This window comes from Lissotriton vulgaris, chromosome 1_1 (assembly GCF_964263255.1).
Source record: "Lissotriton vulgaris chromosome 1_1, aLisVul1.2, whole genome shotgun sequence".
Lineage (NCBI taxonomy): Eukaryota > Metazoa > Chordata > Amphibia > Caudata > Salamandridae > Lissotriton > Lissotriton vulgaris.
Window position 1 is genome coordinate 138,346,703 of NC_141685.1, and position 144,179 is coordinate 138,490,881.

At 47.0% G+C, this 144,179-nt stretch overlaps 2 protein-coding genes across 4 annotated transcripts; one reads left to right on the forward strand and one right to left on the reverse strand.

Moving 5' to 3' along the window:
- Nucleotides 1–30,732: 30,732 nt before the first annotated feature.
- Nucleotides 30,733–92,563, forward strand: LOC147737794 (uncharacterized). The gene is made up of 2 exons (XM_086924976.1): nt 30,733–32,248; nt 92,453–92,563. The coding sequence occupies exons 1-2, from the start codon at nt 30,797–30,799 to the stop codon at nt 92,561–92,563; spliced, it is 1,563 nt and encodes a 520-aa protein (XP_086781102.1). The 5' UTR covers nt 30,733–30,796.
- An 11,104-nt stretch (nt 92,564–103,667) lies between these two features.
- LOC147737795 (uncharacterized) lies at nt 103,668–105,587 on the reverse strand. Of its 3 annotated transcripts, XM_086935434.1 has the most exons (4): nt 105,001–105,383; nt 104,585–104,664; nt 104,162–104,500; nt 103,668–104,077 (listed from the first exon to the last, which is right to left on the reverse strand). In XM_086935434.1, exons 1-4 carry the CDS (start codon nt 105,381–105,383, stop codon nt 103,668–103,670), a joined length of 1,212 nt encoding a protein of 403 aa, XP_086791560.1. The 3 variants fall into 3 exon arrangements, with proteins under 3 accessions (XP_086791560.1, XP_086791544.1, XP_086791552.1); XM_086935418.1 differs by having other exon boundaries at nt 103,668–104,234; nt 104,319–104,540; nt 104,619–105,383; XM_086935426.1 differs by having other exon boundaries at nt 103,668–103,963; nt 104,384–105,587.
- Nucleotides 105,588–144,179: the final 38,592 nt, after the last annotated feature.

Genomic DNA, 144,179 nt, shown 5'->3' on the forward strand with positions numbered 1-144,179 from the left:
TGGGTGACCATTTTTCTGGTTTCGGTGGGGATCCAGTGAAATGTTTTTTTGAGCATGCGAAGAATATTGAAGCAAGAAGATGAGACGGCGTTGACTTGTCTGTTCATAGAGAGAGAGGAGTCCAGGATGACACCTAAGTTCCGTGCGTGGTCCGTCGGGATGGGTGCTTTTCCAAGGGCCTCTGGCCACCAAGAGTCATCCCAGGCGAAGGGGGAGGTGCCAAGGATAAGGACTTCAGTTTTGTCAGAATTCAGTTTAAGACGGCTGTACTTCATCCACTCGGCTACTTCTTTCATTCCTTCGTGTAGGTTGGTTTTGGCGGTGTTAGGGTCTTTGGTGAGTGAGAGGATCAGTTGAGTGTCGTCAGCGTAGGAGATGATGTTGAGGTTATGTTGGCGTGCGATGGCCGCGAGGGGGCTCATGTATACGTTGAAGAGGGTGGGGCTGGGTGAGGATCCTTGTGGCACGCTGCAGATGACTTCGGTAGCTTCTGATTTGAATGGTGGGAGGCGGACTCTCTGGGTTCTTCCGGTGAGGAACGAGGTGATCCATTCCAGTGCTTTTCCTTGGATTCCGATGTTTCTGAGGCGTTGTATTAAGGTGCTATGACAAACTGTGTCGAAGGCTGCGGAGAGGTCGAGGAGGATGAGGGCGACTGTGTCTCCGTTGTCTAGCAGAGTTCGAATGTCGTCTGTTGCTGCGATGAGTGCGGTCTCAGTGCTGTGTTTGGCTCGGAAGCCGGACTGTGAGGAGTCGAGGGATTTGTTGGTTTCGAGGAAGGCAGCGAGCTGGTTGTTGACAGCTTTCTCGATGACGTTGGCCGGGAATGGAAGGAGCGAGATAGGGCAATAGTTTTTGAGTTCGGTGGGGTCAGCTGTGGGATTCTTCAGAAGGGCGCTGAGTTCGGCGTGTTTCCAACTTTCCGGGAAGGTGGCGGAGTTGAGGGAGCAGTTGATGACGTCTCGGAGGTGTGGTGCTATAATGGAGTCTGCTTTGTTAAAGATGTGGTGAGGGCATGGGTCTGTGGGGGATCCTGAGTGGATGGAGTTCATCAGGCGGATGGTGTCCTCAGTGGAGATTGGGTTCCAGTCATTGAGGATGTTCAAGTGGGGTGGAGGTCCTGCAGAGGGTTGAGTGGGTTGGTCTTCGGGTCGGTTGTCGAAGCTGTTGTGGATGTCTGCAATCTTGTTGTGGAAGAATGAGGCTAGGGAGTCCCAGAGGGCTTGAGAGGGGGTGATGTCGTTGGAGTTGGCTGAGGGGTTGGTAAATTCCTTGACGATGTTGAATAATTCCTTGCTGTTGTGGGCGTTGCTATCTAGTCGGTCCTTGAGAGCGGCTTTCTTGGCATTTCTGATCAGTTGGTGGTGTATACGGGTGGCGTTTTTGAAGGCGTCCTTTGTGCTGGTGTTTGGGTCTTTTTTCCAGGCCTTCTCAAGGGAGCGACAGAGTTTCTTAGATTTCTTAAGATCATCGTTGAACCAGGAGGCCTTCTTGCTGCCTAGTTTGATTTGACGTTTTTTCAACGGTGCTAGGATGTCGGCGCTGTTGGATAGCCATTTGGTGAGGTTAATGGCTGCTTGGTCGGGGTTTGAGGAGTGGGCAGGGGGGTTTAGAAGAAGTGATGAGGAGATCTGGTCGATGTTGATTTTGTTCCAGTTTCTTCGCAGAGTGGGTTGAGGATGGTTGTTGGTTGTGGTCTTGTTGTAGGTAAAGTGAACGCAGCTGTGGTCCGTCCAAAGGAGAGCTGTGGTGTGCCTGAAGGAGACATGTTTGCTGGAGGTGAAGATAGGGTCGAGTGTGTGACCTGCGATGTGGGTGGGGGTAGTGACAAGTTGTTTAAGTCCGAGGTTGGTGAGATTGTCCAGAAGGGTGGTGGCGTTGCGGTCGTTGTTCTTTTCAAGGTGAAAGTTGAGGTCTCCCAAAAGAATGTAATCCTCGGAGGGGAGGGCGTGTGGGGTGATGAAGTCTGTGATGTCCTCACTGAATTGTGCACGGGGTCCTGGTGACCTGTATATTCCAGAGGGATGGATATATTCCAGAGGGATTGGATGAGTATGGTACTACATGCCAGCATGATCCTGACTACCCTTACACACCCATCTACTCCTTTAGAACATGGGGATAGTGGGTTGGATATCTGTTTTCACAAATCCCTGGGGGTTTGCACACTGCAGACATGGTGGGACCACCCTGGGCAGATATATTTTTGCCAAGGTTCAGATTCTCAATGAGTGTTTGTGTATGGGCTCTATCTATGCCCCGGCGGCTGACCAAACTCCTGCTCTCCTTTGGACAGCCAGGGTATTCATGAGGGGGGTGCTGGAATATGGCACCTTGACAAGTCCAGAAACCAAACGACCAGGCAGCCACGAGACCGGTTCATTCTCTCTGACATTATTGATGATCATGCCTTGATAGATCCATGGTGATTGACGACTTTTTTAAAGCACTGCTGCCTACAATCTATGCTGTTTGCTGGAGCAGAGGCTGGGCCTCTCACTCTCTGAGCAGGACTCCCATGACCTTTGGAAAGATAATGGCAGTATACCTCAGGAGGTCAGGTTGAAATCAGTTATTTCAAGTTCCTACACCACTGGCACTGGACGCCGGAGTGGATCTATAAAGCACATATGGCAGACGATTCCAAGTGCTGGAGGTGCTGATGGTGTAGCACACTCGCCTGTGACATTTTGCATTTCCTGTGGACTGCACAGTACTTTGTGCTACTGGGCTCCGTTTGGGATAACTTGATGACCAACCTAGGGCTGGCACCGCAATTCATGGCCCCTCAGACCTTGCTTCACAAAATGTCAATATTTCATGATTTAACTCCCCATGGTAAGAGTAAGCTGGCTACGTCCTTCCTAGTGGGAGTAGGTTTTTTGGGGGGCGACCATGGGGCCTGGCACCCTGACTTTTCTCTCCTGTTTCCATGTCCCTTCCCCTCCTGTTCCCCCTCGTCCTCCTTCCCTGATCTTCTGCGGAATCTTCGAGGACACATCACCTCTATCTGGAGATGTTATTTTATTTATCGTTTTTCCTGTTATCAATGACGTCTCACCAGTTCTAGTTTACACAGTATCTTGGACTCTGCTTAATTTTTTTCTTTAAAAAAAAATATTTTTATTGAAGATAGAAATTCACAGTTATACATCGGTCAGCACTAGTGCAATCGGTGATGTCAGCAGCGAGGTTCAGGTATCACTGTTACACAGCCATTCATCCCACAACCCGGGGGTCGGGCGGCAGATTTCAATCCAACGGTGAACGTGGGTCCTATGCTCAGCCAGTCATGACCAGTTATGAAGAAATTTTTACATTTGCTTTTCTAAAAGAAATAAATCCCCCCCAACACAACAAAACTTTCACAGAGGTCTAGCAGCAGGTCATCAGTTTCGAATTGTCAAGAAGTTATTTGGAAGCTTGGAAGCGCTCCCTCCTCCCTCTTTCCACCCACCCTCCTCCCCACCCACGCCATCGGTGCATTGTTAGAATATCAGAAGGCATACGGCAGGAGACTGTTCGCAGTCTAGGTAAAATGCATTATACCTGTCGTGTTACAGGGACATAGGCTGCTCGCTATTATCACTGTCCATGTCACTTTGCGTATCGTGGTCGCGTAAAGCCTGCACCAAAGCCTCCCATGCTTGCGCAGATTCCAGTGCCCTTTCATTCTGTTGACGCCTCGCTAGCTGGTATCTCAAGGTACTCTCACCCTCAGCCCATTTAAGGAACTCGTTGCGCCATCTAGTGCCCGTTCGACCAACTCGTGCCTTCCAGTGTCGCGTAATTTCCCGTTTCGCTAAAAGTAATCCCATGTCAATGAATTTGCTGGTAATTTTCGTTTTGGGGGTGTGCGGGAACCAATGTAGGATTCCCACTGCCATGTCATACTGCAGGGTTTGCTCTGTCACCCTATTAAGGGTATCTCCTATTGTTTTCCTCCAGTAGGAGGTCAAAGCAGGGCAGGTCCATAACATATGGCTTAGGTCTGCTCCGTTCGTCCGGCATCTAGGGCATGCTGCAGTGTCAGAGGCGAAGTGTTTTTGTATCTTCTCTGGGGTCAGATATGCTCGGTGTAGTATATAAAAGTGGACCAATTGGAACCGTGCGTTGCGTGTGCTCTTCCAAGCTCGGCGCATCAGGTGGGCCCATGTGGTCTCCGGTATGTCTCTCCCTATATCTGTCTCCCATTTGGCCTTGAGTGCCTCTAGCGGAGGCAGCCGCGTGCAACAGGAAGTCGTCCCTGGGTACGTCGAAGCGGTCTAAGATTATCTGAAAGGGCAAAAGCGCTCCGTCCTTGTACAGGTCACCGATTACTTGTATGCCCGCGTCCTCCCAAGTTAGTAATTGCGACCAATCCCCACCATGTGGCAGCGCTGTAAGCATTCCCAGTGGTATTTCGGGGGCGTAGGGGTGGTTCATTCCTGTTTTACGCTGCATGCGGTTCCAGCACGATCTAATAGTGCGTTCCTCCTGTGTGAGGTCCCGTAGGGCAAGCCTCTGCTGCATTGCGATGTAAGAGAGATCGTGTCTGGGTATTCCCAGCCCCCTCTCCTCTTCCGGACCTCGGAACTCCCGCGCCACCTCTTGAGTGTAGACCTGCAGCTGGGATGCCAGGTAGTAAATTTCGAAATCAGGGACAGCCAGCACCCCCTCCACCTTAGGTCTCATCAAAGTCTTAATCGCCACTCTGCGGCGGCCCGGTCCCCAGAGAAAAGGTACAATCAGCGATCTCACGTTCCGGAATACGGCAGGTGGGATCAAAATCGGGAGCGTCCTGAAATAATAGAGTAGTCGGGGAAGCGCCACCATCTTTAGCAGCGCTATTCGTCCTGCTATCGACAGCGGTAGGGTGGCCCAAAAGGACATGCTACCCTTCAGCGCCCTAATGCTACGGGATATATTGCTCTCCAATACGTCAGCAGGGCAGTGGTAAATGTAAACCCCCAAGTATTTCAGGCAGTTGGGTGCCCATCTGATTTCTCTGGGCGTGTCGGGTTGAGGGTCTCCTTTACGAACTGGGAATAAACAAGTTTTCGACCAGTTTACCCTGAGGCCCTATATCTCACCAAAGGAAGTGAGCACGGCATCGGCACCAGCCAAGGCCCCCTCAGCATCCTCCAGGAAAAGCAACAGGTCATCAGCGTAAAGGGAAATAAACTGTTGCCCCGATAGGGTCCTCAGTCCTCCGTAGTGGGCCCTGTGTGGATCAATAACGCCAGGGGCTCCACCGCCAGCGCAAAGAGCAGCGGGGACAGCGAGCAGCCCTGTCTCGTACTTCGTTCCACCGGATATCGCTGGGAAATTAACGGTCCCGATCTTACCCTCGCCATCGCAGAAGCATAGAGCACTGTTGTCCATCGCAAGAATCCCTCCCCTACCCCACAGCAGCTGAGCACCCTACGGAGGTACTCCCACTCCAGACTATCAAAAGCCTTCTCCAGGTCAATCGAGAGTATCATGGGTTGGGGGGCCTCCTCGTGGCCCTCCTCCAGCAGGCGGAACCGCCGGCGTATGTTCATAGTTGTGTTTCGTTTGGGAATGAACCCTGCTTGGTCCTTATGCACCAGAGAGCCCATGTGTCCCAGTAGTCTAGACGCTAGGATGCTGCTTAATATTTTGTAATCTACCGTGAGCATTGATAACGGCCTATAGGATGCCGGATCGCCACTCTCCCTGTCGGGTTTAAGTAGGGGGATTACTAAGGCCTCACGCATCGAGCCCGGGAGGCGCCCCAGGCGTTTCGCCTCCTTATATACTACCTACAGCCGTGGGGCCAGCAGGTCGACATAGGCGGCATAGAACTCTACTGAAAGCCCGTCTAATCCTGGAGTTTTGTTACGTGCCATACGTTTTATGGCACTGCGGATCTCCCCTATTTCTACATCTCTCCCCAAGTCCTTCGCCTGTTCGGGTTCTAGTGTAGGGATGGGAAAATCCCGTAAGAAATTATCAATGGGAGCAGTATCCGCTATCATCCTACTTTGATACAGGTTCTCGTAGTAGTTCATGAAACAACTGAGGATTTCGGGCTGGGTATAGACCTCCACTCCCTCAGCGTCACGCATAGAAACCGTGGGAGAGGTTCACCTCGTGGGATTAGCTAGCCAAGCCAGGAGCTCCCCCGATTTGTCACCCTCTACTAGCGATCTGGTCAAGTAAGTCTTATAATCAAAACTACGCAGTCTTTCCACTTTAACAGCCACAGCTTCTTTCGCCGCTGCGGTCTGCTGTTGCAGCTCTGGGCGGCCGGGTCGCAAGAGCTCCAATTCACGGAGTTTTCGATCCGCCTTTCCAAGGTCCTACAAAAGGACCCGTCGCACCCCCAATTTCTTAGTTATGCAATAGCCTCTCACCACTACCTTAAAGGCGTCCCATTCTGTGGCCCTCTCCCCAGTCGTGTTCTCATTCTCCGCAAAGTAGTCAGTGATCCTGTCTTCCAGTTCGCTCCGGAACAGTAAATCCTCTAGCATTTCAGGGCGCAATCTCCAGGTTGGAACACAGGGGGTGCCCGGAAACCACCTGAAGTTTTGGTCGGAAATTGTCCTCGCCAAGTACTCGGATCTCGCGGCCGAGTATACCAATTCCGCTGATCCCAAGAACCCATCCAGCCTCACATGTAGTTCATGCATGCCCGAGAAATTAGAGTAGTCCCGGGTATACGGGTGTTGGGCTCGCCAGATGTCCGTCAGTCCCCATTTTGTCTGCCACTCCTGTCTTCCCTTGGCCACCCGGCATGTTGGTGAGTCCACCAGGGGGGGGTGTGATCTATCGAGGTCTATGTCCACCACCGAGTTGAAGTCCCCTCCGATCAGGAGTGGCCCTGCCAGATAGTGGGCCAAGGAACCCGTTGGGCACATAAATGCTGCAGATATTTATGTCTTTACCCCCCAATTTGCCCGCTATGGTCACAAAACTCCCTTCCGGGTCTACTGTGTATTTCGTCACCTGTAGAGGGACCCCAGCTCTGATCCAAATTAACGTGCCTCTAGCATAAGCTGAGTATGTGGTGTTGTATAGCTGTCCCTTCCACCTGCGCTGTAATGCTAGTCCCTCTGCTTTCGTGAGGTGCGTTTCCTGCAATAACGCAATCTGCACTCCCCTACGCACTAAATAAGCATGCATCTTGTGGCGTCTTGACATGGTATGCAGCCCGCGCACGTTCCAGGTAATACATTTCAAAGTGGATAGTTCAGCCATTGTCCCATTGTGTCCTGCCACTTCTCCCCCATTCACGCTCCAGTAAGGTCAAGCACAGTAGTCGCTTTGCACCAATGGCGTACCCGCCCCCCAACAACAACATTGCAACCCCAGACTATACCCCCCCCCCACCCTCCCCAGAAGAGGTCCCAACGATCACAATCAAGTTCCCATCCAAACTATCCCCAGAAAAACATAGACTATCCTGAAGTTAGCCACCGCAGGCTTGCCTTAAGGGCAATATGGGGGTCGAGCACCGGCAGGAAGCCTCCCTACACCCGAGCTACCTAATTGTGATCGAGCCGTTATAGTCTAGGGCAAGCATAGGTCTTATCCCCAACCCTTCCATCATCACTTTAGCTAACATTCCCCGCGAGGGCTCACCCCTCTCCCACCATCCACTCCATTGTTGGAATCAGCACACCTGGAATCACCCTTGACCATCAAGAAGTCCCTCTGCCGTCTCTGGGGCGATCGTAGGTAGGGGTACAGTGTTAGTTTCAGAGTCCTCTGTGTCCCTGTGGTCTTCCCCACCGCCAGGCTCCGTGTCTTCGATTATGGGCCCAACTTGAGCCCCCCCACATACTGGATACCATCTCCAATACTCCTCTGCGCTCCGTAGTTGTCTCCAGAGTCGATGGTCGACCAAGTCTGCCCCGGCCATTTCGGATCCTTTTAGACCTCCGCCGTGGATTGAACTCCGGGATTGATGGGAAAAGAGACCCAGGGCCATCCTTGCCAGCTCTATACAGTTCCAGCCAGCTGCACGCCTCATCAGGGGTATCAAAAAATTTAGTCGTGCCATCTAGTATGATTCGGAGACTCGCTGGAAATAGCAATGAGTACTGTATACCCTCACTCCTCAGTTCTTGCTTAATTGCCAGGAAAGAGGCTCTCTTGCGCTGGGTCTCGTAGGTATAATCCGGGAAGATATTTACTTTACTGTTCTCCACCTGGAAGGGTCCACTTATCCTAGCATTATTAAGAAGCATGTCCCTGTCTCGGAAGTGCAGCAGCCGCGCCACCACCGGACGCGGCAGTCAGCCTTGTTGGGGTGGTCTGGATGGGACCCTATGTGCTCGTTCCAGGGTGTAAAAAGAGGAGAGCCCCTCGGTCGCCACCACCGCTCTGAGCCATTCCTCCAGATAGGCCACCATATCCCCACCTTCAATTTTTTCGGGTAGGCCCACTATGACGATGTTGTTCCTTCTATTGCGTCCTTCCGCGTCCTCTGCTCTCCTCTCCAATGCGTCGACCTGAATCAGGGCGTCTTTCATGGTGGCAGCCAGTGTTTTTTGCGCCGGCTCCAGGGTGCTAACCGATCTCTCCACCTCCTTAACTCTGTCCGAGAGCTTGCCATGGTCAGCCCTGAGCAATCCCAGGCTCGTCGCGACCTGGGCAATGTCCTGCTGTAGTGCCGATCTCGTGTCGGTTATCGCCGCCAGGATCTTGTCCAGTTGGTGTTGGAGGTGCGGGTCCCGCGACATCTACGTGCCCAGTTGGTCTCCTTTGTCCGGTGCCTCCGCATCCGAGGTAGCCTGCGCACGGCCCTTGGGTCCTTTCGGCTTCCCCATGGTGGCCGTGGTCTCCGGCGGTGGACCGGGCGAATGCCCAGCCGAGGGACACCAACCAAGCCGCAGCCAGCCCCCGCCTCAGCTCGTGGATCGGCGCGGCCCAACGGGTCTCTATTCAGCCAGCTCCTGGTGTGGCGACGGGAAGGGTCCCGACCGCTAGGTTTCTCCGCTCGTGGTCTGGGAGCGCCGAGCCAGGAACTCACCCACTCGCCCACTCGAGTCGCTCCGCTCGTAATTGTGTCTATAGTCCACTAACACTTGTCGTCAGGCCTGTAGTGGAGCCGCCGGGGTTGCTCAGATCAAATAGCAATGGCACTCGCTGCAATCGCCTCGTGGCGTGGGCCCACTCGAATCACTCAAGTCTTCACTTTGTTGGGTTGCGGTATCAGGGGGCCAAGCGTGGGATGGCAGCAGTCTCCCTCGGAGAAGAGGGCGGGGAGGGGGGAGAAGGGCCACCACCAATATGCAGTAGTCGGCCAGAGGCCGCACCTCTCTCGAACCACCTCCACCACCGACTCAAACTGCAGGCTTCCTCCATCACCTTCGTTGGGCCCAAGGCTAGGCCGGCCGCCCCCTCCCCCGCATTCGTCTTCCAACCCTCTACACTGGGCTCGGTATTTTCACAGCGTGGTCAGGACGGGCTCGCGAGTCGGCATGCCCGAGGTCCGGAGCGGCGAAGGCCAATGGCGCACAGAGTCCGATGGGGTTCTAGTCCACTTCCCCCGCTCTCCCCAACTCCGCCCCACACAGCGTTCCAGGGGTCCAACCGAGCAGCGTCCTGGTCGGGCACCGCTCGAAGATTTTACGACCAGGCAGCTGGTACTTGCGTCGCTCCACCACAGTGGGGAAAGGGAAGGAAGGCCCCGCCGGTTTCCTCAGCCTCCCAGGACCGCAGGCCGTCTCAGGAGCATTAAGACGGGACAGGCGCCATTTTGAGCTCAGCGCCGTCCGGTCCCCAGGCACTCGATCGGTCTTCGTTCTCCTAGGCCGTGCCTCGCCGCGCCTCTCCGTTGTCGCCCCCAGGCTCAGCGTCCCTCCTCACCTAACAATCGGTGGGTTGGGGAGCCCTTAGTGCCCGGGAAACAGGATTAATGGCGGCTCGATCGCGGAGCCGAGCGCTCAGGCGACCTCCACCATCGGCGCTCTAGCCACGCCCCCCTTCGACTCTGCTGGATTGATAAAAATTTCAATACCTGTTATATGCTCATTGTGTATGAAAAGTCAATAAAAAAATTACATATTTAAAAAAGACACAGGAAGTGGTGTCACTTAACATTTGACTTTGACAGTTCCAAAGGAAGAGACATTACTGAATTTATAGACATGATCAGAACAAATGTAAAGTGATAAAATTAACAACCAAGTCTCACTAAAATTGACATTCAATTTAACATTCCACTGAATTGTGTGCAATACTTATGGTGAAATATGAGAAAAGTTTTGCCACTAAAATGTGAGACGGAGGGTCTGCTCTGTGCCAAATAGTCACGTGTGAAGTTATAGTTAATCCCCATATTTTGGAAGAATGAGCCAGGTTTGAGTGACACTTCAGACCGACCTCCAAATATGTGAGTGTCACTCGTGATGAGTGAGGTTTGAGGGCTCTGATGTATGCATGTCTGAACTAATGTTGCTGTTGAGGCATTCAAGACTGTTTGCATGCCAATGCTACAAAGAGTTGACACACTCACTAATCAATGGTGTATTGATGACGAGCGTACTATGATATGGGGGCCTATGTGAAGGAGTAGAATATTTTAGAGTAATGAAATGCCCCTCCCCTGTTCCTCAGACCAGTAACACCCACTCATTTTTATGATACAACGCAAACTGTGTGAGAAATTTCTGGTTCATACTTGATATCTCTGTCTTAGGAATTAGCTGTTTCAAAGATAAATTGCTTTATTTTTTGTCAGTGAATCTTTGTTGAGAGAGGATGGTGGTTATTGTAAACAAAACAACAAAGCCTGGAAGAGGCCGCTATCTTAATATTTTAGGAGACAGTTGTGCTCTTAAACCAGAAACTCAAAACTTAATTAGAACCTACAATTTAGTCTTGTTCGAGGATATAAAACCGTATCAAATATAAGGAATAAGCCACAGACACAGCAAAAGTAAAAATAAGCTGTTCCTTCAATTGTCGCTTTGACACATGACCTATGCCTCATTGTCACTGATATGGTTTATAAAACTCCATGGTATTTACCTCTGTTTACTTTGCTATCTAGCACGTTGTGGATTTGAAAAACCAAATAAATTATTTTAAAGAATAAATAAGCTGCCCATTTTAATTTCAAAACTGACCGAAATACTCATATATTCATTAAATACCGATATATTCATTGAAATTCAGATATGTTCATTTAAATACAGACTGCTGAAGAGAAGTAGGGTCCACACACAACGTTGGTAGTAGGGGTTTATTACACGTCCAGCTACAGCAACTCCCCGGCAGCAACTGCCGAGAAGAGAATGAGAACTGTATTCCACGCAGGGAACATTCCAAGAACCAACAAGGAATGCAAGGCAGAGAGGTAAGACCCAACACACCTCCCTTTCTTCACAAGAAAGGAAAGAAGAGGAAAAAGGAAGACAAAACAGGATTAACCCCAAAAGGACAGCAAAGCATGAAGTAAACACATAGAACAGAAAAGAGTGAAGTAAACACGTTGAACAGAAGAAGATAACAAGTGAAACAGGAAAAAATGAGAAGAGGAACAACCATGGAGAAAACAAGGAGAAGACAGAACAAGATCATAGTCACCCCAAAATAAAATATTGGAACTTCACCAGGACAGACCTGACCCTGGTAGAAGTAGCTCTGTCGGGAACAGGGGTAGGAATAGGTGAACCATGAGGAGGAATGGGTGAACCATGAGGAGGAATGGGTGAACCAACAACACCACCCACCCTGGGGGAAACGGGGAAAGCACCATCAGCCAAACGCTCACAAACACGTTCAACCATAGAATCAGGTACAATAGAAACAAAAGACTTGTTCCAGATCCTTCCATCCTCCAACACGACCACATAATCCTTCACCGCAGACACTCTCTTGGGAGAAGAAAAACGTGACTCACCTTTGCGAATAAACCTGGGCTTCTTTACCCTTACCCAGTCACCAACCATCACCTTGGAAGACGAAACACCAGATCGCGTAGCATACTTTTCCTGGACAGAGGCCCTGACATCAGCAACACCAGCTAAACAACCAGCATCAACAGCCTTCCTAGACATCCATTCTTTGTTCAACTTAGTTCCTGCAACCCTACCGCGTAACAACGTAAAAGGAGCAACACCAGTAGACACATGCGGAGTAGTCCTCACTGCCCATAACATGTCCCCAACAGCCTGACGCCAATGCAAACCATTCACCAAAGCCAGTTGAAGATGCTCCTTGACTACTCGGTTAAAACGCTCAACTAAGCCATTGCTACAGGGATGATAGAGCGAGGTGCAAATGTGTTTAATACCAGCCTCCTTGAGGAAGGTTGACATCTCAGCAGAAACCAATTGTGTGCCATTGTCAGAAACAATCTCCTCTGGAAACCCTTCCCTTGAAAAAACATCACGCAAAAAGGCAATCACCACAGAAGAACTAACGGAATCAACAAACCTAACTTCAGGCCATTTGGTCATTTAATCAATCAACACCAAAACGAACTTAGGAGATGAGCCCACAAGACCATAGGGACCAGCAATGTCCAAGGCCAGCTTGGACCAAGGAGGACTCTTCACAATGACAGGTTCAACAGGTAGAGGATGCGTGACTTGAGATTTATCGCTCACCACACATTCACAACACTCACGAACAAAATGCTCCACATCCTTGTCTATACACGGCCACCAAAAATCCTGTCTAACTCTACGCTTCATTGAACGAATGCCGGGATGGCCTTCGTGAGCGAGACGAAGAATTTTGCCTCGGATGGAAAAAGGAACAACGAGCAAACCACCTCTTCTCAAAATGCCATCCACAAGAGATAGTTCATCCCTAACTCTTAAGCAAGGAAGAATTTCATAGGGACAGTTCTTTTCGCACGGCCAAGATTTGGAGAGAAGATCAATAATGACTTGCATATCTCCATCAGAAGCAATCCCCTCCATCCACCCACACTCAGAAAGAGCACAACCGACTGAGTCACTCAGAGAACCAATCGCACAAACCACCTCCAAATCGTCATTTGCAAAACAGTCGTCACAATCAGAAAGAGGTAGCCTGGATAAACAATCAGCAATCAAATTCTTCGCCCCAGCCACATACTCGAGCTGATACTGAAATTCCTGCAACCTGAATTGCCACTTAGAAATTCGTGGAGTTGCCCTTCCACCCCCTTTAGTAGTGAACAAATCAAACAGGGGTTTGTGATCAGTCCTTAAGATTAATCTATTGCCCCAAAGAAAATTTTTGAAATGCATCACACCCCACCTCATTGCCAAAGCCTCTTTTTCAATGGTTGAATACGTTCCCTCGGCACCCCTTAGAGTCCTGGAGGCAAAAGCAATGGTTTCCTCGCGACCATCGCTCCTCTTCTGCATAAGAACAGCTCCCAAACCCACATTGCTGGCATCGGTGGAAAGGATACATAAGTCATTGATGTTAAACAATTTCAAAGGACGGGCACTAATAATCTCTTGCTTGATATCATTAAAATTCAGGTTACAAGCATCATCCCAAACAAACTTAACATTCTTTTTCAAGAGATTACGCATGGCAGCGGTTTTGGAAGAAAAGTTTTTCACGAATTTGGAGTAATACTCCACCAGACCAAGGTATGAGCGTAATTGATCCTTGTTTTCGGGAACAGGAGCATTTTGGATAGCATCAATAATTTTAACCTTTGGTTCAAGCCCATTCTGGGAAATGTGGTGACCAAGGTAGTCTACACCATCTTGAAGAAATTTGCATTTATCTTCTCTCAAGGTAAGGCCACTGGAATTAAGGATTCTCAGGACAAGTTTAACACGCTCATCATGCTCAAGTTCAGACTTGCCATGGACCAATATATCGTCCTGGAAAAACACAACCCCAGGAATGTCTTTGAATAAATTGTTCATTAGTCTCTGAAACATGGCCGAAGCCGAAGCCAAGCCAAAAGGCATGCGGATGTAGCGATAAGCCCCCTCTGGGGTTACAAATGAGGTAAGATGCCTAGAATTGGGACACAATTCAATCTGATGATAAGCGGATGAGATATCGAGGGATGTGAAAAATTTGGCACCCTCGAGGGTAGCTAACATCTCATTTATGTTGGGTAGGGGTTGTCGGTCAATCCAAATGTTGCCATTGAGATCGCGTAGATCGACACACATCCTCAAACATTTGTCGGATTTCCTGGCCAAAACTATGGGGGCGAGCCGCTCGGAACCCTCAATTGGCTCGATCACACCAGCAACACACAACCGCTCCAATTCCTTTTTCAACTCCTCTCGCAAGCTTAAAGGCACTTTCCGCACTTTATGCGCTACAGGCATGGCACTCTCCTTTAAAATTATACGATGCTGAAAACCCTTGAGTTTCCCAAGCTTCCCACTGAATACCTCTGGAAACATAAGTGCCCACTTGGAGTTGTTTACTAGAGACACAGTAATCGTTTTAGTAGGTGTAGAAGTTGAAGCATAAAACTCACATAGTTCTTTTCGAGATATCGCCATATCAGGATGGTTAGGATCCAGAACCATGTTCAAGTCACCCTGTTCATCCCACCCCAAAAGGTTGGTGCCTTCCTTGACTATATATACTACTCCAATAGTGTGATTTGAGTGAAATTCTAGTTTGGCAGAACATTTACCTAAAACTTCGACTCTTTTGCTGTTATAAGCAAAACATTTTATACTAGAAGGTTCCATTGGTAAGTCAGATAGTTTGCAAAAATCTGCAGAATTCAATAGGGTGAAAGGAGAGCCAGAATCGGCAAGAAACTTGCAGACAACACCATTCACAGTTATAAGACATGAAGGAGACTTCCTCTTGCGAAGCCCAGATAAAGCAGACAGTTCAACCACTCCAGCTTCTTGAGAAGCAGAAGATAGCATTAATAGTTCATAACTTTCTTCATCAGATTCCCCAGAGATGTTTTTTACAGAGCGATTGGCTTTGTTAGTAACTACAACTTTGCACATACGTGAATAATGACCTTTGTTTCCACATTTGTAGCAGGTTTGATTGAGAGCAAAACAAAACTTGGCGGAACCTAAATGAGACCTGCTACCACATCGAAAACATAACAAATCATTTTGTGCAGACTTGCTTGGCAAAGAAACATTGGTAGGAGGACGAATGACATTAGGCAAAGCACTAGCTCTGGGCTTAGGTACAGGTTTGGAATTTAAGAGTTTCACTTCTGTTGAAGACGTGGATGATGAAGAAAGGCTCATTTCTCTTACACAAAATTGGGAATGTTCAATACTTTTTGCAAGAGTGAGGGCGGTTTCAAAGTCAGGATCACCTGAAGCTAATAGCTTTTCTTGAATTTTCTTGTTGCAAGTTCTTTCAATAAGTTGATCTCGTATGATCTCATCCCTAAATTCTCTATAGTTACAGTTAATGGCTAGAACAACTGCCACTTCCAGTTGTCACCTTTCTATAAACACTCTCAAGTCCTTTACGTCAGTGTTTTGAAGATGCTCATCTGAAGTGATGCTATAAATACTGTTTTACAGCAGCAACCAAGTGGGAGGCCCTGTACTTGAACTGTATGACCCTTAAAACCATTCACGTCTGAAATCCCAGGTCTTTGCAGGTATAATTGCTTGTTTGTGTGAAATGTATTTACTGCTGGAGCCTGGAGGCGGTGGTTCCGTCCGCAGTCACCAGAGGGCGCTCCTCGCCGGCTGATGAAATCCACTGAGCACACATTGGATGAAAGGGAGAAGGGTTTCCTCTTCCGGGTCAGCGGCGGCAGAGACAGCAACAGCAGCTGTGACATCACTTCCGGCCTCTCCTGATGTGTCCAGCCTGCTGCAGAGGAGGAAGGAGCCCTGTCTGGTGGGCAGATACCTCCATCTACAGACCCTCACAGACCCCCCCTTACACCACAGATCTGCCTCTGCTCCCAGGCCCCCAGGAGGAGGAGAGAGCCCGGACAGGTTTCTGCTCAGGTAGGAGCTCTCTTCCTGCTGCTGAGACTGATTAGGGAGCGGAAGAGGAGAGGCCTGTCCAGGGTTGCAGAGGAGGAGAGGCCTGTCTAGGGGTGTAGAGGAGGTGAGGCCTGTCCAGGGGTGCAGAGGAGGAGAGGCCTGTCCAGGGGTGCAGAGGAGGAGAGGCCTGTCCAGGGGTGCAGAGGAGGTGAGTCCTGTCCAGGGGTGCAGAGGAGGGGGTGCAGAGGAGGAGAGGCATGTCCAGGGGTACAGAGGAGGTGAGGCCTGTCCAGCGGTAGAGGGAAGGCGAGACCTGTCCAGGGAGGGCAGAGGAGGAGAGGCCTGTCCAGGGGTGCAGAGGAGGTGAGGCCTGTCCAGGGGTGCAGAGGGGGTGGTACATGTCCAGAGGGGTGCAGAGGGGGTGAGTCCTGTCCAGGGGTACAGAGGAGGTGGGGCCTGTCCAGGGGGTAGAGGAGGTGAGGCCTGTCCAGGAAGAGCAGAGGAGCAGAGGCCTGTCCAATGGTGCAAAGGAGATGAGGCCTGTCCAGTGGTGCAGAGGAGGTGAGGCCTGTCCAGGGGTGCTGACGAGGTGAGGCATGTCCAGGAAGAGCAGAGGAGCAGAGGCCTGTTCAAGGGTGCAGAGGAGATGAGGCCTGTCCAGGGGTGCAGAGGGGGTGAGGCCCGCCCAGGGGTGCAGCGGAGGTGTGGCCTGTCCTGTGCTGGGGGTGCAGAGGAGGTGAGGCCTGTCCAGAAGGGCTGAGGAGGTGAGGCTTGTCCAGATGGGGAGCTGAGGAGGTGAGGCCTGTCCAGAGCAGGTGAGGCCTATCCAGGGGAGCAGTGTCTCTCTTCGGGCCTGTGTATAGCGCCCGAGACTCAGGGCGAAGTCAGAGGCGCTGTATGGGGTGGAATGAACTCTGGGCTCCTCTGTCCTTAATGAAAATCCTTCACCAGAGCTCCTGTTAGAAGCACCTGAGAGGCCTGTCCAGAGGAGGAGAGGCCTGTCCAGGGGTGCAGAGGAGGGGAGGGGTGTCCTGGGGGTGCAAAGGAGATGAGGCCTATCCAGGGTGTGCAGAGGAGGTTAGGCCTGTCCAGGGGTGCAGAGGAGGTGAGGCCTGTCCAGGGGTTCAGGGGTGAAGAGGAGGTGACGCCTGTTTCAGGGGGTGCAGAGGAGGGGATGCCTGTCCAGAGGGTGCAGGGAAGGTGAGGCCTGTCCTGTGCTTGGGGTTGCAGCCTGTGTTAAGCCTGTCCAGCTAGGAATGAAGAGAAGGTGAGGCATGTCTGGATAGATGTGCAGAGGATAGATAGATTACTTTATTATTTGATTAATAAAAATCATTACAATATTGAAGTACAGATACTAAAGCATATATCAATTGGCAATTAAGATGTTTACTCACAATGAAAAGAATAAAAAGGAGGTTCACTCATTTCTGAATTCATGCTACATAGTTTCCTCACAATCTATCAAATTCAAATGCGGCCCTTGGGCCAATAAAGGTGTCATGTGTGAGAGCAGTTGGTAGAAACTTATGATATTTAACAATAATAATTGCATAAAACCTAGTCTGCACCTGTTCAAATCTTTTGGGCTCTTAGGGTCATTCTACTTCAAGTGGGACTGCGTCACCAGGTGAGTTCTGAACCAAAGACCACTTCAATTACGTTACAGTCAAAAGTCACTAATAATTTGTTACATTTTAACTTCGTATTAAAAGAAGGGAGCTAGGCTCGTCTTTACTAAAAACCTACTAACAATCCCACTTATTTAGTACAGATCAACTTTAAAGGGATTCGGAAAATGTGCAAATTAGCATTTTTATGGTGTTGGAGCAGCCCAGTGCTAATTGATTATTGTTGGCTCATCGGCTCTCACATTGAGTAAGCCTTTTTGCCGCTCTTGTTCATGGATGTAAGGCTGGCTTGACGGCAGGAGCGAACACCAAGCTTGTTCCATTCGCCCCGTAACAACATTCTTCGGTCATTAAGAAATACAGGGCAAAGACATACCACGTGCTCAATTGGTTCCTTACTACTCCCGCTCCCCATACACATGGTGTTATCATTTGTATGGTGCCAAACATATTTTTTTCCAGTACTCTGAATAGGTATATGACAGTTATGGGGCCTCAACCCCTGCCTTAAACCCTGATAAAACCGTCCAAGTATGTTTACGATATGCCAGTTTCGCTCTGTCTGAGTGAAAAGACCTGGAACGAATGGTCATTTTAATCAACATTTTGAGGCTTGTTGAGAAGGATTAGTGTCCCAGATTTCTTTTGCCTCCAGAAGTTGTAAAGAATCATCTAAGTAGTATTGATATGATGGTCTCTGTTGACCAAGTGATATTTCCTGCCACATCATAGCCTCCAGGCTCGATTCTCTGGGCGAGCGTAGCTTGTTGCACAGCTTGATAAATGCTCCAGGTCCAACTGCTCGAGGATTTGGAGGGCAAACTCAAGTCGAATTAATGCCGGGGATCAGGATTTTGGTAGGCTCAACACTTGATTAAAGATCCTTGTTGTTATTTTATTCACCAGACTGTTGTCCTTCCCTAACATAATCTCCTGACTGTAAGTAAGATAATTGGAGATTCTGGCCTTCAAAACAGGTATTAGAGGGTTTTGAGAAGGTGCACCTCCTATCCATGTGGACCCCTAAATATTTGTCTGAGGCGGGCTTTTCGATGCTTTTTCCATACTGCTATCCACCTCCTTGCTATTTCCTTCACCCGTAGGTAATCACCCTTGTCTTTGATATAGATTTAATTCCAGGTCATTTGAGGTGGTGTCGGAGAACAACTGATCAGGCAGCCTCTGCAGCCCGATCCTGGTGTGACTAATCAGGATAAAGTCATCTGCGTACAAAAGGTTGCCGACCCTGGTTCCCCCGAGTTTTGGAGGGAGGGAGTTCACATCTTCACGTGACTGTGTTAGATCCGAGATGAAGAGGTTGAAAAGGAGAGACGACAACACACAACAATGCTGAGTTACGTAGGTGCTTTAATTTCCTAATTTCAGCAGATGTTGTGGTTGAGTTGCCTCTTTTGTTTTTTTGTGAGCACTTGGCTAGAAAAGATCTCCCATGATGTAGAGAGCGGGGTATCATCAAGGTTCCTTGTTGCTAACTGGGCTCGGCATGCTGTCATTATTGTTGCTATCAAAGGATCTGACCATTTTAACTTTTTAAGGTTCTCTGTAAAAATTCCTTTTGATGTCAGACATGTCGTGGAGTGCCGAGCTAGATTACTTGGGGTCGATGGTCACTATCACCTCGTGCAGCGATGGTGTAATTTATTTTCGATCAGTGCGAGCATCTCCTTATTGCATATAGTGTAGTTTTAAAAAGAATAAGTGCGGCCATTTGTTTTTGACCAGTTTGTAGGGTTGTCCATGGAGAAAAGACCATTCAAAGTTATATAGCCCAGATGTGGAACTGTGGTACCACCTATTCACCAAGTTTACTGTATTTGTTGCTGATAGGCTTTGTTTGTTTCATGATGGGAGGACTTATTAGTCGTGCTTGTCTGGAGAGTCTTGAAAGAGGTTTGTGTTGTAATCTCCAGTTGTCAGACATTCATACTCACTTAATAGGTTACACATGATCCGGAGCAGGTGATCAAACTTGAGCCTCTTCTCCCTGGCGCTTGGTTTAATATCTACGTTGATCAAGAGCATTTGTTTGGTAGATTTGGAGCTTCTGATTCTAATACCGATAATCCAATCTTTTTCGAATTGTAGCTGCCCGATGTTCACGTTTAACTTGCCAGTGCCAGGTGCTGAGGAGGCGAGGCCTGTCCAAGGGATGCAGAGGAGGTGAGGCTTGTCTAGGAAAGGTGATGGGGAGGTGAGACCTGTCCAGAGGGTCAGAGTAGCTACGGCCTGTCCTGTGCTGGGGATAAAGAGGAGGTGAAGTCTGTCCTGGGCTTGAGGGGTGCAGAGGAGATTAGGTCTGTCCAGGAGGGGTGCAGAAGAGATGAGGCTTGTCCGGAAGTGGTACAGAAAAGGTGAGGCCTGTCCAAGGGGGTGCAGAGGAGGAGAGTCCTGTCTTGTGTTGGGGGAGGTGTTTAGAGGAGGTGAGGCCTCTCTAGGGGGTGCTGAAGAGGCAAGGCCTGTCCAGGGGGGTGAGGAGGTGGTGAAGCCTGTCCAGGGAATGCAGACGAGGTGAGGTCTGTCCAGAGGGGATGCCCAGGAGGCGAGACCAATACAGAGGGGGTGCAGAGGAATGGAGTTCTGTCCACGGTGTACAGAGGAGGTGAGGCCTGTCCAGATGGTACAGAGCAGAGGTGAGGCCTGTGCTCTGGTGGGGTGAGGCCTGTCCTGACTCTGCATGATTTACGAATACATGAATACTTCTTAGAAATGTTGCTCATTTTGCCCCTCCTTCAGTCCATATTAAACCAGTGTCCACTCCCCCACCCCACCCTCTTGATCCCTCCAGATAATGCAGGCTCACCTGTTGAAACAACTACAGACAGAATGGACCCTTTCCACCTGGTGGACACTGGACACTTCCTGTTAGTCTCCCCATCGAGTGCAGTCCCATCGGTGCTGCGGCGGCACAGAAGCAAAGCACTCAGGTACATTCCCTGACCTTACCTGTCAGAATGTCCAAAGCCCCCCAATATCTTATCCCACATGACTGCCCTCGAGTGCTCTAATCGGCCCCAAATCAGGGAGATCTCTCTCCAAACAAACTTCTCTCCATCAAAAATATGTTTCATCTCAAAAGATTTCACCAGATTCATCAAAAGGATGAGAGGTGAGCAGTGCACATTCAAGCAGCCTCCTCGTATCCATCAGGACGCACCAAAGCTGCTCCGATTTATGAAAGAGTTGAAGATGCATCTCGTTAAAGAACCCTACATCACTAGTGCATTAACCGTGAACAAACTGCCTCCTCTTCCATCACTTTATGCTATGTTATACGCACTTGTAGAGAACATGGCTGCCCCAACAACAGGGTGTCACAGCGCTAAATCTGATAGGGCAGACGGTGAGGAAGCCACTACTTGATCTTTTTCCTGAAAGGCCAATGGTCTTGCGTGCTACGGGCAGCAAGGAGAATGGAATTCCAAAGGGCTGATGCCAGTGCTCTGAACAAGCGCCCCCTTGTTCTTGTCCGGTGCACTCGTGGGACACAGGCTAAATGCAGGTCCGCAGAGTGCAGGGCTCGAGCCGGGACATACAGAGAGCACAGCTCGCTCAAAATTTGTGGACCCAGGCCATACAGGATCTTGTGTGTCATACACAGATTCTTAAAGTAGACTCTCTGTTCTTTAGATAGCCAGTGGAGCTGGCAGAGAAGGTCTGAAACACGGCAGTACTTGTTATATTGTTATTGTTATATTAGATTTATATCGCGCCAAATCACCTACAAGTCTCTAGGCGCTCGGAAATCGATGGAATTTACACAATAACTTCATGCAACACAAAGAGGTAGTGCAGCAGCCAACTTACATTGCACCCAGAACCTTTCCAAACAGCAATGTTTTTAAGGACTTTCTAAACCGCAGGAGATTCACTTCTCTGCGTAGCCCCTCAGGCAGCTTATTCCAGAGCTGAGGGACCAACACTGAGAAGGCTCTCCCTCCCTTGGTTACCAGTTTGTACCGAGGGCAGACCAGCAGCTGAGAATCAGAAGATCTGAGTGTTCTTTTTGGGCTATACACTTCCAGACGGTCTCTGATGTAAGCAGGTGCATGGCCATAAATTGCCTTATTGGCCGTGCATAGATTCTTAAACTCTACCCTCTCTTTTATGGGGAGCCAATGCAGGCTCTGTAGTAGGGGAGAGGCCTTGGTCCTTCTGGGGAGTCTAAAAATCAGTCGCGCCGCGTCGTTCATCACGGCCTGTAGTATATTTGTCAGAGTTTTGGGGAGACCTAGATAGAGGGCATTCCCGTAATCTATTCTTGAGCTAATTGTTGCAGCATAGACTGAGAAAGAACGGGAGCTAGGTAGTGCAAAGAGTGTGCGGGCAGCCACGTTCTGGGCCCATTAAAGTCTTTTGGTCACAGCACAATTAACACCAAGTAGCAACCCATTACAGCAGTCTAGTCGTGACAGCACGGTGGATAGGACAATCACCTATCGAGCAGGTGCGTCAAAAGTCCCAAAATGGGTTTCAGGCCATGTAAGACATCAAAGCAAGTGCCAGCCACTGTCTTAGCGTGCCCCTCAAATGAGAGAGCACATCCATAGAAACTCCCAGTTTCTTGACCATGGATTTCGGTTGAGGTGGGGTTCCAAGGGCCACAGGCCACCATTGATTGCCCCATCGATTAGTAACTCAGCCAACCAGGAGCACTTCTGACTTGGTGGACTTCAGTTGAAAGTAGTTAACTACCATCCATTCAGAGATGGCCGCGAGGTCGTCTTGGATTTTCGCCTGACTTTATGCTTGTCTTTGGCCATCTACAGCACTCCATTGCCTTTTTCGCTGGGTGCATGCCATAGTAATACCACAAAGCAAACACAAGGAGATGATGGACGGAGAGCTGAGACTTTTCAGACTCACCCCCAGTCACAGATCTGGGTTGCATCCATCATCGTTCTTTAGCTCACTTCGCCACCCCAGTTCAGACATGTTCATATGCAAACCAGTCTGACCCTGTGCCTCATGGGAACAGTCCAGCCCGAACTGCCAAGCCATGTCTTCCCTGGACTGGAAACAATCCTCCTGGGACCGGTTTCGGATTAACAGCCCTCATCAGCCAGGCTTTTAGTTCGGGCTGGACTGTTCCCATGAGGCACAGCATCAAGACTGGTTCAAGACTGATTTGCATATGGCCAGGTCTAAACCGGGGCGGCATGGTGAGCAAAAGAATGATGGATTTAACCCAGGTCTCTTGAATGGGGGTGAATGTTTTGATTTGTTCTGCATTTTGTCCATCAATTATGTGTCTTTGCTTCCTCGCCCTAAGCATACCGGGTATGCCCAGATGAGGGTCCCGGGCAACTGTGCATCTGAATTCAAGCCTTCCTGGCTGAAGATGTGTGAAACCCTGAATACGGTCCTAGGATACTTCTTTCTAGTCCAGGGAGGACCTGGCTTAGCAGTTCAGGCTGGACTGTTCCCATGAGGCACAGAGTCAAGGCTGAGTTGCCAGGTCTAAACTTGGGGTGGCATGGTGAGCAAAAGAATGATGTATTTAACCAAGATCTCTTGACTGGGGGTGAATGTTTTGATGTGTTCTTGCTTCCTCGCCCCAAGTGCGCCAAGTATGCCCAGACATGGGTCCGGGCTCCCTGTGCCACTGGATTCAAGCTATCCTGGCTGAAGGGGGGTGAAACCCTGAAATAGGTCCAAGGATGCTTGTTTCCGGTTCAGGGAGGACCTGGCTTAACAGTTCGGGCTGGACTGTTCCCATGGGGCACAGGGTCAAGACTGATTTGCATATTGTCAGGTCTAAACTGGGTGGCATGGTGAGTAAAATAACGATGGATTTAATCCAGGTCTCTTGAATGGGGGTGAATGTTAATTTGTTCTGCATTGCGTCCATCAATTGTGTGTCTTTTGATAGTAATACCACATACATACATATATTCATCCATATTGGCATGACCAGTGGGCCCTTGTATAGTTTCCCTGTTCGCTCATATACTTGCCCCACCCTGTGCTGGGAAGCCTTGCTGCCCTCCATTCACTATTGACAGCCAGGGAATGGGTGACCATCCATCGTTCAAGGCATTGCCTCACCCCTTGCCTTTCCAGGGCAGAGGTCACTAATTGCACGTCATCATCCAATCTGCGTCTTTTTCACTTGATCATGGGTTGACTGGTTCCCCTCACAACGGAGGGCCTTCAGGACTGTGAGTGCGCTGTATGTTGTCTCAGACCTTGTTCAGCCTGTGAGTGCGCTGTATGTTGTCTCAGACCTTGTTCAGCCTGTGAGTGTGCTGTATGTTGTCTCAGACCTTGTTCAGCCTGTGGGTGTCCTGTAAGTTGACTCAGACCTTGTTCAGCCTGTCGGTGTGCTGTATGTTGACTCAGACCTTGTTCAGCCTGTGGTCGCGCTGGAAGTTGACTCAGACCATGTTCGGCCTCTAGGTGTGCTGTATGTTGACTCAGACCTTGTTCAGCCTGTCGGTGTGCTGTAAGTTGACTCAGACCTTGTTCAGCCTGTGGTTGCGCTGTATGTTGACTCAGACCTTGTTCAGTCTGTGGGTGCGCTGTATGTTGTCTCAGACCTTGTTCAGCCTGTGAGTGTGCTGTATGTTGACTCAGACCTTGTTCAGCCTGTGGGTGTGCTGTATGTTGACTCAGACCTTGTTCAGCCTGTGGGTGTCCTGTAAGTTGACTCAGACCTTGTTCAGCCTGTCGGTGTGCTGTATGTTGACTCAGACCTTGTTCAGCCTGTGGGTGTGCTGTATGTTGACTCAGACCTTGTTCAGCCTGTGGGTGTCCTGTAAGTTGACTCAGACCTTGTTCAGCCTGTCGGTGTGCTGTATGTTGACTCAGACCTTGTTCAGCCTGTGGTCGCGCTGGAAGTTGACTCAGACCATGTTCGGCCTCTAGGTGTGCTGTATGTTGACTCAGACCTTGTTCAGCCTGTCGGTGTGCTGTAAGTTGACTCAGACCTTGTTCAGCCTGTGGTTGCGCTGTATGTTGACTCAGACCTTGTTCAGTCTGTGGGTGTGCTGTATTTTGACTCAGACCTTGTTCTGCCTGTGGGTGGGCTGTATTTTGACTCAGTGCTTGTTCTGCCTGTGGGTGGGCTGCATTTTGACTCAGTGCTTGTTCAGCCTGTGGGTGGGCTGTCTGTTCACTCAGAGTCTCCTATACCTGTGGGTGCGCTGAATGTGCACTTAGACTTTGTTAAGCCTGTTGGTGCGTTGTCTCGTCACTCGAACATTGTCCAGCCTGTGGGTGCGCTGTATGAGCACTCAGACCTTGTTTAGCTTGTTGGGGGGCTGTGTCTTCACTCGGACCTTGTTCAGCAAGTGATCATGGTTCATTGTGTGTCCATTGCAGTGCAAGGTTTGGATTTGGAGGGTGTTGTGGGTTTGGTCGTAGATACCAGAAGAATAAAAAGGTTTTAAAAATATTCTATTATTCATAGACCAACGGTGCTTTATAATGGTTTTGTAGAGAACAAGAGTTTGTTTTCCTTTGTAAGTGAAGGACAGTTGTTTTGGAAGATGAGAGGAAGTGAGATTCACGTTTGATGCAGATAAGCTCTTGGTTGAAGCAAATCTTTACTTCCTTTCAAGGTATTCTGGGACGGGCCAGGTGGTGCGGCTGCCTCCCTCGGAGAAATAAACAAGATACCTGTCAGGTAACGTTTCCTTGTGCCTTCTGTTTCCTTTTCTTCTATTTCTTCTTAAGTCTCTTTCTGTGTATCTCTGTGTCTCTGTTTTTTATCTCTCTTCAGCTTCAAGAATTTGACTCCCTCTCCAGACCATTCTCAAGCTATATAGCTTATGATCTTAAAAAAAAAAAAAAAATACAACAAACACATGGCTTTTGCGTAGTCCTCTTCCTGATTTGTTTTTATGCTAGCTGTTTTAAGCGTGTTTCTGTACAAATGTTGGTATACTGCAGGGTCAGGCTATTTATCTCCGGGTTCCTAAATTGTGTGATGTTTTTGTTATAATTAACCTACTTGGTACAACCCACTATTCCTCCTTTGTCCTGCCACATTTGGAATGCTCTATCATCTGTTGGCCTGAAGGTTTGGAAGCTAATAAAGAACTGTTGAACTCTGCCAGTGTATTCTCTTCATAACAGTTTTATTCTTTCTGCCTCTTACTTTAGGGCTCTTATAAATACTAAGGTTTATCTGGCAAAGCGTGCCGCCACACATGGTCGTTGTAGCAGTGGGCAGCCACCCCATGTTCCTGCAAACCTCCCCCATCATTTTTTGAGTTTCCACTAACCCTGGCACCCACCTGATGCAGCCACATTCTCAAGGAATATGAATGTCGTGGGGCCCTAGTGCAGGTCTGGGCCCTTCTCGGGTCGGGAGGCACTGGGCCATCAGCACGCTTGCCTCCCATGTTCCCCAGCAGTCCCTTGACTATCAACACATTTGTCTCCTCCACACCTCATGATTCTATCCTCTCCTTGGTCTATATCTTCTGTGTTCTTTCTCTCTAGATCTGACTTCCAGCTCTTTGCGTCCTCCCAGCCTGCCCTTTCCTGTCCTGTTTGTCACCACCAGGGCCACACTGGGTCTCTTTGAAGAAGAGTGGAAGATAGCCTCTTTTTTATTATTCTTCTGTTTCTGTAGTATTCGTCTTTTCTTATCCCATTTTACTTTCCTTTCCCGTTATGCTTTTTTTTTCTTTTTTCTAGGTGTTGGAGTGTCTGCGTTCTGTCAAAGGAGTGTGACAAGTTCCGGGCCACCAGGTAAGTCCTTATCCTCCATATAATTTGAAATGGTGAATTCCACTGAGCCAACTGGACACAGCCTCAGTCTACGGTGGTGATCCAGGGGAAGAGGTGTAAAATTTGTGAGCTCAGATATAGGTTACCCACCACATCGTAAACTCAATCCTCAGCAACACAATTCACAATAACACAGAGTTTGGCCCATAGAAACTCTACAATTTAATCATAATCTTAAGGTCCTCCGTATGAGCTAATAGGGACTCAGATAACTAGAGATGGAAAGCCACTCTTTCATGAGGACCTGTAATAAATAAGTGCCTAGCTAATATTATTCACACAATATTAATAAAATCATCAATAAGTAAGGACAAACACATGGAATAGTTATTAAGTTATCTTTATCTAAACTTCAGATTGAATGGTCAAAGCACAAACATGCACTAGAATCGTTTAATAATGGTTATTCCTCTGTATACAGGTAAATCACAGCACATCACAGCTCAGAACAAATACATCGTCAAATAACACCTACTGTGGAAGGAAGAGAGAAAAAGAGAGAAAACATATTGCAAAATAGAACACATTATTTGGAATCATACAAACTAAGAATTGATTGTAGATTTATCAGGACACAAGGTGGACCCAGTAGAACGCTAGAGCACAGCGTGCAATAGCCGGAGTCATGAATTCTAAGGGTAGGCGAAGTTGGCGGAGTACCACTATGCAGAATTCTGCGGAGTTGAACAAAAACTCGGTGAAATTCCACTCCGTAACTCCGTCCCGTCTCATCCCAATTAATGAAACAGAAACCTCACATACCTTTGGTAAAACAACAAGTAACTCTATCATTACATGCTAAAATGCATATAGTCGTCTCACAAAAGTGAAAATGAAAATTTTGCAAGCATGGGAGAGTTGATGATTTTGGGGTCCTCCTCAACCTAAGGGGAGAACTAAGCAGAAGCCTTAGACACAAAGAGCATATCAGGCTGAACGATTCAATGATGCTCCCATCCTCCTAGGACCACCCCAAGCACAGTCAGTTACGGGCAAAATTACAATCCCAACCAAAGGCCCTACAAAGCATTATGGGATGAGATTCTAGAGTGCAGTGAATATTATAGTATGCAATATCAAAACATTCCTGAAGCTGCATCTCTCCCGGCTCAACTGAGAGCTAATACTATAATATTCACTGCACTCTAGAATCTCATCCCATAATGCTTTGCTGAGCCTTTGGCTAGCATTGTATTTTTGCCCATAACTTTTCTTTGGGTGGTCCTACGAGGATGGGACCACCACTGAATCGTTCAGCATGATATGCTCTTTGTGTTCAAGGCATCTGCTTGGGCCTTCCCCTAGGTTAGGGGGGACCCCAAAATCATCACCTCTCTCATTGCCTGATATTTTTCGAAGCTCACTTTTGTGAATTGGTTATATGCTTTTTAGCATGCAAAGGTAAAGTTGTTTTATCAAAAGGTTGTGGGTGTAGTTGCTAACTCCCTACCTGGCAGAGTCAGAGTTTTTGCATGAACTCTGTGTTTTCAATTTAATGCGTTGTTAGCTAATCTCTGCAACCTCTACTAGCGGACCTGAGTTCATTGCCCACGGTTAATAAATTCTTCAGCTGAAAGATTTTACCTGCTCTACTTCACCCGCTGGTAAAGTGCGGAGGTAATCAGGAGATTTCAGTTCAGGGAAAAATCAGAGTTCAGACCGACAGCAGGTCAGGCCAAGGATTTGCAAGGGAAAATAGCAGCGTGCCGTCCTTTTCCCAAGGGGCAATTATGCCTCCAAACGATTTCAGTTCCTGCCCACAAAATAACTTTTAGGTAGTTTGCATGATTTCCATTGGTCAAAATCCATAGTGTAACCGTGATGTGATCGTTCTCTAACCCAAATCTTCTGGAACCCATACGTAATACCTTTGTTCAGTGGTCATTGTTCTTTAACCCCTCCCACGCTTATGACGGAACCGCTCCGTCACGCCCCTCGGGTGGGCTGTGCTGGTGATGCAGCGGTTCCGTCATGGCCCGCTCACTGCGCCTGCGCGGCGCTGATCTTGCGCCTGCGCGGCGTGTTCTATTGAGCGGGCGGGGCCATGACAGAACCACTCCATCACAAGCACAGCCCATCCGAGGGGCGTGACGGAGCGGTTCCGTCACAAGCGTCGGAGCGCCGCACGCACCCCCCCTCCCCTTAGCGCTGCGGCGGAATTGCCGCCACAGCGAAAGGGTTAAGAATGTGCAATATCACTTCCCTTCGGAAATAGTAAATACATTTGCAACTCAACGTGTCCACTCCACTCGCTCTCTTCTGAGCTTGCAACATAGTCAATACAGTTTTATTCAAACAGAATGGATGTACATTTTTCAAACTGTAGGACAGAAACTTCAGTGATAATACTCGTAGCTTCAGTGCAATCGGGACATTTTTAGATTATTCGAAGGAAATAATGAAAGACAAAATACATTTTTGAGGCCTACATGGAAAACCACTAAATCACTATTTTCTAAAGAAAAAACATGCTAATGTTGAAAACATTAAAGAACTAGAGATGCATAAGAAATAATATAAAAACACCATTTCATTATACTTGTAAGCATAGCCTAATTACGTTTCATTAAGAAACATGCAATCACTTTCTCTCGGATTTACATCTCAAAGAAAACATAAGCAGGACTAATTTTACTTGAGCATTCTCATAATCATATTTTGTTTTAAAACTACAGACTGCATTACTACCTTTCATATTATTTTCATAGCACATTAGTAGGTTTCTCTCTCTGTCATGAATGACTTAATCTCAAACCAGTTTGTGACCCTTCTGCATGCTTTTACGATGCAGTTTCAAACTCTCACGTGTTTCACAAGGCACACTGTTAGTCATGTTTCTTAAGTATGTATTATGTATCAGTATCACACCCAAGGGTAAGGAATTGAGTGACCAAAACACTCTTAATAAAATAATCACGCTCCGCCAGTGGCATTTAAAGCAGTGATTACAACAAGGCAGATTCCTTTGTTCAATGAAATGTCCCTTCATGGATGCCTGAAATAAGGAATAGCAGAGTCCTTTAAATGGGCAGGGGAGTACACAACATCTGACAATTCATTAAAGGAGGTACAAATACCTTACTGTGATGCCAGTCATCATCACAGGAAGAGTAAATTGTTGGTGTTGGATGCTTCTGAGAATCTGTGTCATGATACATGTGTAACTTGCGTTTCTTTCTACAGTATTCACTACTTTTGCTCTCACGACATTGAGTCTCAGTGGTCCCAAGTTCCCTGTCTATGCAGTATCCATGAACTGTTTTACCCCCTTGGAGTGCAACTCACTTATAATTTCTAACTCTATTTTTACAGGTCACTGAAGCAACAAAAAGAAAAATAAATGTTGTAATGTTGGAAACATTTCTATAAAGGGTTATTTTGAGGAAAGTAGAAACACTCTAAATCTCTGAAGAAAAAACTAGTTCTATGCACCAGGAATGGTGAGGAATTTGGTGCAGAAGAAACTTGTGAATGTGAAAGTGATTTATCGACTTTCTTACAATCATTATTTGTTGTCAAACCTTGAAGTACAATGACCAGGAACATTTACCAAGTGTCAGTTATTGGGATTGAATAGCCTCTGAAATAATAACTGTACCTGCATGTAAATTGAAAATCTACGGCAGCTACTAAATATAAGAATATTTTCACTTAAAGGAAACATTTCACGGTTGGTCAAGCAAAGAACATTGGCAACAACTGATCCTCACACAGAGCACTTGGGAATATTCAGTGTTGCAAATTCTGCCTGATGGTTTAAGAGAAATGCCTTGGAGACCCAAGCCTCTCCCAGGAAATTCTTTATCCGTAGACATGATGTGATGTGACAGAAGTGTCAGGAAGGCTAATAACCTCAGTTTACACGAGCAAGCTTATGTCTCCGTCTCCTGTGATTCGGATGAAAGAAAACATTGTATTTTAAAAAATAACTGAAAATTTTCTTCTCAGATGTCATTACAGCAAAGACACTGGATTAACATCTACAATATAGAAAGATTTGTACCACCAACTCTGTCTCTTGGGTTGATCTATGTTGTTTCCAAGTGTGCCAGACCTCCAAAGTTAATGTTGTACCTTTTTGGGCCTCACTGGAATAGGAAGCTTAAAAAGGGCCAGTGTTACACTGACTATTGATAATTTGAGAACCTCCCTAACATGTTTTAATCCATGTTCATTACTTGTATAAAAAATGTACCTCACTTGTAAGTACTAATCCTCAAAGGCCCTATCAGTGCTTTTAAAACTCCTAAATTAAATGCGATAAATTGCAGTCAGAATGAGCTTAATTCTACTTGAGGGAATCCTTGTGGGCATAACTTGGAGAAAATGAATCCATGAGGGGTATCTTAATAAAAATAAGGGGCCCCTCAGTGAAAGTTTATAAGACAAGTTAGATAGGCTGGCTTCAAAGATAAGAACATTGATCTCCAAATAAAAGCTATAATTAGGTGAATGCAAATGTGAAGAAGAGCTTCAGCAGCGTAGTTTAGAAGTTAATGTTGAGTTTTAACATAAACAAGTACAGACCCTGGAATTAGATTCAGAGTTAAGATGGCATGTAGCCAGGAACAAACCCAACTTAGAGATACAAATAACTTGAATAAGAGCAATGAATGTGAGAACAACTTTAGTTATCAATCCCACCTCACTAAACACAAGAGAACTCATACTGTACAAAAACCGTATCAGTGTCCTGAATGCCAGAAAGACTTCATTCAGAAAAGTGATCTCATTCAACATGTGAGAATCCACACTGGGCACAAACCTTATCAGTGCACTAAGTGCCTGGAGTGCTTTAGTCAGAAAGACCATCTCATTCAACACAAGGGAACTCATACTGGGCTCAAACCGTATCAGTGCTCTGAATGCTGTAAAAGCTTCAGTCGGAAATTCAGCCTTATTTTACATGAAAGGACCCACACGGGGCAAAAACCTTTTCAGTGCTCGGAATGCAGGAAAAGCTTCAGTCATAAATATGGCCTCACTTGTCATGAAAGAACTCACACTGGACTAAAACCGTATCAGTGCTCTGAATGCCAAAAAAGGTTCAGTCAGAAATCTAGTCTCACTCAACATGAGAAAACTCACACTGGACTAAAACCATATAAGTGCTCAGAGTGCCAACAAAGCTTCAGTTGTAAGGCCAATCTCATTCAACACGAGAGAACTCATACTGGGCTCAAATCGTATCAGTGTTCTGAATGCTGGAAAAGCTTCAGCCAGAAATCTACTCTCTCACGACATGCAGTAACTCACACTGAGCAAAAACATTATCAATGCTCTCAATGCTGTAAAAGCTTCAGTCAGAAATTCAGCCTTACTTTACATGAAAGGACCCACACGGGGCAAAAACCTTTTCAGTGCTCGGAATGCAGGAAAAGCTTCAGTCATAAATCTGGTCTCACTTGTCATGAAAGAACTCACACTGGACTAAAACCGTATCAGTGCTCTGAATGCTGGAAAAGCTTCAGCCAGAAATCTACTCTCTCACGACATGCGGTAACTCACACTGGGCAAAAACATTATCAGTGCTCTGAATGCTGTAAAAGCTTCAGCCGGAAATTCAGCCTTACTATACATCAAAGGACCCACACGGGGCAAAAACCTTTTCAGTGCTCTGAATGCTTGAAAAGCTTCAGTGAGAAATCTGGTCTCGCTCGTCATGAGAGAACTCACACTGGACTAAAACCGTATCAGTGCTCTGAATGCTTGAAAAGCTTCAGTCACAAATCTGGTCACATTCAACATGAGAAAACTCACACTGGACTAAAACCATATAAGTGCTCAGAGTGCCAACAAAGCTTCAGTTGTAAGGCCAATCTCATTCAACACGAGAGAACTCATACTGGGCTTAAACCGTATCAGTGTTCTGAATGCTGGAAAAGCTTCAGCCAGAAATCTACTCTCTTACAACATGCGGTAACTCACACTGGGCAAAAATATTATCAGTGCTCTGAATGCTGTAAAAGCTTCAGCCGGAAATCTACTCTCTCACGACATGCGGTAACTCACACTGGGCAAAAACATTATCAGTGTTCTGAATGCTGGAAAAGCTTCAGCCGGAAATTCAGCCTTACTTTAAAGGACCCACATGGGGCAAAAACCTTTTTAGTGCTCTGAATGCAGGGAAAGCTTCAGTCATAAATCTGGTCTCACTTGTCATGAAAGAACTCACACTGGACTAAAACCGTATCAGTGCTCTGAATGCTTGAAAAGCTTCAGTCGGAAATCTGGTCTCATTCAACATAAGGAAACTCACACTGAGCTAAAACCGAATCAATGCTCTAAATGCCAGAAAAGGTTCACTTTGAAAAAAAATCTCACTAGACATGAAAGAACTCACTCTAGGCAAATACCTTATCAGTGCTCTGAATGATGGAAAAGCTTCAGTCAGAAATCTGGTCTCACTGAACATGAGAAAACTCACACTGGGCAAAACCTTGTCATTGGTCTAAATGCCAGAGAAGCATCTGCTGGAGACTCAGTTTGATTCAACATGAGAAAATCCACAGGAGAAAAAAATGTATCAGTGCTCTCAGTGTGACAAAAACTTCAGTTATAAAAGCAACCTCTCTACATGACAGAGACAAGGTGGGAGAGTAAAAGGTGCTCTGAGGAGAAGCTTTCAGCATTGCAAAACCTTCACATGAAGCAGCCACAAAGACATCAATCAATTTATCGTCCAACAAACTGTTTACTGAGAAAAGCGCACAATGAGGGATAGAAATTTGTGAATTAACCTCATTCCTTAGTGACTATTTGTGGCCTCATTCCATTCCGTGTATTTTGCTTCCTGAGTTTTAATAAGCCATGGCTCTGACCCACAAGGTCCATTCGATCCTGAACTTTGAGGCCACGCCTCCAAGGATCTGGAATCCAAGTAACCTCAAACTATTTCCAGCCTTAATGAGCCTCAGCAGGTGCCTGCGGCAGAAGTCCCTTTGTCGTAGGACTCTATGGGACCAACTTCTGTTCATGCCTGTGCAATTTGTGACTGATTATTGAAAAAAACTAAATGAGATGGAAGGACTGGTCATTATTCTCAGCAACATCCCACCACATCATTCTCCAGTCTCTGTGTCTCTGTGCCACTAAAGACAAGACCAACCATATGCTAACCATTCCTGTCACTACCCTAAAAAGTCCTAATGACTTCTGTTCCAATAGGACACAGCTTCGTATTACAAAGATCCACTTTAGTGACCTCTTTCCAGGTCCATTTATGTTACAAATGGAACCTACTTCCCATCTGCTGAGGACAGTTTCACGAGCTTTAAAATCACATCAGACATACCCAAGAGAGTCTCACAGATAATCTGAGTTGTACATTTTTAGTACTACTAAAGAACTACAAAATGCTTTTCACAAATTACGTGCGGTTGTTCTGCTTCTCCTATCTTTTTCTGTGTGTAGTTGTCTGCCCCGACTTCACAGTTTCCCCACACGTTAGTATAGTTTTTAGTAGTAAATGTGGAAGGGACAGAAGGAGTGGCTGTAAAATGGGGAATGCTTATAAATAAAGGGGAGGGGTGAAGGCAGAACTAAGGACGAGTTAGGGAGGGGTTTAGGGAAAAGACAGGCACTCACCCACTAAAGAGTAAGCCCATTTCTGTTTATAAACCACAACTCTAAAGTCACTAAGTCATAATGTACCTAAAACAATCGTAAATGTACTTGTGCTCAGAGGGGGATTAAGTCCAACATCACACATGGCCATCCACTGGAACTGAAGCAAATTCCCATAAATAATAATGGTGGTAGGGACATAAAATAAAACCCTATAGGAAATAATGCTAAATTAAATATTTAAAACCAGTTAAAAAAAATCTAAATAAATGTCATTTAATGGCAAAAAATATTTAAAAGAAAATATTTCATTATTTTTTAATGTTGTAATACATTTTTTAAATTTAAACACTAGTATAACATTCATTATTAGTAAAGTCAAATTACATGTGTTCAGCACATTTAATAATTATTAATACATAAACAAGATGTTACTTCAGGTGGGAAACCTTTAATTCAATCTTAAGAAAAAATATAATCTTTAATATGTTCAAATAGGGTGGAAATCTCCCTGTGTAAAAATATATGGAATATTTTGAATGTTTTTTAAACTTAAAAAAATAAATCTTTTTAAGTTAAATATGATTGTAAATTAATTTGATATACTTTAAATGTAGAACAAAATGCTTCAATACCTTTAACTTGTATTTTAATTAAATATGTAATTGATTTTAAAGATGTTAAAAATGTTTTTTTTAAAGATTTGTTGAAAAAATCCCACTGAAAGTAAAATCCCTGTATTTTCTTATTATGTACTCTAAATTACTAAATTGCCTCAGATGGGACAAAGCCTTTAAAAAAGTTTTGTATAGAATTAATTGAATTTTTTTTAAAAAGACAAAACACATTATTTTAATGTATCTTTATTTCTTATGAGGTTCTATTTCTAGGTCTCGGCTAGACACTACTTGCGCTGTCTCAAAGAGACATGTTTATCTCCTTTATAGGCTTCAGCCCACTCACAGACTTACCATTTGCTGGCTCCACCATCGATCTAATATTATTTATCCCCATTTGTCCATGGCATACATTCGTCATGTCTCTACCTACGAGAGCATAGACCAATTACTACTATCCATCCCCAGCTGCCATTTTAGCATTTGTTATCAGTGCTACTTTTTTCTTTAATTTAGAGCACTTGAGACGGGTGCTCATGGCTTATGGAGCACCGCTGAAAACAGGGATGAAATTCTTGTTCTGATCTCATAATATTTGCTGTCCATTCAAACACCAAAATCAAATGTCAGATGCTGTCTCATCTGCTGACTGCTATCATACACAATGGTTCAGCCCTGTGTTCCGCCCCATTCACGTTACCTGCACCCCCCCACCGCCACCACCATATAGCGCGTTTGTGCCTCACAATGTGCATGAAAACTGAAGCCCGAAATCAAAAGTCAGACGCGGTCACATCTGCTGACCGTTCTCCATACAACGGCTCCGCCCTATGTTCTGCATTTGTCTCTCTCATCCCTTACACAGTTCTACGCCCCCCCCCCCACTGCCACGCCATACAGTGCATTTGCGCCTCACAACGCACATGAAAACTGAAGACTGAGATCAATTGTCAGATGCTGTCTCATCTGCTGACTGCTTTACCCTAAACGAAGCGCAACACGAGGCCGCTTAAAAAACGAAGGAACACGTGGAGAGGTGTGGCTCACTGGTTAGAGGCGGCAGACCTGTTAGCAGAGAACGGCCCGGGACCAGGGTTCAATTCCCGACGCGGCTGGGTCGTGGACCAGGGGTCAACGGACTCGATAATTCTCGCCTCAGTGCCTACTCTAACCTGGGAACACACTCGGTAACTCTGGGCATTAAGCTTGCCTCATCTCTACAATGACCCCCCACAGACGCCAGGGATGCCTGGTTTCACCCTGGAGATACCCAGTAAGGGACCATCTCACAGGGAAAACCAGGACGGGTTCCCCAGCGGTCTACAGCGCCAGGACACTCAGTTAGAGTAACAGTGCGCTTTACAAATATCCCACATTTACAAAGTAACAAAACTTGCACAGGTCTCCCTAGTACAGCGAGAGAGCCCCTGCTACCGTATTTACTGCTTTCTCAGAAAATAGCCACATAATGCCTTCGGGGCCTTGCTGTTTGAACACTTTTTGGCCCATATCTCTGCTTGTGGTGGTCCCAGGATGACGGGACCACCACCAAAAAGTCAACACAATACAGCCTTTCTTTTAAAGGTACTGTCAGAGTCCTCACTCTTAGTGGGGACTGCAAAACGATCACCTCCCCTGGATTTTCGTGTCTTTTTGAGCTCTCCCACGGCTGTAGCTTTTACTCTACAGCCGGTAGTGTTTCAACCCCTAGGGGCCAGATGCATGGTAATTTAATGGCATTTAATCAGACCTGGAAGGCCTGGAAATCCACAAATGTGATGTTGATCCTATGCCCTCTAGGGACTGACTGTATGGTTGCAATTCAATGCTTTTTCAGTGTGATGGTCTTTACGGGTTGTTTTTACCATTGCAGCTTTGATATCAAACCCATGAAAGAATACACAAACACAAGCTTAATTACTGAAAAAATCTTACTGGGGTTACCATAATGATTGCAAATGTTTTATTGGTTATCACAGTAATGGTAATGATTTTTGCAAAAGGTATGTGTTTATCACAAAACAAATGATTGAACGAATATGAGATTTTTGGGTGACCCTCCAAGGGGTCCCCAATGATTACACAATGTCATCTATGTATGTTCCATCTGACAATGTACATATTTGTAAAATATTTTGTAGTTTTTAGAAGTGTGTTTCAAATAAATGTACTTCTGCTTTTTCTAAAGAGAAGGTACTGACTGGACAATCAGTTATTGGGTGTTGTCATTGCGTGCCAGTGATTGGTGATTAATAGCCCACATCACCTCCCTTGAGTAGGCCTTGGACTGCTCCTCCCAGCTAACCTGTGAGAGTCAAGCGCTACAATGGGGTGTTTGGTTCCCAGTGAAGACAATTGTGGACACATCTTTAGATATGCCTGACTGCTCTGTGCAAAGCTATCAGAGGTTGAGCACAGGTTATCTTTTAGTGTGTATCTAGCTTGCCCTGTAGAGAGCGGTGGTTCCTGCCTGGCCTGGGTGCATACCTTAGCCAACCAGGAATCCCATTGCTACCATTCTATCAATCATTGTAAATCAGCTATTTAGGGTCAACTAGCCTCCTACAGAACATTTCATATAACATGAATATCAGCATTTCAGAGCAGCTTGAACGAAGGAAGCCACACCAACAGATCTTTGAGCAAAGCAACATCATAGGAAGTGAACATTACATGGTCTTTGAGTCAGTGACCTCACATAACCTTTGACCAAGTGACATCGCAGAAAGTGACAACACATGGTGTTTCTTATACATTTCAGTCCCTTACTGCATGTGGTTTGTAATTGGTGATATATTTATTGCACCAAATAAAATACAACTCTACTGAGTCAGAATGTTTCAAGTGTGATAAATACCACCCAGAGTAAAGATGTTTTCATACCATGTTTGCAACACACATCTTCAAAACAGGACTCAGTGAAAAATCCCTAGCTAAAAGACATTCACAGTGACAACGTTTATAGCTCTCAAATTGCTGAAACCTATTTGATTTGTCAATGCTTGTTAAGTCTCTGTCTCCCTTATTTTCTAAGGCAGGGTGTTGCATTACCAGTGGTTGGCCATGCGTGGTGCTGCACTCTCTATTGCTCCACTTTTGCTTTAGTAAGTTACATTTGTACATTTTACTCCACCTCTGTTTAAGCGTGTGCAGATGTGCAAGTCCACATTTTTGAATAACTTTATGCTCGTAATGGTGAATAGCTAAAACTAGCAACGTTACTCTACGAGCATCCTTGCATGTATAGATTACTCACAGGTGTAAGGTACCTTTGTGAATAGCCTTCAAGGTGTCCAACTCAACCTGGGTGTTTCATTTTTGTGGTAACTCTAAAGTGGACGCAGCACTTGGGCTATTTTTAGAGCGAATGAGATTATCCTGCGCGAACACCAAAGCACTCGTCCGATGTGTTTGTTTGGCTGGTTCTTTGAGTTGGTTTGGATCATCAACCTTGGACCATATCCATAACCTGGAAGCTCTGAAGACTTCACACCTGTTATAACTGCCTGAAGTTTCAGACATTTTGATGGCCGTAGATTTTGGTTTGACTTGATAACCCAACTCTACTCTGAGAATTTTGTACTCCAAGCCACTTCTGTGCACCTCCTCACCTTCTGTGATTAGTTCATTCCAAACCCTTGCATCAAATTCCAGTGTTAATCATTACCGGAGACTAGACTTACCTTTCTCCCTTGAGCATGGCTTGCGAGGACAAATACTATTTCATATGTGGCTTCAACACTGCATCGGTGGATCAGCATTTTAATTTACATTTTTTTTTGCATTTGTTTTTGGTTTAGAATACATGACTAACTGTATCCTTTATTTCCTTTGGGGCAGTTGTTTTTGCTAAATAATAATCCCTAAATCACAATTATTCTTTTGATTTTGCTTCAGAATAATTATTAAATATTCTTCTTTATCTAAACTTGGTTAGAATCTTGAAGTTCTTGTCCCTTTTTTCTTTGAAATTTGTGACTTCGAACTGTTTTGCTTTACCATCAAACGAGGCCGTACTGCACAAGTCATATTACCAAAAGCGAGCTAAGGACACTTTAGTAGAAGACACATTTACCTTTGCTGAAAGAAGTATGGGAAGAATAAGGCAGGCTGACTCCGGGAAGCCGACCACTGAGCTGAAAAGCTTACTGTCTTAGGTGGAATCAGCACATGCTGTGGATGCAAAAAGTAAAGATTATGAGGGGAGCTATTGGTAGCTGGGTCCCCAGAATTTGAGACTGCCACCCTCTCTCAAACAGTTGAAGTATTTAAAGATGCATGCGTCAGACATTCAGGTCTCAACAACTAAGACTGCCCGCTCCTGTCATACAACACTTGCACTGGTACCTGAGTCACTTTACCCTGTGCTGTGTAGGCATTTAACATAAACAATTTGTGCTTTGTAAACAGACAGCACCCCTCTTTGTATGTAAATGAGCTTCTATGAGCAGACACCCCAAGCTCCCATCTGTTCTAGTGCGGATGATAATGTGAGCACTGTAAGGTAATCACAAACAAGGGATGTATTGAGAAATAATTGAGAAATATTGGGAAGTAATCGGCTTCCAAGTCACGCAGCTGCCCTTGACCCTCTGGTAGGTTGCTCCCCTCCCGCTGGAGCTCCGCCGCCATCTGCCTCTGTGAACGCCTCCTGACCTGCCTGTGCGCTGCTCCTGTGCCTGCCTGTACTTCTGAGCACTTTGTGTGCTCCTGACCTCACGGTTCCTGGCCCCCGGTGATTTCGCCGCCCTGATTGCTTCGCCGCCTTCCTGCTGATTGTCCCAACCCCTTCCTTCGGTACCCCGCCCCCCTCCCATGCTCCCTGCGCTTGCTGCCAGGTTTTTCCCAACGCTGCCTTCCCTGCGTCCCCGCCCCCCTGCTGCCGATTCGCCACTCCCACCAGCCCCACCCTCCTCCCAGCTGAGCCTTCCTCCCACTCCTCAATTTATGGTGGCCGCTGCAAGGCCGCGCAGTGGATGCACGCAACGGGTGCACCGCTGGTCAGCCCGTCTGCGCCTGTCCGTGCCTGGACCGCGCCCAGCGCCACGACCCCTGGACCAAGCACCACCCACGAAGCCACATCTGGTACGATGCCAACACCCTCATCGCACTCAACCTCGGACAACCATCCAAATGCAACAAGGCCACGCCCAAGCGCACCCACGGCCCCTTCACCTGCCGGAATTGCAGCTTCTCCTGCACCAAAGACACCGAGCCACCAACCACGACTGAACCAAATCAGCTCAGATGCATCCTGCTCAACACCCGCTCTGCAAGCAAACACGCCGTCGAGCTCTGGGACCTGTTCGACTCCACATCACCAGACATCGCCTTCCTGACAGAGACCTGGCTGAATGAAACCGCCACCCCAGACATCACCATAGACATCCCCGATGGATACAAGATCACCCGCAGGGACCGCACTAAAGGAGTCGGCGGAGGAATTGCCATCATCTACAGGAGCACCATCAGAGTCTCCACAAGCACCACCGACACCCTCAACTCCGCTGAACACATGCACCTCCATATTCACACGGACCCCACGACCACCCTAAGAGGCACCCTCGTCTATAGACCACCCGGACCCCGCCCCCAATTCTGCAACTCCATCGCAGACTTCACCAGCACGCAAGCACTGACCTCCACCAACTACATCCTCCTTGGCGACCTGAACTACCAATTGGAAAACAACAATGACAGAAACTTATCCACCCCGATCGACAACCTCTCCACCCTCAGACTGACACAGATCGTCACGACACCCACCCACATCGCCGGCCACACGCTCGAAGCCATCTTCACCTCCAGTCCCTATGTCGCTTTCAGCCACGCCTCCGAGCTCACCTGGACCGACCGCCACTGCGTCCACTTCAGCTTCCAGAAAGCCATCTCACACCACCGCACCCCACAGATCCCTAGACGCCGTTGGAGCAAAGTCACCAAGGAACTACTACAAGCTCACCTCGCACTCAACCCCCCCAAACAACCCCACCGACCCTGAGGAGGGGGCCCGTGTCCTCAGACACTGGATGGAAGACTGCACCAACACCTTAGCCCCTATGAAACAGCACACCAACAGGGACCCCAGCCAAAAAGCAAGCTGGTTCCCCCCAAAACTCCTAGCCTCTAAGCGCGCCTGTCAGAAACGGGAAAACAACTGCGAGACGAGAAAACGCCTGATAGCCACACAGCCCTCAAGGATGCCATCGGCAACCACTACCACCTCATCAGGACCACCAAGAAGACCTCCATCAAAGACCGCCTCGACAACAACACACACAACAGCAAGGAGCTCTTCAACATCGTGAAGAAACTCTCAAACCCTGGCTCCTGCACCAACGACATCCCGCCATCTCAATCCCTCTGCGATGCCCTCGCTGCCTTCTTCCACCGCAAGATCACCGACATCCACGACAGCCTCAATCCCCGGACGCGCCCCACCAACCCCACCGCACTGTTACCACCAGCACCCACCGACCACCTCACCGCATGGACCAGCGTGACCACCGAAGACACCATCACAACCCTGAGCACAACTCTGAGCACCATCCACTCCGGCGCCTCATACGACCCTCATCCCCACCACATCATCAACAAGGCAACAGCTCCATTGCACCCCACCTGTGTAACATCATCAACGTCTCATTCAAGACCGCGACCTTCCCTGAGTGCTGGAAGCACGCCGAAATTAACGCCCTGCTGAAGAAACCCATGGCGGACCCGAGCGACCTCAAGAACTTCCAGCCCATCTCCCTGCTCCCGTTCCCGGCAAAGGTCATCGAAAAAATCGTCAACACCCAGCTCACCCGGTACTTGGAAGATAACAACATCCTCGACCCCTCCCAGTCAGGTTTCCGCAAGAACCACAGCACCAAGACCGCCCTCATCGCCGACACAGACGACATCAGGATCCTACTCGACAACGGCAAGACAGCAGCCCTCATCCTCAAGGACCTCTCCGCCGCATTCGACACCGTCTGCCATCACACACTACTCACACGCATCTACCGCACAAGGTTCAGCGACAAGACCCTGGAATGGATCACCTCCTTCCTCTCCGACAGAACCCAAAGAGTTCACCTCCCCCCATTCCACTCAGAAGTCACCAAGACCATCTGCGGCGTCCCGCAAGGCTCATCCCTCAGCCCGACGCTCTGCAACATCTACAAGGCTCCACTCGCACGCATCGCCAGACTCCACGACCTCAACATAATCTCATATGCCGACGACCCACAGCTGATCCTCTCCCACACCAAGGACCCCCTCACCGCCAAAGCCAACCTGCACCGTGGTATGAAGGCTGTCGCCAACTGGATGGAAGACAGCTCAAACTGAACACGGACAAGACAGAGATCCTCCTCCTCGGACCCAACCCCTCTGCCTGGGACGACTCCTGGTGGCCCACCTCCCTGGGCACTGACCCGACTCCTACCAACTACGCACGCAACCTGGGAGTCATCCTCGACTCGAAACTCACCATGGCCAACCAAATCAACATAGTCTCTTCAACCTGCTTCTACACCCTCCGCATGCTCCACAAGATCTACAGATGGATCCCTACAGACACACGTAAAACTGTCACCCACGCCCTCATCAGCAGCAGATTCGACTACGGCAACGCCCTCTACGCCGAAGCCCCGGCCAAGCTCATCAGCAGACTACAAAGAATCCAGAATGACTCTGCACGCCTGGTCCTCAACTTCCCATGCCGAGACCACATCACTCCCCACCTGAGAGACCTGCACTGGCTCCCCGTTGACAGAAGAATCACCTTCAAACTCCTGACCCACGCACACAAAGCACTCCACAACACCGGCCCAGAATACCTCAACAGCCGACTGTCATTCTACGTACCCAACAGAGAACTCCGCTACGCCGACCTCTCACTGGCCACCGTCCCACACATCCACAGAAACCCCACCGGGGGCAGGTTCTTCTCACACCACGCTGCAATGACATGGAACGCCCTCCCTCTACCCCTACGTCAGACAGAAGACCCACAGACCTTCAGTAGACTACTCAAGACCTGGCTCTTTGACCGCTAGCTGCAGCCACCCTCCCCCCCAGCGCCTTGAGACCATCGCGGGTGTGTGGTGCGCTTTATAAATTCTCTGATTGATTGATATGTGGTTCTTTATGAGTTTTGATTTATGCTAATTTGCAGCAATTCTCCAGGTTACTTTTTTCTCAGTTCATCACTTCATATCCCTCTTTGCTCCATCAGTTAATCATGAGGTTGGATGTAGGATCTGTTGTTAGTGTTCCTCAACCTTGTCACAATCCCTTTGCCCTCGATTTGACGGCATGTGTTTTGTCTTCATGTTGGTCCAGGATGAGCCTTCTCAAGGCAGAAGGCGCTGTAATAGGGATAATATTTCAGAAATATATGAAATCATCAGAGCTGCAAATTGTGACAGAAAAGAGCTGAAAATGTGCCTCTTTAAAGATTATCACATTATGATGCATCAGCACTCCTCTCACTCTTAGAAACCATTTACCCTCCAATCACATGTTGACTGTCTGTGTCTTGGACCATGTGCAGAGCTTGGATGCCTTCCAGTGATAGTCAGGTTATATTAATAGGATATATATATATATAAGGTAAAATGTGTCCACACTTCATTAGCACTCATCCCTCTTACAATGTGATGTGGGGAGCTATGTTCTGAATACTGGTTTCCATTTGTGATTGAATGTTTTGACCTGATATGTCAGACACATGATCTCTTAAAAGGTGTTCCTGTTACTCGGTGTGGAGCTTGTAACCAGCTGGAGCTGTGGCTGGAAGGGTCTATGTTATGTACGGATCAGTATATAGAGCGTTCATAGAGGACAGATATCACACCAGACTCCACATGACCTGGTTCGGATGTCAGCAGGATTATGGTTGGCAACAGGGAGCCGAGAACATTCTCTAAAACATAATGTATCATGGCGGTTGGACTGAATATCCATCACGCTGCAGATTGCCAGACCCTGGCTTTCTTTCATCACCTAGCTCCTCTCCCTGTTTAAAGCTCCTGTGCGTCGTCTGTGACCAGGCACCACCAAGCTCACATCTCCCACATATGTAAAGGAGCACTAGGCTCCCATCCTCCTCCCTGTGTAAACATGCTAGTGTGCCATCTCCAACCAGGAGCCACCATTCGTGTATGTAAATGAGTCTGTGTGCCATCTGTAGCCCGGCTCGCTTGTGCATATGTACACATGCAGGAGGCTAATGTGACTCCTCGCCATGTAAACAAGATTGTGTGCCGTCTGCAACCAGAATCATTGTACTTTTAGTAACCAAGATGAGGTGTGGTGCCCTTTAGAATCGAGAACAAACTCTCCTATTTCTCATCTCTGTGTAAAGAACATGGTGGCACTCTGTGACCAGGAATAACCAGGCTTCTATCCTCATTATGTAAATCGCCCTGTTACCACAGAGGCTAATTCTGTGATACATAAATGCTATGGGGTTAGTGCACCGCAAGTGTTGATGGTCTCGGCTAGTACCCAGTGATGAACATCTAAAGCAGACAGGCTACACAAGTGGTAAATTACCCTCTGTCATACATTATACAGATATTGCAAGTTACTAAGTGGTTCTGTGACCATGTAGAATAATGAGGCTGACGACAAAGCTCCTTGTTAGGGTCATGGAACTCAGAGATGGTTTAAAATATCCTTTTAAATAAGCCTGGGCAGTGACCTCCGCTCAGTTTGCAGAGTTTTCTGCACTCCACGGAGCATGCTGAATTTCAAGGAGCAGAGTTTTTTCCTCGCTTGTGCTCGTCAACGTCAAGTTGGTGAGTTGAGTGAGGAAAATCCACCTTCCAGCGAGATTTTTTCCTTGCTCGCCAAGGTCTAGTTGGTGAGCGCGAGTGAGGAAAATCAACCTCTAATCAATCTCTAAAATGTCTACTGCTCAACTGTCGATCTGCAGTGAAACATGCTTCTGACATAGCCGACATCATCATCAATCGAAATAGACATAACAATCCTGACTGAAACCTGGTTATCTGAATCCTCATCCCCAGTCCTGGACCTTCTTGTACCACCGTACTATAACATATTAAGACTGGACAGACAGATAAAGACAGGGGGAGGTATTGCCCGTATCCATAGATCGATTTTAGAAGTTGGCCAATTTCAATCCAACCCCCTCGAATCATGCGAATACCTAGGGCTCAACATAAGATCGGCAAACAAGCAGATCTGCAACTTACATGCCCTATATCACCCACCAGGAAACAATATGAACTTCATTGACCAACTGATGGAGATCATCACTGCTAACGCCAACTCCGACATTAATAATATATTTTTAGGTGATTTCAATCTACGTTGGAACGACAACAACGACAAACAGGTCAACGCCTTTAAAGAATTTTTAAATGATCTAAAACTATCCCAAGCATGTCTTCAACCAACACACTCAAAAGGAGCTACACTGGACTGGATTATCTCGAAGAACAAGGACATCTCAATCCTCTCCATTGAACAGTGTGACTGGTCAGATCACCACGCCATAACCTTCCTAATATCATCACGGTAGAAAGTAAAAATGATTCAAACTAACAAAATGAAAAGATGGATCCGAGATACCAAGGACTCAAATATGGATTTGCCATCTGAAAATTGCAAGAGAGACTTAAACCCACCTGACAACTTGAAAAATGTGAATGATCTAACGAACCATTACAATACCACAGTAACGGAAATAGTCAATGCCACCATACCACTCAAATTAAAAAGAGTTACGGAAAAGACAAAAAATCCATGGTTTATTGGAATATTGAATGAAGAAAGACGTAATTTGAGACGAGCAGAAAGAAAATGAACACCCATCCTCCCCTACATTGAAATCACTCAGAAAAATCAGAAATGAATATAACAAGAAGATCATCAACACAAAAAAGGAATTTATCAGAACAGAATTATATAACGCCAAAAACAGACCACATAAATTATTCAAAATAATAAAACAACAATCTAACAAGTTGGCAAAATCTGTCCAAGAGGTCACTAAAACACAAGTAAGTTGCAATTAATTTTCTACCTTCTTCATTAACAAAGCCAATAAGTTGGAAGAAGAAATTAGGACCGCCGCAGATAACATCAAAGACAACACGCCTCCATCACTATATGATCCGAATTATGCGAACAAGACGGCTATAAACAAAGCACACTGGAACACTTTCAAATTATTAGACCAGAATGAAATTGCTAAAACGCTTGCGACCACGAAACCCAACAACCATTATAACGACCCACTACCATCGAAATGCCTGAAAGAAATCAGCCATACTATGATTCCAATATGGACAGATATCATAAACACCTCACTCACACAGGGGTTCCTCCCAGAAACCTGAAGACTGGACAAGTAGTCCTGATCATCAAAAAACCCACAGTGGACCCAACAGATCCAAATAATTATCGCCCAGTGACCAACATCCCTATTCTTGCCAAACTGATAGAGAAATGTGTACAGAATCAATTGAGTAAACATATGGACAACTTCTCATTGCTAGATGACTGCCAATCGGGATTCAGAGCAAATCATAGCACGGAAACAGCAATCCTACACATTGTCGATGATGCACTTCAAGCTCTAGATCGCAATCAATCTTGCCTACTTATCCTCCTAGACTTGTCAGCAGCATTTGACACAGTTAACCACGAAAAATTACTGAACAGACTTCACGACAGGATGGGAATGTCTGGCACGGTACTGAAATGGTTGGAATAATTTTTAAAGAACAGAACTCAGAGATTCCTAGTAAACCAATCACTATCGCCATCATGCCCAAACACACTCGGAGTACCGCAAGGATCCACCTTACCTCCTTCACTGTTTAACTTATACATCGAACCTCTTACAGAAATTCTGCGGAAATCAAAAATATCCTACCACATGTATGCAGACGACACGCAACTTTACATCAAGATTGCTAGCCTGGAAGACATAACCACAATGAATGATGCCCTCAAAATATCGCTAAAATGGCTAACTAACAATCATCTCAAGCTTAACGCTAAAAAAACAGAATTCTTACTCATTACACCACAAAAAAATCAATCCATAGTGAAAGAATGGTCCAAAATGATCACAGCATTAATCTGCATCCCTACTCTAGTTGACTCGGCGAAATCCCTCGGGATCACACTGGATAAGATCCTTGATATGAAAACCCACATTAAATCTATGGCAAAAAACGCCCCTTTCCACTTGAACTATCTGAGAAAGATGAAATCTTTTTTAACGGAGACAGACTTGAAACTAGCTGTGCAATCACTGGTTGTCTCTAGGATTGAATATGGTTGTACTACACTTGCTGGTCTACCAAAAATTTCCACAGCACCCCTAAAAGCCTGCCTCAATGCAGCGGCAAGGCTTATTACAGGTCGAGGAAATTTGACCATATCTCGCCACACTTGAAAGCCTTAAACTGGTTACCGTACGAAGCCAGAGTACAGCTGAAAATGGCATGTATCACCCATAAAGCGATTCATCACAACACACCTGAATATCTCGCCCACAAAATAGAAATTTCAGGAAGAAACAGACTTGTCAGGAGTGCCAATGATCTGCTTTTGAAACCACCTATCTTTAAGAAGAAAAAACATATGAGAGGACATTCTCAGGCGTAGCTCCCAGGATTTGGAACTCCCTTCCCGCAAACATCGGAATAATTACAAACACTGCAACATTCAAGAAAGAAATTAAGATCTTTCTTATGAGTAAGTTCCTCCCATAAACAAGACAAGCGCCTCCGAAGTCTTATCATTGATTTGATGACCAGATACCCAATATGGGAATAGAAATGATAGAGCCTTAAAGAAATACTACCTCAGAACATTGTTAACTCATGTCTTAATCACTACCGATCCGTTATTGTTCCCCTATATTAGCCTTTTAGTTGCTAGGTCTAAAACGACAATATTTAAGTCTGTACGATCTTACTGCTCTATGTACATTGTGTTTTTAACCCATACCATATGATGTTAAGCGCTCTGATACCCATGGGTCATGTCCGCACTATAGAAAACTGTTAATAAATAAATAAATAACCTACTCTCAAGATTTCTGAACACGGGTGGTCGGATTTGTCAGTGCAAGTGGTAACGGCAGGGCGCGACCACTCACATCATTGACAACATCAGAAATCCCCAAAAAATGGAAGCAGGCATGGGTGAATCCCATAATCAAAAAACCAAATTTAGATCCGACAAAACCTGAAAACTATAGGCCCATATCTCTGCTACCATGGCCTGCCAAGATCACTGAGTCCTACGTAAACACCATCCTTACGGCACACCTCTATGCCAATAACATCTTGGACGCCTCCCAGCATGGTTTCCGTGCAGATCACAGCACGGAGACGGCACTTCTTAGTGTTACAGAACATCTCAGATCCATCAGAGATTCCGGTCAAACGGCAGCGCTGATCCTGCTCGACCTCAGCGCTGCCTTTGATACGGTCTCCCACAAGGTGCTTCTGTACAGACTGGAGGCAGCAGGGGTGAAGAGCGCAGCTTTGGCCTGGTTTAAAGCATTTCTGTCAGACAGATCTTTTCAGGTAGCTACCACCCCCATTTGTCTCTAAAAAGTGTAACATAATGCAGGGAGTACCTCAGGGCTCAGCGCTCAGCCCGACACTCTTTAATCTATATGTTCAACCACTAGCTGAGGTCGCCAAGAGGTGGGACCTTTCCATCGTGTCATACGCTGACGATACTCAGCTGGTGGTAACATTGAGTGATGACAACGGAGCAGGAGCACTGAATTTCAAGCATGGCCTCACTGCAGTAACTGAGTGGCTGACGGCCAATTATTTACAACTTAACGCTGACAAAACGGAGGTGTTAATAGTAGGAAAAAATGCCGAAGCTTGGGGAAAGGACTGGTGGCCCGATACTCTTGGCCCCCCCCCCTGACCCCAAAGCAGAGGTAAAAAACTTGGGGGTGTGGTTCGACTCAACCTTGAGTTTTGTTGGCCACACAAAAAAAGTAGCTGCCACAAGCTTTGGTATCCTACGCAACCTACGACCTATATTAAAATTTTTCGACCCCTCTACACGTCAGGTAATTATCCAAGCCACAATCTTTTCCCGCTTAGACTATGCTAACTCCTTACTCCTGGGAGCCAATCAAGCGGGAAAAAAACGTCTGCAGCGTGTCCAAAAGGCGGCAGCACGGGACCTAACAGGGCTTCCCCGGTTGAGGCTGTAACCAAGACCTTGGTAAAACTGCACTGGTTACCGGTGGAAAAGAGAATTAATTTCAAGGCCCTGTGCTTGGCCTTTAAGATTCTAAAAAAATCCTCACCTCCCATGCTATGTCATCTCATAACGCAGTACACTCCGAATAGAGCTCTCAGATCAGAAGGACAAAATCTGGTCATGATTCCCCGTGTCAGACTCGCCCGCACTGGAGGACGTTCCTTTCAATACATGGCTGCCAAACTATGGAACGCACTACCACTGTGGATCCGAAGTATAAATGACCTTCTTGCCTTCAGAAAGGCATTAAAGACCCACCTGTTTTGCTAAGTTGACCTGATAGCCTGTCTGTATGTTGTGCTCTCTCGTGTCTAGTCCAGTGCCGGGGCGCCCTTCGCTGGGGCAGCCGCCGCGCTATATAAGCAGATGTAACATAACATAACATAACACATTGAGAAACCTTCCGTTCACCTTGAGAAAGCTGCAGCTGGAGTAGAAAATCTACGTGCGCCCTCTTACCCTGCGCATGGTGCTGCTCGCAATGATTTTACAGTACTGGTCAAACACCCGGCACTCAAAATCACCACGAACGACATGACCCTAACTTTGAGTAGCGCAGCAGAGTTTTTTTGTCACTTCGCTGAGTTCCCATGAACTCTGCCCAGGCTTACTTTTAATGCCCATCAGGCGGGATTTTCTAACTCATAACTCATTTGCTAGACAGATCAATGCACCTTTTATTGTGGGTAGGAAAGCACAGTCAAGTGATGGTTGGAAAGTTCAAACTTTCAAGGATGAAAGTGTCACAATCTTGCCCGCACCTTATGACCCCCAAGGGTTGGATTTCAAACCCCCTGGTGCAAGGACTCATTTCAGTGCACCAATGTGATTAGGAAACCACTTTGAACTGCGACCCATACACCACCCACTGAGCAGTACTGTGCAGGAAGTGTTTTTAGGTTATCAGTCTCAATGGGTGAAGTCAACGACAAAGAGGGACTCCGAAACCTCTTTCATAAGTGTATAATACGCTCAAAATTGCAATAAGCTGAGACGAGCTGCGCAATGCTGTTTTTGTTTGGAAATCACGATTAGAAGTATGCATTGTCACATTTATCCATCAAAATGTATCATCCTGGCCAATGCCCGGTATATATCGCGTAAACTCAATAAAATATATTGTTAAAAACAAAATTGCAATAAGAAACATGGGATATGATTAAAAATGTTTACTTCTAAAACCCAAGCTTAGTGTATTTAATATGAACGGTAACTAAATAGAATGCAAAAATAAGTCCAGTAGTGCATGACATGGTCAGTGAAGACAAAAGGAACATTTCTAACATGATTTGCAAGTTCTATCATCCCGCGACCCTAACTCTGTTTCCAAGCTCTATGCTAAAACTTAGCTCAAGCAGTAACTAGAAAGCTGTAAATAGAGTTTCTTAAGATCGATCGCACAGCATCCCTTCCCCCGGTGTTTAGCTATTCTCTATCACAGCTTTGCCCTGGCATGCTAACAGTTTCTTGCGATGGATCGCACAGCGTACCTTCTCTCAGAGTTTAGCTATTCTCTATCACAGCTTTGCCCCAGTATGATAACAGTTTCTTAAGATCGATCGCACAGCATACCTTCTTGCTCTGTTTAGCTGTTCTCTATCACTGATTTGCCCCAGTATGATTACAGTTGCTTAAGATGGTTCGGACAGTGTACCTTCTCTCGGTGTTTAGCTTTTCTCTATCACAGCTTTGCTAACAGTTTCTTGCGATGGATTGCACAGCGTACCTCTGTGTGTAGCTATTCTCTATCACAGCTTTTCCCCAGTATGATAACAGTTTCTTAAGGTCGATCGCACAGCCTACCTTCTCTCAGTGTTTAGCTATTCTCTATCACAGCTTTACTCTGGTATGCTAACAGTTTCTTGTGATGGATCGCACAGCGTACCTTCTTTCTGTGTTTAGCTATTCTCTATCACAGCTTTGCCCCAGTATGAAAATAGTTTCCTAAGATGGATCGCACATCATACCTTCTCTCTCTGTTTAGCTATTCTCTATCACTGCTTTGCCCCAGGATGATAACAGTTTCTTAATATGGATCGCCCAGCGTACCTTCCCTCTGTGTTTAGCTATTCTGTATCACAGCTGTGCCCCAGTATGATAACAGTTTCTTAAGATGGATCGCACAGCGTACCTTCCCTCTCTGTTTAACTATGCTCCATCACAGCTTTGCCCTGGTATGCTAACAGTTTCATGCGATGGATCGCACAACGTACATTCTCTCTCTTTTTAGCTATTCTCTGTCACAGCTTTGCCCCAGTAAGATAAGTTTCTTAAGATGGATCACACAGCGTACCTACTCTAGTTGTTTCGCTATTCTCTATCACAGCTTTGCCCCAGTATGATAATAGTTTCTTAAGATCGATTGCACAGCGTACCTTCTGTCTCTGTTTAGCTATTCTCTATCACAGCTTTGCCCTGGTATGCTAACAATTTCTAGCGATGGATCGCACAGCGTACCTTCTCTCGGTGTTTAGCCATTCTCTATCAGAGTTTTGCCTCAGTATGATAACAGTTTCTTAAGATTGATCGCACAGGGTACCTTCTCTCTCTGTTTAGCTATTCTCTACCACAGCTTTGCCCCAGTATGATAACAGTTTCCTAAGATGGATCGCACAGCGTACCTTCTCTCTCGGTGTTTAGCTATTCTCTATCACAGCTTTGCTCCAGTATGATAGCAGTTTCTTAAGATGGATCGCACAGCGTACCTTCTCTCGGTGTTTAGCTAATCTATTTCACAGCTTTGCCCCAGTATGATAACAGTTTCTTAAGATGGATCGCACAGCGTTCCTTCTTTCGGTGTTTAACTATCTCTATCACAGCTTTGCCCCAGTCTGATAACAGTTTCTTAAGATGGATCGCACAGCGTACCTTCTCTCTCTGTTTAGCTATTCTCTATCACAGCTTTGCCCCAGTATGAAAACAGTTTCCTAAGATGGATCGCACAGCGTACCTTCTCTCTCGGAGTTTAGCTATTCTCTATCACAGCTTTGCTCCAGTATGATAGCAGTTTCTTAAGATGGATCGCACAGCGTACCTTCTCTCAGTGTTTAGCTAATCTATTTCACAGCTTTGCCCCAGTATGATAACAGTTTCTTAAGATGGATCGCACAGCGTACCTTCTTTCGTTGTTTAACTATCTCTATCACAGCTTTGCCCCAGTCTGATAACATTTTCTTAAGATGGATCGCTCAGCGTACCTTCTCTCTCTGTTTAGCTATTCTCTATCACAGCTTTGCCCCAGTATGATAACAGTTTCTTAAGATGGATCACACAGCGTACCTTCTCTCGGTGTTTAGCTATTCTCTATCACAGCTTTGCCCAGGTATGATAAACAGGGCAAGGCTGAAGGCCACTCCCTGAGCCCGTCTCCCACAAACTGAGGTGACTTCTGATACAATAGTTCCATTGAGAAGCCTGTCTTGTATTGGGGGTACATGGTGTGTCTAGTCTGAGCCTCATTACGTACAGGAGCAAATGGCACCACAAGTGTATTGCCAAATTGGGGGGGTGCAAGTTGTACCTAGTCTGATCCTCCCCCATACAGAGCTGAAGGGAACAATAATTGGCATTGTCACCTTATAGGGACAAATGAGGTGTCTTGTCTTATCCTCACTTCAAACCAAAACTACGGGCACAAGAAGGGAAAAGCAACCTTTGGGGCCGCGGCTCACGAGCTGTGTCTAGTCTGATCCCCACCCCATGCAGGAGTAAAGAGCATAATGCTAATTGTGGTGCATAGGGGCCAGGTCTCCAGGGTTTAGTTTCCTAACCCACAGGCTAAAGGACTCAGAATATTGCACCATCACTGAGTAAGGGAATCCAGGATAAATGTAGCCTTGCACAACCCACTGAGCGTTCCTGCAGGTATGGTACTTGATAGCAAAAGTTTATTGTCAGCAGTTTATGCCATAGCAATAAAAACATTGAAAATTGCAGCACATAATAAAACAATCATAATTCACTTAAAACAACGTAAGCACAGTTCATATAAAAACTACAACACTTTGCGAATCATCCATGATCTGACGTAAAATGCAAGTGCAAACGGATGCCGTACATCACTATTAAAACCAATCAATTAGATAGAGCGGTCATTAGATCTTACAAAGCGTACCAGCTAACAAGCGCGTACCTAGGTGCAGATACCGGCGTCTATGTCTGCTCGTTGCCTACTCAGAGCAAGTAAACCTGCTAGTAAGCCTGATAGCAGTCTTATAAACAACAGAAATAAAAGAAGAGCACAAGCCTGTCCAGGGTGGTGCAGAGGACTTGAGGCCTGTAAGGGGTGCAGAGGCGGTGAGGCCTGTCCAGAGGGTGCAAGGAGGTGTGGCCTGTCCAGAGGTGCAGAGGACTTGAGGCCTGTAAGGGGTGCAGAGGCGGTGAGGCCTGTCCAGAGGGTGAAAAGAGGTGTGGCCTGTCCAGAGGTGCAGAGGCGATGAGGCCTGACCAGAGGGTGCAAGGAGGTGTGGCCTGTCCAGAGGTGCAGAGGAATTGAGGCCTGTCCAGGGGTGCAGAGGAGGTGAGGCCTGTCTAGGGGATGCAGATGAGGTGAGTCCAGTCTAGGGGATGCAGAGGAGTTGAGGCCTGTCCAGGGGTGCAGAGGAGGTGAGGCCTGTCTAGGGGATGCAGAGGAGTTGAGGCCTGTCCAGGGGTGCAGAGGAGGTGAGGCCTGTCTAGGGGATGCAGATGAGGTGAGTCCAGTCTAGGGGATGCAGAGGAGTTGAGGCCTGTCCAGGGGTGCAGAGGAGGTGAGGCCTGTCCAGAGGTGCAGAGGAGTTGAGGCCTGTCCAGAGGTGCAGAGGAGTTGAGGCCTGTCCAGGGGTGCAGAGGAGGTGAGGCCTGTCCAGGGTGGTGCAGTGGAGGTGAGGCCTGTCCAAGGGGTGCAGAGGAGGTGAGTCCTGCCAGGGGGTGCAGAGGAGGTAAGTCCAGTCTAGGGTTTGCAGAGGAAGGAGTAGTTTCTTACCTGTAACTCCAGTTCTGTAGTAGGGGTATCTCTATTATAGTCATAATCTAGTGAATAGTCCCGCTCATGTGCGGGGACCCCGGAGCAATAATAAATAATCTCTTAAGCTGTCTTTATGTGCAGTCCTGCACAGACACTTAAGAGAGAATTGAAAGACAAATAATGCAGCCTACACTTATCAGGTTACACTGTCCAGTACTTCAACTAGATATTCCACCAAAATTAAATGCAGCACAGCCTGCCACGTTTCTCTCATAGAAAAACTTCCCCTTTTTACCAAGAAAGCCTCTGGAAGATAGAGAGGAAGGGTGGACAGACAAGCCCCATAGGCTGCTATTATGTGGCTCAAAAAGGGATACTGTGCCTTTAAGGAAACTTTCTAGAACTCTCTCAGTATCCCAGAATGCACAGCAGGTCCCCTCCACTTTCAGTTCTTTTTGGAGGCATATAAAGCTAGACCTGTAGCATTCAGTACATGAACATCTTTGTCCACCGGGGAGGAGGGCGGGCGCTTATGACTATAACAGAGATACCCCTACTACAGAACTGGAGTTACAGGTAAGAAACTACTCCTTCTGTAGTAGGGGATCTCTGTGTATGGTCATAATCTAGTGAATAGAATGGCAAGCCCATCCCCAACACCAAAGCGGCGGTGGAGAAGAAGAAATACTACACCACTACTGTGCGAACAGATTTCGCAGCGAAGCCTGCCCAACCTGAGCATCTGCCCTGGCATCAGAGTCCAGACAGTAATGCTTAGCAAAGGTATGGACCGACTTCCAAGTGGCAGCCCTGCAGATCTCTGCAATGGGAAAATTAGGAGCAAAGCTGTCGTGGCCACTTTGCCCCTGGTGGAATGAGCCTTAGGCTTAACCCCTAAGGTCCTATTAGCCTTTTGATAGCACAATTGTATACAGGACACAATCCACCTCGAGATGGACTGTTTAGAGGTAGCAAGACCAGTCCTGACTGACCCATAGTTGATAAACAATTGGTCTGACCTACGAATATCCTTGGTTTTATCCAGATAAAATTTTAACACCCTTCTGACATCCAGGGAATGAAGAGATCTTTCTGCTGGAGTGGAAGGATTCTGAAAAAATGTAGGTAACATTATAGTCTGGGTAATATGGAAATCAGAAATGACCTTAGGAAGAAACTTAGGGTGAGTACGCATTACAACCTAAGCAGCATGAAATACAGTATAAGGTTCTTGGCAACACAATGCCTGAATTTTACTCACCCTGCGGGCCGATGTAATGGCCACGAGGAACGCCGCCTTCCAGGACAGGTGCTGTAGCGAAGCCTTATGAATAGGTTCAAAAGGTTCCTTCATCAATCTGGACAGCACCACATTCAATTCCCATGAAGGCGAGGGAAGACGAACAGGAGGAAACACTTTCTTCAAGCCTTCCAAGAATTCCTTTATCACAGGAATTTGGAAAAAGGAAGTCTGTAAAGGGCATTTTCTGTAGGCAGTCAGCACAGCTAGATGGACCTTAATGGAATGGAAGTTAAGGCCAGACTGTGCCAAATGTAAAAGGTATGGAAGGATGACATCTTCCTTACATGTCGTCGGATCATAGTTCTCGGACTTGCACCAGATGCAGAATCTCTTCCACTTGTAAGCATAAGAAGTCCTAGTGGAAGGTCTCTTAGCCTCCTTCAGTATGTCCATACAATCTGCAGGGAGATTTAAATGGCCATATATCTCAGGAGGCACGCCGCCAAACTCAAAGACGAGAGGTTGGGGTGTACTATCTGTCCCCCGAACTTCGTGAGAAGGTCCGGCCGGCACGGCAGCCGTATGTGAGGAGAGAGCGGTGAAACGGGTCCGTGAACCACCACTGTCTGGTCCATTCCGGGGCAATTAGGATCATCCACGCCCTGGACTGGGACAGTTTGATGAGCACCGCCGGAATCAGGGCAATGGGTGGAAAAGTCTACAGAAAGCTGTTCGACCAGTTGATCCATAGCGCATTCCCCAGCGTCCCCTGCTGGTAATACCTGGACGCGAAGTCTCGGCATTTGCTGTTTTCGGCGGTGGCGAACAGATCCACGTCTGGAGTGCCCCACCTGGTGAAGACGTCTCTGGGTACTTCGTCATTTATGACCCATTCGTGGTTTTCCTGAATCAGTCTGCTCAGTGCGTCCGCCTGAACATTCTGCACACCTGGCAGATGGGTAGCCATTATCGTCAGTCCTCTGGCCAGCAGCCAGTGCCAGATCGTCTGCGCCTCTTGCGACGGAGTGCGCAATCTCGAACCCCCCTGCTTGTTGGTGGTAATACATCGTGGTCGTATTGTCCATCTGTACAAGCAGAGAGTTGGTCTGAAAGGACGGATGAAAGGCCTTCAGTGCCAAGTGAACCGCTCTGAGTTACTGGAAAGTGATATGATACGTGGACTCCTTCGGGGACCACGTTCCTTGTATTTGTAACTCTCCGGAATGCGCTCCCCAGCCGTGGAGAGAAGCATCCGTCACGATGGTCTGAGTGGGAATGTCTTTGTGGAAGGGAACCCCTTTGAGGAGGTTCTCCGCTGAACACCACCATTTCAGAGACTGCAGAGCATGCATAGACAGTCGTATTTTGTCGTCCAACTTCCCTCGCCTCTGGTCCCACTGATCCTCCAGATACTCTTGCAGCGGTCTCATGTGCAGACGTGCGTGTGGCGTGAGGAAGATACAGGAGGCTATGGACATCAGTAGAGAAGACACCATCCTCACTGTTGTAGATGGAACGGTCATAAGAGCCTGAGGCTTCCGAAGGAGTGATAAACGTCTCTCCTCCGAAGGAGACAAGCTTGCTGACAGCGTATTTGTGGAGGCTCCCAAGTACTGGAGGCACTGGACCGGCGTCGGGACAGACTTGGACATGTTGATGTGCAACCCCAGCTTGTTCAAGAGAACCGACGTCTTCTGGTGGTGCGATTGAGCTTCTGCGAAGGAGGATGCCTTGATCAACCAATCGTCCAGGTACGGGCAGAGAAACACCTTGTTCTTTCCCAGGTGTGCCGCTACCACTGCCATGCATTTTGAAAAGGTCCTGGGAGCAGACTTCAGCCCGAAGGGTAGTACTGTGTATTGATAATGATTGGCGCCCACTTGGAATCGCAGGAACTTCCGGTGTTTCTGTGCAATGGGCACATAGAAGTATGCATCCTGTAGGTCTATCGTGCACAGCCAGACTCCCCTTTGCAGCTGAGGGTAAATCTGGTGCAAAGACAGCATGCAAAACCTTTCCCTGCGAATCCATTTGTTTGCTTGCTGCAAATCCAGAATGGGCCTGAACTCGTTCTTGTCTTTCTTGCGTACCAGAACGAACCGTGAGTAAAGACCTCTTCCCCTTTGAGACAGAGGGACGTCTTCTATCGCCCTTTTTCTTAACAGGGTATTGGCCTCCGCTTGGAGCTCGCGCAGCTGAAACTGCGAGCAAACCAGTGGAATTGCTGGAGGCAGGCTGATGAACCGAAGACTGTATCCATTGCAAACAATATTCAGCACCCACTTGTCCTGAGTAATTTTTCTCCACTCTGCCAGTTAGTATTGGACACTTCCCCCCACCGGAGTGGGTAACGGAGGACGGGGACGTAACAGCTCAGGGCCTAGACCCGGCCGGGCCCTGGGTCGCGGTGGCAGATTGCTGCCCACCCCGGCCCTTCTGACATTTTTAGAAGGGCCTCCTCTGGAACTGCTGTTGTTGTTGCTGTCCAGTTTGCTGGCCTCGCCCCCTGCCCTGCACCCGTACCGTCTCTGGAACGGGCGGTAGGTCTTCTTTTGTTCCTTGGGCTTCTCCAACTCAACAGCCGTCAGGGTTTCAGCCTCAGCCTTCATCTGGGCCATTTCATCGTCAGCGTGCTTTCCAAAGAGGGTAAGCTGGCCACTCTCTGTTGGGCCTCAGGTTTCAAGGACGTAAGCCGCAACCAGGCATGACATCTCTGGTTGACTCCATGGCAGTACCCAAGGGCTGCCAGGAGCGATGAATCCGCAGCTGCGCTGATCAGTTGATTAGAGACCAGCAGCCCCTCGTTCAGGATCTCCATGAAATACTCCCTCTTCTCCTTGGGAAGGAGGTCAGCAAACTGTTGGAGGGACTCCCACAGAGCCCGATCGTACCTTCCAAACAACGCCGAGGCACTCGCGGCCTTCATGGAGGTGGCGGACGTCCCGCAGATCTTTCTGCCTGCCAAATCCATCCAGCGGCTCTCCTTGTCTGGAGGCACGGTAGATGGCGGGGTGGTGGCATGTTGTTTCCGTGCCGCCGTCACTATCACCGAATCCAGTGCTGGATCTACCCTGAGAAATGCTGGGTCCGAGTCAGGAGCCCTGTACTTCTTTTGGAGCCTGGAGGGGGCTGATTTCGTAGTCGCAGGAGTGAGGAACAACTCCATGGCGGGCTCCTCCAATCCCGGAACTAACGGCAACAGAGGTCGAGACAATTGCTTCTTATGAAGGGTCTCAAAAATGACTGAGGTCGTCGGTGTGGGCACAATAAGCGTTATGCCCAGCTTGCTCGCCCCTCTCAGCAGTACATCCTGGAAGGATATAATATCGTCCACAGGGACACCCTCGTCCGAGGGGACCCCGACAGGGTAGGAGACTAGCCCCTGGCGCTGGACGAATCCGTACGAGATCTAGACCTGTCCCTCCTGTGGCACCGTCTAGATCTAGTAGACGAACGACGGCTACTCCTGGATCTTCCTCTCTGGCCGGAGCGGGATCTAGACCTCCTCGGCCTTGGTCGTTCCGCAGGTCTCAGTGGCGGAAGTTGTGGTGGCCTGACCGGAAGCCTCGAAAGAAGAGGCCCTGCAGGCGGAGTCGGAAAGCGCGGCAACGAGGTCGACCTCGGTGGAGCAGGCGGCCCCCCATGAGGTGGCGGAAGTGGATTCGGTGGCAGCCCTTGAGGCGGCGGAGGAGGAGGGTGCTGAGGAGGAGGTGGCGGCGGAGGTGGCGGCGGAATCCGAGGGGACGGATCCTTTGGCAACGGAGGCGGTGGTGAAGGCGACCTCGGTTTAGGGGGCGAGTATACCACAGAGTACACAGAGCCTGGAGACTTCTCTCTCCTTTTCTTCCTAGCCTGACCCGACTGGGGAGACCGAGAGGCCGTGCCCCCTGTCGGTGAACAACGTCGTCGCTGTGCCCCCGATAATCTGGAGGAGCTTCGGGCGTCAGAACGTCTCCTGGAGGATGAAGCCTTCCTCTTAGGCGCCGAGTGTCTCTTCGGCATCGACTAACGCCTTCTCGACGCGGACGAACGGCGTCTCGACGTCGATGATCTATGTCTCGACGTCAGACTTCTACTTCTCGACGTCGAAGATCTCAGTGACCTCGACGCTCTTCGTCTCGACATCGATGATTTTCTCGACGTCGACGATCTCCTCTTCGACGTCGAACGCCGAGTCGATGTCGGTGGCGAACGGCGGTGTCGCCTCAACGGCGAGCGCCGGCGCCGTCGTGACTTCTCTCGATGTCGATGACTCGACGATGACAATGAATCTGTACCCGACGTCGACATCGACGGAGGTCTCGACGTCAGTCGCCTCGACATCGAACGTCAACGCCGCTTCGACCCAGAGCCCTGGGGAGACAGGGAGCAGACCGTGGTCATTCCTCTCGGCACTGACGTCGAGGCTATCGACGTCGACGGAGACTGGTGGCGTTTTCTGGCCTTCTTCTCACTGGGGACCCCCCAGAGGCCTCAGCACAGGCAGATGAAGCAGATCCAGCATGCCCAGACCCACCTTGAACTTGATGTTTTCTTTGCTCCAGTCCTTGGAGCCTGATCTTCTGTCTGTCCTTCAGGGTCCTGGAGGTGAAAGTCTGGCAGATCTCACACTCTTCAGGAACATGTGCAGAAGGGAGACACAGGATACACACCTCGTGTGGATCGGACTTGGCCTTCTTCCTAGAGAACTCAGGGCATTTATCAAATAAGGCAGGCATATTTGATAAATGAGGGCTCGGAATTACCTGAAAAACACCAGTAATTAAAGAAGGCTCAAAAACACGTAGAGTGAACACACTCTAACACTTTAAAAGTGCAAATAAAATAAATAAACCCTAAAAAGGGAGAGCTCAATGCTCCAGGGTCCTGCTAGCAGGAGCCGGAAAAAAGAACTGAAAGTGGAGGGGAGCTGCTGTGCATTATGGGATACTGAGAGTTCTAGACCGTTTCCTTAAAGGCACAGTATCCCTTTTTGAGCCACATAATGGCAGGCTATTGGGCTTGTCTGTCCAACCCTTCCTCTCTATCTTCCAGAGGCTTCCTTGGTAAAAAGGGGAAGTTTTTCTACGAGAGAAACTTGGCAGGCTGTGCTGCATTTAATTTTGGTGGAATATCTAGTTGAAGTACTGGACAGTGTAACCTGATAAGTATAGGCTGCATTATTTGTCTTTAAATTCTCTCTTCAGTATCTATGCAGGACTGCACATAAAGAGAGATTATTTTTGATTGCTCCGGGGTCCCCGCACATGAGCGGGACTATTCACTAGATTATGACTATACACAGAGATCCCCTACTAAAGACGTGAGGCAAGTCCAAGTGTGCAGAGGAGGCGAGGCCTGTCCAAGGGGGTGCAGATGAGATGAGGCATGTTAGGGGGTGCAGAGGAGCTGAGGCTTGTCCAGTAGGTGCAGAGGAGGTGAAGCCTGTCCAGGAGGGTGCAGTGGAGGTGAGGCCTGTCAAATGAGTGCAAAGGAAGTAAGGCATACCCAGGGGGTGTAGAGAAGGTAGGTCCAGTCTAGGGGTTGCAGAGGAGGTGAGTCCAGTCTGGGGGGTGTAGAGGTGACGAAGCCTGTCCAGGGGGTGCAGAGGAGGTGAGGCCTGTCCAGGGGCACAGAGGAGGTGAGGCCTGTCCTGGGGGTGCAGAGGAAGTAATGCCTGTCCTGTGCTGGGGGTGCAGAGAAGGTGACACCTCTCTGGGGATAAAGGGGGGTCAGAGGAGGTAAGACCAGTCCAGGGGCAGCAGTGGAGGTGAGGCCTGTCCAGGGTGTGCAGAGGAGGTGAGGCCTGTCCAGGGGCGCAGAGGAGGTGAGGCCAGTCCAGGGGGTGCAGCGGAGGTGAGGCCTGTCCAGGGGCGCAGAGGAGGTAAGGCCTGTCCAGGGGCGCAGAGGAGGTGAGACCTTTCCAGGTTGGCGCAGAGGAGCTAAGGCCTGTCTAGAGGGGGGCAGAGGAGGTGAGGCCCATCCAGAGGGTGCAAAGGAGGTGAGACCTGTCCAGGGCGTGCAGAGGAGGTGAGGCCTGTACAGGGGGTGCGGAGGAGGTGACACCTGTCCAGATGGTGCAGAGGAGGTGAGGCCTGTCCAGAGGGTGCGAATGAAGTGAGGCCTATCCAGGGGTGCAGAGAAGGTGAGGCCTGTCCAGGGGTGCAGACAAGGAGAGGCCTCTCCAAGGGCTGCAGAAGAAGTAAGGCCTTTACAGGGGGGTGGAGAGGAACTAAGGCGTGTCCTGTGCTAGGAGTTGCAGAGGAGGTCAGGCCTGTGAGAAGTTGGCCTGGTATCTGATGTTCACTATTCTAGTGAGCACCTTGCACCAGTCCAAACAACCCTTATGGTGATGGTTGTAAAGTCAACCTTATAGACCAGCTATCCTAGGGGTAGCAAGGACAAAAGCAGTCTTAAGCTAAACTCAAGAGGGCATGTGAAGCCAGCTGTTTTACCATATGCAATCCTTTTGATACCAAATGAAAGGACACCACATAGGTTATATATTCAAAATATATATGTATTTATTTCTAAATCAATCCCCTGAACTCTTTATGAGCACAGAAGCACAAGCGCATAACAAGTAACTCAATATAACATACAATAAGTTGCACAATATGGATAGGCCCTGGTGGCCCGTTAAACCATATACTAAAATAGTGGTATATGAACCACGTCACGAACAAAGGAAAGGCCTAGGGCCTTGGGAATCGCTGGGACTACACTGGACTAACAGTAGTCAGGAAGCAGGAGGCCCACGGGATGCGGGTGCAGAGTCTAAATGCACACGCGTGCACACATAGAAGTCAATGGGTAAGTAAAGTTAGAAAGTTAAAGATTTAGGAGTCTTCCGACTGGACTAGAAGCTAACCACTTGAAACTAGGAAACTAGGAGAGTTAATCTTCACAGGAGCACCGCAGTACTCGGGTTACCTCACCCACAGGAAGCCGGTGCATAGGTCCCAAAGTGTGTCGGAGTTCTATGGAGCCCTGGAGAAAAGATGCTGCAGGCGACCAGGAGAGAAGAGTCCGGTTGGATCCAAGGGCGGATCGAGGATGAAGAGTACCTGAAAACAGAGGGGACAGAGTCTGGGTCACTAGCCAGGGACCAGGAAGGAACCAGGCAATGTCGGGTAGCAATCAGGTGATGTCGCGAAGCTTGACTCTGCTGCCACATGGACCAGGAGGTGTTGACAACGACCAGGAGCTGGGAACGGACTGTACCACAAAGGCTCTCGCTGTTGGCAGTGTCGGCTTCCGTATTGGGGTCAACAAGCCTTGGCAAAGGCAACCTATGCAGGATTCGAAGAGGGCTTCTTACTAAGGCCGATTCAGAAAACGGTGATGGATCAAGCCCTGATCTTTGGACTGGGTAAGAGTGGTCTGCTTAATTCAGACACTCTGTTCATCACCACCCCCTTTTCTGAATCATTTTTGTCCACCATAAGCGTGGAAGGGTATACTCAGATGTGAGTCCCTAGCTCATTGCACCATCAGGATTCAAGCAAGCCGGGCCGAAGACGGCTGAAATGCCAGAAACCGGTCCCCGGTAGCTTGTTTCCTTCCCAGTATAAGAATTGGCTTGGTAGTTTGGTCTGCCCTGTTCCCATGATGCACTGGGCCAGGGTCAGACTAATTTGCATATAGCCAAGTTCTGAGCTGGGATGGTGCAGTGAGCTGAAAAACGGTGATGGATCAAGCCCTGATCTTTGGACTGGGTAAGAGTGGTCTGCTTAATTCAGACACTCTGTTCATCACCACCCCCTTTTCTGAATCATTTTTGTCCACCATAAGCGTGGAAGGATATACTCAGATGTGAGTCCCTAGCTCATTGCACCATCAGGATTCAAGCAAGCCGGGCCGAAGACGGCTGAAATGCCAGAAACCGGTCCCCGGTAGCTTGTTTCCTTCCCAGTATAAGAATTGGCTTGGTAGTTTGGTCTGCCCTGTTCCCATGATGCACTGGGCCAGGGTCAGACTAATTTGCATATAGCCAAGTTCTGAACTGGGATGGTGCAGTGAGCTGAAAAACGGTGATGGATCAAGCCCTGATCTTTGGACTGGGTAAGAGTGGTCTGCTTAATTCAGACACTCTGTTCATCACCACCCCCTTTTCTGAATCATTTTTGTCCACCATAAGCGTGGAAGGGTATACTCAGATGTGAGTCCCTAGCTCATTGCACCATCAGGATTCAAGCAAGCCGGGCCAAAGACGGCTGAAATGCCAGAAACCGGTCCCCGGTAGCTTGTTTCCTTCCCAGTATAAGAATTGGCTTGGTAGTTTGGTCTGCCCTGTTCCCATGATGCACTGGGCCAGGGTCAGACTAATTTGCATATAGCCAAGTTCTGAGCTGGGATGGTGCAGTGAGCTGAAAAACGGTGATGGATCAAGCCCTGATCTTTGGACTGGGTAAGAGTGGTCTGCTTAATTCAGACACTCTGTTCATCACCACCCCCTTTTCTGAATCATTTTTGTCCACCATAAGCGTGGAAGGGTATACTCAGATGTGAGTCCCTAGCTCATTGCACCATCAGGAATCAAGCAAGCCGGGCCGAAGACGGCTGAAATGCCAGAAACCGCTCCCCGGGTGGCTTGTTTCCTTCCCAGTATAAGAATTGGCTTGGTAGTTTGGTCTGCCCTGTTCCCATGATGCACGGGGCCAGGGTCAGACTAATTTGCATATAGCCAAGTTCTGAGCTGGGATGGTGCAGTGAGCTGAAAAACGGTGATGGATCAAGCCCTGATCTTTGGACTGGGTAAGAGTGGTCTGCTTAATTCAGACAGACACTCTGTTCATCACCACCCCCTTTTCTGAATCATTTTTGTCCACCATAAGGGAGGAAGGGTATACTCAGATGTGAGTCCCTAGCTCATTGCACCATCAGGATTCAAGCAAGCCGGGCCGAAGACGGCTGAAATGCCAGAAACCGGTCCCCGGTAGCTTGTTTCCTTCCCAGTATAAGAATTGGCTTGGTAGTTTGGTCTGCCCTGTTCCCATGATGCACTGGGCCAGGGTCAGACTAATTTGCATATAGCCAAGTTCTGAGCTGGGATGGTGCAGTGAGCTGAAAAACGGTGATGGATCAAGCCCTGATCTTTGGACTGGGTAAGAGTGGTCTGCTTAATTCAGACACTCTGTTCATCACCACCCCCTTTTCTGAATCATTTTTGTCCACCATAAGCGTGAAAGGGTATACTCAGATGTGAGTCCCTAGCTCATTGCACCATCAGGATTCAAGCAAGCCGGGCCGAAGACGGCTGAAATGCCAGAAACCGGTCCCAGGTAGCTTGTTTCCTTCCCAGTATAAGAATTGGCTTGGTAGTTTGGTCTGCCCTGTTCCCATGATGCACTGGGCCAGGGTCAGACTAATTTACATATAGCCAAGTTCTGAGCTGGGATGGTGCAGTGAGCTGAAAAACGGTGATGGATCAAGCCCTGATCTTTGGACTGGGTAAGAGTGGTCTGCTTAATTCAGACACTCTGTTCATCACCACCCCCTTTTCTGAATCATTTTTGTCCACCATAAGCGAGGAAGGGTATACTCAGATGTGAGTCCCTAGCTCATTGCACCATCAGGATTCAAGCAAGCCGGGCCGAAAACGGCTGAAATGCCAGAAACCGGTCCCCGGTAGCTTGTTTCCTTCCCAGTATAAGAATTGGCTTGGTAGTTTGGTCTGCCCTGTTCCCATGATGCACTGGGCCAGGGTCAGACTAATTTGCATATAGCCAAGTTCTGAGCTGGGATGGTGCAGTGAGCTGAAAAACGGTGATGGATCAAGCCCTGATCTTTGGACTGGGTAAGAGTGGTCTGCTTAATTCAGACACTCTGTTCATCACCACCCCCTTTTCTGAATCATTTTTGTCCACCATAAGCGTGGAAGGGTATACTCAGATGTGAGTCCCTAGCTCATTGCACCATCAGGATTCGAGCAAGCCGGGCCGAAGACGGCTGAAATGCCAGAAACCGGTCCCCGGTAGCTTGTTTCCTTCCCAGTATAAGAATTGGCTTGGTAGTTTGGTCTGCCCTGTTCCCATGATGCACTGGGCCAGGGTCAGACTAATTTGCATATAGCCAAGTTCTGAGCTGGGATGGTGCAGTGAGCTGAAAAACGGTGATGGATCAAGCCCTGATCTTTGGACTGGGTAAGAGTGGTCTGCTTAATTCAGACACTCTGTTCATCACCACCCCCTTTTCTGAATCATTTTTGTCCACCATAAGCGTGGAAGGGTATACTCAGATGTGAGTCCCTAGCTCATTGCACCATCAGGATTCAAGCAAGCCGGGCCGAAGACGGCTGAAATGCCAGAAACCGGTCCCCGGTAGCTTGTTTCCTTCCCAGTATAAGAATTGGCTTGGTAGTTTGGTCTGCCCTGTTCCCATGATGCACTGGGCCAGGGTCAGACTAATTTGCATATAGCCAAGTTCTGAGCTGGGATGGTGCAGTGAGCTGAAAAACGGTGATGGATCAAGCCCTGATCTTTGGACTGGGTAAGAGTGGTCTGCTTAATTCAGACACTCTGTTCATCACCACCCCCTTTTCTGAATCATTCTTACTAAGGCCAGCAAGGACTGAGGCGCTTCTCCTTCGCAGGGAAGCAAGGGCCAGTCTGGAGCAACCAGACCAGTGGTGTAGATTTCGGGTTTTGTCGTCACAGAGGCCACTAGCCAACGAGCAAGTGACCGGACAGACGTGTCGAGCAGGAAAATGCAAAAGGGCCCCACGCAGCACTCGGTGAGTGCGGAGAGGTGATCTTTGGTGCAGTGAATGCTCGGGGCTGGGGCTTCTTAATCCCCAATGCACAACTTCGAGGATGCCTCAGAAACTGCACGGAAAGCGTCTCACTGGCTTTACAAGATGGCCGGTCCCACGTCTCCCGTCGCCTCCATGGGTCTCAGCTTTGCTGTGACTGTGGATCAGGGCTGTTGGATGTCTGGAAGTCCAGGTCTTGTCAGGCTCTGTGTTCGGGCTCCGGCGGGAGCAACGACAAAGAAAACCGTTGAGCGCTTGATGGTGCCTGCTTGCTCAGGGTGGTCACTCCTTGACCACAAGGGAGATTCTTCAGTCTTCTACGTCGAGTAGGATGTCGAAGGTCCAGAGTTTTGTTTCAGAGTTTCAGTCAGGAAAACATCTAAAGTCTTGGGACTCAGCTCCTACCTATATACCAAATCTAGGGGCTGGATTACCTGCTAGGTCCCTCCTATGGGTGGGACCCAGGAAGGGGGTGGTTACACCCCTTTCCCTTTGTCCAGTTTCACGCCAGAGCTTGGGCTGGACTGCTCCAGCACCGGTTTGAACTGGACTATGCATGGGACACCTTGTGTGCCCCAGGCAGTGTCTCATTTCATTCAGCCCTCCCTGCCCCAATACACTATAGCCTGTCTGGGGTGGTGCTAGCAACTCCCTGTGACAGGAAACCTATTGTCCAAGCCTCCCTCGCTGGAAGGACTCCCAGCAGCAGGAGGTCAGACTTGTGTCTGTGGCAGCAGCGTCCATTTTGTGATGCTGAGGCTCTGGTTAACTTTAACCGGGATTAATGGAAGTAACATGTCTTCTCCCTATAGAAGGGTGGAATTCTACCCCGTCGCCAGAATTGGCGAGGGGGTAGTATTACAAAGCATATGACACTTTACACGACATGTTTTGATAAAGCCAAACCAAAGTTAGCATCTGACCGCGAGGTTCATAATGCACTTAAGAGTATATGGTATGGCAATATCCTATAACAGTTATAAGGACATGGTTCCGAAAGCTGCAGACAGGCTCAGCTCATGCTAGAGCACCATCTCACATAAAACCAAGCACTCTGCCTTCAGGATTTAAGGCCTGACATAGGAGTGACTTATAGGTGTATATGTGTCTAGATATAAGGTTAGACATAGGAATACTATATCTAAGCAAGGGGTGATTACATGACCTTGCCCCTGCCGAGTGATCAGCCAGTTGTGTCAGTTTCAGCTTGGATGGCCAGCCAGGGGTGGCAAAAGATATGCTGCAGCCCCTGGTAGGCCTTGGGTGCACCTATGCCCTGGGTACCTATAGTACACTGTGACCATAGGAAAGCAGACCCTTCTCTCCTACAAGGCCTGTCCTGTGTTTGGCTGCGGGGGAGGGAGGTGAGGTCAGTCCAGGGGGTGCAGATGCCATAAGTCCGGTCGAGCGGTGCAGAGGAGGTGAGGTCTGCCAGGGAGTGCAGATTAGGTGAGGCCTGTACAAGGGATGCAGAGCAGTTGAGGCCTGTCTTCTTCTTGGGGTGGGGTGGGTGCAGAGGAGATGAGCACTGTTCATGGGGATGCATAAGAGGTGGGCCTGTGTCCAGGAATAAATCCAGTTTTTGAAAAGCGCGAACAATTGCCCAAGGGCGTCAAGGCGCTGGGGCCGTCAGGAAAATTAAGCAAGCTATTGCACAGAGTCACATGGTGCTGAGCCCTGGGCGGTACCCCACACCTCTTCCGAAGGGTGCAGGGGAGAAGATACCTGTCCAGGCGGTGCAGAAGAGGTGAGGCCTGTCCAGGGGTGCAGAAGAGGTGTGGCCTGTCGAGGGGAAGGCAGATGAAGTGAATCCTGTCCAGGGGGTGAGGAGGAGATGAGGCCTGTCCAAGGGGTGCTTCAGAGGGGGCAAGGCTTGTCCAGAAGGGGCAGAGTAGCTGAGACCTATCCTGTGCTTGAGGGGGTGCACAAGAAGTTAGGCCTGTCCGGGGGGGGGGGGGGGGTGCAGAGGAGGTGAGGCCTGTCGAGGGGGTGAGGAAGAGATGAGGCATGTCCTGTGCTTCAGGGTACAGAGATGAGGCCTGTCCAGTGGTGTGCAGAGAAGTCAAACCTGCCCTGTGCAGGGGGGTGCAGATGAGAAGAGTCCTGTCCATGGGGTTCAGAGGAGATAAGGCCTCTCCAAAGGGGTGCCACGGTGGTGTCCACAGGGTGCAAAAGAGGTGAGGCCTGTCATGTAGGTTGCAGTGGAGGTGAGGCCTGTTTAAGGGGTGCAGAGGAGGTGAGGCCTGTTCTGTGTTTTTGGGATGCAGAGGGGATGAGGCATGTCCAGAAGGGATGCAGAGGAGATGAGGACTGTCCTGTCCAGGGGGTGCAGAGGAGGTGAGGCCGATCCAATGGGTGCAAAGAGGCGAAGCCTGCCCAGGGGGATGGAGTGGAGGTGAGGCCTGTCCAAGGGATGCCGAGGAAGTGAGGCCTGTCCAGTGGTGTGCAGAGAAGTAAAACCTGTCCTGTGCTGGGGGGGTGCAGATGAGAAGAGTCCTGTCCAGGGGGTGCAGAGGAGATAGGGCCACTCCAAAGGGGTGCCACGGTGGTGTCCCCGGGGTGCAGAAGAGGTGAGGCCTGTCGTGTAGGTTGCAGTGGAGGTGAGGCCTGTTTAAGGGGTGCAGAGGAGGTGAGGCCTGTCCTGTGTTTTTGGGATGCAGAGGGGATGAGGCATGTCCAGGAGGGATGCAGAGGAGATGAGGACTGTCCTGTCCAGAGGGTGCAGAGGTGAGGCCGATCCAATGGGTGAGAAAAGAGCTGAAGCCTGTCCAGGGGGATGCAGTGGAGGTGAGGCCTGTCCAAGGGATGCCGAGGAGGTGAGGCCTTTCCAAGGGATGCAGAGGAGGTGAGGCCTGTCCAAGGGATGCAGAGGAGGTGAGGCCTGTTCTGTCCAGGGGGGTGCAGAGGAGGTGAGCCCTGTACAGGGGTGGGGAAGAGTGAGGGCAGTGGATGGGGTAGAGTGGGGGAGTGGAGTTGGATAAATTGGAATGGAATCGAGATTGGAGTGGAGTGAGGTAGAGTGCAGAAGATTGGAGTGTAGAGTGGTACATTAGGGTGGAGTGGGGGTTGAGTACATTGCGGGGGAAGGCTGGATTGGAGTGAATAGGGCATATTGGGGTGCAGTGGATTGGGGTAGATTTAAGTGGAGTGTGGTAGACTGGAATAGGGTAGATTTGGGTAGAGTGGAGTGGACTGGGGTACAATGTGCTAGAATGGAGTACATCACGCTAGACTGGAGTGGGGTCAATTGGAGAGGAGTAGATTGATACGGCATGGGATAGATTGCAGTGGAGTTTAGAGTGGAATATTGAAATGAAGTGTGGAAAACTGGATTGGGTTATATTGGGGTAGACTGGGGTAGATTGGAGTACAGTGGGTTGGATTGGAGTAGACTGGGGTAGATTGGAGTACAATGGGTTGGATTGGAGTAGACTGGGGTAGATTGGAGTACAATGGGTTGGATTGGAGTAGACTGGGGTAGATTGAAGTACAATGGGTTGGATTGGAGTAGACTGGGGTAGATTGGAGTACAATGGGTTGGATTGGAGTAGACTGGGGTAGATTGGAGTACAATGGGTTGGATTGGAGTAGACTGGGTTAGATTGAAGTACAATGGGTTGGATTGGAGTAGACTGGGGTAGATTGGAGTACAATGGGTTGGATTGTTGTAGACTGGGGTAGATTGGAGTACAATGGGTTGGATTGGAGTAGACTGGGGTAGATTGGAGTACAATGGGTTGGATTGGAGTAGACTGGGTAGATTGGAGTACAATGGGTTGGATTGGAGTAGACTGGGGTAGATTGGAGTACAATGGGTTGGATTGGAGTAGACTGGGGTAGATTTGAGTACAATGGGTTGGATTGGAGTAGACTGGGTAGATTGGAGTACAATCAGTTGGATTGGAGTAGACTGGGGTAGATTGGAGTACAGTGGGTTGGATTGGAAGTCAATGGTTTGGATTGGAGTAGACTAGCAGAGTCTGGTAATCTTTTGTGGATTGTGGTAGATAGAAGTGGGATGTGGTACATTGGGGAGTGGCCGATAGGGTTAGATGAGAGTGGAGTAGATTGGAGTGGAGTAGGGTAGATTCGGACGGGATAGATTGAGTGGTGTATATTGCTATAAACTGAAGGGGGTGGGGTATATTGGTGTGCAGTGGAGTGGGGAGGAGTGCAGTGGGGTGAGTGGAGTGTGATAGATTAGAGTGTCTTACAATGGAGTGGCATAGTGTGGAGTATCTCTCACCAAATACTCCTGGAGAGACTACAGGACATCGGGTTTCAAGGGGTCACTCTAAAATGGCTGACAGACTTTCTAACAGATAGAACGCAGTCACTTTGTGTACTTTCAGATCTAAGACCACCAAAGTCACCAAGGGAGTACCCCAATGCTCCTGCTTGAGCCCTACCCTCTTTAACATTTATGTCACTCCCTTGGCAAATCTGATGAGAACCCTGGGATTCAGTCCCATCTCTTATACAGACGACACCCAGCTCCTACTCACCTTCTACAAATCCAATTCCAATATACAATTCTCCTTCTTGGAGGGCATAAAGACCATCGCTGCCTGGATGAGAGCGAAATACCTACAACTTAATGCTGAAAAGTTAGAGTTCATGTTGTTTGGAGGTGCAGCTATAAGCTGGACTCCCAGCTGGTGGCCGGAGGAACTGGGATCTGCTCCCACTCCAAAAGGAGTGGTCAAGAACCAAAGGTGTCCGGATCAACGATAATCTTACCCTTGAAGCACACACCACTACCACCGCTGGTACCTGCTATCACACACTCAGCCTTTATTGAGGAGTGTATCCCATGCTACCTTCCTCCACAAGAAAAACCCTGATGCAGGCTCTTGTGCTTAGCCGTCTGGACTATGTTATGTTATGTTAAATGTTTATTTGTAGAGGGCACAAATACTCAATTGAGTGTCCCGGCGCTGAAGCAGGATTAAGGCCAAGCCAGGTGGGGAAAACCAAGCTCTGGAATTTTTACAGCTGAAACAACCACGTTTTTAGAGATTTTCTGAACACAAGGAGATCATGTGTCAACCTTAAATCCACCGGTAGATTGTTCCACAATTGCACCTGGAAGGAATGACCCCCGATACGTGCCTGAAGGTATCTGGGGGTCCAAGCCAGTTGCAGTGCTGCAGACCTGAGTACACGGTGTGGGTGGTAAAATTGGACTCTCTTTGTGATGTACCCAGCCCCTAAACCGTAGAGAGCCTTAAAAGCCAAAACCATGGCTTTGAAATGGATCATTTTGCGGACCGGGAGCCAGTGTCGGGATTTCAGCTGTGTGGACATGCGGGCTCTGGGGCCAAGCATGAGTATGGTTCTTGCTGCAGCGTTCTGGGTCACCTGCAGTCTAGTCGGTACATACTCAGGCAGCCCCAGATAGAGTACATTCACGTAGTCCAACCTGGAGATTATTAATGCCTGGACCACGGTTTTTCTGTGGGTGACAGACAGGAGGGGCAGGAACTGTTTCAGCATTTTGAGCAGGCCAACGCAAGAACCAGCCACCGATTGGATCTGTGCCTGCATGGAAAGATTACCATCCAACTTTTTTTTGTACTTTTTTTTTAGAGTTTTATATAGCGCAAACTAGACCTGAATCGGGTATCAGAGCGCTTTACATAGTACCAGTTATGTTACATGAGGACACACATTCCTTTTTGTTAGGCACAGGTAGATTAAGTGATTTGCCCAGAATCACAGGATGTTTTAGCGTCATTAACGAGACTCGAACCCAGGTTCCCCAGGTCCGAGGTCGAGCGCCCTAGCCGTTAAGCCAACTCCTCTCCCCATCATCAGACTTGGGGTATAAGTTTATGAGCTGGAACGTGAGGGGGATAGGCACATGCAGTAAGAGATATAGGGTCCTGTCCTTCCTTTGCAGACATAGGGTTTCCATCGCGTGCCTCCAGGAGACCCACCTTGCAGATGATGGAGTCCAAAAATTGAGGAAAAAGTGGCGGGTCAGGTGTTCCACTCTTCGTTTTCCACATATGCCAGAGGGGTCCTGATATGGGTGGCACCCGGGGTCCCGTTTGCTATCCAATATGTGGAGGTGGACATACTCGGAAGGTACCTGCTCCTCCGGGCGAAACTGGATGGCAGGGATGTCACCATACTGAACTCAACACAGATGACCCTGTCTTTTTCCAGACCCTTCAGGAAGTCCTAATCCCTGACCTGGAGGCGCCGGTGCTTTGGTTCGGGTATTTTAACTGTGTCCTTGATCCCGCACTGGATAGGTTTCCACCCCGAGCAGGCACAAAGCCACGTATGACTGCGAAGCTTACGAAGGTCATGGGGAATATAGGAGCTCTTGATGTTTGGCGCCAGAGAATCCCGACACAGAAAGTGTACACCTGCTTTTCCCCCACTCACAACACACATAGTCGCTTGGATAGGGTACTAGTGGCAAACACAGAGTCAAATATGTCCCTCGAGGTTACCCCTCAGGCTCGTTTCTTATCTGATCACTCCCCAGTGGCGTGCGTGGTGCATTGGGGAGCTCTGTTTTCCCGCCACCGGACTTGGAGGTTGCCGGCAGATATCCTTCAGGACCAGGTGGGGAAAGGTCTTAACGAATACGTGGACCTTAACTGGGAGGGGGGCTTCCCTTAGCCACTAGGTGGGATGCGCTGAAGGCGGTGGTGAGAGGGGCGTGCATGGATCTCACCTATGGGGTTCGGACACAACTCAACCAGGACCTACGAAAGGCGAATGATAATCTCTCAAACCTCGACGACCCCTGATGCCTTACAGCAGGAGGAGGAACAGACTGCTTGGTCTCGCGTACATGACATCCTCGATTGGCTTGACAAATATACCCTCGGCCAATATAGACAGCGCCTTCACAGGGAGGGCGATAATTCATGTCACCTTTTGGCTTAAATCCTTCGGCGGGCGCAGTCCCCGGAGCGTATTGTAACCCTGAGGGACCCTACAGGGGCCATGGTTCACTCAAAAGTGGGCATCCTCCGAGTTCTCCAGTCCCACTTATGACAAGTATATGCCGCAGACCCCGCTATCACCGAGGCCTATTATCTCCCCTACCTCCAGAGGTTGACCCTGCAGACCCTTCCCAAGGTGGCACAGGAGGAGTTAGATGAGGCCCTAACACTGAGTGAGGTGCGTGCAGCATTGGGCCGCTTGCCGCGTGCTAAGTCCCCGGGGAGCAATGGGTTCCCTCCTGAATTTTATCAGGCATTCGAGGGTACAATATCCCACCTCGTCTTGCAAGTATTTCTCGAGGCGTTTGAGCAAGAAACTCTCCCGCTGAGTATGACACAGGGGGAAATCTGTATGATCCTGAAGCCGGGGGGGGACAAGCATGACCCTTCTTCGTATCGTCTGATCACGATGATCAACACAGACGTGAAGATCTTGACCAAGCTATTAGCCACACGCCTGGCGCCGTATATGTCCCACCTGGTACATGCAGACCAGTGCGGGTTTATTCCAGGGCACAACACGGCCATGAACCTGTGGCGATTAAATCACATTATGCATGAGGTGCGTGGCGGGGAGAAGCAGATGGTTCTGGTGTCGATCGACCTCGCTAAAGCGTTTGATACAGTCGATTGGGGGTATCTACTGGAGGTCCTCCGGGCAGAGGGGTTGGGCCCCAACTTTTGTTGCTGGATTTGCATCCTATATATGGCCCTTCACGCCAGGATAAGACTTGGAGCTGCACGGTTGGAAGAGTGGTGACTAGGATGGGGTACACGCCATGAGTGTCCCCTCTCACCACTCCTGTTTGCCCTGGCCATAGAGCCCTTTGCTGTTCGAGTCCGAACAGAGATGGCACAGTGGGGCATCGAGGTGGGAGACACATGCAGTGTCATCTCTTTATATGCGGATGACACCTTGTTTTATTTGACAGCTCCAAGAGAGGCACTGCCGATATTGCCGCACCACCTGGATCAGTTCGGTGAGGCGTCAGGACTGAAACTCAACAGCGGAAAGTCTTTGATTTTCCTGCTGGCGGGCTTTGACTCGGTGCCACTAGAAGACTTGCCAGATCTCGGGCTGCGAAGGGAATGGGAGGGATTCCGTTATCTCGGTATTCAGGTGGCCCCGGTGGACTCACAGTTGCTGGCCCGGAATATGATCGGATACTTAAGTCCCTAGAGCAATCGGTGTCCTTTTGGAATTCCTTGCTGCTTTCTTTAATGGGATGGCTAGCCGTCGCCAAGATGGTAATGCTTACCAGGACGCTATACGTCCTCCAGAATTCGCTTTGTCCTTTGCCCCCACGAGTCTTTCACACTCTCAACGTGCTGCTCACGTCCCTGCTTTGGGCGGGTCGGTGCAGCAGGGTAGCTCTCCACACTGTCTTGAGTAACTATGAAGAGGGAGGCCTGGAGGCACTGCGCTGCGGCTTATATTATTACGCGGCACAACTACAGCCTGCGGCCAGGTGGTTCGCAGATGCGGATAAATGGGAGCGTGCCTTTTGGCTGGCAGAGCGATCGTACAGGAGCTACAGGTCGCATTGATGCAGAGAAGGGGAGCTGACGAAACTCTGCCTTATGTTGTGCGTCACACGGCGGGCATCTGGCAGTGGTTTGGAGAGAGAGTCTTGCAGCTGGCGCCCTTCCATAGGGAGCTACCGGTCTGGATACTGGCCCCTTTTGTTGCTATGGAAAAACATATGTCCTTTCACACTGGCGGGAGGGGGGATGCGAGGTTCTGCCTGCTCTCTACCCCGACAAGTCCTTCCTGACTTATGAGCAGGCGGACGAGGCCTTCGGCCTAGGAAGAGGGCAGTACCTGCAAAATCGGGGACTGCAGGATGTGGTAAAGGTGACCTGGCCTCAGTGCCCGGATGCCCCACCAATGACACCAACTTCAACATTCTCCTTCCTGCGGCAGGGGGCGTAGACTAATCTCTCTGCTATATGCGGCTATGAAACAGGACTCCACCTCACCGGTGCCGCAGTCCTGGGCGGCATGGGAGGCAGATCATGGTGCTCCACTGGAACAGGGGCAGCGGAAGCGAATAGGGTCCCTCACACGCAAGGTATCGAGCAATGCACGATTCAAATTGATACACTTTAATTTCCTGCACGCACCTACCTAACCCCGATCTCGTTGAGGCGCTTGTCTGGAGACAGGGGGACAGCTGCCCCAGATGTAGTGCAGGGGGAGCGGGCTTCCAGCATTTAGCCTGGGACTGCCCTTTGATCAGGAGTTTCTGGGCGGGCGTGGTAGATCACATAGTCACCACTACAGGCCTTCAGATAGCAATGAATCCCTTGCATTGTTTACTGGCGTTAGTCCCCAAGCCCCCAAGCCTAAGAAAAGGAAACTCTCCTATAAACTATTGCAACTGATGTTGGTGCTTGCCAGGCATAGGGTGGCGATTACTTGGATGGGACAGAGGGCCCCAGAGGTGCCCACTTGGCTTAGAGATGTGAGAGAGTGGTCCCTGGCTGAGGAAACTCATACGCATCTCACTCGGAGGGATGAGAAACTGCAGGAAGATTTACTTGCCTGGCGATGCATGTGTACCTCGGCACTGGTGGAGAGAGGGCGGTCTTCTCAGGGCGAGTCTGATGGGGCAAGTGACGAATTGTTATCGCCAATAGGATGGGGGTCTGATGGGGAGGGAGGGGGGTTTCCTAGTGTTTATTTATTACAGGGAGTTGTGCGTGGCCTGGCTGCTTCCTCATGATGTTATTTATTTGCCTGCTAATCTGTTATTCCTCATGTGTCTGTACCTATCCAGGTGAAGCCTATATCCCCAAGTGCCATAATGAGAGGGTCGAACTGTGTACATGTGTTGTAATGATGCAAATTGAGGGGGGTTTTTTGTATCTGTTACATAAACTGAAAAAATTAAGTTAAAAAAAAGATTTTTGGAGGGAGGAAGCAATTTGTACTGGTGAGATCTGTGAAGGATCCCAATGTGAATGTAGCACCTAACAAAAACGGGCCAAGGTTGGTGCCAGTTGTTTAAACATAGATATCAGAAGGGCTAATTGTTAAGCTGATCCAACAGGCCAAGTGCCCCTGGCAAGAATTGGTTTTCAATTTTCTATTAGGAAGCTCCGCCTCATGTGTGAGCTTCGTTGCCATGACCCACTTTTATTAGGATCTCAATATAGGATTTTTGCCTGTCTCTGAGCTGGGATTGTTAGTCTTATTGTAAGTTGTTTCCATTAATAAAGAAAACATTTGCAAAAAAATATATATATTATGTCAAACCATGTTAAATATTAGGAATTTTCCACAGACATAGGAAAACTAGCAATCTTTCCTTAAAATGTTTGCTTTGACACATGAACTATGCCACACACTTTATTTGATCTAGTGCATAAAACTGTGTTGTATTTTTCTCTGTTTGCTTTGCTATGTTCCACACTGTGCATTTGAAAAAACCTGATAAAGTTCTTAAAAATTGCACCACTGACCTATATTCTCATTTATCTCATGAAATACAATCTGTCACTTCCAGATGTCAACTTTCTGTATAGACTTTTAGTTCTCAATATCAGGTTTTGGAAGATGCTCACGTGAAGTGAAGCTATAAATACTTTTCTAGCACCAACCAAGTGTGAGGCCTGCACTTGAATGAGCGCATCTTGAAAACATCCACAGAGCTGCCAAGGTTTCAGATCGCTATGTGCGACATTTTCATAATTTCAGTGTAATTATGAGTGACATTTCAATGATTATGAGTGAAACTTTTTCGCAAGGAAAATCAAACAATGAAACAAATATGGAACATAAATATCAGAAATTACACCCATTTGAGCAAAGACAAACTCTAAGAAGTCCCTGAAGACACAACATCCAACTCACATTTTTCGTGCATATTTCCTTCACTCTTGCATAACATTGTTGTCCGTTTCAAATGAGTGAGATATAAATGAAGAAAACTATGCCTCTGTCTCATTTTGGTGTAAACTGATTGGAATTACGGCCTACCACTGTTAAAACATATGCCTGCAGCGGTCAGAGGGAACTTCAGTACAGACTCCGGGCCTGATTCACAAAAGGAAACTGAGACAAAGGTCTAACTTTACGAATTTCGGTATTCACAAAGGGGATTTACGAGTAGTATAGATAGACTTTCGTCTCAGTTTACATTTGTGAATTGGGCCCTATTGCAGGACTCCCCCAGGCTGTCAGTTCACAAGTGCCTGGGGTAGCGTGTCTGCCCATCGGAGCGCTTCACTGGTGACGTGGCAGTGGTGCTCGTGCTGAGACCCAGGCTCAGGGCTGCTGTAAGTCCACCTGAATGCGAGTCTGCTGGCTGCAGACATGAAGTCGTCTGAGTTGTCACTGATATCTGACGCTAGGATGCTGCAGACCGACTGCTCTCTTGACCTGACCATGGCAGAGTACATTCACTGCTGATGCCTGCTGCTAAGCTAGCGGGCCTTTGGGGAGATGCTGCAATGTCTGCCTCATTTGCTTACTTGGAAGAAAGGGGATCTAGTGAAAGCTTTTGCAGCTGTTTTTAACTTTGCCAGCAGAGTGGGAGGGAAGCCAATAGGGGCTTTGAAGACCTATGAAGACAAATATATCTAAAAGGTTAGTTATGGGAGTGAGATATGGGGCCACAATGGGTTAGGGGCAGTGTAAAGTGCTGAAAACTCTTTCCTGCGATTGCCCTTTATGTCCCACAAAGCACCCCGTTTTATGTCGTGCACGAAGAGTTGGGGATGCCTTTCCTCTCAGATGTACTGGCTTTCTGTCCCCTGGCTTAATATTTGGGCTAATTAAGAAAATACACTTAGCAAGGACGCCCTACGGGAATGCCTTTCACTTGACCATGTCTCAAGCATCCGATGGCTCCAGGATGTAAGAGTTGGCCTCTCCAGGGTAGGTAGGAAGTATTTGCTAACCCTGAGCGCATTTGTGAGAGGGACCTTTCTCTGGTCCAAGAGTGTTTTTTAAAGAATGACTTGCTGTGATAGAGAGAGAAATGAGCTGTGTAAGCCTAGTGTGCGTAAGTACATTGTGTTAAAAACTGCACCAACCACCAAACCTTATCTTCTAGGGCTTAAAAGCATCCATGATCGTTTTCTATTGACGCGGTTTCGGCTCAGCCTCTTCCATTATCTCATGGCACACCCTTGCGGCTCCCACAGAGGCCAGTGCCTCATGCCCTGTGGCTGCAACAGTGAGTCTCCTCAGGACATGATGCACTTTTTTAATGTTTTAAAGTTTTTATGCTGTCCCTAGAAAGTTATTTATTATTCCCATTCTCAAAATAGCGGGTTTTAGGCGGGTGAGACCAGCTCTTATCTTTTAACAACTCCTCTCTAATGACACTGTTTTGCATACGCTTAACTTTTTATGGGTCGCTGTTAGACTCAGGTCAAGCTTCGATTAACTTCTGTACTGTAATTCATGAATTTTTATCTTGTGTTCTGATTAACTAGGACATATTATATTTGTCAATCTGTAACTTGGAAGATGTTTTATCACTTTATGTATGACTTTTAGGGTTTTCTTTTATAAAACCGAATAAAGTTTGTTGATAATAATCACTAGGGGATTTATTTACAGGGTAGCTTAGCATCCCTCACAATAACTCCAGGAGTCACAGTCAACACAATGTACATGCTTTGTTCCCCCTACTTCCAACTTTACATGTATCTCCAATCACCTGCCCAAACCTCTCCCGGCTGATGCCAATGTGCTCCTCCGTCATCCCACAGACCATATTTTTGGCCCCTTTGAAAGTGCCCATACAATAAAAATGTTGCAGTTGTAAATACATATCAACTACCATTTGTTGTGTTTGAAACATTTTATTGAATAATTAAACGTAATAAACATAAGCTGATTATTAAAGCAAAACAGAACATCAGTTGCCCTACACATAAGAGACAATAGTTGTACATACAAATCAACATACTGTAACACAGCAAAGTTATGTGGAGCACAATTCTTAATTTCAGGCAATCTTTAAAGTTTAACAATAGAAACATTAATAAAGAACAGGAAAGGAGAGAAAGAAGGTGGGATACAGTAGTTTCATTAATGTAATGCTTCCTACATATAGAAAAACAAGTACTAATTATTTTCCTTAAGCAATAAAGTCCTCACATTAACATACATAGATAAATATATTGAACAATGAACATTTCATGTGTAATTAGTATTCAATTTGAATATTTTAACCTCCTCAGCATTATTTGACTCATGATTACAACCTGAATGCTTTCTGGAAAGTAACTGCCTCATAGGGTTCAAAATCACATCTTTTCCAACAATAGGATTAAAGTGATAAACTTGAATTTCAATTCACTTTATTGATTTAGGCCTTTTTGGAGATCAACAATTTTAAATATATACAAAATCCATACACTTTTGTAAAATTGTCACCTAAACTTGAATTCAATCCACCTTTTGATTAAACACTTCCCATTCCAGTAAGCATCACAGGGCCATTTGTTGTTATCTTCCTAATTAGTGATAATGTTTCAGATGGCAACAGCAATAGATATGTTTAGTATTTTACCTCCGAAAGCAAAAACATGCAATTTCAGAATCATGGTACACAATAAAATGTAGGAACAGAAGGGCATATTTAGGTATAGCATTCATTGAGGTTTGACCAGGCTTGAAACTAGAATTCCTGAACTTTTGGACATTTAAATGTCACATTTTAAAAGAATTCAAACAGACCCAGCATGAGCTCCGTGAAAAATTGAAGATGAGTGAATTGTACTTAGACAACATGTGCTGATTAGTAATCTATTGATGTTTAATACAGTGGTCAGGCAATGCTTGTGGATCTAATCTATTCAGATTTTAACTCCATAGTTTGTTCAATAAATTGACTAGGCATAATACTTGAAGGTCCATCTCTCAAATCAGTTCTATTACAGTTTTATTTGCGATAACACTGATAGAGATCAATGATAAATAGATTTTAAAAGCCATGGGTGGAATTGATCCTTGCTCTAAATCTAGATTATTGTCTGCAACACAAACCAGTACAAACAGATCAAATATAAAATCATTGAATATGTTTATTATAGTGGTTTAGAGTAAACCCAGAAGACACACATTGTTCCTGAAACTCAGAAATTGTATCTAAGGATTATGATTACATCCTACTTTATGTCCAGATACCGGTTTAGATGCTTTCCTATTTAAGTGACAACATTTGCAAATATATTTAACAAAACATTAAAGCTGGATGTCAGAAATTCTGTCTTTAAGCATTGTGTAAGAGTCATGTGTGATGATTTTTATTTGATCTGAATTAAGACTAACACTAAATAGGTACGTGCACCGGTTATCATTCAACTAACATTATTAGCAAACTTAATTTCGAGGGAATTGAGAAAAATTGACTCATGTACCAAGGGTTTTATTGTTCAAAAATCCACTGGTTCGGTACTTCACAGTGTTTGCAAATGCTAAACCCCTTTTTGAAATGTACTAAGCCCATTTAACAATTAAGAATTTGGAAGGGGAATGTTAATAGTGTCCCTTCTCAATACGTAATACATCCTTAAGGTATGTATTAAGCTTTGAAACCATACGTGGGCTGATAAACAGTAACAGGAGGTAGTAACCCAAGGGGACATTTGTGAATCTGAAAGTAAAATGGGGTGCATTAAAAATGCCTTTATTTAAAAGCAATCACAGACAGAGTAGTGTGCTGACTCCACAAGCAACCACTTTTACCAAATGGATTATTAATACATGAACCTCAGTATTTCCTATATATTGCTAAAATGTAGTCTCTAATGTTTTTGTCATGTGGTGTAAATATTTGTTTCTAATATTTTATTTCCCATTTCCATATTGTCATGAAATGCACCTATTCTTTTTGTCAAACATATTGAAATATCTTTATCACAATTTTTGGGGCATTCTAAAAGTGTTTTCACTCTCTAACTTAAAGCTTCCTAAGAAAAATACTGACGCACAGTCCTGGTTTCTCCTAGGTCATTTAGCTTTCTCACTAAACCAAGCACAATATTGATTTGAGAGAGGTGGTTATTGTAGTCATACGCACTGGGGTTAGTTTAGAAAAGACAAATATAGAACTTCCTTTATCTTTAGAAATAATACTTGCAAAAGTTTATGTCCAATAATTTCAGATAATTTACTGATAAAGATATCAGATAAAGATCCCCTAATTTCTTATACCTTGTGGTATCAAAAATCAAAAAGATGAGAATGAACAGTTTTTTTGTCCCTGGTTTTTAATGGATTCAGGTTGGCTGACTGCCTCTGAAATAGTTGTTTCCCGCATGCTTCTTTCATGTGACTTAAATCCCTTCAGTCGGAGAGGCGGCTGCATGCCTGCAGATATGGCCAGATCAGTACTTGGCTGGTTCAGTTCACCAGTGGGGCTAGAATAGAAGCTGTTAAGAGCAGGGGATGAGCTTCCCATTGGTGCAGCAGGTGCAGTGGCACCAGGTCCCAGACGCCTTAAAGGCCCACTGAACCCTAATAACTGCTGTTTGTCACAGCTCAAACAAAGGCCTGAGGGGCCCACAGAACAATAAGGCCTGAAGCAGGATAAAGATCTCATAATATAGGGAGGCCTACTTACAAATGCAACTCGATAAGTGGCTGCCTTTTAACATATCGCTTATCACCTCTCCTCATTTACAGTTTTATTTAAGATGCAGACCTAAATCGTGACCTATGAATATGTTTATCTATTTTTAGGTTCCAAATGGCCCATCTTTCCATATGCAAGTATCAGACAGGTCGGGAACGCCTAATGGCTTTAAACTTGATAAAGCCACATTAATCACTGGTCTTGAAATGCAAATGGCAGCATTAGGCACGCAGAGGTGTATTCTACGTAATCTCATTATGTTTAGGGTACAGGAGAGTTTTTAGGGCATAAAGCACTTTGACAAAAACATTGCCGCCACCGTAGGAATTCAATCTTCCTTGCCCTACCTTAGTATACAAGTAGTACCACATTCTTTGTATACCCGAATTAAATAGGCACACAAAATAGTACCGTATTTAAAGGCCCAGTTCAGAATTACAGGGAAGGTGCACTGTCCCAGACTACACAACGGTGCAGTCTTCAGTGGGTGCGGTCATGTCACACAAGGGGAGTACACCAGATTATGCTGGAAAAAGCATGTGGTGCCCCAACGTAGGCGCAGTTGTAAACCACCAGTCTGCTTACAAAGTAAAGCGTCTGGCAGCTATTAAACAAGGTGGCACCTTATAATAATAATAAGGGAGTTTTATAAAGCACGCGGTTACGCTCAACTAGCGTGTCCCTGCGCTAAGACAGAAAACTCATGCAGGCAGGCCGCAGAGTCGGCTAGAGTTACCGTGTGTATAGATGTGTTTTTAGCTTCTTCCTGAAGTTGGCTTCAGACAGTTGTAGGCGAAGATCCAGGGGTAAAGCGTTCCAGCTCTTCGCTACCAAGTAGCGAAATGATCTGCCTCCCATGCGAGCCTTTCTTATCCTTGGGACCTTTAACAGGCCATCATGGGAGGAACGCAGTGCTCGCATAGGTTCATATCTGGAGACCAGACTCTGGAGTGGTGCTGGTGCCCTCCCATTAAGGATACGATGGCAGGTGCAGAGGGCCTTAAACTCTACCCTTCTCTTCACTGGGAGCCAGTGAAAAGTCTGAAGGGCAACTTTGGAGGCTGATCTTTTAGGAAGCCTCAGAATAAGGCGGGCTGCCGCGTTCTGCAGCACCTGGAGACGATTTAGTACCTTACTGGTTGCTCCTAAATACAGTAGGTTGCCATAATCCAGGCGCAATGTGACGAGGGCATGTACCAGCGTCCTGCGGGCAGATATGGGAAGTAGATCTAAGACTTTCTGCAAACTTTTTAGGACGCTGAAACAGACACCCACCACCCGGCCTATCTGAGGTCCAAAAGACAAATCAGCATCCAGCCAAACTCCAAGATTCTTGGCTTCATGACAGGGTGTAGGAGCCTCGCCCAGGCAAACGGGCCACCACGCCGACGACCACACCGAAGGGCTCCCCCCCACCACGAGCACCTCGGTCTTATTGCCATTAAGTTTGAGGCAATTGGTGGACATCCAGGTTGCTAACTCCTGCATACAGGTTCTGAATTGGTCCACCGCAAGACCCGGTGCGCGCGATAGGGAGATAGCCAACTGCGTATCGTGGGCGTAGGATACTATATGCAGTCCGTGACCCTCCACTATAGAGGCCACTGGGGAGACATATAAATTGAACAGGGTGGGGCTCAGTGACGAGCCCTGGGGCACACCCTGTCCCAAACAGATCTACCCAGAGTAGCAATTACCCTGACGGACATGGAAACCTCTCCCCGTCAAAAAGGACTGGAACCATCTAAGTGTAGTGCTCGATATTCCACCATTATTCACACACTGTAGCAAGGTGGTGTGTGCTACAGAGTCGAATGCCGCACTTAGGTCCAGCAGGATGAGGGCCATGGTCTGTCCCTCATCCACCCCCCGGCGTAGGGTCTCCACTGCCATCAGGAGCGCTGATTCAGTAGAGTGGCGGGGACGGAAACCGAACTGGGTGTCATGCAGGAGGGCAGCCTCCTCCACGAAATCCATCAGTTGAACGTTAATAGCTTTTTCTGCCACTTTAGCCAGGTAGGGTGTCAGACCAGCGACGAGCAGTAGCTAGTAGGAATCTGTCTTTTCTGCATTGGGCCCTAGAATCACACAATTACGTCCCTTTTCTCCTACTGACTCCACGATCACGCAATCTATCGGCGTTTGGAATACCTGCGCCACGCCGGTGACTAAACCCCACTGCCTTTAACAGTAAAGTTCTGGCTAGATTTTTCAGCGGAAAACACTCCTTTGTAACAACCCCTTTTAACTTCATCGTCCTTGGCAACAGCCCGTGCTATGGGCAGACTGTCGTTATCTTGTAGCAAGTAGGACTAGTTCCTTTCTTGTTCCAGCGCTGATATCACCAACTTTGCAGTTAAGATCCACTCTGCCTCTGGCAGAACCCACATACTGTTTCGTGATCCGCAATCTTCTTAAAGCTCTGCCTGTCAGTGAGCCCTGAAACAGATTCGTTGCCCCACCCCTCACCACCTTTGTCCTGATGAAGACCCTCTAGCAAGGTTCACACCACACCTGCATTTCATCTGGGTCGAAACGTCGACACTCTCTCCTGTGGTCAGCCTCTGTCATCATTTATCATTATTGTTTTTCTTTGAGGCATGATTGCCTAAAATTGTCGATTAATCCATCGCTCCATTGTGTTCTTTTCAAAGAATTTGTTGTATACTTTGGTCTTTATGACCCTTTGTTGTAGCTCTCATCTTTCACTATCCCAGCACTACCCTTCCCTGTTTCATTCTTAGGGGCATTATATGTGATTGAACTTGTATTAATTTTTTATGAATGATTCTTATAAATAACACGTTGTGATTAAAAACAATGCTGCTAGAATTACCTGTGTAGTTATCTACTCTTGTTACGATTCTGTTTACTGCCTTTTTGTCTGGGACCACTTTGTTTGTACCTATACTTTGCCCAGGTCCCATTGACTTCTTGGGTTAACTCGTGTTTTTGCAACCCTCATCCACCCCCCGGCGTAGGGTCTCCACTGCCATCAGGAGCGCCGATTCAGTAGAGTGGCGGGGACGGAAACCGAACTGGGTGTCATGCAGGAGGGCAGCCTCCTCCACGAAATCCATCAGTTGAACGTTAATAGCTTTTTCTGCCACTTTAGCCAGGTAGGGCAGAAGGGAGATGGGTCGAAGGTTCTCTAATTTTTCAAAGCTGACGTTTGCTTTCTTCCTCAATGGTAGAACCACCGCCTGCTTCCAGTCTCTAGGCACTATCCCAGTCTTAAATGACAGGTCTAGTAGGTGCCTGATGTAAGGTTCCAACACTGGCAAGCTTTCGGCTAGTTGTTTAGGGGTGGTGGGATCCCGATGGGATCCGGACTTGATGGATTTACATATCTTTAAGAGGTCCTCCGTGGGCGGGGTAACGAAGTTGGTCAGTCTATGTCTATTCCCCCAATCCCTCGGACTTTCCACGAACTCAGTCCCTGCCATGGGGTGATTAGGGAATGATGAGTAGATTTTAGTTACCTTCTCGGCGAAAAAGTTCGCGATGTTATCACAGGATTCCACCGAACACTCATCTGGGGCAGTAGCTGGTGTTCCACCCGAGAGAGATTTGTATAGCAGAAAAAGCTCCCTCGTGGAGTTGCCAGCCTCACTGATTCTGGTGGCATTTCCCCTGCAGGTGGTTGGGGTCTGTCACCATCCTGTCAGGTGGAGGTATAGAATCAGTGCGCCTCCTAACTGCTCGTTTGCCCTTTCGCCCGTGTGAATAATACAGTGCAGTCGCAAGACAAAAGGTTTTCCCACATTTGAATGTGGCCATGCCCAATACAAAGGAAAGCATGCCTGCTGAGAATCTCTCCTACGTGATCCACACTACATAAAGGGCTATGTAAGTGTCTGCAGCCTCTTCTGTAGAACAAAAGCCAAAATGCCCATGGGACGCAGAAAGAGGGTGCACTCTGATGCTTCATCATGTACGAAGCCTTAAGCGTTCGTCTGTACTAAGCGAGTGACAAAGTTAGTGGATTGTTTATTGCCATCTAGGTCACTCTACTTCTAAGCACCTAATACAGCTTGTACAGTGCTTACTGTCATCCGTTCACCTACATTATGCATTATATAAATAGTGCACAATTTCGGCATAGGTGTCTGCCTACAATGTGGACCTGATACAAATAACAGTACCTACAAGGTGGATGGTACAATTCAACAAGAGTATAAAATACTTCAGCATAACTGACTTTGCATCAATATTACGGGGCATCAGTCTTGATGGCAAGCCAACTTAAAACTTATCAGTATTGTATACATTATTGTCAGAGACTATACTTGCCTCTTGGATACAACTTTAGAACAGAATTTGATACATTTTTGTACAGTTGTATTTATATAATAAAACAACCTACCCACCATAATTGATCTATCTATCCATCTTTTTGGGTTCTGGAGTAGCATGCTCCACGCCAAAAAGCACTTCAACACTTCATCAGGGGTAGCAAGAGCTATATAAATGCAAAACCTTCCCTCTTCTATCCCTCCTCTATCTTTTTCAACCCAACTAACAGACCAACATTTCCATCTCTCTAATACATTTTATATTTCCCTACACTAATTCACCACTAATCATTTTTGGATCCTGGAGTAGCATGCTACTCGCTGAAAAAGCTTGTCAAAGTTCGTCAGGGGTAGTAAGAGTTATATAAATGCAAATACATTACAATTACAGTTTACATCAAGCTGCACTAACACGAGGATAGAAGTAGAGTGGGGCTTAGCGTTTATCTGCCAAGAACGAAGTATACTACAGAAAGTGTGTGAACAGTCTATATGTTGTGCGCCTGGCAGAGAAAAACACAGCGGATAATATTTATCGAAGAGTCTATTGGCTCAGTCAAGGCTTGTATTTTGAACACAATGCATGATTGCAAGCACAAGGATAGGAAAAAAGCTTTCTAAATATACAAAAGAAAATTGGATGATTTTGAAAAACGCTCCGGCCCACACCTGTCTCCCACATAGCAGGAAGGATACACAGTGTCTATTTTTCATGGGTTCGACGTACTCCAATCTGCCAAGGCCTCTAGGCACAGGGTGATTTAAAAAAACGCCTTATTAAAAGAACAACTATGGGTCAGCAGGTTTTACAGCTTTTTGTTAAACATTGAAAAGGTCCCAAACCAAGAGGGGGAAAGGCAGAAAAGGGGAAGGTGATAAAGAGAGACAGTAAGGATGAACAAGCGCGCCCGCACGCGCCAGGTCGGCGGCGAAAGTGAAAGCGCTGCGTTTGGAGCAAAAGTGCACCAGGGCCAGCGCGACCGCCATCTGTTTCCAATTAACGCAACAGCGAGACGCGGGCGTGATAACTGGAAACGGATGGCACAGCTGCTCGCTCCCGAGCTCCCTAGGCCAGGGGAGAGAGAAGGCGGGACATGCACCCACCTTTGGCCACTTGCATGCTGTCTATCCTAGAAAAACAAATGCAAAGGCTAATAGCTGGCGATGAAAAAAACAAAAGCACACGCACAAGCGTGTGTTCAGAGTTTAAAGCCCTTACTAAAAGCCTTGCAGGCGAGACCTAAAAATGCTGTATAAACCAATATAAGTATACAGAAGGGTTTTAATATACAAAAACCATCCAGTGATCATATTAATCTTCATAGAGTGGTGAATTCACTGGTGATACCTAAAAGAATTCATACATAGGAAATATAAGAACGGGTTGAAAAAAATCTAGTTCAGACATTTGACCAACTCTGCCATTATCAGTGGTGTTGCCGTACCGGACTCTTGGAAGGTAGTGGAAGTCATCCCGATATATAAGAAGGGGGATAGATTCCATCCAGCCATTTAAAGGCTGATCAGCTTGATCAACTGTGCAAAGAAAATTTCTGCCCAATTGGTCTTGAGCAAGAATGAGGAATGGCCTGCTCAGACAGGCTTTAGGAAGAAGATATCCACGATTATGCCCAGGTTCGCTGGAGAACCCAGGGCCAGGCGACTGAACAATTTCCTATAAATTAAGGTGTTTGCCAAGGCTGTGCACTTCCACCCACCCAGTTTTCTTTATATCTTAATGTTGTTCATTATCTGCCCTCAATTGCTGCACCATAACTGGCAGGCACAAAATAAACAAGTTACTTACCTTCGGTAACGATGTATCTGTAAGAGACATGTATTAGTTATAGATTCGTTACCTTAGAATTACCCCCAGGCGTCAGACTGGAGCCAAGTAATTTTATCTTAGCACTACCCCTGCGTGTCAGTAGGTGGGAACAGTCCAGAACGAACTGCCAAGTCAGGTCTCAACTGGACCGGAAACACGCATTCTGGGATTCAAGCTAGCCTGGCTGATGAGGGGTGTTACCCCGAAACCAGTCCCTGGTTACTAAATAAATTGCACAGCTACACTACTATGAATTCCTTAGAGTTAAACCTAAAAAAAACTCAAGTGGTAATCTTTGGTAGAAAACGCTACCTTGGAGGTGGATGGCTATACAACAAGATGAACCTCACAGCTAGAAAAACAATAAATACTTAGGGGTCAATTTTGATTCCAGGGGTTCCTTCGTAAAACAACGCAGTGAAATAGCACTAAAAGCCATGAACCTTCAGGTAACTTTTTCTAAACTCTTAAAAAAGCTATCCGATTTTACAAAAAAAATAAAAATAAAAAAGCTGTCCGGTCCGAGTTTATCACCACTACTGGAAGTCATGAGAACAAAAATCGGGCCAACTTTGTCATACGGCATTGAAATATTTAGGGGAAAATTAAACGCCAACCTACACCAACAGGTCACCAAAATCTACAAAAAACCCTGCACATGCCTAAATCTGCTTCTGCAGCACAGATCAGATTAGAACTGGGTCTATTAAACCACAAATTTACGAACCCTGGCTTTTATTTGAATCTGTGCCACAAACTAAGACAAGCAGAGCCAGTTACTCTGGAGTCACTACCTTGGTCAGATATCTCCCAGAAAAATCTAGGGGGGTCGTATGGCTGTCTCTTCAAGGATGCAGTCAAGCAATTATCTGTGGGCGAACTATGGGATCTCAACCCTAGTAAGGCCGCTTTTATAATCAACATCAAGAAACGCACTCGACCGAGGTCCCGAATTGCTGACAAAGCTCATTTTGCTAAACACAAACATGCATGGGCAATAATGAATTCCTATGGGCTGGCCACTCCCCTCCTCTATCTGTCTTGCACTTATCCCTTGTATTTAAAGCTTGGCTTCTTGGCTCTTAGACTGGGTGACTGGCAATTTTTAAAGGATTTACCTCACTGGCATCGTACTTTAGAGGATGTAATGTGCAGGGGGTGTGGTAAGGCGGCTGAAGCTTTAGAGCATGTAGTCTGTCTCTGCCCAGCAATTGCGCCACAGCGCAGACGAAAACTGAAAGTTGAGTGGAACAGGCTGGGAACCCGGACCTGCAGCCAGGCAGTAATTACCGCTCTGAATCCAGAGAACACAGTTTTAAACATAGGCCTTACAACTCTTATACGCTACGTATACCGTAATTTTACTCAATAACCGGAAGGGCTGGTCAACGTTTTTATTCAAAAGGCATACAGTTTACATTAAATCGCACCTTATTAAATGTTGCTAAAATTGGTTACATTTGATTGCATTTTCCTACTACCTGCTGCTAGTTGTTGACCTTTTGATTGCATCCATCAGCATAACATAGCTATTGTTATGCCCTCAAATTTCTTTTTTGTTCAAATGCCATTGTTGTTACGGTTGTTGTGTATATTTTGCCTTTTTTATCACATGTACGCCACTGAAGTCCGCTAATCCAATTTGGAAGTTTTTATGTACCACTGTTTTTATGTTTTGCTATTTTATCATAATTTGTATTGTTGTTGATATCCTCTGACCTGCACTTTTATGGATATTTTATATCCAAATAAAGCTAAAGTTACCTGTACATTAAAAATTGTCCCAGGATGCTGATTTCTTGTCCAAGGAAGACCTAGCTTGAAAGTACTGTCTGTACTGTTCCCATGAGGCACAGGGTCAAGACTGATTTGCATATGGCTGGGTCTGAACTGGAGGGGCGAAGTGAGCTAAAGAATTATTATTTTTTTTTTGGTGTAAGAATTTTATTGCACTATTTTATCGCACAAAGTACAAATCGTTTACCATCCATGGTGCACTTGCCTACAACCACATCGGGCCGGCTCCCTGCAACCATGGTTACGAGCAACTGTTCCAGAACTACACAGCCCATCAGCCGACATCCAGCGGACCGGCGGCGCATTAGTAGATAGAAATCCGTCGCGTAGCAGTGCTATGGTCGCGACCTTATACATCAATATTCTTACGTTTTCTCGGTTTTTTCGTACATTTAACTGAAACTTAACTTAACCGTACAGTCCCCAACTTGTAGTTCCACCTCTGTAACCCTCCCTCTGCATCACAGCATCCTCCCCCCTAGGAGCCTGCACTGTACAATCGATTGTCTTTTATTGTCATCCACATGCGTTCATTCACACAACTTCCGCTTCTGAATCTGCTGTGCCATGTACAAGTAAGTAGTCACGCAGGTATCCCCAGTAATCCTTGGGCCTAGAGCCGATCGGCAGTTCCTCCTCATATGTATTGAGCGTGTCTCGGCAGTACACCATGTCCTCAATCCAGCGTTTCACCTCTGGTGCTCTTTTACTGTTCCAGTGGATTGACACCCTCCTTTTAGCCAACAGGAGTGCGACCGCACAGAATTTACGCTTCAATGCTCTCAGGTGCGGAGTGATACCCAACAGGCAGACCTTTGCATCACAGGACATGTTAATCCCCAACATTTCATTCAAAACCTGCACAACTTGTTCCCAATAACCCGCTACCTTTCTACAGTGCCAAGCTAGATGCATGAAGTCAGCCCCTGCCTGGTTACACCTGCAGCAGTTGGAGTCTTCTCGCAACCCGTGTTTGTGTAGTCTGTGTGGGGTGTGGTATACCTGATGCAGATACTTGTAGTGTATTATTTTCAAGTTCCCGTTAGGGGTGAGCATGCCCGTTAGCATGCATGCGGAGTCCCATTCCTCCTCCGTTAGAGGCTCCACAAGCCCAGCGCTCCACCTGTCCCTGGCCTTGAGTGTGGTATTCCCCACTGCCCCTTGCGCACTTGCATAAAGTTTAGATACCATGTGAGATGCCTTGGGTGTGGTCAGGAGTAGTTGTAAAGGTGCAAGTGTAGGTGGCTCTTCCGGATATGATGGGTAGTGTTCACGTATCGCTCTGTGGAGCCTGAAAAAGTTGAAAGTAAACAGTTGGGACGGGTTTGTGATGTAGTGCAGTTTATCGAGTGTCTGAAATTCACCATCCCTGTATAGGTCCCCCAATGTGTCTATTCCGGCCCGCCTTAACAGATCCATTCCCACCTTTTCCTGTGTCACCGAGATGGCTGGGTGGTGCGCCAGTGGTAGAGTGGGTGCGTATAGTGGTAGACAGTTTGCCTCTTTGCCCAGGAGCCTCCACGCCTCTACGGTTGCGTCGACTGTGTTAATATCACGTTCATGTAGTTTGGTGCGTTTGTGTGTGAGTATACTAGTCAGAGGGATTGGGTCGGCGTCGCCCTCTTCTACCGCCACGTGTGTCAGAAAGGGCACTTCATGATACCAGAAATGCGCGTATTGTGCCTGCGCACATAAATAATAGAGATAAAAATCTGGCACTTTGAACCCTCCCCTAGCGTAAGGCAAGATCATGGTGCGTAGGTCCATTCTTGCTTGCTTACCCGCCCATAACAAGTTGAGCACTAGTGTCTTGATGTTTCGGAAGACAGCAGCGGGAGGTTTTATAGGGATGTTGTTGAATAGATAGAGAAATTTCGGTAAGAGCACCATTTTCACTATCGCTGCCCTGTCAGCCAATGATAGAGGAAGTCTGTTCCATTTTTTAATTTTATCCTCCAGGGTTGCAATCGTCCGCCCATAATTTGTCCTGACGACTACCTCTGGGTCTCTGTGAAACCATATACCCAGATATTTCGTGGGTTCCTCCTGCCACTCCAACGGATAATCCAGGGGAGTCGGCTGCTTGCTGTCTGTTAGCGCCAGTATCAGGGATTTATCCCAGTTTATTTGCAAGCCGGCCTGGTGACCAAACTTGATATATTCCCTCAGGAGAGGATTTAGGTGTTGTTCCGGGTTTTTGACATACAGCACCATGTCGTCAGCGTACAGTGAAATGTGTATGGGACGGGAGGGCATTTGAATCGCTGAGTGATGATAGTGCTGTCGGATTTTGCAGGCCAGAGGCTCCAGCACCAAAGCAAAAAGCATTGGAGAAAGCGGGCATCCCTGTCTAGTGCCTCTGCAGATAGGTATGGGCTCTGATATGTATCTGTTTACTCTGATGCGTGCCGTCAAGTTTGTGTAGAGCATCGCTATCCATCCTTGAAATATCCATGGGAATCCCATGCGCACCAGCACCGCGCGGATAAATGGCCAGCCAATGGTGTCGAACGCTTTAGCTGCGTCTAACAAGACAGCCACTGCCTTCGTTTCTGGTGCCAGATAGTGTGCTAACGCGAACAGCGTGCGGGTGTTGTGTGTGGTGGCCCTGTCCGGGATGAATCCCGACTGATCTGGTCGGATTAACATTGGCATGAGAGGTTTTAGCCTGTCTGCCAGCAGACTAGCTATGATTTTGGTGTCTACATTTAATAAAGACAGCGGACGGTATGAGTCACACTTATCTGCATCCTTGCCAGGCTTTAGCAATGTGATGAGCAGGATCTCCCTTAGAGACGCCGGCAGAGTCTGGGCTTCGTGCGCCGCTCCGTACATCTGCACTAGGTGCGGTGCAAGTGTGTCAGCGTATGCCTTATAGAATTCCGCCACAAATCCGTCCGGCCCAGGTGCTTTGTTATTGGGTAAGCGTCTGATGGTGTCGGTGACTTCCTCTATTGTGATTGGGCGCTCCAGATATTTTCTATGACCATCTGCTAGCCAAGCCATCTCGATGGCCTCCATATATTTCAATAGGTCCGTCTGCGACGGTGAGGGGTGCGCTTCGTATAGTGTACCATATGTGTTCATAAATTCTCTTAGTATACCTTTAGTGTCAGTGATTACCTCCCCGGTGTTGGTGGTGATAGTTGTGACATTTTGTGGTGTTCTGCCTGCGCATATCTTAGCGGCCAGCTCCCTGCCCGGTCTACCCCCTTCGCCATACCTCCTTGCGGTTGCTCGTTTAGTCACATATTTCAATTCGTCTGTTGCAAAGCTAGCATGCTCCGTTAATAACACTTGGATATCCCCCAAGAGTTTAGTGTCTCCTGTTTGTGTGTATGCCTGCTCTAGGGTTTGTATGGCTTGTTCACGTGTGCGTATTTGTTGCCTGATGTCTTTGAGGATACCAGATGCTGTACTGAGGCAGACTCCCCGGATGGTAGCCTTGAAGGCCTCCCATAGCAAGCCTGGGTCCTCCGTTGTCGGGCTGTTAATATCGAAGTATTCCTTTATTGCATTATGTATGGTGTCGACGTATACTGGGTCTCTCAATGCTGACGCTTGAAAGCGCCAGGTGAAGGGGGGTGGGTCGTAGTGAGGGATGTCTACTTCTAACAGTACCGGACTGTGATCTGAGAGTGTGCGTGGCAAGTGTGTAACATCCGACACCCATGAGAGTACATCTTGAGAGCCCCGCCAGTAGTCGATCCTGGACCAACTATTGTTCGCCGCATTTACGTGTGTCGCTGCTGTCGCCCCGGGGTTACGAACTCTCCAGAAGTCCACCAAATGTAGGTCGTCCATAGCGTCCCTCACCATTGTCCTAGCATTCCCATGTTGTTCTGATGTGTGCGCTGCTCTATCTAGTGCGTCCTGCATCGTGACATTGAAATCCCCTCCCCACAGTATTTGGGGTGTTGCCATGTGTGCAAAATTGTGCCATACTTTGCTGTAAAACCCTGGGTCGTCCACATTAGGGCCATAAGTGTTCACCAGTAGGATCTGTTGGCGCCTAAGTCTGCCAGCCAGCATTACGCATCTCCCTGCAGTGTCTCGCTGTATGTCAGTAACTTCCAGGCCCGTACCCTTCCTGACTAATATACTAACGCCCCTAGAATATGTCGAGTAGCTAGAGTGAACCACTGTTTCAGCCCAACGTGCCCCTAGTGTTGAGGAGCCATCCCGCTCTAAGTGCGTTTCCTGTAAAAAAACAATGTTAATGTGCAGTCTATCAAAATATGCAAATAGCCGCCTGATCTTTTTCGGGTTGCCTAGCCCCCTCACATTCCAAGTGACCAGTTTAAGCGTGCCCCTACGCGACATGTATACGTGTAAGGTAATGAATTAACCACAGCGGATAGCCCGTTTGCCTGTTGTATCGCATGCATGCGTCGCCGTACCTTATAACATGTGGAATTGACAATGCTATACGCTTAAACGGAACAGTATTCATTGGACTGTGCGCCCCAAAGGAGTTCGCCATGCTTCTCAGACACAGAGGTTTCAGTCTATTAGAACTTGGTTGTCTCAATCTCCCCCCACCCACTTTAGCGCCCAAACTTTGCCAAAGCCATCCCTGAATTAACATCAACTGTAACAGAAATGTCGACATCCAACATAGTTCGGGGTACACCCTCCTGGGGGTGTCACCAGGTTCACACATCTCCATCCACATAGTGGATGTGGACGGTCGCATATGCGCTGCACTAGTGAATAATTTGCTTGCGATCTCTTCCAACCCCGTTTCCCCCGCCAGCTTGTCCTGCATCGCTTAAATATCAGTTCTCCGTTACGCTGTCTTCCCCTTTGTCTCTAGTCCCAGCTTGAACTTGGGGTGACACTCAGTAAAATATGCAGTGCTCCTCGCTCAGCCAGTAGTCAAGTAATAAGGCCGGTCAGGGCCATGGCCACCCACCCATTTCCACTCGGTCCGGTAGCCTGCCCAGCCTGCCTGCAAGCGCACTGCGTATACTCACGTCCGGAGCAGCACCTCCGCGGCATCACATACTCGGAGATAGTACTCACTGCAAGTCTGTAAGTGCTTTTCCGGTCCATTTGCTGCCACCCATGCTGCGTGCACTGACCAAGTGGTTATCTGTCAGTGTCCGTGCATAGAAAAAATCCGTGTCACGTCCATGTAGTACCAACTCGTCGCCGGCTTGAAAATGTTTCAATTCACTCATTCCACATCGCTGGTCGGTTCGTTGCGGTCGTGTTGTTTCCTCCGCTTTCCTTGTAGCTTGATGAAGTCTTGTGCCGCCTGCACCGTTGGCAGTATGACAGGTTTCCCGCCAGTGAGGACTTTGAGCTTCGCCGGATACAGCATGGCATATTCCATGCCCAGATCTCTCAGCTTTTTCTTGACGGGGGCAAATTCTTTCCGAGCCAGTTGTACCGCCATGGTGTGGTCTGGGTAGAACTCCAGAGTGTTCCCCTGATGTGTAATTTTCCCCAGCTCTCTCGCCAGCCGCAGGACCGTGTCTCTGTCCCTGTAATTCAGCATACGTGCGATGACCATTCGCGGGGTGGCTCCTGGTTTCGGCACTGGGGCCAGGGATCGGTGCGCGCGCTCCACTAGGAACACTGGGGATAGATTGTCAGCTCCAAACAGTTCTTTGAGTAGGTTTTCTATGTAGGTCTCCATTTTACCTGTGTTCGTGGACTCCGGAAGGCCCGAAATCCGAACGTTGTTCCGCCTGGACCTAGCTTCCTGGTCCTCCACCCTTGCTCGCAGGACCTCCACTGTTTTCTCCAGGGCTCCGCATGTCTTGGCTGTGGTGCTCTGTTCGTCCTCGAGCTTCGAGATTCGCTGTTCCGCTTCCGTGTGGCGCCCTTCGTGCTGCTCAATTTTCGCCGCCATGTTGTCGACCCTCTGCACCACGTTATCCAGCTTGCCATTCATCTCCTGTAAACTCTGCTGTATCGCCCTCAGCACTGACTCCATGCCCGTGCCCTCCGGTGTTTCCCGGCCCCCTTCCATCTCCGATTCCGCAGTATTATTTCTGCCTTGGTTCCGCTTCTCGAATTGGAGCTTGGATTGGTTCCGGTCGGGCTTCCCCATTTCGAGATGTCGCTTTGACTGGTGTCGCTCCGTTGAGTTGGGGCTGCAGCCCTATGGTGTGCTTGAGGTGTGACCGGCACGAGTCACTGGTGTCACAGTCCCTCCTCTTTCAACGCGCGTGGATAGCAGCGGGTTCGCCTAATTATATTCTGGCCCTATGCGAGGCCTTGGATGTTGGGCGCAGCAGGTGCCCCTCTGTGCTGGACTCAGTTGCGGCACTGTGAGGGTATGGGTCCACACCAACACCCCCCGCCCTCGAGCTGTCGTAGTGGTCCGCGCTGTTTTATAGTTAGCCCGCGTGGATGTTAGGTGCCTCTGCACGTTGTGAATTGCGCCTGCATGCCGGCTGTTGTGGTGCGCTCAGTACTCACTCCGAGTCCTCGTGTGGTCGAGCGCTCCACTTGTGCCCGTGTTCTGGTTGGGGAGACCCGGTTCAGGATCCACTCGCCTCCGCCTCGCCTCATGCGCAGGTGTCCCCACCGGCTTGCGATGTGCTCCGACCGGCAGGATTGCCCGTTGAAGCTGCCAGTGTTGTGCGTTCCACGGGCGCCGCCATCTTGCCCTCGGTGGAACGCACGCCGATTCTGAGTGGCGCCGAGTTCTGGGGATCTGCGGGGGCCCCCCGAGTCTTAGGGGGTGTTAAGCGGCCACACACCAAGCCGCGCCGAGCGTCCGCTGCAGTCCACACGCGCTAGGGGTCGTTAAGTACCTCGGGTCTTCGAGCCTCCGGAGCGGCCCTTTTGTGCGGCGTCCGCTAGGGCTCCGGTTTTTCGGCTGTACCTTCTGCTTTCCGCACAGCTGGTCGTGGCATCGGGTCTGGAGACGTCAGCCCTGCATTCCGATGCACAAATCTGTGTTCAGCGCTTAGTCTGGCGGGGTTTTTGGGGGTCAGAAGACGTTAAGAGCGCGACCGCCCGGATAAGCTGACTCGTTAGCCAGCCATACCGCAGTGCGCCCTCTAGCGCCCCCCCGAAGTGAGCTAAAGAATGATAATGGATTCAACCAGACCTGTGACTGGGGGTGTGTGTCTGAAAATTTTAAGCGCTCTGTCCATCATCTCGTTGTGTTTGCTGATGAAACGTATTTCAAAAAGCAACCAAGTCTGCTCTAAAGTAAGTGCAACTAAAAAAAAAAAAAAAAAAAAAAAGCAACAGAAATAAAATCACAATGGAAAACATTACATTTTTCAAATGAGGTTGCATGAACACAGAGAAATGAAAAAAGGGCAAGATCAATCACCTGCAAAGAAAGGGAAAACAAAAATGTTTGAAGCAAATTTGTATAAACAGAGTTTAAATATAAGTGCATAGAAGTCTATTGCAGTCAGGGAAAACAACAGGATAAGATCAGATGACAAGGGTAAGATGAATTTCAAATTCAAAGTCTGCTGTACGGTAACCGAACGTGATCAGGAAAAAGTGAGAGTAAAAGTGCGCAAGGAAAATCCGGATTCATACCAAAATCACCCTCAGCAAAAAAGGGAAATAAATACTGAAACCTATGCACTATGCAACACTGGTGGTGCCAAAGAATGGGAAAAAATGAACAGTTTGCAAAAAATCCACAAAGGAGGGTGAAAATAGATCGACTGGGAGAAAAAAAAGAAACCTCGTCAATTCACGTTCTTAGAAAAGGTTTTTTAAAAACACCAAAAAAGGAATACAGTTTCAACAGGAATACAATGGACACATAAGAACTCATGATGTAAAAAGGATGAAACAAGAATGTATGGGCTCAAAATCACAACAGAGCCCTCACCCCAAAACATCAAACTCCTAAATATTTGGAATGGTTTTTGGACGAATTTTATAAAATGTAAAGTAGTGTCTCCAACCAGTCGATCGCGAGCTACCAGTAGCTCCCAGACACCACTGGATTATCTCACAGCTTTGGGTTAAGTTTTAAATAAGAACAAGGTCATATTTTCCTTTTAAGTTAAGGGAAGGCTGTGTTTATTTTATATTATTATCATCAGACTGCAGCTAGCAGAGTCCGATGTTAATGGTAATTTTTTTATCAAGCCCACGATTACCAAAAAGGCATCTTGGCACTCGTGTCATTTGAAACCTGACAGTATGGGATATAAAATACCTAAACATTTGCTAAGCAGTTAGATGAGAACATTAAACTATGGGCTGGAAAGAAAAGGCTTAAGTTCCTTCCTGAACTTCAATAGTTGAGGCTGACCTCAAATGATTGGATAGAGTTCCACCATTTGGAGGTGGAGTAGGCGAAATGTCTCCCTCCCCAATGGACACTTTTTATTCTGGGTAAACATACCTGCCTAGTATTGCTGGACCATAGAGTACGAGAAGGGGCATGTCATTTGAAAATCTTGTAGGAATCGAGGGCCAACCTGATGCAGTGCCTTATGGGCACAGCATGAGGCTTTGAATTTAATTCTTTCCTTAATAGGCAGCCGATGGAGGTCTGAAATGGCTTTAAAGGCTGAGCAGAATCAGGGGAGGTTCTTCAGAACTCTTGCTGCCACATTTTGGACTGTTTACAACTTATTGAGAAGACAACTGGGAGCCCATATAAAGATCAATAAAATAATCCATTTTAGATACGACAAGAGTCAGGATGACACTTTTCCTAAGCTCCATGGGAAGGAAGGGCAAGATTTTCTTTGAATCTTTTAACATAAGGAAACAGGAAGAGGTTACCTGATTGGAGTGGTCAATAAAAGTGAGTTTTGAGTCAAAGACGACTACCCAAATTTCTAGCCGTCTGGACTGGGAGTGGAAAAGGCTTGAGATTGTGAGGCCACCAAAAGGAGGAATCCTTACAAAATAGCACTAACTGTTTTTTTCTGTACAATTTTAAGAAATTCTTCTGTATCAATAAGTGATGCTAGTCATATTCGTTTTAAAATCTTTTGCCACTTTTTCAGGTTCTGCAGTAACCAATAGCACTATTATATCATTGGGATAAAAGAATGCAGAGAACCAACAGGATTGAACTAGTTCAATTAATGGAGTGCTGTAGGCATTAGACTACGTCAGACTTATTGAAGATCCCCGAGACCCCACAAGGCAGTGAAAATGGGGCAGAGGTAAAATCTTCCAAAGGTACCAATTGCTCTCTGTTTGATAAAAACAACCTGGTCAGTTTGAGAGCAGTACTGTTGATGCTTATACTTTCTAACTGGCTTACCAAAGAGAAATGGTTAACCTGATCAAATATGGCTGAAAGATCAAATAGGATCAAGGCTGCATTAATCTCCTCTATCCACAATGGATCTGATCTCTTCAGTTACCGCCAATAAGGTTGACTCTGTACCGTTGTAGGGTCTAAACCAATGTTGAACAGGATCCAGACAGTCGGTATTTTCAAAGAAGGCGGTGATCTCCTGATTCATGGCCTTTTCTAAAATTTTATTGGGAAGAGGAAAGACCAATTTGGATTCGCAGCACTTTACATCTGAGGGATCGAGGGAAGGAGTCTTTAGAAGTGGCAAAATAGATGCCTTTTTCCAAGCAACTGGAAAAAAGACGGACTTCAGGACCATTGTTAGTAACATAATGAGATGAGCAGAAATGGTAGATGAAACCGGATGGAGGGCAAGAATCTGCAGGGGCTCCACATTTCCTACTGTTGATAAGATTAATGTACTCATTACCAGGAAATGGTAAATTAGTTTATTCACCATACGTTCCTCCACTGTATCTGTCCCTAAAGATTATCTGGTGTTATTGTAAAATCTAGGAATATTTTATTAACTTTGGAAAAAAGATTTCGGCTACTTCATCACAACTTTTTGGCTGGGAGTTACAACATTTTTATAACCAAAGGATGAAAGTGATTTAACTGTGTTGAACAATAGGCTGTTACTCTTCCTCCAAAAATGTCATTGGTGCCTACATTTTCTTTTACATTTCTCGAGATCATAGGAGTACCATGGTGCGGAAGGCGCAGACATATGGTTAATCTTCAATCTAAAAGGCCCTACTTGTCAAACTGTCTGGTAACAATGTGCGAGATGATTAGCCTTAAGTAGCTCAAGACTTTCACTGATCAGAAGTGACACTCACTTCAGAAAAGGTTGAAGACCCCTGTTGTAAACACTTAGGGCCAGATGTAGGTCGCCAATTACCGGTCGGTAACGGCCGATTTCGGGCGTTACCGACCGGTAATTGGTTTTTGAGATGTGGCGGGGCCCGAATTTTACCGAATCTGTAAATTTACCGATTCGGTAAATTTACAGTTTCGGTAAAATACCGACTCGGTATATTTACCGAATCGGTAATTCCAGATGTCGCTGGCACTTCAAAGATTGCCACAGGCCCTTTAGGAGTCGGTATTTACCACCCAATCCTATTGGGTGGTAAAATACCGAATTCAGGTGTACATGCAAATCTGTGCATGTACACCTGTGCCATGTGGCACACAGACATGCCCTAAGGGCATGTCTGTGTGCCACATGGCACACAAGCCTGGAATTGGGGTGCCAGGAATTGGGGTGTCAAAGTGACACCCTGTTCCCCCTTGCAGGAATCGGTATTTACTGATTCGGTAAATACCGAATTGGTATTTCCCATTGATTCCTATGGGCTTCAAGGCCCATAGGAATCAATGGGAAATACCAATTGGGTATTTACCGAATCGGTAAATACCGAATCTTACAGATTCAATATTTGTTAAATAAAAATTACCTACATCTGCCTCCTTCCAATTTACCTACTCTTAAATACCGAATCGGTATGATTCGGTATTTAAGAGTAGATAAATCGGAATTACTTACATCGGGCCCTTAATATTCCTAAATTCAAATAATTTGAAAAATGCAAAAAAAACAGAAATGTGCTACAAAACAAAGAGTTTCCATTGGGCCAATTGAAAGGGGGCTTGTTTTTACACTAGCAACAATTGTCTAGGAAACATAGGATAGGCATGATGCAAATTGTGAAAGGGAGAGTGCACATGTTACTTCCACCCTTTTCAAGTGGGAGTTCAAAAATATGGATCCAGCCCACAAGGTTCTGAGTTTCCCAGAAGTGTACTGAACCCCAGACTGACCGGAGTCTTGAAGCAACAAGAGTATATTGTAGTTACAGCCCAGGAGCTCTATAGCCAGCAGAATCTAGCATCCATGACTCCACACAAGAACAAATAGGAGTTAGAATAGCCTAGCCCTTTTCCATGTCACCCTACCCCACAGCACTGTCACCAACCCCACCACACTAACCTTGAAAACCATAGCCCCTTTCCCCAAAACACCGCCATCATCTGTTCTCACAAAACACTGTCCCTTTCTGCTCGCCCTAAAACTAATCCCCTACACTGCAACCTACCCTCAAAACACTATATGGCTACACTGCCTGCTTCTGCCATAACGCTGCCCTCTATCCTGCCATCCCCACCCAAACTGACCCCTGCCCTACCATTGTCCCTATTGCCAAACTGTTGGACTTGGCCCTTTAAGCAGGTTCACCCCTGAACTTTTTGCCTTGAACTCTGACCTGATGTTAGTTGATTTGCGGCCTCTGCGCACTTTAGCACTGTGGCCCAGTGTAAAGTGTGTGCGCTCTCTGAGTGCGTGTGGTGTGAATGGCCTGCCCTCCCATAGGAATGCATGGAGGATATGAATGTCCATGATAATTCCTGATGTGAGAGGAGTGCAGGGGCAAGTTATGGTATGTGCGGACTCGAGAGATTAAATGCTACGCAATGGTGTGCGCAGATTTAATGTGACTAGTGGAGAAGTGCAACTTTTTAGAAGTTGGCATTTCTGTGTGCAGTGAATGTGAATTGACTGTCTGGCTTGTGATTGACAGGAGCTGGCTGGTGTGCTTGGCTCCATGAGCCAGGATGGGTCTGCCCGGTGGTGAATAGGGAGATCTGCATGTAGATGGGAGGGAGGAGTTGCATCTGGGACCTGAATAGAGCTGGGCCTCCCCTCCACAATGCTGGCTCCACCTCCTGTTGTGCGTCTGATGTCCCTGGCCTGTCCTGTGACTAGAGGAGAGGAGCTGAGCAAAACAAAGTGCTCAAGTGCTCCTGAACCAGTTATAACTGGTTCTCTCCTAGACCTGTGCAGTGTCACAAAGGGATTTAGCTGTATAAATAAGGGGCTATGACCCCATGAAAATGTTCTTGTTTGCTACTTGAATCTACCAGGGGCGTGCTGTTGCTAGGGCCCAGGGGAAGACTTGGAGGACTTCTTGGGGACCCTTCTACTTTTGGATCCTGACAGAGAGGGGCTTGCTGCTGGTGGGGCCCAGGAGTGACCCCATGGGGGCTGTCTCCTTGCTGGAGTGCCCTGTGTGCTGGCCCATGGGCCCTAAACTGCCCTCCCTGATGCCCAGGACTTATTGTACCTATTGCTCTGTGTTCTGCTTTTACCAAGGCTTGCTACAGCCTTCCTGCGCTTTATATGAAGACTGGGCGTGCTTTTGATTTAGTGCCCCCAGCGAGGGAGAGCCTGGGGTCTAAGCAGCGTGGAGCTGCAGCCTGGGCTGAGGGAATCCCCCTCGTAGGGATTCCCCCTCGTAGGGATTCCCCTCTCCTCCTGAGCCTTATGGGTGCCCACCCCGCTTCTCTCGTTATTTATGGTGTGCAGGTGCCCACCCTGTGTCTTAGCGTGCTATTTTTAATTTATGCGCTGGTGCCCACCCCGCGACTTTGCCTGATTATGCGGATGCCCACCCCGCTGTATATTTGTACTTATGAGGGAGCCTACCCCTTTTATTGCTGGAAAAGATTACCGCCGCAGCCCGTGGCAAAACAGGAAGTCAGGCACCGTAGTGTCTGACGGCGGGCAGGACTTTCGGTTTTGAAAGAAAGTCCCGCGCTCGCCGCCGCCGGAGAATCCGCCCGAAGGAGAATGCTGGCGCCTGCCTGTGCAGGGCACCCATTGCTGAGGGAGAGCCCCCCGTGCAACAGGACTTCTTTAAAGTTCGTGGATCCATCCTGGCATGTGGGAAATACTCACAAGGTGAGGAATCTGCAGGTAAAGGAGTATCTACCAGAAAGGCAAGTAACTGGTATGTTAGGTTTTCCTGCTGTCGTATATTATCTAATTCTGGGTGGTGAACTCATCTAGCAGAGTTATCCGTAATCAGCGGAGCTTGCGGAGTTCCTTAGAACTCTGCGCTGTGGAGCGTAGCAAGGTTTTTTTCCACGCTTGTGCTCTTCAACGCCATGTACTGGAGCGCTTGTCGAGGTCTAGTTGGCGAGCAAAAATCAACTTCCTGGTGAGATTCGTCGTCGGATTTCTCAATGTGAGTAGTCGCGGCAGGATACAACCACTCGCATTGAGAAACCTTCCTTCGCATTGACAAAGCTGCCGCTCGAGTAGAAGCAGCTGCACTCTCTTGCGCTGCACATGGTGCAATTCACGATTAATTTTACAGGGTGGGACTAACAATCGGAGATCAATATCACCACAAACTGCATGACCCTAACACACTCCGCTGCTTGCAGAACTCCACGTAGAGCGATTGAGTTTTTTTGAAACTTTGCAGAGTTCTTCATTGAGGAACACCGCCTAGGCCTAATCTTATCATGAAAATCTAGATTTTAGTCATATGTTAAGAAACAAGGGTGAGTAGAAACCTTTTGGGCGGAGAACATTTAAGACATTAATATTGTGAATTTTTTGGTAATTAGTTGATTTTTGCAAGTACTAACACTTCTCTGTGTCAAGTAAAGACCTTGAGAGTTTTGTAACTTTCAGATAGTCAAATTGTGGATTTTGATGCAATTAAAACATTTTCAGGGCCTGAAATTTCTTTGGAGGTTGCATGCGGGCAGCCTAAGTTATCCTGCAAGAATTTCTTGATCAATCCTGTTGCAACTACAATATGTGCTCTCTCATGTAAAGTCAGGTTGTTAGAAGCTTTCCTGCAACTCAAGATATACCTTACTTTTCACCTGGTGTGGGTACATTTCTCATGTTTAGTGAGATCTCCTTTCTGAGTATAACGTTTCTGGCTTTCCCCTCCTGTATAAGGCTTTAGTCCAGCTTGAATTCTCTCATGTGAAGTGACATTGTATTCATGATTAAACCTTATCTGACATTCAGAACACACATAAGGCTTTTTTCCCCCGTATGAGTTCGCTCATGACAAGTGAGAAGTCATTTGTGACCAAAACTTTGCTTGCATTTCGAGCACTCATAAGGTTTTTCCCCAGAGTGGGATCTCTCGTGAAGCATAACTCTGTCTTTCAGATTTAAGCTTTTATGGCATAAGGATTTTCTCCAGTGTGGAGTTTCTCATCGTGAGATAGCGTTTTCTCTGCAGCTTTTCTGGCATTCAGAGCACTAATAAGGTTTTCATCAGTATAGAGTCGCTTATGGTTAGTGAGGCTGTGCCTATCAAATAGGAATTTCTGGCATTCACAGCATAGGTAATGTTTTTTCCCTGTGTGCGTCTGCTCATGTAGATTGAGATTGTGTTTAAAATTGATGCTTTTCTGGCACTTGGAGTCCTGAAGTATTTTTGATGGTGTGTTTTCTTATGGTGCATGTACCTATCTTTACCTCTGATTCTTTTCTGACATTTAGAGCACAGATAATGTTTTTCCCCCAGTGTGGATTCTCACATGTGCAGTGAGATTAGATTTACGGCTGAAATATTTTTGGCATTCGGAGCACTGATAAGGTTTTTCCCCAGTGTGAGTTCTTATATGGTGAGTGAGCTTGGTTTTTTCACTGAAACATTTGTGGCATTCAATGCACTGATAAGGTTTTTCCCCAGTGTGGGTTCTTGTATGCCGAGTGAGTATTCTTTTTTCACTGAAACATTTCTGGCATTCAGAGCACTGATAAGGTTTTTCCCCAGTGTGGAATCTCACATGTGCAGTTAGATGTGATTTAAGTTTGAAATCTTGTGGGCATTCAGAGCACTGATAAGGTTTTTCCCCAGTGTGGAACCTCACATGTTCAGTTAGAAGTGATTTAAGTTTGAAACCTTTTGGGCACTCAGAGCACTGATAAGGTTTTTCCCCAGTGTGAGTTCGTATATGCAGAGTGAGACGGAGTTTGTTTTTGAAACATTTCTGACATTCAGAGCATGGATAAGGATTTTCCCCAGTGTGGGTTCTTATATGGTGAGTGAGCTTGATTTTTTCAATGAAACATTTGTGGCATTCAATGCACTGATAAGGTTTTACCCCAGTGTGGGTTCTTGTATGTCGAGAAAGACTTCCTTTGTCACTGAAACATTTCTGGCATTCTGAGCACTGATAAGGTTTTTCCCCAGTGTGGATTCTCACATGTGCAGTTAGAAGTGATTTACGTTTGAAATCTTTTGGGCATTCAGAGCACTGATAAGGTTTTTCCACAGTGTGGATTCTCATGTGCCGTGTGAGATTACTTTTTATACTGAAACATTCCTGGCATTCAGAGCACTGATAAGGTTTCTCCCCAGTGTGCTTTTTTATATGCAGAATGAGATAGCGTTTTTCAATGAAACATTTCTGGCATTCAGAGCACTGATAAGGTTGTTCCACAGAATGGGTTATTGCATGTTGAGAAAGACTTTGCTTTTTACAAAACCTTTTCTGGCATTCAGAGCACTGATAAGGTTTTACCCCAGTGTGGATTCTTGTATGTTCAGTGAGTCTGAATTTTACACTGAAACATTTCTGGCATTCAGAGCACTGAAAAGGTTTCTCCCTAGTGTGGGTTCTTATATGATGAGTGAGAGTGTTTTTGTCAATGAAACATTTCTGGCATTCCGAGCACTGATAAGCTTTCTCTCCAGTGTGAGTTATTCTATGCCGAGTGAGACAGGTTTTGGTTCTGAAACATTTCTGGCAATCCGTGCACTGATAAGGTTTTTCCCCAGTGTGGGTTAATACATGTTGAGAAAGATTTTTTTTTGTCCAAAACCTTTTCTGGCATTCAGAGCACTGATAAGGTTTTTCCCCAGTGTGGGTTAATACATGTAGAGAAAGACTTTGTTTTTTACAAAACCTTTTCTGGCATTCAGAGCACTGATAAGGTTTTTCCCCAGTGTGAGTCCTTGTATGTACAGTAAGGTCTCTTTTTTCACTGAAATATTTCTGGCATTCAGTGCACTGGTAAGGTTTTTCCACAGAGTGGGATAATACATGTCGATATAGACTCGCTTTTAAACTAAACCTTTTCTGGCATTCAGGGCACTGATAAGGTTTTTCCCCAGTGTGGATTCTCATATGCTCAGTGAGATAGGATTTATCTCTGAAACTTTTTTGGCATTCAGAGCACTGAGAGAGGTTTTTCCCAGTGTGCATTCTCTCAAATTCAGTGAGATGTGATTTATGGCTGAATCTCACATGTCGATACAGACTCGCTTTTAAACTAAACCTTTTCTGGCATTCAGAGCACTGATAAGGTTTTTCCCCAGTGTGGATTCTCATATGCTCAGTGAGATAATATTTATTTCTGAAACTTTTTTCGCATTCAGAGCACTGAGAGAGGTTTTTCCCAGTGTGCATTCTCTCAAATTCAGTGAGATGAGATTTATGGCTGAATCTTTTTTGGCACAGGTAACTTTTTTCCCCAACTTGGGTTATTTTGCTTTGATTGAGGCGGGTTTTAACACTGAATTTGTTCTCACAGCCCGTGTTTTTATAAGGTGTATTCCTAGAGTTAATATCTCTACATTTAGTTTTCTCTTGCTTATAAGCCACGGTAAGAGTGAACTCTATTTTAGAGTTGGGCTTGTTTAGATAATGTTCAGCATTTATCTCTAATAGAAATTGTGTGTAATCTTCTTAACACTTGAATTGAGCAAAATATGTCTGAATGCAGCCCTTTAAAACCTGTCGAAATGTTACTAGCAGATAACAGTCTTTTGGTTATAGCCTCTCCGGCAGCAACTTACTTTGTGACTGAAGTTTTTCTCCAATCTATTTGTATAGGTTCTTAGCAATGCAGTGATAAGGTGTTAGTCTGATATTTAATGATTAAACTGAGAAGTACCTTTTTGCACTGGCGTAATGGCAGTAACTGAGAACATTAGAACATGCACAGTAATATTGTGGCTCACCAGTCGCAGAACATCAGTTCCTTTTACCCTTTCTATGTTTGGTGTAAGGTTAAGGATTGTAGTTTTGAAGACGAGGATTTATTTACATTAGCTATAGAGCAACGGTGCTCTCTTAATCCATTTTTATATTTAACAGTTTTACATATCACTCCTGCACAACAGATAATGTTGAGGCGATTTACATAGAATTACAGAACAGTACACAATAAAATGGAAACAATCTGAGATGGTCATGAACACAATAAAGTGGTGAATTTTTAAGTTTTTTGCCAGAGTGAGCAGAGTGGGTCGAGGTGTTATATCCCGAGGCAGATAGTCTCAAACTTGCGTAACTGGTTAAAAACGGTTGTTGAACAAAGGTGATTTTCCAATCTTTTGGTTGTTAGCGTGTCAGCTTCGGAGTCTTCTTTCAGTGTCTTTTCTTTGATGGTTTGCAGAAGAAACCTTTTGTTATATCTGTCTTTTATGCAGTGTGTGCTGCAACTCTGGAATTACATGATGCTTTAGATCATGCGTGCTTTAGATGAACGTTATTCTGTCATGCTGAGGCAATTTGTCTTTCTGATAATATTTCAGATGAGGATGTGGTGATTGGTCTTTCTGGCATTATTTCTGATGCTGTGTGGACATATATGACTTTGCTCTGGGTTCATGAAATGCAAAATTAGAGACTTCACTTACAGGCATAGTACTTTCCTCAGCTCCCACTTCCTCGCCACACCTAGATTTTGGAAATTGTTTAAACTTAGAATGCTGGATGTTTTTCAAAATAATCCTCCTTATGGCAATAACATTCAGTTGGCTGGTGCTAAATCTTGCTTTCTTCGTCCGTAATTTCAATCACCTATAGTATTAAAATTAAATAGTTAATACATGTAAATTTCCCCAAAAATAATTTGCAAGCCATATCAATGCAGAATTGCAGAATTTTGAAAAAGTTGTGCTATTCTTCAGACAGAGCAGAGTGTAGAATGGTAGCCTGAGAGCACTTGGATGTAGGAGTGAGGATTTGTAGAATTTCCAACATTTTATTAAGCTCAGAAAGGATACATGTAGCCTATGGACTTGTAACATAGAATCCCAAAAGCAGAAATTAAAGTCACATGGACTGGCACCAAACAGATATTTAAAATAGAATACTATTAATGAATTTTTAATGTAGATTTCTAGGATGGGAATTTCCCCTCCACGGACAACAGGCGTTTCCCCCTGCCCTGAGTTACCACCTACTTGTATATGGTATCCTGACTTTTGAGCTCTGGCCTCTGCCGCACGCAAATCTATGTGTATTGCGAGGACTATGCCTAGACCTATCCCTCAACTATGGTACAGAGTATGAATCAAGGGCAATGCAATTAAGGAGTACTTTCATGTGTTCATTTTATTCCACCTGATTATCAGTTGTTAGGCTTTTCTGCACCTGGATTTACCGGACAGAAAAATTAGACTGAAAAGACCCACAAGACTCTGGGTGCAGCAGAAGCAGCCAAGACTTATGCTGTTTTTTTACTAACTGGGGGAGCTTCTGTTTCTAATCTCTTTGGGGCAAACACTCGATCACTGGCGACCTCCTACCTGCATTGATGCGCCGCCAACACTGTGGGCCATCGGCTGCTGGTCTCCCCCGCCGCCGCTGCCAGAAACACCACGCGGCCGCTGAGGGGGGAGACTACAGCCCCCAGAACTCTCTCTGCTGCATCACCCCGCCCACCTCTGCCCACTTCGGCGCCCGGAGGCGCTCAAAGGAGCGGCGCTTCCTCAGTGGAGCGGGAGCTTCTGTTTCTAATCTCATTGGGGCAAGCACTCGATCACTGGTGACCTCCTACCTGCATTGACGCACCGCCAACACTGTTGGCCATCGGCTGCTGGTCTCCCTTGCCGCCACTGCCAGAAACACCACGCGCCGCCGAGGGGGGAGACTACAGCCCCCAGAACTCTCTCTGCTGCATCACCCCGCCCACCTCCGCCCACTTCCGCACCCGGAGGTGCTCAAAGGAGCGGCGCTCCCTCGGTGGAGCGGGAGCTTCTGTTTCTAATCTCTTTGGGGCAAACACTCGATCACTGGCGACCTCCTACCTGCATTGACGCGCCGCCAACACTGTGGGCAATCGGCTGCTGGTCTCCCCCGCCGCCGCTGCCAGAAACACCACGCGGCCGCTGAGGGAGGAGACTACAGCCCCCAGAACTCTCTCTGCTGCATCACCCTGCCCACCTCCACCCACTTCCGCGCCCAGCGGCACTCCCTCCGCGGCGCGGCAGGCACGGGCTAAGCCCGGGCAAAGGGCGGGCCATCTGTGCCATCCGGGGCCAGAGGAGGCTGGGCCGGGCCACCCCCTTAAGACTCTCCACGGGATCTGCCTATTGTTGTCAAACGATCCAGGGGGACAGACATCTAGCAGCCTCCGGAAGTGCAACTGATTGACAGCTCATTTGTCCGTGGAGAGCTTACTAAAGGTACTGCTTCTTGTCATTGGAGTAAAGCTAGGATTCTTTCTAGCCCCGAGTATGGCGAACTGTAAACCCACACCGACCAGGGTGGGGTGAGGAGTGAAGGGGACCCTGGACGCTTTTATATTGAGAGCAGAGTCCCTTCTCACACATGAAATACAGTTGACTGAAAAGCGATTGTCCTTGGACACCTTGATTGTACGGAAACGATCCTCTTTGGGCAAATTAGCGGCTTGCCCCTCCCCCAGAGTTGACACCCCCTCAGATCAAGCAAACACTGTGCACACTACATCTACTCAATGCACTAAGGCACAGGTTGACACCAGCTCGCTAGAACAAGGGGTTGGCGAGTTAGCCAAATCAAATGAGCAGACGGAAAGCGATTCAAACCTAGTACAAACGCCTATGGGCAAAAGAAATGGGCATGCGGCCCTCCCCTCAGGGTCACTGGAGATGAGTGGATTGGGGGACGGGATAGCCCTAGTAACATTGGATGTGGGTGAATCAGATTCCTCACAAAGGTCAGTTAGGGAAGTGGTGACACGCTCCAAAAAGTTCCTACTCACTACAAACTCCGCCCCTATAGTTGCCCCCCCAGTTGTCTTCAGGGCTACTGGTAACTCAGCTAAGGGAGGGTCACACACAACAAGACCCAAAATTACAACCAAACGGAAAGGGGGGACAAGACTAACAAAGATGGGGGTGGGGGGGAGGGAACGCGAGCACAGCATATCAAAGTTGCCCAAATTGTGGAGGAGTGGATTGGTCCCAGGGAATTGTTACAGCTCTAGAGTTAAAGCTGGAATCACTTTTAGTCGCATAACTCGGGCCAGTGCTCGAAGAAATAAATAGATTAGAGGGGAAAATATGCAGGATACTAGATCAAGAAAGGGACAACCCACCGCGACTAGTGTAAGGGCGGCGGATGAGAGGACAGGGTCCTTGCCTTGCCTGGAGCCAGTTAACAGCAATAAGGGAATAGGGGAGGGGAACTCTAACGTTGGCAAGCCTATAGGTGGGAACGAGGTAGCCAAGGAGGGACAAAGGGAAAACACTAGGAACCAATAAAGCTCGGGCCAAGTAATACTTCCAATCCCTTGACAGCTACCACACATAATGGGGAGAGAGAGACTGTCACTATTCCAATCCCAATCTCATCTGACCATGCACGTAGTACCCAGGGTCTACAGCATCCTGTCCCTACACTATAGTACTGACAGGGGTTCCAACATGTAGCCTGGATAGAGAAGAAACAACAAGAACCCTGATTAACTAGGCAGCACACTGGATGGTCAAAAACATGAACATGAGTACATTCCATCATAGGCACATTCTCATGGCACGGATTGGATAGGAGCTAGTAAGAAGAAGTTCACGGGAGATGGTGTAATTGTAAATTTTAGATACCCAGAGCTCGTTAGGGAGTTGCTCTCCTCAAGGCAGTGGAGCCCCAATGAGGTAGAAGGTGGCTCCTGCATCAAAATGCTGCCCCTGAGTTTTTTTTACAGGGACACAGCTAGAGAAGTAGGTAATGCAGGCTATAGGCGGCGAATGAACACTCCGGAATGGGAAGACTGGTCGAAACCAGCAACCAACAGATATGTGCCACTTGCTAATGCATTTACAATGGACGAATAAGATTGACAGGGGAAGGGGAGGGACCTGAAGAAGCGATAATTCAGGAGAGCCCGCTCAGGACTGAAGCAAAGGGAATGGTATATACAACAGAGGCAAGTAACCCAACCTCTCTAGAAGGGTGTGGGGAAGTGTGGAGGGAGGGAAATGAACTGTTGTCAAGGTGGCCGGAGACACTTTTAATATTAGGGAAGGGCACCACGGGGAATAGCAGGGATAACCTTACAACCAGCGAGATTAGAGCGGTCTCTTGGAACATTGCAGGATTATCGGCTAAAGTAAAAAATAAAGAATGGCTAGATTTTATCAGGACATTTTATATCGTCTGCCTTCAGGAAACCTGGGAAATCAAAATCACTGCCCCTCACTTAGAAGGATATAAAATGTTTTTTGTCCCGCCACGCAAAACCACCTTGGGACGTGCTAAGGGCGGCCTAATTATTTATGTGGACCTGACTATGCAAGGGACTTGGGAAGACTTGGGCTGGGACTCGGAATCCATGCAGGGAATTAGGTACTGCAAGAAGGGACTAAAATAAATTTTTATTAACTTCTACAATGCAATGGTGGTGGGAAAAACCACGTTAACACTGGGGGAGCTAGATAACAGGCTGGCTGGTATACAGGAGGCAGGGGATGCATCCTCCCAGCTGATCTTGGTGGGCGATTTCAACTGCCACCCATGCCCATTCCTGAAATGGGACAGGGGAGAATGGGATTCATGCCCAACTAATAAGGGTTGGAATTTAGAGCACACAAAAGAGGGCAGGGAATTAAGCAAGATCCTGGGTTCACATGCCCTCATACCCACGATGGATCTTATCAAAATGGGGGAAAATAACACAGTCATCCCAACCTTTAAAGGTAGGGGAAGGGATACCATAATTGACTATATATTAGTAACTAACACACTTAAAAGAAGGGTTACGAATGTCAGCATAGAGGTCAGCGTTTTCAGTGACCATAACCCACTGGCATTATCCATCAGGGATACTAACCCACCGACTGAGCCCGGTCAAGGGAAATCTAGTGGCTTAGCTCAAGCCACTGATCAGGGTAGGAGATTGAGATGGAAGAACATAGATGGGGAAGCGTTTTACAGAACGCTACTCGCCAAGTCGGAAAGCCAGATTTGGAAATGCTTAGACCCAGCAGTGGAGGGGATTGATCTGATCAGCGCATTTGAGAGCACAGCGCAGCATATAGACGGGTTACTGAGGGGCAAAAAGACGAAACCTGACCCACTGCTCCCTAGATGGTTTGACCATGAATGCACCCTGGCTCAGAGAGAACTGAAGCTAGCACTTAAAACCGTCCCCAAAAATAAGAGTAAAGTGGTGGAGTGCAGGGCACATTATAAAAGGACCTTTAAACAGCGTAAGACCAGGCTTCAGAATCAGGCATGGGAGACACTAAAAGATGCTGCAGAGCGCATGGATACGAACGAATTCTGGAGAGTAATTAACGATCCTTGCTTCCAGGAATCAAATAAACCAAAAGTGGTCTGTCATATCTCCCGGAATTGTGGGAGGAGCATTTTAAAGGCCTGTACAATTATGCTGGATAGGAAGACTCAATGAGCCCAGATGTAGAAAACGCAATCAGCACGCAGATCATCTTTTCCCTGGGAGAGATCAAAGCAGGAATAGACAGGCTGACCTGTAACAAGGCCCCAGGCCCCGATGGGATCCCGCCAGATGTCTTTAAGAGCCAGGCAGACCTCTGGGCCCCTATACTCACAAGAGTTCTTAATACAGCAGTGGAAGCAGGGATGCCCAGGTCATGGTTCTTGGCCACTATAGTCCCGATTTTGAAAAAGGGAAATAGGAGCGGCCCACAATGTTACCGTCCGATCTCGTTATTAGACGTGACTGTGAAAGTCCTGGGAAGGGTTATCCTTAACCAGCTGACAGATTGGGCGGAGGAACATGACATCATTTCGGACACCCAGTATGGGTTTAGAAATGGCCGATCCACAACGGACCAATGCCTTAATCTATACCACCTGGTGGCCAAGTACACCGTGGCAAGTAAGGGGACGGTGTACTTGGCCTTCATGGACCTGACGGCAGCCTTTGACCTGGTTAATCGGAGGAAACTATGGGAATGTTTGGGGCAGCTCGGTGTCGATCCAGCGTGATAAATATCTTGAGAGTGCTCCACCAGAACACCGCTGCACAGGTCAGATTTAATGAAGAGGGGAACACAATAAATCACTTCCCTTGTTCAAGAGGTGTGAGGCAGGGACGTATCCTGGCGCCTTTTCTATTCACACGTTTGTTTTTAGACTGTTGGGGGCATTTGGACACTGACCTTGCTGCCTGCCCTTGCCGCTGGCCGTCTCCCTCCCGCCACCGCAACCTCCATTCTTTCGCGGCCGCACTGCGGAGGGGGACCACAACCCCCAGGCTCCTTCGCGGCGGAAGCCGCCATCGCCATTCCCGCGCCTGGAGGCGTTTAAAATCGAGCACAGCCCCGGTGGAGCGGGCGTTTGTTTTTAGACTGTTGGGGGCATTTGGACACTGACCTTACTGCCTGCCCTTGCTGCTGGCCATCTCCCTCCCGCCGCCGCAGCCTCCATTCTTTTGCGGCTGCAGTGCGGAGGGGGACCACAACCCCCAGGCTCTTTCGCGACGGAAGCCGCCATCGCCATTCCCGCGCCTGGAGTCGTTTAAAATCGAGCACAGCCCCGGTGGAGCGGGTGTTTGTTTTTAGACTGTTGGGGGCATTTGGACACTGACCTTGCTGCCCGCCCTTGCCGCTGGCCGTCTCCCGCCCGCCGCCCCAGCCTCCATTCTTTCACGGCCGCAGTGCGGAGGGGGCCATTAAGAGAATGAAGTATAACCCAGAGAGGGTCAAAGGACCTGGGTATCGTATGATATAGAAAGCAAGGTGGTCCTGGACACAATTTATCTAACACATGTAGATGCAATATTCATCTTAACATCTGAATGGTCATTTTAGGAATTAATCCTGAAAGAAAAAAGGAAGAAAAACAAAAAGCCAAATGCGTTTACGGTTTTGTCAAAAAAGTACCCAAAACAGATTTCAGTTTAGTAATATAAATTCACAATTTAATCCATATTCATATATACATAGTTCAATAAATCCCAAAGGTTGGGAGAGTTCTACCAGGAGCAGTAGATAGTGCTCAAGTGAAAGAGGGAAAAATGAATAAAAAAGAATAAAAAGTTAAATCCAATGGTTATGACAAAGACTAAGGTTCAATTTACCGCAGTGCGGAGGGGGACCACAACCCCCAGGCTCCTTCGCGGCAGAAGCCACCATCGCCATTCTGCATGGTGGCGTTTAAAATCGAGCACAGCCCCGGTGGAGCGGGCGTTTGTTTTTAGACTGTTGGGGGCATTTGGACACTGACTTTGCTGCCTGCCCTTGCCGCTGGCCGCCTCCCTCCCGCCGCCGCAGCCTCCATTCTTTCGCGGCCGCAGTGCGGAGGTGGACCACAACCCCCAAGCTCCTTCGCGACGGAAGCCGCCATTGCCATTCCCGCGCCTGGAGGCATTTAAAATCGAGCACAGCCCCGGTGGAGCGGGTGTTTGTTTTTAGACTGTTGGGGGCATTTGGACACTGACCTTGCTGCCTGCCCTTGCCACTGGCCGTCGCCCTTCTGCCGCCGCAGCCTCCATTCTTTCGTGGCCGCAGTGCGGAGGGGGACCACAACCCCCAGGCTCCTTCGCGGCAGAACGCCATCGCCATTCCCACGCCTGGAGGCGTTTAAAATCGAGCACAGCCCCCGTGTCGCGGGACCGCGCGCGGGCTGCGGCGGGCTAAGCCTGGGCCAAGTTCGGGCCCGTCTGTGCCCGTCAGTGGTCGACCGGGGCTGGGCTGGGCCATCCCCCTTGGCTAATACCTATTTCCTGTACCTTACCCTAATTGTAAATTGTGACAGTAGGACCATACTTAGAGAGCAAAGGAATGGGAAAAAGGAAGCATGTCAGCCCCAATGCTAAGGACGGGGGGAGGGCCGTTGTGGATACACAAAAAACACTGCTAAGCTACCTAACGGGAGCAATGGGCGCCCTAGAAAATCAGATTAGTACAGCTGAGGAACAAATAAAGGCAAATTCTTTGGAACTTAATCCATCGGCCCAGTCATCGAACTAAAGACAGATAGTACCAACAAAACCCTTTGTAAATGGTTTGTCCAGCAAAACGATGTTAGAATCACTTTAAGCGATTCAGATTCTATCGAACAACCCCCACAAAAAAACAGAAATATCCGGGTCATCAGGCCAATACGCTCCAGGAGAACCCCCTAAGCGACACAAGCGCACATCCCCCTCCTCCAGACAGCGAGACAGAAACAGTAACCCCTAGAAAGAAACACACCAAGCAAGGAAAGCGGAAAGGAGGGATATCTAAAACATCGACACAAGCTCAGAGGGCACACAACAAGGGCCGTGCTGGTGTAAATAACGATATTAAGTCCCTTACTATAGTACTAGAAAGGCTGGATATGTATCTTAGGTTAAGGCTGGACCAAATGGAAAACAGACTGAGTCAAATTGAGCATACACCATCCTCTTACTCAGGGCTGCTTAATAAAAATATTTACTCCCCACAAAGTAATCAAACTATAAGCCATGAAGGAAATGAGAACATACGTCAAACCAAACAAGGTCTAGTTTAAGACCAAAGACTCAGTCATCTAAACCTTCCCAAATTAAAGCTTGTGGAAAGGTCAATAATTCCGCTGAGGCAACCACAGATACTATTCTATCAGGTACCCCCGCTCTTCCCCCTCGCTTACAACAGATCCTCTCATCAAAGCCCGATAAACAGATTACGAAAAAACTAAGGCCGGATGAAATTTGTAATCTTCCACCGGCAGCAACACCTTATGTTGTGGTGCTGGCAAACGTCCCACATAAATCTACCTCAGATGAAGAGGGATGGGAAACGCTTAGAAATAAAGCCCTACATTGGATAGGTTCAAAAATAGGTCTAGATGAGGCACTATTCAGAGATTTTAAAATGGCAAGAAGGGTGCAGTGGGTGGGTTCTGGCCCAAGATCATGTCCTGGCGATTGTATAGTGCTTAACTTTGGATCACCTAGGTTAGTAAACTGAATTCATTAGGAGCTGGGCAGAAGTTACTTTGTCAGAGGTGAAATTAACATACTTCCCCTGGGCTTTTTTTCTATCCCCCTTTAACCTGTATGCCATTTTCCCATCAACTTGAGAATTGTAAGAGACATGATCTCCAACAGATGTTTCCCACAGTAAATCGATTTACCCCACTATCGGGATTGGAAGAGCAAGACTGACTCCCTATTGGGGACCCAAAAGATAGAACATTATCAGGAGGAGAAAGTTCAAATTCAAGTTCAAAAACAATTTGTATAGCGCACTACTCACCCAGATGGTCTCAAGGCGCTTGTGGGAGGGGGGGTACTTTACTTATCGAATATCCAAGTTTTAAGTTGCTTTCTGAAGGAGAGGGGGTTCTGTGTAAGGCGGAGGTGGGTGGGGAGAGAATTCCAGGTTTTGGCCGCGAAGTAGGAGAAGGATCTTCCCCCCATGGTGGCTCTATAGCTGCGTAGAATTGCGGCGAGGGCTTGATTGGACGATCGTAGTTGGCGGGTGGGGGTGTAAAAGGACAGGCGCGTGTTGAGGCATTCGGGTCCTAGGTCGTAGAGGGCTTTGTGTGCGCGGGTGAGGAGTCGAATGTTATCCTATTGTTGACGGGGAGCCAGTGGAGGTCTTTCGGGTGACCAGAAATGTGAGCTTGGCGGGGGATGTCTAGTATGAGTCTGGCTGATGCGTTCTGGATGCGTTGGAGTTTTTTCTGGAGTTTTGCGGTGGTACCGGCGTATAGGGTGTTTCCGTAATCCAGTCGGCTTGTGACCAGTGCGTGGGTGACCGTTTTTCTTGTTTCGGTGGGGATCCAACTGAATATTTTTTTGAGCATGCGTAGGATGTTGAAGCATGATGATGAGACGGCGTTGACTTGTCTGTTCATCGAGAGGAAGGAGTCCAGGATGAAGCCCAGGTTACGTGCGTGGTCCGTTGGTATGGGTGCTGTTCCCAGGGCCGGTGGCCACCATGAGTCGTCCCAAGCGGAGGGGGATGAGCCTAAGATTAGGACTTCCGTTTTGTCCGAGTTCAGTCTTAACCGGCTGTTCTTCATCCACTCGGCTACATCTTTCATTCCTTCGTGTAAGTTGGTTTTGGCGGTGTTTGGGTCTTTGGTGAGGGAGAGGATCAGCTGGGTATCGTCTGCGTAGGAGATGATGTTGAGGTTGTGTTGGTGCACGATGGATGCGAGGGGCCTCATGTATACGTTGAAGAGGGTGGGACTGAGTGAAGATCCTTGTGGTACGCCGCAGCTGACTTCAGTGGGCTCCGATCTGAAAGGGGGGAGGCGGACTCTCTGGGTTCTTCCGGTGAGGAACGAGATGATCCAGTCCAGTGCTTTTCCTTGTACTCCGACGTTGCTGAGGCTTTGTATGAGGGTGCTATGACAGACTGTGTCGAAGGCTGCAGAGAGGTCAAGTAGGATGAGGGCAACTGTTTCTCCGTTGTCCAGTAGTGTTCGAATGTCGTCTGTTGCTGCGATGAGGGAGGTTTCGGTGCTGTGTTTGGCTCGGAAGCCGGACTGTGAGGGGTCGAGGGATTTGTTGGATTCGAGGAAGGCGGCAAGCTGACTGTTGACGGCTTTCTCAATAACTTTGGGAGGGAATGGGAGGAGCGAGATGGGGCGGTTGTTCTTAAGTTCAGTGGGGTCTGCTGTGGGTTTCTTCAGGAGGGCGCTGAGTTCGGCATGTTTCCAGCTTTCCGGGAAGGTAGCGGAGTTGATGGAGCAGTTGATGGCGTCTCGGAGATGGGGTGCGATGATGGAGTCTGCTTTGTTGAAAATGTAATGGGGACATGGGTCGGTTGGCGATCCTGAGTGGATGGAATTCATCAGGCGGATGGTGTCTTCAGTGGTGATTGGGTTCCAGGCGCAAAGGTTGTTAGAGGGGGGTTTTGGTTCAGAGGTGGGTAGAGTGGACTGGTCTCCGAATTGGTTTTCAAAGCTGTTATGTATGTCGGCGATTTTGTTGTGGAAGAAAGAGGCTAGGGAGTCGCAGAGGTCTTGGGATGGAGTGATGTCGTTGGTGCCGGCGGTGGGGTTGGTAAATTCTTTGACGATTATTATTTTTATTTTAAGAATTTATAAAGCGCGGCTGTCACCATTGCAGGCATCCTGGCGCTGACAGCGTCTGAGGAAGGGCGAGGGATGGACCAGAGGGGAGAAAGGCTAACCAGGGAAAAGCCAAGTTTTAACTTTTTTTCTAAACGGTAGAAGTTCATTAATGTGCCTAATCTCGGTGGGGAGGGTGTTCCACAGTTTAGCGGCCGCCACCTCGAAGGATCTACCTCCGGCTCTAACTTTCCTAAATCTGGGGATGACTACCAATTTGGAATCCGAGGAGCGAAGATGTCTAGTGGGAGCATACCACACAAACTTAGATTGTAGAGGGGCTGGACCGGAACCATGGAGGGCCCTGAAAAAAATACAGAGGGCCTTAAACTGGATCCTCTGTCTAAGCGGGAGCCAATGCAATTTTGCCAAGGCAGAAGGTCCATGAGCTCTTCTCGGCAGCCCTAAGGCCAATTTCGCAGCCGCAGATTGGACCCTTTGGAGCCTATCCAGCAGGAACTCAGGTGACCCGAGCAGAAGGGCATTGCAGTAGTCCAACCTGCTCAGGATGGTACATCTAACCACTTGGGCACGGGCCTGGGTGGGAAGGAGGGGTAGGACTTTCCTTCAAGAGCGTAGAATGGCAAAGCAGCAGGCTGATGTTTTTTGAACATGGGTCTCCATGCTAAGCCTGTGGTCAAGCATGACCCCTAGGTTGCGGACGGAGTTTGCAGGCTGTACAATGGACACTGTTTCAGGGGGCCAGAAGTTGTTAGGAAACGATCGGGGATCCTCGACCCAGCACTAAAGAGCACCTCAGTTTTCCCTGCATTGAACTGAAGTGAGTTATCCTTCAGCCACCTAGATGTGTCCCGCAAGCAGTTATGTAGGACCTCTACAGAAATAGAATCCTCTCCTTCCAAGGAGAGGATCATCTGCGTATCGTCGGCGTAATTGATGGTTTTGATGCCGAAACTTTTAATAAGAAGAATAAGCGGCCTGAGGTGAACATTAAAAAGTATAGGGCTGATAGCAGAGCCCTGAGGGACTCCATGCGTTACCGAGGAAAGACTGATTGAAAAGGTGGCAGAGATACTGCCTGCTGCCTGTCCTGCAAAAAAGAGTGAAACCATTGCAGTGCCGTATCCCTCACTCCAGCCTCCCACAGCCGCCTCAATAAGATCTTATGATTCACCGTGTCAAAGGCGGCAGACATATTGAGCAGTATCAAAAATGATGCCTGTCTTCTGTCTGCACGCCTTTGAAGTTCCTCCATCGCGGTGATGAGGGCTGTTTCGGTTCCGTGAGCAGGCCGGAAACCAAATTGGTCCCCGTCAAGTAGTAGATGTTGTTCCAGGTGGTTAGAGAGAGTGTTACTGACCACCCGCTCCACTATCTTGGCAGGGAACTGCAGCAGTGATATAGGCCTGTAGTTTTTGGCACAATCAGGATCTAGGGAGGTTTTTTTTGGCAAGGGGGAGACTAACGCTCGTTTCCAATGAGCAGGGACAGTTCCAGTCATCAGAGATTGCTTACAGATTAGGTGGAGAGGAGGGAAGAGTTCATCTTCAAATTCCTTCCACATTTTGGGAGGCACCGGGTCCAGAGGAGACCCGGAAACAATCCCACTTGCTACCTTAGTAAAGCTTTCATATGTAAGCGATGGAAATCTGAGGAGTGGTACTTCTAAAGTCCTAGCTGAGTCAGGTGGTCGATCATCCGGAATGACAGGATTCAAGACTAGGGGATCTTCAGTATCAGGAGGAGAGTCCAAGTCTGTAAGGATAAGTTCTATTTTCTCCTTGAAGAATGTGGCCAAACTGTCGCAGAGGTCTTGGGACGGGACGATTGCATTTTTGCATGACTCCGGGTTAGTGACGCTATTTAGGATGTTGAAAATACTCCTAGAACTGTTGGTGGTGTTACAGATCAAAGAGGAGTAGTGATCGGCTTTGGATTTTTTAATGAGAGTTTTATACGCCTGGACCTTAGTTTTCCACGTTTTTTTGGAAGTTTTATTATAATCGCGTCTCCACATTCTCTCTGCTTGTTTACATTCAAGTTTTATCCATTTCAGGTCGTCGTTGAACCATGGAGCAGAGTCTTTACCCCTGCAATGTTGATGTTGCACGATGTTGAATAGTTCCTTGCTGTTGTGGGCGTTGTTGTCAAGTCGATCCTTGAATACTGATTTCTTGGTGGATCGGATCAGTTGGTGGTGTTTGCGGGTGGCGTTCTTGAAGGTGGTCAGGTTGTCAGTGGTTGGGGTTTTTCTCCAGGCTTTCTCGAGGGTACGACATAGCTTCTCGGATGTCTTAATGTCATCGTTGAACCAGGGGGCTTTTTTGCTACTTTGCTTGATTTGATGGTTTTTCAAGGGCGCTAGTTCGTCGGCGCTGTGGGTGATCCATTGTGTGAGGTTGGTGGCTGCTTGGTTTGGGTCCGATGATTTGGCAGGAGGGTTTTGGTGAAGCGAAGTGAAGAGCTTGTCGGTGGTAATTTTGTTCCAGTTTCTTCGGGGGATTGGTTGTGGGAGGTTGTGGGAGGTTGTGGGTCATGGTCTTTTTGTAGTTGAAGTGAACGAAGCTGTGGTCCGTCCAGTGGAGAGCTGTGGTGTGGTTGAAGGAGATGTGCTTGCTAGAGGTGAAGATTGGGTCGAGCGTGTGTCCGGCATAGTGGGTGGGGGTATCAACAAGTTGTTTGAGTCCGAGATTGGCCAGGTTGTCCAGAAGGGTGGTGGTGTTGGCGTCGCTTTTCTTTTCCAGGTGGAAGTTGAGGTCTCCCAGTAGAATGTAGTCCTTGGAGGGGAGGGCGTGTGGGCTGATGAAGTCAGTGATGTCTTCGCTGAATTGTGTGCGGGGTCCTGGTGGTCTATAGATGAGGGTGCCTCTGGTCGGTGTGGATCTGGAAGTGAAGGTGTTCGGCGACCAACTTCATGAAAGCAAATCATGGTGGAACCAAAACCCAGACAGGATCCCGTAGGTAGTTCCACTGTGACCCCATAAGGGCCCTCTAAAACTGAACACATTGATAGGGCCGAGCTACGGTTGCTTTTTTGGAATATCGCAGGCTTGAAATCCAAAGCAAATAGTGAATTTTGGATACATTTTATTAGCAAATTTAACATCATATGTCTTCAGGAGACATGGCTAACTACCCAGATCCATACTGAGGGCTATAAAAGTTTTTACTCTATGGTTTTGCCTTCGATTTCTGGAAGAGCAAAGGGCGGACTGGTAATTTTCGTCTCCAATACTATAAGGTCATTGAAAATCGATGTATCTAAGGTAGCACCTAACTATCAAATTATAACCTTAAACATAGATAAAACTACCCCCATAGCCCTTGTTAATTTCTACAATAACCTCGCTGCAGATGAGGTCATAAATGTACTAACAGAGATCTATACTAGTCTGGTAGAACTAAAAAGAAAAGTAAGGAAGGACCTAGATATAATATGGGCTGGGGATTTTAATCAATATATCTGTGGATAGAGTGCTGACGGATTGTGTGGCATTGAGGACGAAAACGATAATCCACTTACCCACTTCAATCATACACTGATGGGAAATTTCCTAAATGAAAAAATCTTCAATCTTGAAATGGGCTTATAAAATGAACTCGTGCAGCCTCCAATTTCCCTAACAAACACCTATAATGGGAGAGGATCCTCTAGCACTAAAGACTACATATTGGTCACTACATCTTCGTCCCCCAGACAATTAAAATTTCCACACGATATCGCACTAAGCGACCATTATCCAAACAGTATAACTCTATCTTTGCCACCATCTGTAGATAGAGGGAATTCATTGGAGTTTTTGGGCCAGACAAATCTGTCGATAAACCGACTAAATGGCTATACCCTTATATGGGGAAACATAGGCCCACAACAAATTACAACTAAGATAGTGACGAACTCCCTTGGAGCCATTAAAAAATGTCTAGATGACACAAGTAACCACCGGCTGGTTCTGGATAATTTTCAGTTAATCAACCAAGCAGCTAAAGAAGCCCTGACGGCCAATGTAAGATCAAAGACTGTAAAATCAAACGGGTGGTTAACACACAGTGCACCAAAGCCCATTCCAAACTGAAATGGGCTCTTCAACGACCGGTAAGGGATAAAAATGAAATCTCACACCTCAGAAAGGAATATAACTGTGTATTAAAACTAAGGAAAAAGGAATTAAAAGACGAGCTGTGCCATAAATGACAATACCACTTTTGGGCCATAGTCAAGTCACCACTTCTGTTGAGGACAGCTATTTGTCAAAACTGGTCCTTGAGTTGTGTTTTCAACCTTTGATCGTGACAGACACTAATAAAACTCATAGTCTGTTCACGCATCAATTTTATATTTTTGCACTTCACATTTTGCACTGCACTTAATAACTCGATCCCACATATTATATCCTGCTCATCTTGGTAACTAAACCTTTTGACATCGAGCTCTGATACATATAGAGCTGGAATGTTAATCCATACAAAAGGATACCCAAATGATGAAGCTTATCACCAGGCTTGGTGAATGGTGGGAATCCACACACATAAATTTCTATGTCATCTTGCTACATTACATTTTTGAGTCTTGTTAAGAATCTTTCTTCTTCTGTTCTCTTATCATATAGACACTGGTATATATTTTGTGTTTACATCAAATATGTATGGCCGCTCTGGACCTAAAAATTAATATAAAAAAAAACGTTTGTAATGACCTTAGGAAACACTCAACAACGGTCCAAAGCAATTTTCCGAGACAGTATTAAGCTGGAATCAGCGATTACGTATCCATATTTGGGTATTGTCATAGATAATAAACAGACATGGAAACAGGCCATTGACGCAAGGAAGTTGTCGTTTACAAGAGCAACTGCGGCCTTAATTAGTTTTTCACGCAGACTGGGTAAGCGGCCTCCAACTGAGTTACTAAACATCTACAAGGCAAAATGCATATCCACCGTAATCTATGGGGCTGGGATATGGGGCTACGTGAAGGTGGAACCAATACAAAGGGTGGAAAACACCTTTTTGAGATATCTCCTTGCACTGCCTCAGGGCTCTTCAACTTAGTCTTGCCACATGGAGTTAGGACTCCCATTTCTGACAGATTTGATAGCAATCCAGCCCCCCATGTTGTGGCATCGCATATGAACATCCACAGAAACATCTTTTTCACAAAATCTCATCTTGGATTGTCTTTCACTTGAAAAAGTGCACAGGATAGGTTGGATTGCTTATGTCAGAAATGTTCTTGATGATCTAGGAATGGTGGACTATTTTAATAACCCCACACAGATCGCAGGATTGTCAAGGAAATCATTTAAGCTAACCTGTCTGACCCACCTAGAACAGCTGCGCCTCAGCAGTGAGGTCAGAAAAAAAAGAGTGTACAGCACTCTATAATGGTTCAAACATTACTGCTTATCCAGCCTTATCTAACTTTCAATTTAACATCCTATGAAAGGCTATTATGAACTAGGTTCCGGTTTAATATTTTCCATCCTTTTGTCACCTATCCTAGAACAAATGATTGGTCAAGAAGATTACTCTTATGCCCATGGGATGAAACATCAACTCAAACAACCATTCATGTTGTCCTATTTTGTAAATTTTATTAGGCCCAAAGAAAACGATGGTTAATTCTGAAACTAAAATTAATGAATGTACGCAGATGTCGCCCAGCTTTCCTCCGATTGCAATATTTGGAGGATGAGGTTAAGTCAAACCAGCTAGCTAGATTTTTGAAATCTGTATTAAGATCTAGGACTAGCGCAGAGAGTAACATGTCTCTACTATGAACTTGAAATTGTTACAGTTGACTTTATGTGTAATTTCTTAAATGCTATAATTAACTTTTTAAAGATTTAGACATCAAACCGCATGTACTGTATTTTATATGTATATTGATACTGCTCTTCTTGTAAAAAATTTGTTTTTATTGTACAATCAACTGTTTTTTTTAATGTACTTTTATGGTTATTCTAAATTACGAAAACCGAATAAAGTATTTTTGAATCTATTCACATTATACATAAATGGACTGGACAAGGCGCTAGGAGACTTAGAGGTGGACTGTCCGCATATAGGTAGGAGAGGCATACCGATCCTACTATACGCAGATGATGCGGTACTCCTGGCCCGCACAGCTCGGGGACTACAGTCCCTTATTGACAGCTTTGTCAGCTTCATGGAGGATATAGACCTAACACCCAATCTTATTAAAACTTATATTATGGAAACAGGGAAAAGACCGTCCAAGAATGTTATCTTTACAATTGAGTCTCACAAATTAGAAAAAGTGCAGGCATTTAATTACCTTGGGATTTTATTTAACAATCACCTTAGTTTTAAAACACTGATTAATGACAAATGTAGATCCCAAATTAGCTCGGTGGGCTCAATCATGAATTTTGCAAAAAGATTAGGCCGCTGGTCACCAAAGGAAATCATGCACTTGTACACCTCAGTATGCTGTGCTAGAACCTTGTATGGAAGCGAGGTATGGGGTTTTAGAGACATCTCGTTGCTCCAAACCAAGGAAAACAAATTCCTGAGAAGGGTTCTGCAGGTACCACAAATCACGCCTTCCCATATTGTTCATGAGGAGTTAGGCCTTTCTAATATTAGCGGCAGGTTAAGACTTAAACCCATAACCTGTTGGATTAAAATATGGACGAAACCTGAGGCCACACTATGCAGGCAAATACTAACGGACTGTATTGCCCTGGATAGGGGACTAACGATACCTTGGCTTAAATATGTAATGGATACCCTGAAAGGGCTGGGCTATGCTAAGTATTCTGATGAACCTGTTAAACTCAGACCTAAAGACAAGGGTATCATAAAGATGGAATTCATAAGGCAAACAGCTTCGGAAAGGGAGGACAGAGTACTGATGAAATCCTCGGTGAGAGCCCACTTGCTAACCAAATCAACCCCAAGAATGGAATTTTACCTGTCCAACACGTAGAATAAACACAACAGATTCTTAATGACCAGATTCAGGTTGAATCTCCTGTACCATATTTTATCAGTTCCAGTAGGGTACACACCAGATATCTACATAAAGGGACCGCGCGGCTGCGACCAGTGGTCTCCGCAGGACACTCTTCATTTTGTTTTAATATGCCCCTTTTATGCGTACCTCAGGACATTGTTTTTAAAACCGCTTTTAAATGCTAGATTCAACCAGGTAAAGGTGGCACTACTGTTTCTGAAACTGTCAGTAGATCCTCTAACATTGTTTAGTATGGTAAACTTCTTGAGATCGGCTGTGAGATTAAGGAATACTAGAGGTGATGAATAACTGTCCTTGATCATCTCTTGTGATAGAAGGGTTGGGTTCACTAAATGGCCCAGGATTCTGTTTTTATTGTACAAATCATTCTTAACCGGACTTTTAAGACATGAAATAACTTTATAGAGATTGTTTACATATACCCCCATTTTATCATGTAACTTTTACCAGTTGTAATGCCTTTCTTTTTTATAATAATGCACTTTGTATGGTATTGTTTTTATACCGAATAAAGTATTCTTGAAATTGAAACTGAAATACTAACTGGAGGAAACACACAATTCTTCCCTCCATTAGAAAATGCTTTCCTCTTCCCTCCCCTGCTTCACCCGTCCCCCCCCAAACCAACCACATTCATATATCTACCACCTGCTTAAAACAAGTGGTAAATAAAAGCAGAAAAACACTATGAAATAGTGAATGGCATGTGGTTTGACAGGCAGAAGAATCTGTTCCTCGTGGCAACTCCCCAGTACATGGCGTCAAACTTGTAACTGCACATTACTGGAATAAATCTACCACAAAACAATTACATGAGATTTTTCTGCCACCCCAGTACTGTGCAACTTCTAACAAGGGCCTATGGAGAGGTCTTAAACGGGTCCTGTGACCTGGAGGGTCACATCAAGTGTGCCCTCATTTAAGGCAGAGGACTGTCATGGGTTTAACAGCTAGAGCGGGGATGGCAATGCACCCTGTTGTAAGGACCAATAGCCTGATTAGATCTTTGCATCATGGTCAGTGGAGTGGCTTTCTACTGACACACCCATGTAATGCTCCATTTCTATACCTGTGCCCAGACTTTGCAATAACATCAAGTGCGTGTTTAGGGTGTTGGTGTGCGTAGCATAAATGCAATGTGAGAGTGCGACAGAGTAAACTGCATCTCCTGCCTGCCAGTTGTGTATACAAGTGGGACCATCTATCCCTCTTTTATACCCCAGTACAAAGTCCTCTGTTACCAAGGAATAATGTGCTCTACAAAGTACTCAGGTGCCTGCTGTGCCACCAGGGATGGTGTCAGCCTGACAGTTTATCTAAGTTGAAGGGACATCACCAGCAGGCTGAATTACTTAATGGAAAAGCTGTGTACCTGTCCTGCAGAGCCTAGAAGTCTGCCTAGAAGCCTGCCTGTCTGGTAAGAAAGGGAAGGGAGTTTGACTATCCAGCAGAAGGACAAGGCTGTCCTGGAAAAAGCAAGGTCCGACACATCCTCGTTATCTGTAGAGCGAGCCGGAAAGCCATCCAGCAGGATCAGCTAGTCTGAGGGAGCCCCTCCTCCCCCGCCAAGACTCTCCCAACAGATCAAGGCAGAAAATAAAACTCTACGACAACATGATTGTTGAGGCCCAGTAGGACGATTGTGTGCTGCCAACAGGCCCATTCAAGGTTGCATTTGCCAAATTCCTAACACAACAAAGTCTGAATCTACTGACTTCCTGGAGAGCCTGTGTTGGGCTTTTAGCTGCTGAATTTCTGACCACTCTGTGTCAGAGGTCCATGAGGGACTACAACTACTCCAGTGTCGAACACCCTGTCTGAGCTTATGCCTGTGGTCCAGCCGGCCACAATGTGGGCTCAATTGCTGATGGTCAGGCCTCCAGAGGGGCTGCACTTACAGACAGGCCAGGTGTGACTGCTACCTTGGGACTGCTGATCTTCAGGCAACTGCAAAGAAAAGAGAGTGGGTGCCCTACTAAATGCAGCAATATATCCAGGACAAAAGCACTCCACAAAAGCCTGCTGGTGGGTCACTGCTCTTGCGAGTCTTCGGAGGTGCCATTCAAATGTCGGGAAACAGGAAAGAGACCCAGACAAGACTGACTCATCCTGTGAAAGGGTAAGACACTTACGACAGAGCATACACGCATTGGGGGTAACTGGAGTGACAGAACTGACCCTATACTATATTCATGATACTCCTAAATGCCCCTAGAGCGCAAGAGGGTATCAGAACTGGACGCACCTGTCTGCAGCACATGGTAGTCTGGCATGCCTGCACTATCTTTTCACCCGGACAGTCCATAAAGAAGACTTTAGGGCCGCTACGCACATAGCAGCCGCTGCGATCGTCCGCTGCGCGGTCGAGAGTGTGATGTCATTTTATGCTGTCTGGAAGTGGGATCGTCCGGCCAAATTCACCGTCACCCAGCACCTTCCCTAAGATGGCGGCAAAACTATCAATCAGTTTCCCCTCCCAGCGCCTGATCGGCTGCAGAGGGCAAGGCCACTAAATTAAATGGGTATGGGTAAGTGGGATGTGCAAAATGAGCAATGTGAGCTGCTCCCGGCTTCCGCCTCAGGAGACAAGCGCTCTGTCAATGAAATGCGCTGCTGAGGAGGCGCCTTAAGTACTGACTGGGGGTGGAATCATCTGGCCAAATGCACCGTCACCCAGCACCTTCCCTAAGATGGCGGCAAAACTAGCAACTAGCATAATGATGGATTCAACCCAGATCTCTTGACTTGGGGTGAATGTTTTGATTTGTTCTGCATTCCGTCCATCAATTGTGTGTCTTTTGCTCTATTATCATTGCAGCACATAAATTCTATACAAGAATTCCGATAGTTCAATTAATAGTGAAACTGCTAATGATATGTTATTTTGATTTGATATCGTACCCAAGTTACCCCTAAGCAGAAACTACTTTAAGGAGAAATTTAGGATTAGTACGTAGAACCCCTCTGTCTTTGTGAAGTTGAAAGAAAGGCTCTTGTATAGGTAATGCCTGAAGTTCATCAACTCTCCTTAGTGAGGTTATCGTTATGGGGAAAGCAACTTTCCATGATAGGAATTGTAACGGACATTTGTGCACTGGTTCAAAAGGCGGGCCCATTAGCCTAGTAAGGACTATGTTTAAGTTCCACTCTGGAGCAGGGGGAATACTTGGCGGTATAACCCTTTTTAATCCTTCCATGAAGGCTTTAATCACTGGTACTCTGAAGAGAGATAGGTGTTGTCTATTTTGCAAGTATGCAGCTACGACTCCCAGGTGTAAACAAATGGATGTGTAAGTGAATCCACATTGCTGTAAATGCAACAGATATCAAATGATTCTGCACAAACGCATCAAGATGATTGATATTGTTGTTGTTACAATAGGCAACAAAATGTTTCCATTTGCTGCATAACATGCTCTAGTAGTAGGCTTTCTAGCTTCCTTTAGAATATTCATACAGTCTGGTTGTAGTTGTAAATAACTAAACTCTATCACTTCAGGAGCCAAATCGCTAGGTTGAGATCTCTGGGAATTGGATGTCTGATTTCTCAATGGCTCTGAGTGAGTAGACAAGGTGTGAGATGTAGCTTTTGATGTGGAACCACTCAGAGTTCTAAGGATGAGAGTACCAAGGTTGACGAGAACACGTGGGGGCTATTAAGATCAGTGTGAGGGACGTTTGTCTGAGTGTCCGAACCAGTAATGGAATTAGCAGGAGAGGCGGAAAAGGGTAAGCAAATATCCCTGACCAAATCATCCATAGGGCATTGCCTTTGGATGCTGGGTGTGGGAACCTGGATGCAGAGTTTGGGCCTTTTGCGTTGTTCACTGGAAAACCTCAGTTTTGAAAGTAGGGAAGAAGAACTTGGGAATGAACTTTGTGAGAAGTTAGCCTTGTTGTGTTCTATCTAGGACCCCGATCAATATTGTGACCTCATGCCCCTATACCGCTATAATCAATACATATCCCTATAATGGCATAAACAATCAGAGCCATATTTCAGTAACTCGCCTCTGCAGTCCATGACAGTCCATGACACAGCAGAAGCCACTTCCTTAGATTCCTAGATAGCACACCGAGTTCTTTCGACATACCAAACCCCCAGCAACCTGGGAAAGCCCCGCTTGCTTTGTTTTGATTAGTAATAGAACTCCTGCAAGCACTGTAAGAACGACCAGTTCTTAATGACATCTTATGTTCAAAAACTTACGTTAAACTCTGCACCTTTCAGGTATAAATATACCAACGTTGCCTTAAGCAAGCACACGGTGGTGGTGAATACTGGAGCAGAACAGCTGTCCCTTGCAGAGCCCAGCAGATGCGAGAAGCCCACGGACGCTGCCCCTCCTCCTCCTTGACACGCTGAGAAAGACGCTGTCTTTTCTCCTGCCAAGAAAATCCAGCTCCGGCGTTTCCAGCCTTCCCTTGCGGGTATCTGGGATATCGGGTCCTGAGAGGAGATACCAGACCTCCTGCATTCTATTCCAGAGGTACGGTGCTGACTAAACCCTTAGAGAGAATTCTTGAAACAAACTCTTGGCAAAACCAACTTAACTTAAACTGCTACTTACTTACTCCCTCCCATGTATTAGGCTTAGGTCAGGTACAGAGGGGTAGGCATAGTTAGAAGCACCAGTTGAGGTCGTTAGCTAATGTATATATGAATGTATATATATTTTATTAATTTTAACCATCTTATGGCTGAGAAACCATATCAATGCTTTTACAGTATTATTTCGTAATACTCCTTTTACTGAACGCACTTTTCATAATAACAAGTTTTGCAATTGTGGCAATTCATTTCTCTTGCATGAGAAGGAAGACTGCTGAATAAATAATATATTTTATTGAAAAACGCCCGTCTCTCTATTCTCTGCATCCTGGTGAAAGTAAAATCTGCACAACTGACTGAGTGAAATAGCTGTCTATTGTTTCACACGACTCTAGAGATTGACTCTTATTCTGAGGAGCAAAGTTGTCATGTTTATGCGGTTGTCGGAAGCTGAATCCCTTCTTGTCTGAGCCTGGGAAGCTGATCACTTCCTATTCAGTCAAGAAAGTTTCCAGTGACCTCTGAGCTAGCCGGCGCAAACCTAAATTAAGTCTAACATAGTCAGTAGAGACCTAGAAGACCGCAGTCCTACGTCTACACTGCTGTTTATGTTATTCCAATGCGCAGGGCCTATAGGGAAAATAGGAACTACACTACATGGCGCCCAACGCTTGGTAAGGCGATAAAACTAACGCAAGACGTTAGAGTAACTCAGTCGTGCTTTTTCACACAGACCCTTTCTCCTGTAAATACTCCAATAGACGTCTGGAGTGGGTGAAAGGTTAAAATCCACCGGAACTTAGTAGGAAGAGATTCCTATGTAAAGTTTCTGGTTTAGTAAACGTTGAAGGATACAGTGTTCCAAGATATTGTACACCTAATCTTTGTTTCCTTGGAAACCTGCTCTGCAAACCTTCATTAATACAATGCAAGAAAATGGCAATAACAACGGAACCAATGAAGTCACAGTAGGCGCGAATCAACAGGGTCCCGATGTTACAGGGATTAATGAACCGGGTGCGATTATCATCCCGGCAAACATAAGAAAATCTATAACTTCAAAACTTATAAAAAACGGACTGACATCACAAGGTGGTACAGTCATTTTCGTGATAGAGGCACACGAATATCGGCAGACAGAGGTATTCTATTCTTGGATAAACCACCGGAAGAGTACGCTCCTTTCGGGGAGATTGAAATCCCATTAAAATACCAAGAGCATCTGCTCTGGTTTAAAGGCGCCCTAAAACATAATGATCACATCACCAGGCTCGGTCCACTAGGTAGACCAGGAGCAACGTGGCCGGTTCTAGCCTGCTACACACCACATCCAGACATTGAAAAAATGTCAAGAGAAGAACTTTTAGCACAGCTAAAATTACTGATTAAAATACATAGACAGTTAGTCCAATATGTAATGCGGACTGCAACAGTCCAAACAGCTGTTAATGTTCCACAGCTGACCCCTCATCAGGGGAACACAAATAAAATTACACCACAAAACATACAATCATGTCTTGGAAAAACTCCCGCAAAACGGGAACAAATTCCTTTCTGGTTAGCACAGAAAATTACTCAAATAGAGGCAGTATTTCCGAATACTACCCCTATTGAGAAACACAGAATTCTGACTATCTGCCTTCCGATGGGGGTCGCACCACATGTGGAGGACTGTGACACTTGGGGTACAGTCTTTGCTTCCATTTACACAAAAACACATGGTGTTCCGTCCATGGCGGTAATACCGGATGTGCTAAAACAAATTCAGAATGAATACGGTCCAGAACCTGCTTTAACTCTTGGTATGAAATTACTGAAAGACTTCAAGCAGGTCTCGGCTATATTACTAGCCAATATAAAAGGAGAAGCAGCATCTGTGGCGATCCGCCAGAAATTGAAAGAAACAGATATAACAGATCAACCAATTGAGCTTGCCAGAATCATAGAAAAATGCTATGAAGAATTAGGTAGAGATAGTTTGGGTGGGAAACCAGTAAAACCCCAACTACTCGAAAATCCTGAAAAATTATTTATTAAAAATGATCTAAACACTCCTAAAAAAAAGCTGGGATGGAAATAAACAATCCACTCTCAAAGAAAAAGTTTTCCAGTCCAGAGGAAGGTCTCCTCGACGGAGGGAAAGAACTCCGACTCAAGAACACCAGTCTCCCCAGAGGGAGCACTCTGAGAAAAGATATAACCTTAGAAATAGGGATAACTTGAAAAAGCCTGATAGATATCAAAGTATTGATACACGTCCCTCTCGATCTTTTTCACAGAAATCGGAAAGAAGAGGACGGTCAGACCCAAGGGAAGAGCACACCAAGTCCAAAGACAAGGAACCTGCTCAAAGTATAAAATTACAATTCCCAAGGAAGAAGGTAGCCAGTATTAGAGTAATCGAACATGCCGAGAATACTGAGGACACAGCTGAAAAACGGAGAGTGTTATGTTATGTTATGTTAAGCTGTTTTATAGCGCGCACAATTACTGCCGGAGTATCCTGGCGCGGAAGAAGGAAACAAGGGAAGTATAGCAGCCGAGCCCTGAAATAACATAACAATTTACACAGCTAATCTAAACAAATGGGTTTTTAGTGCTTTCTTAAAAACCGTGAAGTCCACCGTGCTGCGCAAAGAGACTGGGAGCGCATTCCATGCTCGCGCCGCTCTCACTGTCACAGAGTGCCCACCCAGCCGGATGCGCCGGAAACGCGGTACTTGCAAGAGGTGTTGAGATGCTGAGCGCAGATCTCGATTGGGAGTGTACCGCAGGAATCGTTTCATCAGATAGGCGGGGCCACGCCCATTGATGGCTTTATGGGCCAAAGTCAAGATTTTTAAGGTAATTCGATGCTGCACCGGAAGCCAATGCAAGCTCTCCAGGTAACTCCTAACGCTGATCCGCTTGGAGATGTTCCCCAACAATCTAGCGGTGGCGTTCTGAATAACCTGGAGCCGCCCTATCAAGTAAGCCGGAGAGCCACTAAACAGAGCGTTCGCGTAGTCCAGGCGCGAGAGAATTAAAGCTCTCGCGACTGACTCGCGAGCAGAGGCCGGCAGAAGCGGAAAAAAACCTTCTAAGAGACTTCAGGGTCCCAAAGCAGCTTCCAGTGAGCCTCTTAATGTGCCCCTCGAAACGGAGGTCCTCCCCGAACCAGACCCCGAGGTTCTTGGCCAAGGTGTTTGAGGCACCTGGCATGGGGAAGCCATCTGGCCACAATAGTGACCTAAAGTCAGGGGGAAACTGGCCATAGAGCAAGATTTCCGTCTTGTCCTCATTGCACTTCAATTGTGATGACGCTAGCCAATTGAAGACTGAGGACAGACAATTTTGGATCTGCTTTGTATCCAGTGCCTCACCTGGCCAAGTGAACAACAACTGCGTGTCGTCCGCGTATGCAATTATTTTGGCTCCCCAATGTTCGGCTAGTTCAATCAGGGGGGTCAGATATATATTGAAGAGCAAAGGGCTCAATGTCGAGCCCTGCGGGACCCCTGTACGGAGTGGTCTAGCCGAGGATGAAAACGGAGGGAGCCAAACCTGTTGAGATCTAGCCAACAGAAAAGAACTCAGCCAGTCCAAAGCAAGATCACAAATACCGATGTCGGCAAGCCTGGACAGGAGGCGTTGGTGGGGAACAGTGTCAAACGCGGCAGAGAGGTCCAATAAAATTAGAGCCGCTCTGCCGCCCCCATCCAAACATTCCCTGACCGCCTCAGAGACTTCCACCAGGGCCGACTCCGTACTGTGGGCAGTGCGGAACCCGGATTGAGCCTCGTGCAGAGCTCCAGATCCTTCCACAAACTCATTGAGCTGTTGGAAGGCCAACCTCTCACCGATTTTAGCCAAGGCCGGAAGCAGCGATATAGGCCGATAATTGGTCAGTACCGCCGGATCAGCGCCGGCCTTTTTCAGCAAAGGTAGGAGCTTAGCTTGTTTCCACTCTGCAGGCAGACTGGCAGCTTTGAAGGAGAGGCCAACTAAGTGCGTCACCTCCTCAATCACCACATCAGCAGCAGCAGCCAACACTCTTGCTGGACAGGGGTCAGAGGGAGACCCCGATTTTAAAGACTTGATCACGGCAAGAGTGTCAGTGATAGAAGGTGGAACAAACTCCGACAGCTTGGTCGAGGGAACCTTCCGAGGAAGAGGAAAGTACTGCGGGTTAACAAACGGGCTGGCCAGCAAAGTTTGACTGGATAGCCGCTATTTTGTCAACAAAAAACCCAGACAGGCTCTCACACCACTCTTTCGAAGCTGGAACTATCCGCTGCTCCGCGCAGGGGGCCAGGAAGCTGTTCACATTGAAAAAATCTCCCGACTGTTATTATTAGCTTTAGCAATTCGGTTGGCGTAATAGATACCTTTGGCCTTTTTAATACTGGCATAATAAATTTTCTGTTCCTTACGCAGTATTTCCTTGGCCAGAGGACAGTACGATTGACGCCAATCCCGCTCGAGTCTTTTACAGGACTGTTTATGGAGACGTAACTCCTGGGAGAACCAGGGTTGTGAGGCGGTGGAGCGCAGTTTACCTCCCCTTGCTTTAGAGGAGGATGAAACCCCCGCAACCATCCACTCATTAAAGGACGACACTGCTGTAGTGAGATCATTACCCAGCGCAGGCCGATTCTCGGCTAGGGTGGCCACCAGAGTTTCATTATTGATTTTATTGGCACACCATGATTTAATCCTCGCAGAGGTAGTTCCCTGAGATGACCAAGCAAACCTAATTAGCTGATGGTCGGACCACGTCAAAGGTTCTGGGGCATCCGCCTGGAGGAGAAAATTGGAACAGATCACATCCAGGGTGTGCCCTCCCGAGTGCGTGGGCACAGACAATGCTAGACAGTGCAGCAGAAATCACCATAGCTCGCAAGATCCTGATGAGTCATCTGGAGACAGTGGACACGAATGAATAAATTCAGGTAGAAACTGCAGACACCAGAGTTAGCGAACTTCATAAGATATACGAAATAACACTGCGTATAGAGGGAGATTAGAAAAATAAGGGATCTATTTTGGGATAACCTCTCAAAAGGCTATGATATCCTGTTAGCCGAGAAAGATTGGCCCCAGAGTTTGTCAGGGAGTGCCCTCATGGCGAAGAAATGATTATGCCTGCCTTCTCAAATCACATTCCAATTCACACTAAATATATATATATGCAAGGAAATGGGCAGTAGCCCAGGCACCAGCATTATACAAAAATCATGTAGGATGGAATGAGGACTCTCCTCCTCACAAAATCCAGTTAAAAAGTCAACCGACTGCACAAAGGCAGTACCCAATTAAGCAAGAAGCTAAAAAACAGATCAGGGAGATTTTAGATCAACTTGAATACCAAGGGGTAATTGAAACATGCACCTCTCAAATGAACAATCCTTTGTTTCCTGTCTCCAAACCAGACAATTCATATTGTCTAGTCTTGGACTACAGACACCTTAACTCATGTTGCAAAACATTTGCAGTACAAACTTCCCACAGTGCTGCACTAATGAATAACATAGTTCGCAAAAAATACAAAACGACATTAGACATATCTAATGGGTTCTTTTGCCAAAACATTGCACCAGAAAGCAGATACTTGACCGCTTTCTCAATAATGGGGTCACAGAAAAATTTCTGTAGGCTCCCACAGGGATTTAAGAACAGCCCAGGACTATTCTCAGCCAGAGTAACAGAGTTACTACAAATCTATGATGATGAGGCATTATCTTATGTCGATGACATCTATCTCACAGACGACGACTTGGATACTCACTTGAAAAGGGTGAACACCATAATACTTGGGTTCGCATCAGAGGGTTACAAATTCAACTTTAAAAAGTCAAGAATTGCCCATCTAACAGTCTTATTCTTAGGATACGAATTATCAAGTGAAGGAAAAAGCCTAGCGGACAACTTCTTAGAGAAGTGCGCTGTACTCCAAGCACCAAAAACGCTGAAGAACTTACAATCGATTCTAGGCTTCCTGAATTTCGGAAGAACTTACATTCTAAACTATCCAGAGAGGATTAAACCTCTCTACAAATTAATTAAACCTGATTTTAAACCAATCAACTGGACTCAAAAACACACGGAAATTTTGAGATCACTGCAAACAGACATGTTAGCGAAAACAAAATTAGAAACACGTGACAATACACGCAACCTTGTAATCCGAGTCATCCCAGGAAGATGCGGATTCACGTACCTGACCTCTAATGAGGGAGAAACGGTACCAATAGCTTACAAATCACATTTGTACACACAAGCAGAAAAAACATTCAGTCTCACAGAAAATACTGTAAAGGCAGTGCAAACTGCTATAGTGAAAGAACGAGCACTAGCACAAGGCAAAGGATCACTGTTCTCACAGCAGAATCCACCTTCGAGGCACTATTCAGCCCAGTAAACCTGCCTACAGTGTCACTGGATCCGAAATGGATACAGCGGGAAAATTCTCTTGCTGCAGAAGACGTGAAATACTATTTCGCCCCGCACATGAAAAAACTGAATGATTTAAAATATGAAAAAGAATATCCTCTGCCAATCGAAATTCTCCCTCTAGAACAGTACTCCTGTATAATCTATACAGACAGATTTGTACAGCATTACAATGTAGAAGATAAATCCTACGATGCAGCCTGTGCGATTATTAAAGGTCGCTGGCTCTGCGGTAAATTCAGACCGAAAATAACAAAAACTGAATCACTGAGAAAATGTTCGGCTCAGCGAGCTGAAATCAGATCTTTAAAGATGGCTCTTGCAAATGCCGAACATGAATCCTCGACACTAATCGTGTGCGATTCGCCTTTTTGCGTCAACTCCTACAATAATGATTTGCAGAGCTGGGTTCAAAATGATTACAAGGATGACACAGGTGCCACAATCAAGCATAAGATGCTTTGGAAACAAGTAGTTCTTTTGCAGAAAGAACTACAAAAGACTCACGTGATACACACTCTGAGTCATTGACGTGATGGCGTTCATGTTGCAGGGAATTCATTGGCTAATACAGCCATAGCGGAAGCAAGTAAACCGGCTTCCGTAACCACAAAAAGCGTTCAGAAAAATACATAGACGGGGAAACCATGCTGGCAGTTAAAACGTCTTCAAAAGGCAACTGTGCAGCATTACCTGTGAACTATCCACTCAATTATGCAATTTTGCCTGAATCCCTGGATTGGGGGATAGGGTAATTCCAAACACGAATCTGAGAAAGTTATTAATAGCAGACGCACACATGGGTGAAGGTCCAAGGCACAAACAGATGAAGGAATCTCTGACCGAATTACAATCAGTATACTGGTGGCCGGGGATGAGCCTGCACCATTATAAATTTGTAAAGAACTGCCCAGACTGCGACAGAGACCGCAGTAACGAGTCAAGCGGAGTAATGCCATGGCCATGTATGAAGGTATCATAGAGCTATCTACACATGCAATCCAGCGTCCTATTCAATGTTCCCTCTAATTTTTTTCCTCTGTGTGCGGCAGTGTAGGGTCTCTGTGCGCTGCAGCCATGGCTATGCGCACGAGGAACCAGACCGTGTGTGTGTGTGGGGCCTAATTTGAATGTCTCTTCTATACGAATTGATACTTTAAGCAGAATAAAGTCTGTACTTTTGCAGACAACAGTGCCCATCACGTCATCAAAAGAAACGTGTGTATAAGAACCAGTTTTGGAATAGAAAGCAGGCCTATAGCCTGTGGAATCGCTGGGGCTACTCTAAACAACCAACGGTTAGGATGCAGGAGGACCACGGGAGACGCGTGCATGGCTAAACACAGCCGCAGGTTACCATTGACTTTCTATGGGAAACGAAGAAGTTACAAAGTTACAGATTATGGGCACACGGGAGTGAACTACGATGGAGCCCTTTTAGATTAGGACACTAGGAGAGTCAATACCCGCAGCAGCACCAGAGTACTCGAGTTACCTCACCCAGGGAAGCCGGGTGCGTAGGTGTCTTTTCGTGTCGGGTTTCGTCGTCGATTCCAATGGAGAGCTGCGAAGAAGTGCAGAAGGCGACCAGAGGAAAAGTGTCCGGGTGGATCCAAGAGTGGATTGAAGATCTGAAGAACCTGAAAGCAGAAGGGACAGAGTCTGGGTCACTAGCCAGTGACCAGGAAGGAACCAGGCGATTTCGGGTGATTTCAGGTGAAGAAGTGAGGCTTGTCTCTGCAGCCACGAGGACCAGGAGGCGTCGACAATGACCAGGAGCTGGATTCGAGCTGTCCCACGAAGGATCTAGTGGACTGCGGTGTCGGTATCTGGATTGGACCCAACAAGCCTTGGCAAACGCAATCTACGCAGGAGATGAAGATTGGCTTCGGAGCAGACCAGCAAGGTCTGAGGAGCTTATCCTTTGTAGGGAAGCTGGAGCAAGCCTGGAGCAACCAGGAAAGCGAGTTAGTTTTAAAAGAAAGTCTTCCAGGGGCTCACTAGCCAAAGGGCAAGGAACCGCGAAGACGCGTCGAGCTGAAATGCAGGAGCGGGCCCCACGGGACACTCATAGAGTGTGGAGGTCTGTGCGTTGGTGCAAATGTGGCTCGGATCTAGGGCTTCAAGCACCCCAAAGCACAACTTCCAAATACCTCGGAAAGTAGATCCAGCTTGCAAAATGCAGGATGTCCAGGAGTTCCGTATCACATATCTCGTGTCCGCCACGGGTCTCAGCTTTGCTGGGAACGTCGAGCAGCGTCAGAGATGTCTGGAAGTCTGTGTCCTGTGTCACAGAGTCTTCAGGATCCGGCGGGAGCCTCTACAATGCAGACCGGCAAGATGCTTCTTGGTGCCTGTTTGAACAGGCACCAAGGGAGATGTCTTCCGTCTTCCAGTCTTCCAGTATTTTTAGACACAGTCACAAAGTGGAAGGGGTACCCTGGGGACCCCTTCGAAATTGCGACTGCATTACCACCCTCTTGAAGAGGGTGGTAATTTGCAAGTGTTTTGCGACCGCAATTGTGGTCACAAAACATTCACACATAGCATTGCGGACGCAATTAGGAAGGGAATGCCCCTTCCTAATTGCGACTTGCAATTCTTAAATAGAGAGTCGTAAATAAACTGCGACTTGCTATTTTGGAATTGTACACAGCCAACAGTGATTTTGCATGTGCAAACGGGTTCGCAAACCTGTTTGCGCATGCAAAATCACGTCGTACATCTGGCCCACTGTGATTGATTCCACTGACTCGCTAGACATTGTTGCAGAGGACGCATGTGAAGCCTTGCATGAGGTACGATTGCAACGCAGGATGTCATCATTCCTAGCAGTTGCATGAGGACTTTGACTGGTAATGATTGGTTGAGTTGAAATTGTTATAGTGTGGCCTGGATATTGTGAATCCTGGCTATATTGGGAGTGGCTAGAGCATTGAGAGTGTTGATGGAAGCTACCAGATAAGATTGCACTTGTGCCGGACACAGGTGAGATTTTTGTGCAATTATTGTAAAACCCAACTGGTGAAGTAGATGTACTGTTGTCTGATTGTGTAGTGTCCTTGATGAGAGAGAGGATGACCTGGGTGTCGTGGGGGTAGGATACTATACTGAGTCTGTGCTGTTTGACAATGGTGGCGAGGAGGGCCATGTAGATATTGAAGAGCGTGTGGAAGAGCGACGATCCTTGTGGTACTCCGCAGTTGATTTCTGTGGGTTTGGAGAGGAAGGGTGGCAGTCTGATTCTTTGGGTTCTGCCAGTGAGGAAGGAGCGGATACAGTCAAGGGCGGTTCCCTGTATGCCGGCGTCGTGGAGTCTGCCGGTGAGTGTGCGGTGGGGGGCGGTGGAATGCCGCAGAGAAATCAAGTAGGATGAGAGCTGCAGTGTGCCCTTGGTCGAGGAGGGTGTGGATGTTGTCTATGGCAGCGAGGAGAGCAGTCTTGGTGCTGTGGTTGCTGCGGAATTCGGATTAGGAGGGGTTGAGATGGGAGTTTTCTTCGATGAATTTTGTTAGCTGGGTATGGACGATCTTCTCTGTGACTTTGGAGGGAGATGGGTCGGTAGTTCTTGAGGTCGGTGGGGGCGCTGAGGGCTTCTTGAGCAGGGATCTACCTTTGGAATTGTTTCCTCAATATCCTCCTCTATAGAAACCTATAAAGGAAAAGGATTGGATGTTACCTTTGTAAGAGGAAGCATTTGAGTCTGAGGATGTTGTTTCGGACCCTGCTTTGTAAAACGAGCGGCGAAAGGAGCCTCTATTGGATGGGGACTGGACTGCTCCAATGGATTTTGCTACTTCAGTGTCCTATTTATTCTTTTCTAAGGATTGGTCAACTACAGGACCAAATAGGTGTTCTTTGTCAAAGGGAGTGTTCAAAATGGATTGTTGAACCACAGGCTTAAACCCTGAGACCCTAAGCCATGCACGCCTTCTAAGGAGAATGCTGGTATTGATCTCCCGAGCTGAGATCGTAAACCATGTACGCCTTCTGAGGAGAATGCTGGTATTGACCTCCCGAGCTGAGATCCTAAGCCATGCATGCCTTCTGAGGGGAATGCTGGAATTGATCTCCCGAGCTGAGACCCTAAGCCATGCACGCCTTCTGAGGAGAATGCTGGTATTGACCTCCCGAGCTGAGATCCTAAGCCATGCATGCCTTCTGTGGAGAATGCTGGTATTGATCTCCCGAGCTGAGATCCTAAGCCATGCACGCCTTCCAAGGAGAATGCTGCTATTGATCTCCCGAGCTGAGACCCTAAGCCGTGCACGCCTTCGGAGGAGAATGCTGGAATTGATCTCCCGAGCTGAGATCCTAAGCCATGCACGCCTTCTAAGGAGAATGCTGGTATTGATCTCCCATGCTGGAATCTTAAGCCATGCACGCCTTCTGAGGGGAATGCTGGAATTGATCTCCCTAGCTGCGGTGTCTGCTGCGTCTAAAGCACATCTCATTAAGGAGTTAGAAATGAGTCTCCCCTCTTCAACTAACTGCTGTGCCTTAGTTTTGTGTTAGTCTGGGAGATATTGGAGCAGGTGCTCAATCTCATCCCAGTGTGCCCTGTCTTACCTAGCTAGTAGGCCCTGTGTGTTTGCGATGCGTCAGTGGTTGGGGGCTTGAACAGCTACTCGTTTCCCCAAGGCATCTGTAAGTTTGGATTCTTTGTCTGGGGGAGGTGCATCCCCACAGGTTTGCGAGTTAGCTCTTTTGCGAGAGTTGTAGAGAGTCAAGAGGTAATTGTCCCTTAATAAACACAGGCTCTGATGGTGAGAGTTTATATTTTTTATCTACCCTTGGAGTTATAATACATGCTCTGACAGGGTCTTTAAAAGATGTCATCTGCAAGCCTCATCATGCTTCAAGCATAGGGAGTGTTTGACTTGACCTGTACGTAGACTCAAGTGTTTCAAATAGAAAGTCCTCCTCTAATGTCTCTTTATGTGATGGCACCACCATGATACTCTGCTGTTCATAAGCCATATTATCATCTGATGGTGATGGTTTTGCTGGGTAAAGGTCTGGCTCATTGTCTACTGGAGGTCAATGGTGTAATCGTTCCATGGGTCTGCAGGCAAATGAGTGTCATCACCACCTTGTTCACATCTGGATCTGGATGTGGAGATCCTTGAGGTGTTATGTGTAAGGGCTCTTCAATTATTAACTGTGGAAAAGAGGGTGGAGGTAGGGAGGGTTGTGGAGCAGGATAAACATGGCTAGTAGCCATCTCCTTCTTCTTTAAGGGAATCTTATCAGAAGTGTCCTCTCCAGGATGCTTGTGTTTCGCTGGATTTATGTCCAGTATCCGGATTATTTGAAATGTTCTTTTGTTTGGGATCCAATTTGGCCTTAAGAACGTCTAAAACTGGTTCTGGAGGCTCGAGAACATTGTCCTCGGATTTTGGCTAGTCTTTAGAATGTTTCGGCTCAGAAGCGGGTTGGTGTTTCGAAGCGGAGAGTTTCGGCTCCAAACCAGATTTGTCCTGGAGCCTGATGATTTCGGATCCGAAGGTAATTTCTTCTGACTTGATCCGGAGCTGGAAGGCTTGACGGTTTGATTTTTTGCCGAGCCGAGGGACGTGACGTTGGAAACATTGTCTCGGTGCCGACTTTGGCCAGAAGGCAGAGGTGGTGCTGTAGCCTTATGAGTTTTAGAAGAGGATTTAGGGGGCAAGGGGTCTTTGGTACTCACAGCACTATGTCCCGAAGGCACATCTTGGGACTCCAGATAGATTTTGAGCTCGGAATCGGACTCTGGAATCGAGAGGGCCTCTTCTTCAACGGAGGTTGCTTCTATCTCTTCTGCAAAGATATCCAGTGTGTTGAATGCTTTAGCGCTGCCTCTCTCGTGATCGAGCCTGATGATCGGGTAGAGTCCTCATGGACTGAAACAACTTACAAGCGTCGCAGTTTTCCTCCTTGTGCTCCGGAGAGAGGCATAAGTTACAAACTTGATGTAGGTCAGTGCGAGGGTGCTTGGCGTGGTACCAAGGAAAGAAATGGAATGGAGTCCGTTCCATTTGTTGAAGGCTGGCCCTACGTAGCCGACGGTTGCACACAAGGTTTTCTATTGATAATGGAGAGTTTGTTGATCGATCTGAAATGCGGAGAACAAAGAAATGCATACTAAAACAATACTGTCGAGGGTAGAGTGGACTGTGCACCGAGGGGAACCCGAGGAACGGTTTCAGAGCGCAGCAATACACATCCGAACCTGTTGGGGTAAAAATCAATCTAACAATGGAGTCAATGCCCATGTGCACTATCACCGAAAGGAGGAGTCACCTTACCTCGTGACTGGAAAGACTTCTTCAAAGAAAAACAACTTGCAAACATCCAGACCCAACACAAGATGGCAGGAGTATGCAAAGCATGTGCATCTACAGCACACATGCCTCGAACCTAGGATTAATGGCCCCAAATCCCTGCCGTGGTATCTTGTCATGTTGTGGCTGAGTGTGCCATGTGATGTGGCAGGCTATAGTGCCTGGTGTGATTTAGTCATTGCTGACAAGGTGGAGTGCTGAATGGTTAGGCAATTTTTGATTTTCTTTGTTTTTGGGATCGTGTGAAATAGTGCGGTACCTACCGTGTGATGTAAATAAATTAGATTGCTAATATATTATAAGGATGTGGGGTGAGTGTTATTAGGGCCGAAGCCTTGCTGATTATATGCAGAATAACAGGTCTGGGAGGTCACTACTGACTAGAGGAGGTTAGCAGCTGCGCAGGCCTTGGGCATTGATCCTATTGAGGATAATATGTGACGGGCACTGGTGACTGGAGCTATCTAGCAACAACGCTAGCCTCTGGTATTCATTACAGGCAGGGCAACAATACATGTCAATATTGACTGGAACTAGTTGGCAGTAGAGTTGACTTCTGGTTTTGAATATTTGCAGGATTTAAGGTACAGGGGTCACTACTGACTGGAGTTACTTAGCAGGATAATAAGTCTCAGGGAGCCAATACTGACTGAAGCTGGTTAGTATGATCACTAGTCCCAAGGTGCTACTAATGACTCAAGTTGGCTAGAATGATAACAGTTCCCAGGGGCCAGTACTTACAGGAGCTGGCTAGTAGGCTTACATACAGGTCCAAGGGGCCACTACTGACTGGAGCCGGCTCAAAGAATAACAGGCCCAAGGGTGGTGGGGGTGCGAGTGGCACCAGTGGCCGGAGTTGGCTAGAAGCATTGACGACCTTTGGTATTCATTAAATGCAGGATTCCAGGTCACAGGTGGCACCGCTGACTACAGCTGGATAGCAGCAGTGGTGGTCTCTAGGAAGAAGGAATTGAGGAAGCATAACTGGATATACTGGTTTCTTTAATACCCATAATTGTTTACACATCATACACATCAATGCCACAACGTGCATTGATATATTACATTACCAAATTACAATAGTCTGTTCGCCTTAATATGCCTGCAAAGTTACATGATTCTATTAGGGCCTAGAACCTTTTTATTTAGTGAAGTCCATCTGCACACTTTCCTGTATCTTGTAGTAACTTGAATATTGACAAACAGAAGTGTTATTTCCAGAAACAGTGAATTCTGCAGCTTGTCTGTGTATCTTTTATCTGTACCTCACAGACTCCTCACATTCCTCTCGAGAGAAGATTCTGCCTCCTACTCATTAGTGATGTTTTAGTAAATGTTTCTATCACGTGTTCATGTTTCATTGACTTGTATTAGGAGAAAAGTGTATAAAAATACATTGTGTAGCATTAGCGTTATATACTCCAACTTGCTTTAGGGTGGATGCTCTCGTCCATTGCAAAGACAATTGTCATTTGTTAATTTGCTTGGCCTTTTGCTATTTTTGCATTAAATGTATGATAGATTTGTTGGCCTCCCGGTGAGTTGTGTTCTATTTTACATATCACAAGAGATGACGAGGAAAATGACAGTCCAGTATACACATTCTTCGTATAAATCAACTCACAGTATATTGTTCTGGAGGTTCAGTCCCACAGACATTATCTCTAACTGAACGCAGGCACCCTAGGAAGCATGAGCTTTTCAAACCAGTTGCCCTCTGATGCGGCACTATTGGATAAGTCAATATGTCCTGAATTTTAGGAGGGTGGAGGTTCTTTAATTTCGACTCCATTTTACATTCAACTTCATTTTGTGTTGCCTTTACACAGGCTGCATGATTCACGAAGTGTCTCTGCCCTTTGGACTGCAATGTGTTGAAAACCCCCTCCGTCCTTGTCTTGAAACCCATCTCAGACACCAGCCGACCTAAACTAATCCTTGTCTGGACCACCTAATTTTTGTATCAACTATCTGTTAGCCTTTAGTATTCTTCTCTTGTCGTATCTCATCTTTTGGCCTTCGCTATTCTCTCCCTGTGTTTTCCTATTACACAACCTTTCTTTTAAAGCATACAGACATGTTCTGCCATTACTGATTGACCTATAGGTGCTGTCATTGATTGACTTATGGGATTGGGCAAAGACACGACTCAAGGGGGACGTTCTGGTTACATGATGCCTTGTTTTGAATGTTTTCCTATTGGCTAATATTTGGCAGATCTTGCATGTCCATGTTAGGCATTTTTGCATGCTTGTATGAGCTAGGACTGCCCCTTACTTTTATGCTGAGTTTGTAACCCTAAGCATATATAAGGCCTCTGTTTTCTGTACTCCTCAGACTGCCTCATTCAGTTGCTACGGCTTCTGTGTGACGTAGCCTCACTTATTTGAGTTTAATAAAGATGTTCTTTTTATATTCGAGCTTTTATGTCAGATTCTTCTTTATATTAGTGAGACCCCTGAGAATGAAGTTTAATTTCT

Coding starts and splice junctions, on each gene's coding strand:
- LOC147737794 (XM_086924976.1), top strand. CDS start 30,797: ATGGCATGTAGCCAGGAACAAACCCAACTTAGAGATACAAATAACTTG. Junction 32,249..92,452: donor CTACTCTCTCACGACATGCG/GTAACTCACACT, acceptor TGCCTGCTCTAG/GGTTTGTATGGCTTGTTCAC.
- LOC147737795 (XM_086935418.1), bottom strand. CDS start 105,383: ATGCACACTGGGAAAAACCTCTCTCAGTGCTCTGAATGCCAAAAAAGT. Junction 104,541..104,618: donor AACATGCAATAACCCATTCT/GTGGAACAACCT, acceptor CATATAAAAAAG/CACACTGGGGAGAAACCTTA. Junction 104,235..104,318: donor GCCAGAAATGTTTCAGTGAC/AAAGGAAGTCTT, acceptor TGTTTCATTGAA/AAAATCAAGCTCACTCACCA.